Raw genomic sequence first — 105,000 nt, forward strand, 5'->3', positions numbered from 1 at the left:
TGTGTGTGTGTGTGTGTGTGTGTGAAATTATGAACACCGTGTGGTTCTTAGTGGAACTTTATCTTTGCACTAATTATTTTAGTGTTTGTATTTTTAATATTTGTCTTTTCATGTAGTTCTCTAGCGTCACCTAGCGGCTGGTAAAGTGGTTGCAGTTTATACAGTACAGTAAAAACATATAAATTCATAGGCCAGTTCATTTCCAGTGAGAAATATCAGAAGGAGCCAATTGTAAATTATAATTTTTTTTTTTTAATTATGAGCAGAAGAGTAATATTACATTTAAAATTACCCATTACAAAATTACCAAAATAAAAAAGGTTTCTGCTCATGATTCTTTCTGACTAGATACATAATCAACATATGTTCACAAAGCTGACACTACAAAGTTTACAGGAATCAGAATTACTCAGACTGTTATTATAATAGCGATATATAAGCTCAAACATAAAAACAAAAATCAAACAAAAACAAAAAAAATATTAAAAACACATTTTTTAAATGTATTAAATAAATTGTTGATGTAGGATATGATTTTAAAAACATAGTGTAGCCACAAGCCACAAGTCTTACCAAAGCTTCAATTGAAGCTTCATTTAATGTGTTTAGTCACTCTGTAGGTTGAGGGGAGAGCTGTGCTCATCACGGCTGTGACACTGGATTTGGACTTTAATGAGCTTGGCTTCGCTGTGTTTGCAGGTCGTCTGTTTAAGGTAATGGTTCAACTATTCCTGAAATGTACTCCTCAGCTGAGCTTCTGAAAGTTGCATTCACTTTTTTGATAATGCAGAATAAACTGAATTACTCCCGGTAGGATTAATCAAGTGTACACTGTAAATGGTCTTGTGTGGGACAGTATGCCGTGTATGTAATGTCATACCGGTTTGTTTTTGTGAGTGGATGGAGGATGGAGAAGTTGCAAAGGAGCTGGAGAGCCTTCATTCAGAGAAGCTGAAGGTTGTGCAGCTGGACGTCTGCAGTGAGGAGCAGGTCTCTCAGGCTGTTGAGTTTGTGACTGTTAACCTAGAAGAGCCGGAGAAAGGTCTGTGTCTTCAGATCAGATCAGACTGTAGAAGTTCAGAGGATGGGCAGTTCAAAAGGCATTCAGGGAAACCAGACGACCAAAACAGGCATGTTTCGGAGAAGTGCTATTTGAGTTTAGAATATTTATACACTCTTTAATTATTTATTAATATTCATAAAAACATTTGAATTTTTAAACTTTAAACTCCCGCCCACATAAAAGTAACCTATATATATATATATATTTATATATATCGCCCACATAAAAGTAACCTATATATATATATATATATATATATATATATATATATATATATATATATATATATATATATATATATATATATATTGTACATGAACGTACACTGGGGTTTTCAGCCTGAGGCTCAGGGATCTCATGAGGCATCAAGAGGGTGCTAGAGGCTCTGAGGGGAAAAAGAAAATAGTGGGAAAAGATGCTACAGTACAGGGATGTCAAAGTGAAGGTATGAATGCAATGCATTTAACACAATAATGCAAGAACATTAATACTATACTGACAATTTTCTCAGAATTGTGTGACATTGCAAGTGACCTTGCAATTGTGAGTTAAACAGTCAGCACTTCAAGATATAAAGTCAAAAGTGTTGAATTGTCATACATTTGCATTGTTGAGTTATTACAATTCTGAAAGACTTTTTTGTTTTGCTTTGATCTTTAGTTTTTTTTTTTTACAGTTGGCAGTTTATATCTCACAATTCTGAAAAAAAAAATCATGATTGAGAGGGGGAAAAAAAAGTTGCCAATACCATTTTTTTTTCTTTCAGTGGTGGAAACGGGCTTCCATTTAAATCCTCCTATGTTAATGTTGAAGTCCATCACAAAATACAACTTTATCAGCTTAAGAGTTCTTCTTTTAATGTTTTTAAGATCAATAAATTCTAAAATATTTGTATTTTTTTAATGTGGCTCAATATAATTCAATATATTATCCGCCGTAGGTAAATAACTAGAAAAACTAAGTTAAAAACAATGTGCACCACAAACTAGTTAGCAATTTGACAATACTATTAATTAAAATAATACCAGTTTGCGATATAAAGCAGCATAACAGACAGAGCTTTTGTACAGCTGATATACCTGAAAGTGAATGGCACTAAAAGCTTAAACCCTATAAATTGCCACCACACTTTCACTTTAAAAGTTTCTCTATGTAATTTGTTTGACTGTACTAAAGCATAAAAATACCATGTGTTTGCAGGTATTTAGGAAACATGCTAAGTTCACATAATTGTAACTTTGAAAATCAATGATACTGCCAGTTATTCTACTTTGAAATCTTTTTTCCGTGTCTGACCTTTTTTTTTTTTTGGTCTGTGTGACTCCGCCCACTGGCAATTTATCCAATAATATTTCAACATCCTGGGTTGCCAATTCAGTGTATCCAGTAGCCAGCAATCAAAATGGGTCAGAGGTCAGCGATTTTAGGCGACCTACAAATCTGGCAACCCTTGTGAGAGTAGAGTCTGAGGAGGGCGAGGGGGGCGGGCGAAACAATGCTCTTCAGTATTTTGACCACTATCTGTTAATATTACATACTCCACCTTTAAAAATAAGGAGAATAAGATGGTTGCTTTTATATAACTGTGTGAATTTAATCAGGATCTGATCGGTGAGTTTAGGGGGGTTTGTGATTTTATCTTGCAGGTCTGTGGGCTGTGGTCAATAATGCTGGTATCTCCACATTCGGTGAGGTGGAGTTCACAACCATGGACACATACAAGCAGGTTTCAGAGGTCAACCCTGTGGGGCACCATCAGAGTGACCAAAGCCTTCCTGCCTCTCATCCGCAGGGCTAAAGATAAAGTAATCAACACACTCCGTGCAGTCCAAGAGCAGTGCCAGTTCTCTCAGGGGAGGGCACATGTCTGTTTGATTAATGATAGGTCACCCATTCACTTGATACAGTAACGACTAGTTAAAGATGTAAAGAGGTAAACTTAAAACTAAACTGACATTAGGAATCAATCTTTTGCTCTACTTGTGTTTCTATATGCATGTTAACACAATTCAGCAACAAATGAAGACTGACGCCAGGATGTGGTTTTTCCAAAAAAAAAAAAAAAAAAAAAAAAAAAAAAACCTTTTACTTCAATTTCAGTTGAATAAGAAATAATTGAAGTCACATAAAACGCTTATATTACAATTACAACTATATATCACATTCCTCACTTATATTATATTTCTCTCTTACATTACACTTCTTCCTACTATCCATATGCATCTTTTCATGTTGCACCTGTAGTTGTCCATGCGATGTCACGTCACATAGATGCTTTAATAATACAAATGCATATTAGTTTCATCATTGCGTGATTACATAAACTCGTGAATTGAACCAGTTCACTGTACAACCAGTCCAAAACCACCAGTTTGCTGAAAAGAATCAGATATTCCCGTTTGCCTGAGGCTCTGAGTTACAGGTAATAATAATGTTTTAAATAACGTTCTGTTTCTTGCATATACTGATTGTTTTGCTTCATAAGACCTCAATACATCGCCAGGAGCCAAAGCTGTTAATTTTGTGTAGCTTGATTTGCTTTCTGTTAATGTCAAAAGTGCTGGTAGCTGTTAACTTGCATTATATTAATCACCAAGGACCATGGTTTCAGCTAAAGTCTTAAAAAAAAATCTTGGTTGGCCTAAGAGCGAGTAAACTAACAGCACATTTTCATTTTTGGGGGAACTACCTTTGTTTAAATGTATGCACTTTGATTCACTTCATCATGTGTTAGGCTCATTAATGGTTAAGTATTTTGGAAATATGAACACTTTCAGTATTTTGATTTGGTCATGCAGATATTTCCATAGAGCGATCACGATTCCCCAGAGGCCTGAAGCCAGAAGTGGTGAAAAGCAGCATTATACGACACGTCCCGTCGTGCTGCTGATGTGGCAGATGTCGTAGTGTGGCTCTTTTCTTTGAAAGGATGAAACCACAGATGAACAAAAGACGCCTGCGGTTCTGTCACTGCTTTCTTAGGAGAAACATAAAGAGTGAGGGTCTGAAAGCATTATAAGGTCAACATATATTCCTTATGAACATTCCTTTTATGAATGTCTCATCCAAGAATCTGAATTATTATATTGAGGTAAATAACTTCAACATAAGATTTGTGCTGAAACATTCTGAATGTTGAAATTAAAAATTAATACATACGCAGCAACCCAATTTGCAAACTTCTGTGCAGTAAAATGATGTCCTTTGCTTTATTGTATGTAGTAAGTAGTAGACTGGCTGTGTTTTAAATAGCATACTAGCATACTGTTCTTACTGTTGCTGCAGTATGTTGTGTGTACTAGTGTTCAAACGTTTGGGGTTGGTATGATTTTTGATTTTTGTTTGTTTTGTTTTTGTAAGGGGTCTCTTATGCTTTCCAGGGCTGCATTTATTATCATTTTTTAAATGATTGAAAACTTATTAGAGAATTGCCACCAACCGTCCGCTACTCTTCCATAGTGTGAGGGCTAATGGGCATTATTTCCCCAAACACCTCAGAGATAGTATGACATTTGGAAACACTAGGATTTGGGATTCACTAATGATGATTTTACAAACTATACATGGGATGGATTGCATGGGAAAGGAAATGATATCAAATGTTGGCCACTGGAAGGAGCAGTTGAGCTGACATCTGTAGCCATCAAATATTGTACTGGATTATGTCTTCGCTCTCTTACACGTGATGTAATTGCCTAATAAGGACCGTGTGTTTGCATGGCTTTCCTGCTCGGTTTCCTGTCTTGCATGTGAGTTTCTGGACATCCTTCCACTACAGTTTGCCTTTTATTTAACATAGCTTAAGCTGAAATATAATAGTACAGCATTCTCATCTAATATTTTAGGGATTTTCACTGGCGTTGGTTGTGAAATCATGGGGAGTACATTTCTGTATTTACGGAACTGGGCAGACACAAGTAATTTCGTTCTTAATGGTCACGCGCTTCCCGTGCTGTTCTCAGCTAATATTTCACATTGGTTCAGTTAATTGTTTCACGCACAGCATGTGTGAAATCATTATGATTCCCAGCAGGTCTTCATTTAGTGCTAGCAAAATATAATTTCCATAACAGTGGGACACAAAATCATGCAGGGTAACTGATTCCAAATGACATTTACTAATTAAGCCTTTATATATAGTTTTAACCTCTGAAATTGTGCTGCCACATTTATGCTCTGGATGACATTAAAGAGATGTCAGCATTGATTTATGTAGTTTATTTCTTCCTTTGTACAGTCTGATAAACTCCTCTTACATACAAGGAGGAGTTTCATCTTGAGCACACAACTACATTTGATTTTCTCATCACCTCCAGGCCCATTTATAGAAACGGTTCACTTACAGTTCAGATAAAATGAGGTTACTCCGTAAAACTGGTCCATTCAGCCCACAACAGCAACTATGTTTGCTTTTCAGTAGAAGATCAAGGGGCCTGAATTAAGAATTCATTCTTTTGTAACAATTTAATGACATTTTAGCCACAACAATTACAGTGCCACATAATTCAAAGCTTGGATGGATCTAAAAGATTTTTTTCAGTATAAACAGTTCAAAATCACTGAAAACCACCATGTTCCCAAAATAATTGACAGGTAAAAAAAAAACTGCTAACTGAGTCTGCATGATTAATAAAGTACCTCTTTCAGTTTATAGCTACCTCATAAGCTGACAGGTATACTCTTTTTGCTCACTGAAGGGTGTCCAATCCCACCCTTTCAGTGGTTCCCAATCCTGGAGAACCAAAAAATTCACATTTTAGATGTCTCTCAGTTGATTCAATTCATCAGCTCATTAGTAAAGACTCCCAAGACTTCCAATATTTGTCAGATAAGAGAGAGTGTTGGGGGTTCTCCAGGACCAGGATTGGGAAACACTGTCTTAGATGGCCAACTTCTTGCAGAATTAAACACATATGTACCAGCTAATCAAGACCGTCAGGATTACTAGGAATTTCCAGCAAGTGTATTGGAGCTAAACACTGCAGAAATGAACACTCCTGGTTTAACCCCTTGAACTTGAATATGGCTTTTACCCTAAGGTCAATATCAGGGGTGCCAAAACCAGTTCTTTGAGGGCCACTGTCCTGCAAGTTTTAGTTCCAGCCTTAATAAAACTTACTTCCAGGTCTTCCAACTCGAGTGTGTTGAAGCTGGTTGGAGCTAAATTCTGTTGGACACTGGCCCCTCCAGGAGAAGGATTGGACACCCCTGGTCTATATGGTAAGGTCACTTCAGTCAGGAGACAAATCATAAGTTCCTCAACGTGGATGTTTGTATGACCAGGACATGGTCCGTGCACTCCAGTCACTTATCAGGGGTGTATTACGCACATGCAAAGCGATACTCAAATAACAATCTTATAATAGTGTAGACGGACACCAAAACTTTGGCTCCAACAACTGAGATGAAGGCACATTTTAAAGCACAAACTGTGATATGACTAAATATCTAAGAAATCCCTCATCCAAAACAAGTGAATCTCAACTGGTTGATCAAAACCTACAATTTGTTAGTAGGGTTGATCTCATAGGTTCTTGGTAGATATTTTCCAACAAGTACTTGCATGTCTCAGCGACCCCACTCCCAAAAAACAATCCTCATTCCTCAACTCTCGCCCCAGTCCAGCTCCGAACAGCTGGACAAGTAATTATAGTCATAGTGATGGTCCCCTGGAGAAGAGCCCAGATCATCACCCTACTCATAAGTCTTCAGAAAAGAAACTTCCCCATTTTTCCAACTTGAAACAGAGACATGTCCAGGGAAGTGTCTTTCCCATTGCCTGGTGCAGCAAACATACTTATCTATGAAGTTTTACATAAACCTCTGATGCTCAATGGAACGTCTCTCTCCGTTTATCATAAACTGTTGGAAAAAATAAAAGGAAGCAGCACTGTGGATCTTGATCGCCAAGCAAAGTGGATACTTCCTTGAAACCTGAGTTCACAATGCTGCCTTCATGCCGACACATTTTCATTCATCCGCTACATTACAATACATAAGCTCATTTGAGAAAGTGTGCAACCAAATGAGTGCCAAACAAAGAAAAGACAAACACCTGATGAATCTTTATACCAATCCTCCCCCACCATCAATAACAAAAACCATACCCATTACAACAATTGTAATGCGATGGCAGCCTTGTTCATGAAAGGCAGTTTTTATTAGTAAAACACTGAATCATAAAATACCTATTGTGTACACAAATGTGGTTTAATTTTCTTTAATCTTCAGTCATGGCATTGAAATTCAGGCTCCAATGAAGATCTGCAAATCTTGCACAAGCTCCCATATTCAAATAAATGTCTAGTAGAAGTCATTAATCACAGCTAAGCACTTTGAGAAAGCGGAGACGCATCATATTATAGCATGGCATGGTTTCTGACAGTTTCAAGATGTCTGAATAAATGTAGGACTCTATTGTTAAAGCTAGCTAACAAACCACAATCATAAGAACCTTGATTGTCAGGGAAGCAGAACTTAAGAAATGTTACCCCTCATAAATACAGATGTATATATCCTAAACGAGACCTCAAGCTTGATTTAATGTTGGAAACATGCAATTGGCAGACTATAGTTCAAGATTAATCCCAAAATCATTGTGCCTAATTCGGAATATTGGTTTTGGTCACTCACTTTAATTGTTGGTGCATATTGCAGAAATATTGATTCCTAATAAATATAGCAGATTACATCAATTTCAACAGTTCCGTGTGGTTCAGGCATTTGCAGGCAGTAACACCGTAGGTAAGACCTCTCAAAAATGTTGAGAAAAGTTCTCCTCAGTCAGGACTTCAATAGCAGAAACTTGAAAGGACAAGGAAGTTAAAGAATGAATGAAAAGAATATATATTAACAAAAGACGACCTAGGTTGTAATTCTAATACATGTTGACATCAAAATACACTTTATCACCTATGGTCTAAACATACTGTATTTTGATACATTGGGCGTGTCCCTCAATGAAATTCAAGCATTTTTCCGAGCAAATGAACGGGAGTCCATTGTCTGTCTCTCCCAGTACCTCCCTTTCTTGGAATGCTTGATATTCCCAGTCTGTCTGTCTGGAAGTGTAGTCATTGTTAACTTGATATTCTTTCTACTTGGATCAGGAGGCAGCCAGAGCCTTGACCAGGTAGAGTTTGTCACCCTGATCGCTGGTGAAGATGGGTGCCTTTTTGTAGTGTTCCACCAACTCCTCCATTGAGTTAAACTTGCGTTGTCCGATGCAGTACAGGTTGTCCTTCATTTGGACTTTGAAATGCTTGTTTTTGGACTGAGCTTTCAGCGATATTGAAAAGTCATTGGGCTGGAAAACAAAAAAATTGGGAGAAAGGGATAGAAATTGTCATTTCAGACCAATTATTGAAAGCAGGAATCTCAGCATAAACAGCATATTTATCAGAATATAAGAGGTAACATTTCTTTCTACTTACTGAGGACTCGCTGTCCCGGATAAGAAAGTCTCCCTCTGTGCCCCTCTGGTTGAGTGCCACCTCTGCCTGATGACGCGTCACCTTCCCATAGTACCACTGCTTGCCAGCAAAACGTCCACTGGATGAAGGCTCAATGTAGTCACAGTCAGGTGTGGGCGGCCCGACCATGCTGGCCGAGTTGTGCGACTCCTCCAGAACAGTCACGTAGTTCTTTGGAACAAGTCCCATCTGCCCATCGGCTTTGCGACACTTCCACCACTCTGGGTCGTTTTCTGGCTTCTCCACAACATCCATAACCTCCCCCTTCTCAAAGTTCAACTCTTCATCGTTGCCCGAGCTGAATGGGTAGAGAGCCTGTACTGTGTGCAGCACCCGGTTGCCGTTCACACTATGAACAACAGCAGCCGATTTCTCGGACAAGCCGGCAGAGTCGTTGCTCGCCGATCCATCTGCATCCTCTGTCACGTAGTTGGACGGGAACCATCCCGAATGGCCATTGTAGCTCCCCCTCCACCAGCCATCACTGCACTTCTCCATAACGATGACCCTTGTGCCCTTAACCAACGACAACTCATCTTCCCGCTCAGCCGTGTAGCTGAATTTGACAAGCGCAGGAAGGTTTAGGTCATACAGACGTTCACTATTGTCTGGACACAAGTCAGAGTCGGCGTTGGAGGCTGTTTCACGCATGCCTGTTTTCCGTTTCACCTTGCCGATCCCTGAAAACAGACAGAAAGACAAACCATTAATGATTTCACAAATACACAACTTCTTAGACTTGTGGCATTGCAGATCAGTCAGTGTGGATGCCCAAGAAAATTGGCAATGCAACAGAGTTGAGCAGAGTTCAACTTCATTGAAACTAATGAGTGGGACTGCAATGTTTCAAGTCCACCATAATTGTTTACTTGTTTCTGCATTGTAGGTTTGCTTTCTACACAATGAATATGTAAGATACTGCTTTAGAAGTAGACTGGCAGAAATTGTAGGTGAGGGGAAAGAATGAGCAGCGATCTCTTCCACCTTCAATAACCCTTGAGTAAGGTACCAAACCACCAATTGTTTCTGGGCACTGCAGCAAAAATAGCAACGCTCTGGGTTTTTGTTCACTACTGTGTGTGTGCAGTTGTATGGGTTAAATGTAGAGCATGAATTCAGTATGGGACACTATACTTGACCACACGTCATTTCACTCTCACTCACTCAGAAGCATACTGTACCCCTGATACCTTCAAATGCAGCTTAAGTAGGCAAACAGACAGGTTTTGTTTCAGTTCATTTTATACTGAGAAAAAGTTAATGCAATAGCTTCATGACATTCAACTTCAAAATAACATTTAATTAAAGGCATCTGTCAATGAAAAGCCTTGATCAGAAATGAAAAATGTGTTGAGACAGTCTCTTCAGGGGTTAATTGCATTAGCCCGCCCCCCTGCACTCATTCCATTCTTGTTGAAATTATCTGTGAAACCAAAGAGCATTGTATTTTGATACAGGCAGCAACAGGCAGGGCATGAGTGAAAGGAAAACTTGTCCAAACACATGTTACAGTGTAGTCAGGCTTGCGTTTTCATTCTGACGGGTGCACAGTAGCTATCAGCTCCCGCCTGCTTGAGCAGTGTGTCTTCTCTTAGTTAATACGGGCACTGGTCCAGTTTCAAAACCACCCAATTACAACCAACTGATTGTGTTCTGACCATTTTTTACCACTCATGGATAATATGACAAGCTGTGTATTTTTGCCTTCCTCCTTTATCAAAGAGATGATTCAATTATCCCCATGTGAACAAGCATAAAAAAAATACTTGCTTTATGACAATGCAAAAAATATTGCAAACATGATAGCAAGGAGGCAAGTTTATCCTAAGAAAAGTTATATCATTAGCCACCTGTCTCACACAGCTGTGTGGTCTAGTTCTGTTATTCAGAGAAAAGTACAAGTAATTGCAAAGAGACACTGGAATGATCACCACACCCTTCGTCCTCCTCCATGGGGAAGGAATGAGCGAGGGAGTGTTGGGTTAGGTTCATGGATACGGTCGAGGATTCCGGCTTGTCTGACCACATTAGGTCAAGCCAAGTGGGCCGGTCTGGAGGATTAATGGAGAATATCTGACCCCGAGGCCGTCTGACTATGTTGGCGGGATTGGCAAAGGTTTGTGAATAGTGTTACTGTGCAAAAATGTCCACTTGGCAGTGAAGTTTGCACCGGCCCAATCCAAAGGCCCAGGGACAGATAAACACGCTTTCTCTTTACATACCTTACAAAAACCTTAATCTTTATGCAGCAACAAAAGGATGGTATTAGACTGCAATACCATTGCCATTTCTATAATACAAAATGCATTGAACTACTATTTAGGGCTGTAGCTATCAAATATTTTAGTAATCGAGTATTCTACCAAAAAAATCCATCGATTAATCGAGTAATCGGATAAAATGTGTTTTTGCTTAAAGTGCAATATTAAGTATGCAAGAGAAATGTTTATTTTTTAAATGCATAGAATGCAATGCATACATCAAAAAATAAACATTTAATTATTACCCATTGTTTCTCTGTCTGTACTTGTACTGTGAACAATGACAATAAAGTTGACAGATGAATTAAGTGCATTTAAGTGCCATTCAGTTGGGGTTTTAAATAAAGCATTTTCTGAGATGCACATTAAACATTAAACACATAAAACATTAATTTAATTTATCTTTCAATTATTGAAAATTAACGTAACTTTTTGGTAAACAAAGGAGATTTACTATTAAAAATAAAACATGGAAATGTTGTGTGATTAAACCTTAAAAAAAAAAAAAAAAATTGGATTTTTTTTTTTGTAGTAGGCTATGTACATTCTGCTGAACAATAGTCTTTAACCGGACCTTTATTTTGACGGGTTGGCGTACCTTTACAGTTCTGTGCATGTGATGTGACACTAGTTTTACTCAAATAAAATTGTCAAATGCTCATGAAGTGACTGTCAGAGCAGTTCTGGAGATATTGTTCATGTGTTCACGTCCTTATTTAGTGAGACAGCAGATGCTGATATCACCGCGAGCGTCACACGCGCTTCTGTGCGTTTAATGAATGAAGACGCACTTCTGCTCCATTCATTAACACAGACATGCAGGATTCATATTTAAATATACTGTTCTGGCTTAATATTTACAGATATTAGTCCATATCGTGATTTGACGTAAGTGCAATGACCTATTTTTGATTAATTCATTCAAAATTTGGCAAATTCCGTGCCATTCCGCGTTAAACTGTAAATTCCGTTTTTATGACTGGATTCTGCGATTACATCCGCGTTTTCTGCATCGCGGAAATCATAGGGCATAGTTGTGGTATGCCAGCTCTATCTTGCAATGGACACACGCCATGACGTTCTCTTTACGTTTGCCCACACCCTCAAATCAAAACACTGCTGACTCCTTGCATTATGCGATTTCGGACGCAGCGCTTGTGTCCCCTTCCGCTTTCTGGGTGAAGTAAACGCGTTGTCACATAAAAAAAAAAAATTATTGCGAAAGAACCTGACGTGAGATTTAAAATAAATTAAAAGAGGTTTGAATTTGCCTCGATCATTTTTTGTAGTCGAGTTACTCAAGGTATCGTTTCAGCCCTACTACTATGGTATTACCATAGTATATCTGCTGAAAAACAACCTAAACTAGCCCAAGGTTGTTTGCTGGTTTAAGATGGTTTGTTCAAGGTAAGCCAACCCCATTTTAAACCATCAGAATAGACCTTTCTCACCAGGGGAAAAAGAAGTCCACCAAACCACCTTAGGCGGGTTTACCCTGTTTCTCAACATGGATCTGTCAAAACAGCTATCTGGGAAAAAGGCAAACTCAGCCTGTATATTTACATTTATTTTTAATGAATATACCTGTAGGCATTGCTCAAGAATAATACTTACCAGATGTGATTTAACAAAACTTGACAACCGAGATGCAGGTAAAACATTGGAAACTCGCTTACCTAATCTGAAAGGAAATCACCCAGTTTACTTTATGCTTACTCAAGGGTTAAAGGTTAACAGAGTGACAAAAAAGCTTTTCAAATGGCCCTTTCTGCTTTGAGAGAGATGCTTATCAAAGCTCAAGGCCAGAATAATTTACTCTGGCTTGCGGATACCTCTACTGCCTGATTTGCATGGCAAATATATGAAATCCGAAAACAAGATATATTTGTCTTTGGCCTCTAAACTATGTCAGATTAAGGGGATTGACGTTTGCAAGGTCAACGTGAGCAGGAAGTGAATGTGGAGTGTATGAACGATAATAACTGGAGCATTTAGTACTTCTGTGTTGGACATGTTGGTACATGTAACCACGGCTGTGTGAATCTTCTGACTGACAGCATGAGTTTGACTCTTCTACAAATTCAAAAGACTTTTCTTAAAGGGACAGTTCACCCAAAAATGCTACTTCTGTTAATTCAATTTATTCACCCTCATTTCATTCCTTTCCCACGAGCTGTCATGACCATATCATTAGGTCAGCGAGTTGATGAGAACCAGATCAATATGATTCATGACAGAATCATTCAAAAAGGTTGTGTTAATGGTTTGATTGATTCATTAAAAAGATCCAAAATCTTACGTATGTAACTGTAAAAGCCTCAGTGTGTAACTGTATCGGAAAAAAAAAAAGACAAAAAGAATTCTTAATTTCTCCAGAACAAAGTCATACAGGTTTGGCAAGACATAACGGTGAGTAAATGATTAAAGACAATAAATACATTTGAATGAAATAGTGGGAAATAAATGCAAATCTGGACCTAAGTGCAGGTTAAAATAAACAAGGATTATAATGGCAAATTTCAAGTTGTCACTTGTTAAAACAGGCAACTGATCTGTGAATGTTTAGACCAGTGGTGGTGGGGGTTTTTTGAGCGTGATATGACTGATGTTGTTTCACGAGCCAGGGAAGGTAATCCACCCACTCAGTCATTGGATCGGTCAGTCTACTTAGACTAGAAAGAGCCGACATGGACAGTTTAAGCAAGTTTATTTTTAATTCTCTTAACTTCAGTAACTGACCACATCAACATAAACAGACAATTTCGCAAACAGGTTGGATCACACATGACATGTGTATCCCTCTTAAGTACATGCTTTTTTTTTTGGAATTCTGCTTTTTTTAAATAGATCTATACATTTCTTGAAGAAAATCTTAATGATGCTTGTCAAAAAACTCGCCACCATAATGCTAGGTTTTGTCCCACCTCAAGTCTCTATGAGTGCATGGATTGTGCTGCTTCTAAAACAATGGTGTATTTCCTGATTACAGAATTAGGAATTTTCCTGGATTCCTACGATGGATGCTCAGGAAGGAAGCTGCACGCTTTTGCATGGCCATAACTCAATGTGCATATATCAGTGTCTGTTTTTATTACCCACTCCAATATTAGCTAACTTTCAAATCAATTTTGACCAAAAACTGTCATTTACAACTATCTGGTAGCCATTACAACGTGTAAAACCCAACAGAGTCTGATTCATCTAAAGCTTCAATTCCTCCCGCCCGACAGACTACATCCACTTCCCTTCCATTTTTAAGTCTTTCCTGTGAGTGCAACACGAGCCAACCCAGATTAGTTGTTTCCTATGGTGAGTTCATCCTATTGTTCTCCAATAAAAAGCTCTACTCCATTTAAAAGCAACATACGGCAATGAAAAATGGGATTTTATGCCATGACAAAAAAAAAAAAAGAAAAGTGTGGAAAACAAACAACCTAAGTCTTGGTAGTACCATGGAAAATGTATTATTTCTGATGGTAAATATTTACATATCATGGTACTGACTGATGACCATATTCATACACCATGGTGTTTACAAGATGCTTAATGGTACTTTGTAGAATATTTGTCATGGTATGGTACATGTACACATGACAGCTGTCACATAGTTACCTACAAATATCATACCAGCGCAAAGATGGTGTCATCTGAATTTTTGAAGATTATGCAAAATATAACTAAGTGATATATTTTATAAAATATATACTAACTTTTTTTTTTTTTTTTTATAATGACATTTTTGACACATAAAAATGCCAAAAATGTTAAAGCTACACTACGGTCTAAATAAATAATATATACAACATTAAAAACTAAAAAACAAAATTACAGTATAAACTATTTATACTTTTTTATTTTTGTATTTTTTTTTTTCTGAGGTGAAACATTTCGTGAGATTCACCCTTACGGTTTAAGCACTGATGCTGATTTCTGGTGCAGATTCTTTGACAACATGCAGGAATAAATAGCCTCACATCTGTGCTTGTTTGGCTAGCGCAGGTCTGTCGAGAGTCAAACGGGGGTCACAGCCCATCCACGTATGCAACACCATCAGCCTGTTGTGTGTTTTAATCATTAACACTCCAGAAAGCCATCAGCACTTCCTGTACTCCTCTTGTGTGAGAGGACGCTCGCATTTAAATTAAAGCTTGTGCGTTTGTCCCCTTCACAAAGCTACATTATCTCGTGGTGTTTTCCGTCAGCTTTATAAGTGGCAGAGTGGGAAGTGGAGAAAAACAGACGGATGGGCTGACGCTGCAGTGAATCATCAATCTGGTTTGCTCACTTCCTCCCTCACAGGCTCCAAAGATCCAAGGAGAAATCTGTCTCAGATTAGAGCACTTCCGCTAGCAGCCGAGGCCGAGCGACAAGAAAAGAGAAAGGATGAGATGGAGTGGATAAACTGGGAGAAAGATGGACGTGTTTCAATGATGAGTTTAACGTAATGGAATCAAGGGACAGTTTAGGCATTCAAACTCCTGTCACTTTCTTCTGTCGAACACAAAAGAGGTATTCCTTTAAAGAAAGAACATTTTTTAAATATGGCGTATTTAGGTTTATGTCAGGTTTAAATGTCATCATTGTCAAACATAGCTGATGGTCACATGTCATGTGAAGAATGAGAATGAAGATCCACAACAGTGGAGGAGACTATTAGTGTTTAATAGGAGTGTGAACTAGGCACCAATGTTAATAATCTGACTGAAACTGCTAAAACAATACCGTATTTTTCAGACTGTATGTCGCACCTGAGTGTAAGTCGCATCAGTCCAAAAATATGTCATGATGAGGAAAAAAACATATGTCGCATTTATTTAGACCCAAGAACCAAGAGAAAACATTACCGTCTACAGCCGCCAGAGGGCGCTCTGTTTTCAGTGGTAGACTACAGGCCCTCTCGCAGCTGTAGACGGTAATGTTTTCTCTTGGTTCATTTCTCTCGGTTCATGTCAAATTAATTTTGATAAATAAGTCGCACCGGACTATAAATCGCAGGACCAGCCAAACTATGAAAAAAAGTGCGACTTATAATCCGGAAAATACGGTAATTACTTTAATGTAATGGCTGGTTTGAGATAAATGCTTCAATAAAGTTCAATATTATTTAGTCAATGAATTGGAAATGAAATACTAAATTGAAATCAATCTAATGATAGATTAAAATGCTATAAATTATTGTATCACGATTTACAGTACGATAGATATTTTTTTTTAATTGGTCAAAATTGACAGTAAAAGACATTTATAATGTAAATTCTAATTTAAAGAATCCTGTAAAATTTTTTACAAAGTTCCCAAAATTTTTAAACAGCACAACTGTTTACAACGCTGATAATGTTTCTTACTATATTAACATATTAGAATGACTTCAGAAAGATCTCGTGACAATGAAGACTATATTGAGCTATATATTTGGCATAAATAAATCAAAATAAATTGTAAAAGAGATTTCACAATATTGCTGTATTTATCCAATAAATGCAACCTTGGTTAACATAATTATTTCAAAAACAAACTTTTTAGCGATATACATTTAAAAAATATTTGTTTGGGATAACAGTGATATGGGTTTTGAAAAACAGATACATTTTTGATGCACAGTCCCTTTAAGATCCTTATTTCTTGATCAGAGTTACATACCCACACACTTCAGACACGGCCACATCACGTCCAACGGTCCTTCAGCACCTTGTAAGACACTAAACTGTCCTTTACTGCACAGCTACAGAAGAAGACACATCAGTCCCGTCAGTGAAGGGTCCAGTGTCTCCAGAAAGCGGTCATATATTCCACCAGCGGCTCTCCCAGAAGAGATACGGGCTTCATCAATCAGCTTGAGCGGTACGGATGACACAATGCTTCCAGTGTTTCACCAAGAGCTGACATGAGGAAACCCCAAACAGCAGACCCTCAACACCCAAACTACAGAAAAAACCTCACGCGTCGGATCGAGAAGGACTGGAAGGCTTCAAAACCAAACTTGATTAAAGGAGACTTGAGCTGGGAAAGAATTCCGGTTGAGTGTAACAGGAGAGTTTAAGTGCACAAAGAAGAAGGGAAGTTCTTTACACTGTGCTGATTGCAGTGTGTGTGTGTGTGTGTGCGTGTGTGTGTGCGTGTGAAGTGCAATTACAGGCTTTTCAGAGCACTGCCCGCCCAGCTGCTCGACAAACACAGAGAACGAGAGAGAGAGAGAGGGAGAGAGAGAGAGGGAGAGGGAGAGAGAGAGAGAGAGAGAGAGACTTCCCAAGCCAACTTCTCTGTTCTCTCATATTTGGTTTCCAAACAAATTAAGGAAAAGTAAAGTGTGTCCAAATGACAAATTAATAGTAAAAAGGAGTAAAAACTGTGCGTGTGTGTATGTGTGTGTGTTTGGTGGTGGGTTAGTGACAAATTCCCACTCAGCTCAGAAAGGAAAATCCTTTCAAACTTCCCTAATCCTATAACCAAGAATGTGTCAAAACTCAATCCAAGCTAAAACTTTCAGCACTGTCAGCTTTCTAGACTGGCGGTATAATGAGGAGGAGAGAAAAGTTGCAAAACTTACGGAAGAAGTGTTTGAAGAGGTTAGCCATATCCATTTTGGGCTATCCCAGCACTTCCCTCGGCAGCTGTGCAACTATTCCATGTGAAACACCCTCCCACGAGTCAACCGCTCTCCGCCTGGACAACAATCGGCTGCCTGACCATGTGACCAGAGTGAACCAATCGCAATCACTCCCTCCTCCAGCATTACTAGTCTTCCCCCCATACATACATAGTGAACTCATGGTGACTAGCAGGCAACGCTGACTGCCTATAATGACTGATCTTCATCGACAGCAGCAAGTTAACCCAGTTTGTTCATACTAAAACAAGAACATGTCACTTGTTCGGACATGTTATCAATGGGTTATTGTTTTTTTATGTACCATGAAAATACTATGATGTTATAGCATAGTATTTTATAGCATCTGATACAAACTTTTAATATAAAAAATAAAGTTAAATTGTGTTGCAATGTTACATTAAATGGATGCATTTTAATATATATAAAAAAAAAAAACTAAACTAAAAAGGACACCCTAGGTGTGTAAAATGTAACGGTAAATTCTAAACTTATTTTGTTGGATATTTTCTTCTTCAAAAAAAAAAAAAAAAAAACCCTCTGAAGGTTCAGAGTGAGGAATGACCCTTATGATTAACACCACCATGATAAAGATTATTTGTTATTTCACTTATTTCACTTAATTTCTCCTAGACCTTGGATGTGTGTTTGTCTGAACATGGGAAAAACTGGTTCAAAAAGTCCTTAATTTTGCAATTTCATTTGGAGGCGCTCGTAGCTCAGAAACTCAAACAACATATTTTAGGATTTCTGAAGTAATTTGGCACTGAACGGATCACTCAAAACAAGCTATTCCAGGAGTATATTACAGAAGTGTACTGCACTCAGCAGGGCAAAAAAGTACCTAAAGGTGATGACACATGCAAAGACATGCACACAAACAAAACACAACAACATCCAAGAGAAACGCTCAAGAACAGAGGCTGTGTGAACAAGCCATTTTCAAAACAGCCGCAAAGACAGCGATAGAGAGATAGCCATCAGCGTACAAACACACAACTCTCACTGTACAGCTCCAGGCTAAACACAAGCACCCATTCCTGTTCCTGTGTACCAACAACAGAGACCCCACCTCCAGCTAACCACCACAGAGTGCACCGATGTGAAGATTAGATTAAAAAGCAAACATGCATCTCAGAGACTTGTGCCTGCAGTTCCAGGGAAATATCACTTCAAATATTTACTAGCAGAAACTGTCGCTTTAAAGGATGCTTACAGAAAAAGTTACAAACACAGACATACATACATGCATGTATTTAATCAACTATATGGCACAAATTAATTTACCATATGCATTAGCTAAATTAGGAGGCATTTACACAATAGTTTTCAGTTACGTGTTCAGTCTATAGGAATCTGTATGGTTTCTTTACAAAGTGACATCACCCACTGCTGGCCTGGCATGAAATAATACAGCATTTTAAGTCGTTTTTGTGTATATATATATATATATATATATATATATATATATATATATATATATATATATATATATATATATTTCATTTTGACAATGTTGTCAACTGTACTAGAGCTGTGGATTTAATTAAAGTTCATTTTCGATTTCGGCCTCAAACTATTGCTCCGATCACGATCGGTTGAACATTAATGCGCATCTCGTCAGTAAAGCCGGTTCTCTAATCAGCGGTAAATTCCATCAAGTGCATGATTTCACATAGAGCACCTTTTACTATGCAGAGCTGTTGTTAACTGAGAAAATGCGCAAATCCACGTTCATTTTCAGCATTTATTTGTGCATCTTCTCAGTTAACAATGGCTCTGTGTAGTAACAGCTGCTCTATGTGAAACCACACACCTGATGGAATTTACCACTGATTAGAGAACCGGCTTTACTGACGATTGTGATCAGAGCACCCCTATAAAATAACCAAGAAAAATTATTATTGTGCCCTATTCCAGCCCCTTTCCAGTGGTGTGCTTTTGCTCCTCCATAAAAACCCAAACTTCACGTGCAAATCAGTAAAATCATGTAACCTGATTTTCTCAAAATGGGACGTGCTTGATTTATTAAAGGATTAGATTTATTCATGTCTTTAAAAGTAATTTTTTGTCAAATCATTGTTCTGTAAACGTATCTCCAGATTAGGGATGGCTGACATACCAATAGACACGATTAAACGGTAGAAATTTGTCATCCGGTAAAGATTTTAGACTATCGTCTCTATCGCAGTTACACACTGACGTGTCGTTGCTGTACTACATGGTCACAAAAACATATCGTCTGCATGCGTTTTGAAGCATTGAAAATTTACTCCTGAAGGAGTTATTATTGCTGCCTTTTAGGCTTAGAATGGTTAAATACGAACACTTTCATCTTTTGAAGTATTCTCATAAACACAGAAATGTAGCTCTTAAGTGAAAGCATTGTAACATACTGGATCCGGGCAGCTCTTAAAGTGACAGCAGTCCAATATTCCCACTGTCTGTCATTCATGTTAATCAAACAACAAAAGAAAAAAAATATTTCACTGCCCTTCACTAAATTACTTCAGTAACTTTAATTAGAAGAAATATATATTCAATTTATACAGTGAAAATATGATTTTTTTTTTTTTTTATTTGGTTACATTATACAATGTTGCATTTCTTATGTATTTGTTCTACTGTAGTTTTTTGTTCTATTGCTTGTCATTTCTTTTTCTTATTTAATCACTAACAGTTTACTTGATTTCAGTACGCGTGTTTTTTTTAGGCTAGTACTCTTTTTTTTGTGATACTGACCCTGGTGACAAGAATTATGATATTTCTATGGTATCAAAAATTTAAAGCAAAAATAACCATATTGTGATATTAGATTTTGTTCATATCGCCCACCCCTCAGATATAGTGAAGAAAAGGGTTGGTTGACACATGGGCTGTTTCTCCATAACTAAGCTTTTGCATCGAATAGAGGTTTGAAAACTATGATGTTCTGTTAAAAAAATAAACAATATATATAACTTAAAGGCCAAAGAGCCTTGGGACAACATTACACTAGGACACACTGATTTCCTATTGAGAGTTTTGACTTCACTCAAGCCAGAGGCTCGGAAGAGCATTTCCACTCTGGTGATCGGACTGAAGCCGCCAGCTGAGGGGTCCAGGAGGTCTTCAAGTGTGGTAAACATGTGGTCTAGTCTGGACAGGAACATGATGAGCTAATCTTTCAATCTCCTCCATTTCTCTTTGTCGTGCTTATCTCCTGACACTATGCCTCACATTCCAGAGTCACAAACACTTCCCTCGTCAACATCTCAAATCCTTTAAATGCACAAGAATTTTGCATGCAATTAAAATTTAAGCAAGTTATTGATCTTATTATGAAAGATCGTATCATCAACGCATACATTCCATTTTTTTTTTTACCTCATTTTTTTATTAAAATATCATAACTTAATCTTTGAGTGTACGAGTAGAGATCTCTCTCTGGCGACATGCTGGTCTTCTCCAATCATTTAGTCTGGTTAAACCTGACATTCATTTCCAGTCAACAACTGATAGATAGCATAGAACCATGTCGCCACCCTACTGTGTTTTCTTTCTGTTTAAATCTGATGAACGCCACAACACAAGAAAAGATCTGTTGCTACTTCCGTTACAAAACTTTAAGTACAAACACTAAAAGCATTACACTTTATATCACTGTACATATTTAATGCTTTTATTAGATTCATGAGATTTAGAGACCCCAATATTTTGCACCAATATCAAAAAGAGAACACCGCATACTAAAAGTAAAGCCAATTGCAAAAGTATTACATGTATTATTATTAGTATTTTCATGATAAGCAAACATTTCTTTTGCATAAAAACCCATATTTTGTTATACAAAAAAACTAAAAAATTTTGCAGAGTTGTTTTGTGACTGGCATTAATTTTGCAAAAAAAACAAAAAAAAAACATACATACGTATATACATACACACACACACACACACACACACACATATATAAATTCTAAGAACCAGGTCAATTGCCATTGCAAAATATAATTTTTGATTGCTTTCTTTTGACTGAAGTCAAAAAATATAACTATGTCAAGTTTCATGAGATTCATCCAACAAATAAGCCTCATTTTTATGCTAAACCTAATAAATCTGACAATACAGCTAGCACGGAGCATGCACTGCAAACGCAGTGTTGTCAAACTAAATCTTTAAATTCTAAACAAACCAGTATATTCAAGAGAAACTTCTCTTCAATGATAGTCGATGCATACACAATACAGTGTCTCAGTTTTAAGCTACTATTTTGCAGCAAAACGTTTACTGTACCTGAAAAGTAACTCACTGAAGGTGTGTGATTTTAGGAGCTAGCAAGCAGTTGAACAGAAGCAGTCTCTCAAATTAAAGCTTCTAACTGTTCAGTACTGTATCTTCCGGTGTATCTAAGCACCAAGTATTGTGGTCAAAAACAATGACTCCCCAGGAAATGACAAGAAGATATGCCCTACATACTAAACCGCACATTACCCAATTAGAAACAAATATATCGGGACCTCTTTAAAGCAGAAGTAGATTCAAATAATTGTTGCCCACACAGCAGTGAAAATGATCGTTGTCATCACTGATGCGTTATTTCAACCCGTCCTTCTATATGCAACCAAAGCTATTAAATGCCATTGCATTGCAATGTATAATAACTTAAATGTGTTTTTCACACACAACTATCACAGGGGTTCAGAAGTCCCATAGACTACATTTAGGGTGATTTTTTTAAATAATTTCTGGAGTTGGAAACATTCTTTTTCACTTTTGCTGAATGAAAAAGAGTAGCCTGGACATTCTGCTAAATAACTTCTGGTGAATTCTAGACATTCTGCTGCTAGATGTTACATAGGGTTGAAGCAACGTGAGATTCTAATTTTAATCTCGAGATCTAATCAAACAGCAACTGGGAGGATGTTCTTGAGTAAAGCAGAAGTTGCGGCCTTACCTAAAGTGTCTTTGAGGTTCTTGACGATTGAGGCTTTCCTTGCGCTGTTCTTTCGTTCGACGTAGTTAGATGGCACGAAACCGGTCTTGTTGGTAGCATTTCGTACATGCCACCAGGACTTGGAGTCATCCAGGAGCCAGAGACGCTCGTTCTTCTTAATGTCCAGCTCCTGGTCCTGCTGGGCCATGTAATCAAACTTGGCGATGACAATCACCTCTTCCGTCATCTTGGATTTATTTCAACACTGAGGAAGATAATAATTGAACTGAGGTTACATAATGGAACTAGACTTACTTTAACAAATCGAAAACAATGATTAAAAAGCTCTGGCATTTAAGAAAAGAGAAAAACTGTTCCAATGTCCAACATCAAGGTCAAATTGCTTTTTGGAAAACCAACAGAAATCTTCAAATTAACTCCATCTTAACAAATACTGACATTTGCTGGGAACAGTCTGGAGTTAAAATGGAAGTTGCAGAGATCCTGATGTTCATTTAGATGACTAAGCCTGACTTGATGGATCTAAAATGACAATGTTGTATTACAACAACAACAACAGCAGTGAACTTGAGAACCGATAAGACACTGGAGACCTTTGAGTCTAAAGGACATGACCAGGTAACATTCTCAAGAACAGACCGATGCTGATTGGCCATCAGGGCTCAGGACGGCAAACCTGGCTGTCAGAATGGATTTACATCTTTGTTCACCTTCTCATGAAAATCTCAAGGCCTAGGTAGGTGACCTACTTTCTAAAGGTCTTTGGACTCTTGCTTTCATTAGTTACATCAAACAAATTCAATCCAGTCACAAAAAACGTTGAAATGTTGCCCTCAACTAAGAAACGAGGACTCAAAAGAATATAAAGTAATAGGTACATTAAATATGCAAAAAAGTATTTGTCTGATATGCAGATCTGAGAAGCTTGGAAACAAAATGAACACATAATTTGACTGGTTACATGCCGTGAAAGTATGAAAATAGATGTGCAAAGGTGCAGTCACAAAATGTTGGTGCAATTTCAAAGGTAAAAAAAAAATAAAAATAACATTGTCTATTGTTGATAGTGTAGAGATGTATGAAGCACACAAACCACTTTCAAACTACGCAAAACGCGCCAAAATATTTGCACTCACACTAAATTCCCAACTATATGGATTCCTACTGAATTGACTGGATTTCTTCAACAATACTTTTAATAATGAAACAAAACTTCGGCAACTATGCATTTATGTTTTTATTATTTCTGGTAATCCAAAATAGAGGTCTGCGTAAGACAATTTTTTTTGTCCCGCAAGGTTATATTGCGCACCCACTTGCTCCCGCTATATATTCACTTTTTGTTCACCCGCTGTCTGCTAATAACAATTTTCTTCCCGACCGTTCCCTCCAAATTTAGATATAATTTCCAAAATCTCACATTTAAATTTCTGCTACTGAAAGAGAGATAGGCTAACAAATAAAAGTGTAGTATGTATTTTCTTCATCTTGTCAGGAGTCTTGAATTTATATGAATTATCTTAAGACACAAAATTTGTTTAAAATTTTATGCAACAGTAGGGGGAAAAAAAGTGTCAGAAAATATATATTTTTATTTCTTATTTTATTCATCTTGTCAGGATACAATTCATTTAACATTTACAACACAACAGAAAAAAAGTGTTGCATTTATGTTGAAAATATTATCACAATATGTTTTCCCATATCATTTGATATCAATATTTGACAAAATACTGATTAATTAATGGGGAAGAAAATGCTTTCCACACAGACCTTGAGAATGAATGAGATCAAAATTGTTTTCCATTTTATTTTTCTGGATTCTGTGTTTTATGATTTAAAACAAATGTATCATCAATGGTTTCTAATGAATGAGTAAATAAAAGTTTAATCATTCTTTTAAAATGGAATCAAATGAAAATCTAACAATTCATTTACAACAAAACATTGCATTTCTGTTTTGTCAAATAAGATGCTGCACAACAGAACTGTGTGAATTAAAACATGGATGAAAAAATATCTTGGTTGTATGATACTTCTTAAAAATATGAATTTTATTATCATTACTTTATTACATTTCAGTTTCTGTCACAATTTCTTCAAGTTAAACCAAACTTTTATTTTGATGGCTTTCATCAAAGTATCTTTAAGTTTCAATTGTGAAGTGTTTCGTTGTGTATTTGAAACTTAAATGAAACTGTAAAGTCCTGGTGAAGTGACTACCAGAGCAGCTCTGGAGATGAAGTTTAAGTGTTCATTTCCTCATATATTAAGATGCAGATGGTGAAAGCACCACGAGCACTCCACATTTGGGTTTGTGTAGACAAAACTGTGCCATTCATTCACAGAGAAACAGGCCAAACATGCTTGCCACATATACTGACTAGCTGCTGTCGTGTTTATTTCTGTATATTGCTTTATGATCGGCTGTTAGATTAATCAACACCAAGTAAAAATGTCCAGAGCTTATCATCGTTATCAACATACATTTTTTCAATACATCTTTATCCCCCAGCCCTACCTAGCATCCACCGAGAAAACATTAACAAACACCTAGCAATGCTCAGACAACCACTCAGAATATGTAACGCCAGTGTAAATGCTTACCTGTGCTGCATCAAAGCTGTGGATATCTTCGTAGAGATGCTCTATGGCAGACCTAGAAAAGAATAAACACCAAAGTTCAACACCATGTGCATTATGTTCTCAAAGACAAACACAAGAAAGGAAAACAACTAATGGAAACAGACTCCAACCGATGCAACACACATCTCCCGTCCAAAGTGTTTGCCATGTACGCTGCCTAGGGCGCTGTTGGACACTCCCTCTGTAGGGTACGCAGGGAATGATCCACTGTTTATTCACCAAAGACAAGAATCTGCCTAGAGACTGTGTGCAATTTGGCTAAATAAATAGCTGAGAAAGATGACAATTGTTTTAAGACATCAACGCAACGACTGCCAGAAGAGAGTATATAGTCAAATTATGTCTGTGCATTCAAAGCGAGAGATCACTTCCTCTAGAATGATGGGCAGCGATTGTTTATCGTCCAAACATGAATCAGGAAGATGAGAAAAGGCAGATCCAAAAGTAGGACGCAAACAGCAGTTTCATTTTAAATGCAGAATTTTTTTTTTTTTTACGAGCCAAAGTGGCTTCCCATCTATGATCCTGACATCATACCGGACAAACTGAAATCAGATGTCAGTAAAAGAATCGGAAATGCACCAAAAAAGGAGTACAATACCTTAGGCTGTGATTTATGTTGCCAATCCGTTAATTTCCCTCAACATATTATTTTAACATCTTAATATTTTCTATTGTATAGCAGAATGTGCTACAATAGTTATGATCATGCATTTAACTATTATACAGAAGAACGTACAAAGTAATACTTATTCTTGCATGTTTTAATAGTAGATAATAGTAATAATGTTGTGCAGCACTCTGTTTAGCAAAAATAATATTTAATTTCGATATGACAGCATTTTAAAATTATGAATTGTTTTAAAAGATGAACTGCGTTTATGCCTTAAGTGCATACGTATTGTTGAAAAAAGATGATCAATTAATAAGTTATAATTTCAAAATTATATAAAAATATTTTGATTGTTATAATTAAAATGGAATCCAGAAAATATTTGTATTTATGAAAACTCAATTTGAGAAAAAATGTATAAATAAAATTTACTCCTAAGGTGCCTAGAAATTAATTTTTTGGTAAACTTTTAAAATATTTAGTTAAATTGTATGCTAGGGGCTGCATGATTAATCAAATGCAATTGTCATGCACATTTTGATAGTTAAGCTGGTTCTGTAATCAGCAGTAAATCATCATCGTGCTTTCAGGTGGAGCAGCATTTACGACAGAGCCCTAGTTCACTGACAAATTACGCAAAAAAAATTAAATACATTTTATTGCGTGATTATGAAATTGCAGAAATCATTTGCGATAATGACAGCTGTTTGCGAATCTTCTCCGTGAACTACGGCTCTGCGTAATAAATGCTGCCCCATCTAAAAGCATGTGAAAATACCACATTTAATAACATATTTTTACTCCAAGCTCGCTTCATAGCGTCAGTCGAGTGTTTGAAATAAATAGTTCTGCGAGAAGCTTCTTACACAGAATAAGGCGCACAACATATTTCACAGTATTTTAAGCAGTGATAAAGACATTGCATTATAAATATACTTTAATCTCATGAAAATGATAAAAAATAACATTCTGAACACCCCAAACAAGATTGACCAGAGGTATTTTCTCAGACAGTGGTTACTGCGGCGAATGATATAACACGATAGCTTATTTTTTTTTCATTTAAGTTCTCACACATTTCTAAACGTGCACATCTCCATTAATAAACTCGCCTGCAAGGTAAACCAGATCTATTTTATGAGGTCTATTACCAGAACTTTCAAACCTCTTGTAGTTTCACTAATTAGATTAATGAACGCTGGGAGGCAAAGTTAACAACAGAGTGCAGAGACACTGAGAGTCACTCCCTAACTCTGGCAGACGAAGCCTACAGCCCACTGACTCCCAACGCATAGCTGAGTTCACAGCCAGAGATCACAAACCGAAGGCCAATCATACGCCCCACGCTCATCTGACCGTCACATTCTCTGTCCTAAACCAGCTTTTTCTCCATCGCTACTTTCCCTCTTAAAATGACCTGTCATCTGTCTGTTCATGACCTTTGGTAGTCTTCTTATTCTGCTTTTTAAGGTGTTCCTGCTCAAATCTCACCAACTAAACACTGGTTAGACACATGAATGTGTCAAGATTTACACTACTGAGTATTATAATTTTTGTTATTTTTTTACTTTTTAAAAAAATGACCATTTTTATTCATCAAGGGCTCATGAAATTGATCAAAGGTGGAAGTACAGACATTTATAATGTTACCAAAGATTTCGATTTCAAATAAATGTGCTTTTGAACATTCATCGTAACGTATCGGTTTCCACAACAATACAAACATACACAACCGTTTTTAACACTGATAATCACAAATGTATCTTGAGCAGCAAATAAGAATGATTTCTGAAGATCATGTGACACTGAAGACTGGAGGAACGATGCTGAAAATACAACCAAATGGAAAATGGTTATTTTTAACTGTAATAATATCTCACAATATTAAAGATTCAGTCTTGGCGAACTGACCCATAAAAAAACTAATCTTAGCAATTACACACATAATACTAATTAGAATAGAATAACTAACTGTAGAAATACTGACGATAATGTGAAATGCTTTAACCGATTAAAAAATAAGCTATCAGACCCATTTAGAAACCTGCCCACGCTAAAGGATCTAAATAGGAGTTTGAAGTGAAGATAAAGGAAGGAAATGATGCATGTCATAGAAAGAGACTTTATAGAATTTAGACTCTGAACTCTACACTCCAGATCCGTTGACCCATTGAAGACACAGCAAACGTGTGGACTGAATCTCAAAGCTACAGAACAGAAGCTCTCTGCAGCTCTTTGCTCACTAAAAAAGAAACGCTGTCGGAGTTCATCATCACAAAAGAATCGCGCTCAACTCTGCACCTTTCATGTGCTGCTGTCTGATAAACATGTGAGCTTCGCCAAACCTCTTGCCATGTGCATCGGTGCTCTTCAAGCTTTAGGACTTGAGCAGGTTAAAGAGAGATGCACTTCACAGAAGAGAGCTCAAAACATCTGCACACCAGTCACACTATTGAGAGCACGAGAGCTGAAGTGAGCCGCTCTCCTCGCTCTCCATCTGTCTCTCAGCCCTAGATTCTGCTGTCCCAGAAACCTTTGTGCTCATCTGAGGGTTGGTTTGTCCCACAAGTCCCTCATCTTCTGTCTGATTACATCATTAACTGAATTTTACCGTACATTCCTGCCATATGTACATCAATGTGACATTCACCACTGACAAGATATTACTAAATATAATGTAGAAACATAATTTCTGTAAAGATGCTTTGCAACGATTTGTATCATGAAAAGCACTATGCAACTAAACTTGAACTGAACGTGTGCAAATTATTTTACAAATGATTAGCCAACTTGTCATGAGATAAAGTATGAAACAAAACAAATATATATATATATATATATATATATATATATATATATATATATATATATATATATATATATATATATATATATATATATATAATGACAATATAATCAATAAGAAGCACTGAAGTACAGTAGTTATATTGTTCATCGGGACCATTAATAAAAAGTTTTTTTTATTTTTTTATATAAATTATCATACACACACATATATTAATTTACGGTGTAAGCAGCCGACCCAGAATGCATCATTAAACTATAGCAAATTATTTGTAGAATCTGGTGAGAATGCAATGATGAAATTATTTTTATGTTATGGTTTCATAAGCAGTTAGTACTACTGTATTGATACGATCTAATGAATAAAACTGACAAGAGACAACAATTCTATAAAAGCTAGAAGTAAATTTATGCTACATAACTTTATACAGTAAGAAAAATCATTTGGACATTTACTTAAGATTACTTTTTGTCAGGAGAGTTTTAATAACATTATTAGTGTTTATAAATATTAACATTAAGTGAAAGTTACTGGCCAATAACCAGTATGATATATATGATATATATGCAAATATATATAAAAAAAATTAGTTAGATTGAAACAAAATTACATTCATACGCTCACAAAAATGAAGTGAAATAGATATATTTTAAATGTACAGTACAAACGATTGATAACTCTGTTTTCTATGTTTGTAACCGGAGATAAAAAGATGCTGCTGTTGTAACCGTGTCCAAATCTGTGTTATGTTTTTTTAACCTTATGTTTGTGAATCTATATCTAACTGTGCGTTACATAAAAAACTAAAGCTAAAGTAATGAACTGAACCAACCTGACGAAGTGTTTTCTCCATTAAATCCTGTTTAGAGCCAATCTGAGGTCATCTTCTCAACATCCATCCACACATTCAATGACCCTGATAAGATCAAGAGGAACTGCAGAGGCGGTCTGGATCACCTCACTCTCTTCACGACATGCGTCAATTGAAAGCCAATTACAACTGAGACCAGTGAAAGGAGAAATTCACATGCGAATGCTAGAACAGGCCAAAAAGCACAAAATAGCTCTGCATTATAACTACTCCATACAGAAGTTGAATGAATGTTCAATATATGAAATTTAAGAAAAGTCCTAGTTTGGTCAAGTTCTAAGGCAGGATCACATATATCACAGAGAAGACTCACAACGTACTGCACCGAGACCACTGATCAAATTAATTATTGCAACTTCTTGCGTATTTATATGTTAACTAGGATACTAAAATGCTGACTTAGCAAAATGCTAACACATCAAACGCTGCTGCATTCGAAAGAGAGTTACAAACCTTACTACATTTCCTGAAAACATTAGGGCTGCGATGATATATTGATGCAGAATCGATTCGTGGATGTATTCACAGTTCTTTCGAATACATTGCGACTCTGTCTTCTGAGCTTCGATTTTAACAGCAGATGGCGCTCTACTCTATTTTTTTTTTTTTATCTGCACACTCAAACGCTCATGAAGAAGTGAGCTCGTCTGTTTGGCTGAGTCTAGGCTCAGAATGCTTTTAAGATGCCAGATTCATGTAAACACCGCCCACTGTGAACACCTTTTGTAATTCGCTTCAACCTTTTCAAATTTAATGAATGACTATTTGAGGTTCAAGTGTGTGTAAGGATTTGGAAACAAGCAGAGTACGGCGGTTTCTAAAGCATGCAGCGCCATCTGCTGTTCAAAACTAAGCAAAGAATCGACTCAAGAAAGAATCGTGATGCATTCGAAAAATCTCAAAATCGATGCGTAATCATTTCTCGTTTCGCGACGATTTATTTTCCCAGCCCTAGAAAACATCCTGTTGCTTTTTATATCAAACTGAAAGAAACCAAGAGCAGCTCCGAAAAGTAAAAGGAAATATCCAAATTGTTAAAAAATCATTCTTGTGAACCAATTCTTTTCAATGAACCCATTGAATCAGTTCATGACTGCACTGAATAACTCATTCACAAACTGGGCTGTTCCCAGATAGCAAGCACACGTCTGCAAGATGTCTGTTAAAGATCACTTCATCTGCTGTGTACAAACCTCTGACAATCTTTCAGATGTCACTTTTACATAAATTCTAAATCAGAAACATCTTAAAGACATCTTCTATGCATCTATTTGACATCTGATAGGAAATCTGTAACCATGTTTTTTGGCGTAGATTTCCATTTTTATAACCATAGCTTTACTACAAAGTCCATGGGTAAACTATGGTTAGTGTAGTAATCAATAGTTACCAAGAGTTTTTTTTTTTTTTTTTTTTTTTTTTGTAGTAAAACCTTGGTTAAGTTTCATAGTTGAGTGTGAATACTGCGCAGTTAGCTTAGCAACAGGCTAACATCAAATGCTACTGGAACCAAAAGCAAGTTGAGTTTTACTTCTCTACATGCTAACATAACACGCTCAAACATCAAAAATCAAAGGTGAGTGAATCTTACTTTACTACATTTCATAAAAACATACTGTTCTAACTAAAAGAAACTGGATCGGCTCCGTAATGTGAGAGCAATGTTTATTCATTATCAATCAGAGCCAATTCTTTTGAGCCAGGTCTTTTTCAATCAACCTGCTGAATCAGTACATAAACTGCACTGTGTGACTCATTTGAGAATTTGAAAGCACGGCTTGCAGCTAATTGTAATATATATAGATTTTTATTTTCATTAGAGTACTGAGCTGTTAGCGTAACGACATGCGAATCAAATGCTACTGGAGTCAAAAGCGAGTCAAGTCTCCGGTGCAGTGCTTTATTTGTGTGGTTCGAAGAGATGCTGTCTACATAAAAAGTTTTAAATCAGTCTTACGAGCTTCCATCTTAGTTAGAGTGCCAACTTAAAAGGTAGCGGCCTATTTAGGCAGCTCACAAGTTTTTGTAACAGGCCCCGCGTTTCACAGATATACAGTATATACAAAGCTTCTCATGATAATGGCTACACTGAGACATTTGAGTGCCTCCGATTTTTATTTTACATGCAGCGTGCTAATAAATAATTCTGTGGTGGATACACAAATGCTCAAAATGCACAAAAACTGAAAGAATCCCACCTTATCCGAAAACCGCAGGTTCATTACTGATGTTTTCCCCGGCTTGCCATTGACAACAACTCTGACATTATAGCTCTTCCTTTAGATTAATGTCACTGCTAACAATCTGAAGTGCTCGCGGGTTAACAGGTAATCCTGTTTTGTTTTTGCAACCTGCAGTAAGTTTCACCACTCCCCTGGAAACTGTTACTACAAACCTGCACATCCAAAAAGACAAGTGTGCACTGCAAACAGAAACAAATGAGGTCTACAGCTGGCTTAGCAATGCTGCAACCATTGCGGCAACAGAGCTAGACCGCACACATTCTGCTGCAGTGTAAGAAGTGCATGACTTCCTCTCTCTATTGTGTCTAGATGAGGTGAGGGTGATGGCGTCGCTCACTGCTTCCTTCAGTTCTTCTGCAGTGTCTCAGCCTCCACCAGGGCCTGACGAGCACACAGCGAGTGTGTGATGAGTGATGGACAGCCGAAGGCGCCCACCCTCGAGATCTGACGGGCTGGGAGACGCTTTCAAGTGCCATCAGAGACAGAGGAGATCCCGGGAGAAAGGGCGACAGGGGAGTGATGGGTAATGACGAATGGCAGAATTAATGAGGGTTAAATTACAGAGCGATGCCACTTTCCACACTGTGGTATGTGTGAGGTTTCCATCATTCAGTGTGTTATGGATATACATTTCACATGAGGATCAGTAAAGTATATGTCCATCCATCAGTATGGATTAGGGCTGTCAAAATAACTGAAAAACTAAATTAGAATTTTGTACTTAAAATATTATCAATATATGAATTTAAAAGGCATAATTTCAGTTAGGTGGTCACAAGAGGGCGCATCGGGCAAAATATTACTAATGTACGTTTCTTCAAAGCAATAAAATAACGCCTATTTTTGAAAAAAGTTGATAATGTTTAACGTGTTATAATGTTTATAAACCATATACAATTAAGTTGTCTAAAAAGTAATAATAAAAAAAACAGCATCACGTATGTAGGCTAAGTAATAAATACAAATAACTTACAGTAATTTTTTCACAGTAACGCTTTTGTGCGAGACGCGAGCGCAACAGTGATAAATGTCCCTCTAGAAAATGCAATAAATATGCATTCTGTGTGAACGGCAAAATCTTCTCTACACTGATGTTCTGTTTTTCAACAATATTTTTTTTATGAACTACGCAGCAGCAATGCCTCTAGTGGGTTCAACTGGATAAGCTAAGAAAAACATTTAAATTCAACGACACTTACATCGTCATCGCATCTCATGCACCACTGATAAGGCTGCCTCCTTTACACGCACCTAAAATTCGAATGCAACAATTTTTTTTTTTTTATTCGACAAATACTCAAAAATATATATATTTTTTTTTTACAGCCCTAGTATGGATCACACTCAACTAGGATTGAGCTGATAGAAGATGCCATCGCCGATGGCTGACAGACATCACGAAGTTGAGCTGGCATCGCGTTTCCCCCCTGCCCCCTGTGGAACTAATGTCAATTATTGTAGCGGTGTGACTTTAATGATTCGACTAGTTATTATATTCAATGGTTTATACTGATATTGTTTGATACATCAAAAACAATATCAGGGACATCATTAAGAAAACATTTTTTCAATTTTGATATCATAATTACTTAAAACCATATTCTTACATTTAAACTGTGGTAAACTGACAAATAATTTTGTTAGTCTCTTATTTTAGTATTATTCTTGCACTAATATAGTATTTATTAGTATTTTTTTATATTTGAATATTACAGTATTTATTCATAATTTAAATAAGTTTCAGCAATGTTATTTTATGCTTTTGCAATTGTATTTGTTTTATATTAAACATTTCTATTTAGCTATATTTCAATTTTAGTTTTATTTTTTTTACGCAAAAAGTTTTTGTGTTTATTTTACGTTTTTCATCTTTCACGTATTTATTTTACGCTTACACTGCCAGATAAAGGTTTGCCATGATTATGGATGGATAAATAAATAAAAACATTTCATAAGTTAATTACTTAACTAAAAATGGTTAAATTGTGAAATCTTATTACAATTTAAAATACCTGTTTTCTGTTAATATATTTAAAAATGTAATTTATTCCTGTGATGGCGAATCTTAATTTCATCAGCCATTATTCCAGTTTTCTTCAGTGGCACATGATCCTTCAGAATTCATTTTAATGTTACATTATAATAATGTTTCACAATATTATTGTATTTTATTATTTATTTATTTTTAAATGCAGCCTTGGTGAGCATAATAGAGCTTGACTATTACAAATCTTTGACCAGTAATGTATATTCTAGTTTTATTTCAGCTAATGAAAATAATATTTCAATTGAAGTAATAGAAAACCACTTTAAGCCGTTTTAGTTTTAGTTAAAAACTTCAGTACATTTTGCAATCATCCTACAGTATTTGTATTTTGACAAACTTACTTTACTGCATAACTAAGCACAATATATCCACAATATTATTTTACTATATTTCATAAAAACGGTTCCTTTTTGGGGTTTTTTACCAGTTCAAAATAAAGAGAGAGCAATGTCAGAGTTGTGAATTAATCATTCTTTTGGGCTGATTATTACTGAAAAAAATTATCCATTTCACAAACTGCACCGACTTCTTCATGAATTTGCAACTACTCCCGCTGCAGAGATTCTTCAGCCAGCAGCTCACTGATTCAATGATTCAATGAATCAGCAGTAATATGATCCTCAAGTGTGCAGAAGATGAGACTGATCGTGCTGAATAGTTTGAAGAGAGTCTGTACCAAAATACAGATTCCATAATAAAACATCAGAATCCATGACTATATACTGACCCAGCAGATTTGAAGTGCTGGTTTCTGAGGTAGAAGTGGCCGGTCTGAGCAGTAGCTCTAAACCAGGCCCAGCGCTGAAACCGAATGCCTCTGACAGAGAGCTCAAATCACAGACTCTGGTGCCTGCTGGAATGCAGTCCGTGTGTTTTCCCCTCCAGCACTGCCTCACTTCCTCTGACACATCACACACACACACTGAAGAACTAGCAGAGGAGCAGAACTTCAACCAGACCAGTTGAGCTGATGTGATGGTCATTCAACCAGTCAACACTTCATAGTGGTCTACAGGAGATATTTAAAAAGAAGTCAATTCATAAAGATATTTATGGTTATTATAAACACAAAAGTCTTTTTTACTTCCTGGATCAATCCGCTCTGAATAAACCAGGATGTTTTGCTCTGGCACCTTTAAGACTGCTATATGGAAATTGATTAAACATGGCTAATGTTTTCACATGTGGAATAAGTAACTGTAGGTGTTGACATGTAAATGTGGGCTCATGGTTGTTGAGATTTCATTTATTATTGTGACCACAAACACTCGTGTGTTGCGCAAAGTTTTACATATTTATATTTATGCATTTGGCATTACATTCAAACACATTTGATCAGTTCTTGCTTCTCAGGGATTCGAACCCATTACCTTGGCTTTTCTAGCACCATGCTCTGCTGTTTGAGATGCAGGAAAGCTGAAATTTAGCCTGCGCGTTAAATTGATTTATTAAGCATAAACATCTGTGATATTTACCCGCTGTTTTTCTAATCCTGAAAAGGTTTCATTTTAATTTACTATTTGCCAAACTTTCGCGTTTGAGGCCAGATTTTAAAAGCTTAAATCCACCCATTAAAAACAAAAAAATAAATAAACTTAAATTATATACATTTTCTTCCAGAGGTGAACAATCTTCCCCAACTGGCAACCACGCGCATGATGATCAGAAAACCCAATTCTGAAATTGCTTACTTACACACTGGAATAATGTACAAGTTGTATAAGCTACTTTTTAGATAAACATTTTTTGGAAACTGTGACTATTTGGAGCTTGACAGCTGCTGTATGGAAAAGAGCAGCATTAGCACATGTCTAAACATCTCCTTCAGTGCTCTACAGAAGAAAGAAAATCGTACATTTGGAACAACATAAATTTTATGTTTTGGGCGAACCGTTAATTCAAGAGTCACTGAAAACCCATTTTCCATGAGCACGTATACTATACTCCAACTTGCACAGCCTTAGAAAAGCTCAAGTTTAAAAACAATTCATCATCTTAAAGAAAACCTCAGTGTGTGTTTGTTTAATCAAGGCCAAGGTTCAGATATCCCATGCCCCCTGTCGATGAGAAAGGCTATATAATATCAGGACAGCTGAACTCACAAAACATGATCATCCTGTAGTCATTTATGTGATGCTAATGTTGACATGAGGTCTAGAGGAGAAGTCCAGGCCTGTTCATTTATGCAGAGTCCGGGGAAAGGGTGCCACTTAATTAAGGATGTTAAACAGGATGGCCACATCCCCGTGAAAGACACAAAATCCATTTATTAGGCCTTATATAGGACTCTGTCAAGGGTACGACTGCTTGAGACTGACTGGAGCAAAAGTCATACAAGAAAACTGCTCTGTTCACAAAAGGACCTCAATATCTTTGGCCTGAAAACTCCCTCAGGGCTTCCGTTGACATTTTTTCATAATTAAGCCAATGATGATCAGATGTTAACAGACTTCCAGTGTCCTTGAATAGCTACTGCAATTCACATTTCAACAACCCCCAAACCAGAAGTATTAAACTTTAGCGTGCAACTCCGACTCATCCCGCGCCGTTTGTGCTAGAGACATGAATGATAGCCTACCTCCAATCACACGGACTGCTGAGGCCAGGTGTGCTTTTACTTTTGAAAGCAATCACAATAATGATTTTCCAAATTCTACTCAAAAACTGCATAACACATTAGCATTGAGTTCTGCATTGGGAAGAACCACACATTTTCTTCACAAAACGTAGTTATATTCAGGAATCAATCGCCAATAAAAGCATTAATAAATGACAAGTTAAAATAAAGTCTTGCCATTTTTACATCTCAAGCTGGAGTCACTTTTAAGGCCCTTTGGCATTACAGAAGAATTAGACCATATGGATTATACCATGTGGTAACAGCATGATCATAATTTAACCACCAGTTTCCCCACAAGGCCTAATAAAATGAATTAACCCTATAGCTGTTTAACCACAGAAACTATTTAGTGCATAAAAACACCCCTGCCTTCCTGCAGAGTCAGATTTGAGCTTACTGACATATAGCCTTGTTCTAGCTTAAATCAGTCAAGAACTGACTCAAACTGAACAGAGTTCAAACCATTAGACAACATCACACTTGCAGACTTAATGGCTAAAGGCAGGAATGCTCTACTTTAAACGTTTTAGAAGTCGGCAGATATCGGGTAGCTGGAGTTGACAGATTTCACAGAAATTTCAGTGTATAATGGGCACAGGCTCCACATTTTATTTAATGCTTTTTTTAAATGATTCCATCCATTTGGATCGTATTAAACGTTTGATATTTTGGTAACACTTTACAATAAAGTTCCATTACTAACATGAACAAACAACAAACAATACATTTATTTCAGTCTTTATTAATCTAGCAACAAGACACGCGCTTCTGTGAGAGCGTACTCAAAAGGATTTAAACATGGTGTGCAATCCTCAGTTGTTTAGTTTTACTTCCGCAACTATCTAGTATGCATGTGCATGTTTGATAGTCTGTGCAAAACTGCAAACTACCACGTCTCTAAATGAAACACAGACTTTCGGTTGACTCAAAAGAGAGCATGAAGCGAAAAAAGGACCCAGTTGTTCTCATTTAGTACATTTAGATGCTTAAGACGTGCTCACCTTTACACACGATGCACCGTCACCACTTTAGAACATTCCACAATTTTATTTGTGAGTGATATGTTCAATAAAAAGCATATCTCCTGTCAGCTTCATCATGAGGATGAATTCACGGTTGCAAACAAAAGCTGCTGATTTGTAAACCACACTGATCTTGTGTCCGGAAAAGTGGATACAGCGGCTTTATGTTCCATTGTGTTTCTAACAGATCGCAATCCCACAATGGCAAACAACCAAATTAGTGCTAGTGCTCTGAAACCTGTCTCAGAGAAGGCCTGTGAGCAGGCTAAGTGGAAAACACTCTTTTCACACACTGAACACCTGTTTTTCTCTTGGCCTATTTCACAGATCAAGGTCAAATGCTCAAATATTTCAGCTTCTCCCGCAGACACAGGTGACGCACCGGTTCAAGTGCACTGATGTTAAAAACCCTATAAAAAAAACACACGCAAACTTGAAAATTAACATAAAATGGCACCTGTAAATGAGAAATACTTAAAATGTAAAACGGGAATCTGAAAAGACAAAAAAAATATTTTTAAACGCAACTTCATTTTATCCATCAGGAATGGATTGGAGTGGACTGCGAAGGACTACATCCCTCCAGGCACACCCTCGGTGCTGAATGGTTAAAATTCACGCAACCTAGTAGTGCTGCTGCTGCAAGATTATGACCAAAATCATAACTGTCGATTTTTGCCTTGAAATTATAATTGCGATTATTAATCATGATTATCACAATTTACATTGAATGATGTTTATACCATTGTTTGATGCAACTGCATGCCGTATTTTTATAAGAAAACAAACAAGCTGCAAACGCTAATTGAAAAACTTTCTATAGTATTAAGTCTCAAATGTCAAATATACATCGGATTGGTATCTTCAAATTATAAATAATTTTTTGACAAATATGAATGGTATTAAATGTCATACTAAAACAATGGAAAAACCCTTAAGATAACGTATAGAAAGAAAAAATGCATCTTAAGCATGCAGAATAATATAAGTGGACTTTGAACGATTAATTGCAGATTTGAACGATTACGTAATTGTGGCATTCTTAATTGTAATCGTGATTAGAAATTCGATTTAGTGTGCAGCCCTACAACCTAGTTGATGTTATTACATTCTGATGAAAGATTATGAAAAACACACTTAGGTTTTTTTCTTTTTTTTTCTTTGGAACGACAAAATTGGTGTGCAATAAGACCTAAAACGTGTTATAAAAGTAAATCGGGTAAATTTTGATTTCATGTTTAGGGTTGGGTTCTGAATGTCCAAGAACCAGGTTTTCGATAAGACATGTGCATTTTAATTTCATTTTAAACCATTTAAGAGCAAGAGGGGAAATAACTGTTTTGCGTGAAAAATATGCATACAATTACATCACTATAACCTCGAAAACATATTTTATTCAATGCAAAACTATGAATTGATAAGAATAAAATTCAAACAAAGTTAAAATTCAAATGATACCCAACCCTATTCACGTTGCCTTCAAATCATCTGAGAAGATGAACTCGAGATAAGGCCATGAAACATTGAAATACATAAAGGAAATCCCACAACGAACCCCTCTATCGTGGTTTAAAACAAACCACAATAAGCCATGAGATGCTTACCAAATCAGTCTCTGAATACAGAAGTGAAAATTGCATGATAACCATAAACACATTTTCTATTACCACGCCTTTATTTCTTCTTTAAAACATTATTAAAATGGTCTGTTAATACTATGTAGGTTACTAAACTCTGGCAACAGTTTAGAGAGAGCTTTTGAACCGGTTTACTTTCAGTAAAAAAACATTTAAAATACACATTTAACGCTAACTAGCTTAACTTGCCTAGAACAAAGTCCAAGATTCATACAGAAGAATTCAATCTTCTCTCTCATTTCTTTTAATACAACATATCATTAGCAATTTCAAATGTATAGAAATTCTTTGGTGCCATTTTTTAAAATAAATGCACAATTTCTTTACTTTTATTGCTTTTTTACTATAATTTCTACATTCAATTATTGGTTGAATAAACTAAAACGATTTCCCCCCGTATTTTCTTCAAACATCACGTCTCAAATTTCATCTCAAGCTCTTCTTTAACACTTTTGTCTTAGTAAACAAGTGCACTTAAATTTGGTGAAACTAGAGGGAAACCGATAGTTCTGGTGAAAGTTGTGCAACAAGTTAGGAGCAGTCATAAAACTGTCTGTGCAGATCAACTTTTTTAATGATGGATTTTCATCATTTAAAATTGAATATTTGGGTCTGAGACAAGGGTCGAATGATAATTACAAAAATCTATTAATAAAATGCATTTCAAAAGTACCAAATATGCATCTATAAAAACTAATCTGACCTCCATTCAACAAAAAAGTTCAAATTTGTTGTTTAAATAAATAAATAAATAAATAAATAAATAAATAAATATGATCTCTGGGATATAAAAGTGGACACAAATAAGACTTTCTCCCTTGTGGTCTCATTGTCTTTGCTTGAGCTTTGCTTCTTACTCAAGAAAACAGCATTGCAGTGAAACAGAGAACAGAAACACGTGTTGGGTAAATGAGGACAGATCTGGGTATTGCAGCAGTTTCATGATACACAATACTTCCACCTTTTCAGTGTCTTACACTTGCTTTATATGCAATATATGCCCAGAAATAATGACTAACGCAAATCAAGCCTGCAGTACCACTGTGCAAACTTAACACACGCTCTTGTGTTACTGCGACTCTAATAAATCTCAGTCCTCCAGAGGACGACAGAGTTACTTTAAAATCTGAGCCATTAAACCAATGCATTATTAGGATGTTAATTATTAGGGATGTAATGACTCACTCAAGTCACGATTCGATTCACATTTAAAAAAAACAAATGAGATTTAAGACCAATTATAAATTTAAATGTGTCTGTTTGTCATTGCTTGAAGAAAATTCTGCATGTTTCTTTGTGAAATTGAAATATAACACTATAATAATACTATACTAATAGTACTTTTATGTTATTGCTCCTTTGTTGGTCCTCTGTTGTCTTCATTTGTTACTTTGCTTTGGATAAAAGCGTCTGCTAAGTGTAAATAGCAAAACTTAATCAAATTTTAAAACAAGCCCCACATCAATTAAATAAGTAACAAATAAAATAAATCTCTTCATTTAAACCAGTAGTCGACCAGGGTCGGCAACCTTTTCGGAATGACATGCATTTTTATTTTTCTGGTTAACAACTGTGCAATTTTTATGTTTTTAAAGTTCTTTATGAACCGCAAGATTGCTTTTAAATAAAGATGTAAATGCAAAAGTAAAGGCAGTAAAGCTGACTGTTTCTGTCAGTTAAGTTTTAATTTAGAATGTTTGTGATAACGTAAGAAAAATAAGTTTAAATGTTTTAATATATAAATGTAAAAGTAAATGCAAAAGTAAAAAGCTTTGAATAGTTGATGATATATTGTACTGTGTAAAAAAATAATCACAATGTTGAAAAAGCATTAAGTGACAATGTTTAAAATCTAAAATAATGGATAAATGTTGCAGACTGATCCATGCTGCTTCTGTACCACACATGGACTACACACTTCATACATACAACATACACACACACACTGCAAACAGAGTGTGTGTGTACCTCTCATACAGCTCCAAAAATCAGGCTTGCGCTGTGTAAGCTATTGTGCAACATTTACACGATTGTAAAAACAAAAAATACAGTCCATGATCAAAAATTTAAGTGAAATAAATATATAAAAAAAGTAAAGAAAAAATATTGAAAAAAATACTCTCCCAAAGACTCTAAGAGAGGAATTAATTTTCACAAATGAAATTCAGGCCCTGAATAAATGTCTAAAAAACTTGATTTGATCATCACTATAGATAATTCTACATGATAAAAAGAAGACTTTTATAAAAAGATACTGCTTTCTGTGATCGGCCTCAAAAATACTCATAGGAGCACCCCTATGAAATTGGACATCATTCTGTTTTGTGAAACTACACATAAAAAATATGAGCATGAAACAGAAACAGCAGATTCACTCTCTGCCAGCAGGTGGCGATTAAAGCATTTCCTTGGTTTCTGCTGTAAACAAAGCAGCGCTGCACTTATGAACTTTAATATGCATTACACAGAGACAAGATGAAAAGAAAATACCATCTAAACTTTTCTAAAGACAGTAAGTTTCGCTCAGACATACATTCATTTAAACTCCTAACCCTAATTCAATCGCGATTTGAATATCATCTTAAGCGATTTGAATCGTCACATATTTGAATCGATTTTCAACCGGCTCAAGGTTAATCATTACATTCCTATTAATTATATAGACATGTCAAGTAATATTCTCTTCAAAATGTTGACAGTGGTTACTTTAAATCGAACCAAAGATGGTGGCTGTTTGCCAAAAAATTTTATAATGCTGAAAACGCAACAAATGTGTTTTATGAATTTATGTATTTAACCCATTATAGGGCCCTATGATTTCTATAATGTTGAAAATGCAGACAGAATCACAGAACCCAGTTATAAAAAATGGAATTTACTGTATAATAATATCACAGAAAATTATGAAGTTATAATAGTTTTGCAATATGAATTCAATTGATTAGACATACTTTGTGACTTAAACCATTAAATGGAAACCAGACAAATCAAAACATAAAACACACAATTTGAAGAAAATAAAACTGAATTTAAAAAAAAGTTAAATAATAGAAAATAAAAGAAACGAAAAAAAAAAAGAAAATCTGATGGATTGCATGGGCCCTACCAATTTATGTGTAGAGTACTTCTTCGAAATAAAAAACAAACACACACACTAAAAAAATTTTTTTTATTTTTTAAATTATTTTTTCTACCCAAATGCTGGGTTGAGCCTTTTGGGCAATTTTTGGGGTAATTTTTCAGTGTTTGGGTAGTTTTTCTGCTCCTCAGATCCTGGTCAGGCGTAAACCAGCGGTTGAGTTATTTATCGCAAGGATTTTGCATCCTTTTCAGAAGAGCGCAGTTCTAGGCACCATCGAAATGATTCATCACTTCAGTAAAATACAGGCATGTGTACGTTTTATTTTATCTATAAAAACTGTGCTGTATATCGTTAAATTTTACATAGAGCATCATACAGCCACATGGTGTGAGTCACCTAAAAGAGTGTCACGTGGAAAAGCCCGATGCTTTGCATATAAATAAACGATTACAGAATAAAAATACTTTATATGTAAAAATATGTCCTCAGAGTGGTTTATCGTTTGTTTATGGGCAGGTTATGGAGGCAGTCACAGCATGTTTCAGCTAAGAGTGAAACACAAGGCGGCGGTACGATAGCAGTTCCCCACCGAACACTACTCCAGCAGAGTTACGGTGCAAACTAAATAACAGAAACTGGTTACACGTGAACTACTTGTGTTTAATGTTGCATTTTTAATTCTAATATTTGTTAAACAAGTTAAAATAATGGCAATATGTAAAAACAATATAAACAATAGGACTGGGACAATAATTCTGTAAAGGGAAACAGGTCAATTTAGCTCAAAGGGAATCATTTAAGATTTTAAAGGGAATTTGAACAGAATCACTGTTTCACGGCTGCTCACGGAGACGCGCCTGCGGTTCAGTGAACGAGCCGTTTCACATCAAATCTGCGCTGGATACTAATATCCAAACTATAGTGAAAACACTATCAATTAGCACAGTAACAAGATCGACAGTTTAAGACATTAACTTGTAAGCACAAAACACAAGATACTTCTCTTTTCAATATGAATAAGGCTTTATTAGATAAATCTAAGACATTTAAACTAATCTAACACATAAACACACGCACACACACATTCACACAAGTTGCAGGAAGGTCGAAAGTTAGGGAAAGATGAGTTTAAGAGAATGGAAATATGGAATCCCAAGTTAACAGCAATATGTTAAATTGCATAAACATGAACAACCATCAATCACGTAATTAACGCTCGCATTGAGTTCCTCAATGAGGTTAAAATTATATTAGATACACCAGTAAAGGTCACAGTCTGGAGGTAAAGTTACTTGCATCTCCTGTGAAGAAGGAGCCTCGGTGAAAGGGCTATCCCGAGGTCGTTGATTGGCTGGAAGTTCAGTCTCTGAAGTGACGTCTTGGGAAGCCCGTGGTTGTTGGGCGTTGGCTGAAAGTGCAGAGTCGTGTTCGCTGGTTGAAGTTGAATGGACGTTACAAAACTTAACTCAGAACACGAAACTCTCAAACGGAAAAGAAAAGAAATAAAGTTTGACGAGACTAGGTTGTGTTCCTTCTCATAGTAGCAGCAGGCAGGCACGCTGGAACCGCGCTCAAAGAACAATGATGACTACCGCATGGCTAGATGCTACAAGCTAAAGCTAGGTAGCAAAGCTACAAGCTAAAAGCTAAGAGCAGGCATGACTGATAGCACGAGCAATGCTAGAACTAAAAGCCGACATGGCTAATAGCAGCAGCTAGACTAGAACTAAAAGCAGACTAAAAGCAAGGCATGACTGATGTCCAAGCAATGCTAGAACTAAAAAGCAGACTAAAAGCCGACATGGCTAATAGCAGCAGGCAGACTAAAAGCAAGGCATGACTAAAAGCAAGGCATGACTAAAAGCGAAATTACATCGTGTCCAAAGTATTTAAAACTTCCTGTTGGCCACCCCTCAAATGTTGCCTTGACCAATCAGATATGTTCTTGAGTCTTGGGTATCATAAATCATTTGTTTATCTTACCAAGCATGTGGTTCTTGCCTCACAGGGTCTAATTTTGGACATGATTTCTATAACATGATTATGATATATTTTACAAATAAATGATTGTCAGGGCAATATCAAGCAAGAAAATTCAATCACACACATATCAAACACGACTATGTACCCTTCAGCTATACCATAGTCATTTAAAGAAAACATACACGATAAGTGATTATAACATGATAGTCAAATGTGTGGGTTACACGTAAATGAATATGGAGTTAAGCAATAGAATGATTCATTCATAAGTCTTTTTTGAGTTCATTCTGGTCCATATATAATGTATAAAAAGGGTTTCTTTGCCATTCTCTGGCAAAGGACTTTTCTGTGAAGACAAAGGTTTAAAGCCCTTCCCCCTTAGGAATTTCAGTCTGGTTTCACTGGCTGGGGGGGGAAGTCAATGCAAGTATTTAACTTGATCTCCTGGGTTTACATGTGATGTCCAGCGTTGCATTCCAATCACGAACAATAAATTTGACAATCTCTTCTTTGAATTAAAATTGTCAATAATTGTTCTATTGGTGTTAATGTTGAAAGCTGTTGTGTGAACAAGTTGGTTGGTTGGTTATCTTGCTTGGTTCTTGTGGCACTAGAACTGATTTATGACTTCCTGAGGAATTCAGCTCATGTTTCAATGCACACAGCTCTGATAGACTCTTTGATTTGTCTGATTTGACTCATTTCTGCTACATATATCCCCCTTTCGATCGGCGAGGTGTTTAGGTGAAGACATCGTCGATCGCTGGAGAAACAAAGGCAGAAGAAGCAGACAAACACAGCAAACAGCAAGACAACACCTCCATGACAGTTACTGTACTGGTGCAGGCATCAGGTTATTTAGGTACACGTGGTTAAGTTCAATTAGTCAATGTAGTTTAGCACATTGAGGATAGTTTAGATGGTCTTGGAAATTGTTTTTATTTTGATTCATCAATCAAATTTGTGGTTAACTTTGTTTGGTTCTTCTAGGTTGTCTTACTTTACATGTTTACCATTAGTTTTCTAGTAATTTCATTTTCAATTCAATGGATTGACCTATCATGCATGGAGCTCTCTGGCTTCCATTCAGTTTAGAGTGGCTGGCGGATATTAGGTGTTGCGAGTCAATCCTAATATCAGACCTTCAACCCTCGCAGGGTGTCTAGGCATTTCACCTACTCAGGAAAGAGGGGAAGGAGAAGGATAGGTAAAAGAAGAACAAAACAAAACAAGGCTGCTGTGGGTTTTCCTAGCATGTGTTACAACTACTATTGAGCTAGGATGTCAGGTGCAGCTAGTGTGTCGTGAACCTTAACTTAGTGTCAGGTGTTCTACCTATTGTGAGGATGGCTGCACGTTTCTTCATGGTGGGTATGTGTAACTTTGTTACGCTAAAAGTTGGATATTCTACCTGTGGGAAGAATATGTTTGTTGACTGTGTTATCAGTAGATGTGTTTACCTCTGGGTGTAGGTAATGTTGTGTGTTAATGGTGAAGTGCATGTGTGGTCAGATCTGTTCAAGTCTGTGTTGTCTCCCCCTTTTTCTAGCATGTCACTGAAGACTGGCTCTCTGCATCTTTGGCTTGGATGAGGGCGTGTCCATGGTCTAATGAGGGGTCAGTCCAGCAAGGCAGGAAGTTCTTTAGCACGCCGTCGGAGGCAGTTTGGCATGGCTGTGTGAAGCTGAGTTGCAAAACTTGTCTCCTATGTTGCATTCTTCTTGTGATGCCTTCTGGCTGTAGCAGACTTTCTGACCTTCTGTGCTCTGGTGGTTGCTGTTGCACAGACAGGGAATGTGGTACTTGGAGTTAATTTGACAGTTTGTTAGTGACTGAGGTGATGTCCTTTAGTACCTCAGATTTTTCATCAACAGTTGGCCGTTAAAGACTTGTTCATTCTGGGTTGTTGTTGAACAGGTGCTTGTCATCTCTGATGTGGTGCACCAGGTGATCACCGGCCTTCCGTTCTGTCGCTGGTCACAGCGAGCATGACTCAACTTTGTGGTCATATGCATGTAAATTGTCTTGAAGGAACTCTCTTAGTTGTTCCATGACTTGTTCCGTGTCTTCTAATGGTAAGCGGTTATGTTCTTGTGCATACTCAGCACTGTGCATGTCTGAGTGGTGCTGAGGTGGGTTTTGTTGTCGCATACCCACACGAGTTGCTCTTGGATGAGTCAGCTGATTACCTTTGGATATCTGGTTAGGTTTCCAGATGTTCTTATCCTTTTGGTTTCTTGAGAAGCGTGGCTGGTCCCATGGATTTTTCCAGCAGTTGGGCTGAAAGCGGTCGTGGATATGGGTGTCACGTTCTCTGTGCTCTTGATGGAAGACTCTGGTGTTGTGATGCCACTGGGTGTCGTCCAGTGCAAGGCTTGAGTCTTTGTTGACAGAGTTCAAGAGTGTGAATGTTTTGTTACCTTTCTTTGAGGCCAACTTCTGCTTGTTATAGGCCTTCTGTGTTAGGTCACGCAACTGTTGGATGGTCATGGAGTTCGGACAGGCCATGACACCTAGATGGTGACTGACTCCAGGGTGCAGATTCTTTAGGAAAAGGGTTTTGAAGTTCACATCCTCTTCAAGGTCAGAGTTGTTGTGTGCACCAAAGTAGGATTGTCGGAGTCGGTTGTAATAAGCTTGTGGAGTCTCTTGACGACCTTGTTTGGTTTCCAAGGCAGTTAACAGTCCATGTTCAGACTCTGGGTCTGTAAACTCTTTAATCAGGACCTCACGAAGTCGCTGGTAGTTTGACTTGGTTTGACTGGGCTGTCGATCTAGAAAGTTTCGTACCTCGGAACTGGACGTGGCTCTAAGGAGGTATAACCAGTCTCTGTCAGTCACATGAGGTCTCACTTCCAGGTGAAATTCGATATCTCGCAGATAAGCTTGGATGTCGGGGCTCTCTGTGGAGTTCGGGTTGAACCTGCTGATGTTTTTAGACAGCTTGTTGAGGTCTTTGATGGTCATCCCGTGTGCAGCTTCAAGGCCTTGGACGGGAGGTTTTCTTTCGTTGGCAGGAAAGGGTTGTGTGGCGAAGGCAGGTGAGGTTTTGGGTTGTGGCCCTTCGCTCCTTTCGTCATATGCCAGTTCTTGGACGTGGGACTCTGCTCTGCTCAGCAGTGATGAGGCTAAGAGAGGTTTCTCTTTCCTTGGCTCTTGTTTGTGCTTGTAAGCATTTTGGAGTTCTTTTCTGACCATGTAGAGCTCATCGTTGGTATCGTCTAGTTGTTGGGTCAGATTGTCCGTTTCAGTTCTGTACCTTTCAAGGTGGTCTTTCAAAGCACTGATTTCAGAATTCTTGTTTCTGATGTCTATCTTGGCTTTCTCTAGTAGCTGTTCGGCATACTGGAGTCTGTTTACCAGGTCTTTCTGAGCAGCCGTTGTATGTTGCTGGTCGAGCTGAGCTGCTGCCAGGGCTGCTTGGAGCTTCATAACTTGTTCCGTTGTTTCCTGCTCCCTCTCGCTGGGTGCTTTGAGTTGATCTTGAACTTTCACTTCCAGCTTGTCTATGCGACGTTGAGCACGTGTCAGCTCCTCTTGAAGGTGGGTGATGTGCTTGTCGCTCAGTTTCAGCTGGGTTGTGAAGGCATAGCTTAGTGAGCTCGTGATCTTGACTAGCTCCTCGTGGTTGTTGTTCTGGCTTGAATCTTGTGTCAGGAATCTTCTCAGGATTAGGATTATTATTAAAAATAATAACAGTTCAAATGTCTTTGGAGTGAGGCTGTCTGTCATGCCTCTCAGCCAAATGTTCACATCTTCCCCATGGGCAATGGGGTCTGCAGTCTGCGGCATGTTGGCACGCTGGGGAGAAGAGAGACTGACACAGATCTGTGTGGAGTAAAAGCCTATGTGTGGTGGGACAACTAAGTGTTGTATCAGTGATTGTGAACCACTAGTGAAATGTGGTGATGACTGTGTTGGTCTCAGGGTGTCTAAGTAAACTAGAGATGCGAAGACTTTGTCACTCTAATGAGGAAGAGGAAAAGAGAGACAGAGGTGAAAAACAAATTCAAATGACAAGCAAAATTTCTGTTTTTCAAATGAGGAAAATTATTTTTTCCAATTAAATGTTATCAAAAACGTAAATAATATTATTATATTTCTTGCTTTGGACAAAAGAATACAATAATAATTCTGATATCTCTTTCCTTAGTCTGACAGGATTGACACCGTACACCTTTCAGTTGGACCGCTCACCAGGGAGTCAGCGAAGGCGACAGTTGCTCAACACGTATCTCTATTAAATTGATCTCAACGTTGGATGAGATGCTAAAACTTGGATTGCGTTTCCAAATGTAGGGAGGTTATGAAGAACAAATGAGAGGATGATTACAATCAAATTCATAAGGATGATTCGTCGTCTTTGGCACGATTGTGTATTTACTTCACTTAGAATTGATTGATGGTTCTTACATGTCCTACAAATGTAAAAAGAGAAGAGGAAAGTAAAGGAGAGAGAGGACGGAGATGGTAAGTCTCAGTAGCGGTTATCTGAACTACAAGGAGAGCGTTGTGTTAGTTGCTGCACAACTTATCAAACAAAATAAACTTTAAGTGAAAGAGAGTTGTCTTTCTAATTTATTTGAACTCGTAGTGAGGGATAACAATGTCTCCTTTTAGGACTCAGGTTTGTCGTTCCCAGGCTAGGATACACAAAAGAAATGGTAAGAAATAGGAAAATAAAATAAAAATTAATAAATGGGCAAAATATGCAAACATGAAATTAAAAAGAGGAAATCAATAAGTAAAACAATAGTGGTTAAGTGTATAACCAAAATAGGAAGAGGGGTAAAACGCATTCAAATAATTAAAGGTCTGAATAGCATATATTCAGATGAGTAATAAATAAATTAGGAAGAATAAATTTACTTAAACTTCCAATGTTCAAGGCTTATTCATTCCTAAAATAATTAGACCCAAAAGAGAATACTAGAAATAAAAGATCAAATGAAATGATCTGAGAGGGAAATTTTAAATGCTTCCAAATAAATTTAATGTTTCAATTAAATTTCAATTTGACAATTAATAATTGTGAGTCAGTATTTCCCTTTCTAGTAAAATGAAAATAAGTGGTCTAGTGAGAAAAGAGAGCGATAAAAAGAAAGAGACTAACAAGTGTTAGTTAAGATGTTTAAAATGGTTAAATCACGTCAGCGTTGCCCAAACACACATTATTCTACCACTGGATGGTAATGCTAACGGCTAACCTTTGAGGCTAGTGGCTTTAGTATAGACTTCAATGTAAATGCAATGGTTTCGTTAGCTTAGCGACACCGCAGAGTTTGTGCGCTGCGCGTGCACAGTTCAGAGTTGCTCCGGAAGTACGTTAGGCTTCCGGGTCACGGTCGTCACTATGGCAACCAAAACACATTCTAGTGGATCAGCACATGAATCGTTGCATTGTTGCAAATACAGTTAAGCATGTTACATGAAATGTCGGCTCATTTCAACACTGTACAAATAACAACACCGCCTTTCAGTTGGTTTTGCGATGTGGCACTTAAACTCTCAGTTTGTATAGATTTAAATTTATCTTAATTCAAATAGCAGCTTCCTGCTGTAGTTAAGGGAACACAGTTATATCAATCTCAGCAATTTGAATCTCCGTGCCAGTTTTTCTGGACACAAACATAAAAGTTTTCCTTCGCTGTTGGTACACAGTTAAACTTTACTTGATCAAGCTTTTAAAACACTCCCATTCAAATTACTCTCGGACACACGCAGTGTTACGCGAGATTGCATTCACTTTGTGAACGGATACAAATGGGCAAACATTGTTCTCTAATGTTTAACGTTAACTTAGGGGAGTCGAATATCAAATTTGATTCGGCAGTGGAACACGCACTGGCAATCAAACTATATGAAATATGAATACGGGGACTTTGATAAATAGATTGAGGAACCCGCTCAAAACTATTCTTTATTCACCGATTTATATCCCTTTTGAAACACTAACAGTTTAGCTCCGTTCAGCAAACAGTGACTGAGATAGCGTTTGAGACACTGGAACACGCAGTGAAATCAAATCAGCTATAAAACAAGGCATTACACAAATGAGGAACACGCTCAATTTCTACCTTATTGTACGATCTCAGATGTTTACTTTTAAGTTCACTTACTGCTGTTAACAAAGGGGAGACGGACTCGAGTTAAAGTCTCCTCTAGCTCCTTTCATTCAAGCGGGAGGGCGCGCGCTGCTTACGTCACACTCTCAAACACACACGTCTCGCAAGCTTCTCATCTTTCATTCCTTTAGCAAAATCAAAGATTAAATAACTTGGTTTATGCTCACAATTTAGGTTAAACTGCCCGCAATCATTCTCCACCATAATAAATGTAAGGGAAACAGGTCAATTTAGCTCAAAGGGAATCATTTAAGATTTTAAAGGGAATTTGAACAGAATCACTGTTTCACGGCTGCTCACGGAGACGCGCCTGCGGTTCAGTGAACGAGCCGTTTCACATCAAATCTGCGCTGGATACTAATATCCAAACTATAGTGAAAACACTATCAATTAGCACAGTAACAAGATCGACAGTTTAAGACATTAACTTGTAAGCACAAAACACAAGATACTTCTCTTTTCAATATGAATAAGGCTTTATTAGATAAATCTAAGACATTTAAACTAATCTAACACATAAACACACGCACACACACATTCACACAAGTTGCAGGAAGGTCGAAAGTTAGGGAAAGATGAGTTTAAGAGAATGGAAATATGGAATCCCAAGTTAACAGCAATATGTTAAATTGCATAAACATGAACAACCATCAATCACGTAATTAACGCTCGCATTGAGTTCCTCAATGAGGTTAAAATTATATTAGATACACCAGTAAAGGTCACAGTCTGGAGGTAAAGTTACTTGCATCTCCTGTGAAGAAGGAGCCTCGGTGAAAGGGCTATCCCGAGGTCGTTGATTGGCTGGAAGTTCAGTCTCTGAAGTGACGTCTTGGGAAGCCCGTGGTTGTTGGGCGTTGGCTGAAAGTGCAGAGTCGTGTTCGCTGGTTGAAGTTGAATGGACGTTACAAAACTTAACTCAGAACACGAAACTCTCAAACGGAAAAGAAAAGAAATAAAGTTTGACGAGACTAGGTTGTGTTCCTTCTCATAGTAGCAGCAGGCAGGCACGCTGGAACCGCGCTCAAAGAACAATGATGACTACCGCATGGCTAGATGCTACAAGCTAAAGCTAGGTAGCAAAGCTACAAGCTAAAAGCTAAGAGCAGGCATGACTGATAGCACGAGCAATGCTAGAACTAAAAGCCGACATGGCTAATAGCAGCAGCTAGACTAGAACTAAAAGCAGACTAAAAGCAAGGCATGACTGATGTCCAAGCAATGCTAGAACTAAAAAGCAGACTAAAAGCCGACATGGCTAATAGCAGCAGGCAGACTAAAAGCAAGGCATGACTAAAAGCAAGGCATGACTAAAAGCGAAATTACATCGTGTCCAAAGTATTTAAAACTTCCTGTTGGCCACCCCTCAAATGTTGCCTTGACCAATCAGATATGTTCTTGAGTCTTGGGTATCATAAATCATTTGTTTATCTTACCAAGCATGTGGTTCTTGCCTCACAGGGTCTAATTTTGGACATGATTTCTATAACATGATTATGATATATTTTACAAATAAATGATTGTCAGGGCAATATCAAGCAAGAAAATTCAATCACACACATATCAAACACGACTATGTACCCTTCAGCTATACCATAGTCATTTAAAGAAAACATACACGATAAGTGATTATAACATGATAGTCAAATGTGTGGGTTACACGTAAATGAATATGGAGTTAAGCAATAGAATGATTCATTCATAAGTCTTTTTTGAGTTCATTCTGGTCCATATATAATGTATAAAAAGGGTTTCTTTGCCATTCTCTGGCAAAGGACTTTTCTGTGAAGACAAAGGTTTAAAGCCCTTCCCCCTTAGGAATTTCAGTCTGGTTTCACTGGCTGGGGGGGGAAGTCAATGCAAGTATTTAACTTGATCTCCTGGGTTTACATGTGATGTCCAGCGTTGCATTCCAATCACGAACAATAAATTTGACAATCTCTTCTTTGAATTAAAATTGTCAATAATTGTTCTATTGGTGTTAATGTTGAAAGCTGTTGTGTGAACAAGTTGGTTGGTTGGTTATCTTGCTTGGTTCTTGTGGCACTAGAACTGATTTATGACTTCCTGAGGAATTCAGCTCATGTTTCAATGCACACAGCTCTGATAGACTCTTTGATTTGTCTGATTTGACTCATTTCTGCTACAATTCAATGCATTGCAATTCGTGGATCGATTCTGAGCTTAGATTTTAACAGCAGATGGTGCGCTAAGCTAGTCTTTAGCCGCACACTCAAATGCTCACGAAGAAGTGTGCTTGTGCGTTTGGCTGAGTAATGTAAGTGTTTAAATGTACTTTCAATTCGAATTCACAGTGGGCTGTTTCAGGCCAAGAACAGTCTCAGTGAACTCTTAGACCCAGAGGTGTAATGCTGCAGTAGCTTCTGGCCGACTGCACTGACAGAAGCAGTGAATACAGACGCGTGCGGATAATCAATGCCACGTCACTGCAGGCGTCTGAACAGCAGGTGCTGCTCTGAGAGACCGGGGTCGAGGCTGAATGAGACCGCTGTGCTTCCACAGGCACGTTTGGGGAGGGGACGGTGGGCTGAAGAAAAGAGACGGGTCCCCGCAGACCACAGATACATCGTTCAATTTCTGTGGGGTGACTCTCCCCTCGCGGAGGAAATGGCAAAATATAAATAGCCCCTTTCACTCTTTTTTCCCAACCCTTTCTCCTTGATCCCGAGCCCCTCAGCTCAGCGGGATCCAGGGCCCCAGACAAAATGTCTCTCGCTCATTCATTCGAGTTTGCTCTCTAGCTCTCTCTCTCTCTTTTATCTTAATGAGAGGTTGTGGAGAGAGCTGTCAGTGTGACAATAATTACAGAAACTCACCAGCTGCAACTGGCCCCGGGCCCCAAAACATTCAACACACAACTGTGAGGTCATGCTAAAAAGGCAAAAAAAAAAAAAGTACTGTATCTGTACTGTATCTCGGCCGTCTCGCAGACGCTGAATACAGGGTTACTTCAATAAGACGACAGTGGAGAATCAAATAACAGTAGTTATGATTGCTCACCCCTGTAATTCGGATAATGTCACGCTCAGTCACACAGGCCTTACCCAGTGCCACCACAAACACACGAAACCACAGAGAGGGGATATCAGCAGCTGACTCACTGGCCCAACCAGGGGTGTATGAATTTTTAACGTGTCGCAGTGTGGTTTCTAGGGTGTTATGGTCTCTGAGATGTTCTGATCTGTATATATGACTTCAATCAATGCGAGTGAAGTGATCATCATCAGCCAAGAGTGATCTCTAAGAATAGCTCATCCCTCATGATCTATGTGATTTAAGAACAGCGCTGCAAATTTAACCTACATTACACTTTCAATCTTCAGTGACTAACTAGTTGGGACTAGGGTTGGGTATCGAAAACCGGTTCCATTTTAGAACCAGTTCCAAATATCCAAGAACCAGGTATTCGATAAGAAAAGTGCATTTCGATTCTACTTAACGACTCCTGCGTTCACATCTTAATGTGATTTAAAACTATTTAATTTAGAGGAATGGAAAGAATCTGCGACTTGCTAATAATTGATTTGTTTGTTCCTGTTTAATTACAGACTGTTTACTTGTCTTTAACACTTTAATATTTTAAATTTATATTAATCTAGTTGTTTTTGAGGTGGTATCTTTTCTTAAAGCAAAAATTTCCTCTTGCAGTGTTTTGTAGGCTGCTGATTTTTCAGCTGCAACAGAATGCTTTGTAAAAAGACAGAATACATGTCTGACTTATTTTTATTTTATCTAATTGGAATCGAAACTAGGAATCGATAAGCAAAACTGAAATTAAATTGAAATCCGAAATGATACCCAACCCTAGTTGGAACCAAATGTTGGTTTGCCATTATCAATAAACTTACGATTCCCATAATTTAAAGAAATACATTTGTTTTATCAATAGCTTTGGTTAAATATTTGAGCTTGAAATTAAAGAGTGTTCAAATGTAAAACCATATACAAATCACAAATAATGTTATTTCTTAACATACATCATTACAGATAATGTGTGATGGGACAGACCAACCTCGTACCAGAGATTCTCTTTCTTATACTTGCCTTCCAAACATCTAATCATTCCTAAATAAAGATGTTAACTAGAGATGCTAAAATACTCAAGACATGAATTCTTGTTTTATCAAAATGAAGTTTTAACACATCTAAAACATTAACATAAACTCCTCTTCTTTTTTTTCAGAAATCAAGAACTAATAACATCATTGTGCTTCTCCTGTAATCTTGATTTAAAAAAAGTTTAGATATGTATAAAGGAAATGTATAATGATCAATACATGTATTAATCTTTGTTAATGTTAGTTCATAAAAATACAGTCGTTCATGTTTGTTAATCTACAGTGCATTAACTAATGGTACCAAGCACAACTTTTGATTTTAATAATGTGATTGAAATTAACATTCAGATGAATACATACTGTAGAAATATCGTTCATTCTTTAGGTCATGTTAACTAATGAGCCTTTAGTGAAGTGTACCTTAGATCAACCACACAAGACACTAAAGTGATCTTTCTTGGTGGGACGTGCTTGATCCGTGTGGACACTTCAGAGTTTGCTGAGAAATCTCACACATAACTCACAGTTCAGAGAGAGAACTGAATACACATGAAGGATTTAATACAGACCAGAGAGAGAGCAATCACACATCAGCATTATCAGACATTAACTTGCTGACAGTTGTTGCATAACACATCAACATGATCATAAATCAAAAACCAATAAGGAAATCCCATCTAAACACAATCAAACTTCATAATCATATCTCATGAACAGTGATGAGAAGCGATATTTAGAATTAAAAATCCAATAAAACTGTGTTTTGTTTCAACAGAGAGCCTATAATGCAGTATTGTGCTCTGAGGTTTGAATGTGAATGGCATAAAGGCCTGTTGAAGACAAACATTACAGCAGTTTGTGTATGATTCGTGTTTTTAATAGCCACTCTTCAACATCTTCTGTATTTATGAAAGCAAATCACGGCAATGTGAGGCCTGACCACAGCCTTTTACACAATCCCTTTACAATTACACTGATTTACCTCTGACTGTTTCCTCTCTCTTATATTTGTGTCGTTATGAAGATAAATATCTCTAACGTTAGTCAGAATCAGCCTCGCATGTATTTCAGCTCTATTCGCTAATCAGACATGAACTCTGATAAATATCTGTCATCTTACCTTCGAGTGCTCCGGTGTGCACCCTGACCCCGTGTCTTCGTGTCTCCGGCTCACACTCGATGATCAGCTCTGTTTAGATCACAGGCGTGTTTTCTCAGCTTCATTGTTTCACGGGAATGGTTTTTCTAGGCATCCAACGTGAGGAGACCTCGACCTGCGGTTCTACTCACAGCACTGCTGCGCTATCTAACCTGCTGTAGGAGGCGGGACTGTCTACAGCTTACTCGTCTGCCCATTGGTTAGCCAAGAGCGCTCATTGGTCAGAGCACAAGTCCATCAATTGTATACATATTACACGGTGCACTGTTACTGTGGTCAGTTTCGCAATTCCCATTAATTATAATAATTGATTATTATATTATATTATATTATATTATATTATATTATATTATATTATATTATATTATATTATATTATATGCATACTTTTGTTTGCTGTAAAATATCTTTAAATATATTGAATCATGTATCAAATAAACCTGTTATCTGAATTTTGTTATGACATAGATGATTTTATCCTGCCTGGAGTGCATAGCTTTCTAGCATATTTAATAATATTATCTGTTAATAATAGTAGTAGTTAATCCTATCACTAGTAGTTAATTGGGGATTTGTTGTCACCCCTGATTCATGTACAGATTAGTCCAAAGGTCTGAGATCACATGGATTAGATTTTTTGTTTATTATTTATTTATAAACATTTTTTATTTAGATTTTTTGAAAAATTTGTATTTTCGTAATTGTAAAGAAAGAAATGCTATGGAAAAATAAATCAATTGAATTTAAAAATAGTATTGTATTTATTGTTTTAAATTTTAAATGTTTAAAGAAAGTACATATATATATATATAATGTTTTAAACCAAAAGAGTGAAGTATCTTAGTCTTTCTTTTATCAGTTTTTTTATACTCATAATTTGTAATCAAAAACTTTTTTCATTAAATTAGAAAAATATAAGCAGTGATCTCAAGCCTTTGGACTGAACTGTGTACTACATCATAAATTGAAAGGATGCATTGTCTGTATAACACCTAATCTATCAGTTTATCTCTGAATGCACCTGAGTGAGCTACATTGATATGAGCGTATTCAAAGTCCCTCACGCTTGGCTGATGGAGCCATTAGATGGTGCACAACATGCTTCAGGATGCAATCTGTTTCCTGTCCTAACAGATGGATGTGTCCTGGACCCCTGTCTTCTCCTGTCCATAATCCCAGAGCCTCATGAACAGATATTACAGGAATATATATATATATATTTTGCTGAAAATACTCACCCTCAATTCATCCAAGATGTAGATGAGTTTGTTTCTTCATGGGAACAGATTTAGAGAAATGTAGCATTGCATCAGTGTGTCATCAACGGATGCTCTGTAGTGAATGGGTGCCGTCAGAATGAGAGTCCAAACAACTCACAAAACATCACAATAATACTCAAGTAATCCACAGCACTTCAGTCCATCAATGAATTAAAAACTGCACATTTGTCAGAAAACAAATCCCTTATTAATAAATTCTTAACTTTAAACCGTTGCTTCCGAGTCCATAATTCATAATAACGCTTCCCCCAGTGAAAAAGTCCTCCCTCTGTTTATTCTGGATTATTGTGATGTTTTTATCAGCTGTTTAGACTCTCATTCTGACGGCACCCATTCACTGCAGAACATCTGCTGGTGAGCAAGTGATGCAATGTTACATTTTCCCAAATCTGTTCTGATGAAGAAACAAACTCATCTCTTGGAAGGTCTGAGGGTGAGTATTTTCAGCAAATTATCATTTTTGGGCGAACTATTCCTTTTACAATGTATTTATCTTCTTTTATAAATGAATAGAAGAAGGTCAGGTTGTTCCAAACCCATATATTGATATTTTAGTTTTTATGGAACTTACATTTTTTTGATAATATTCATAAAGACAGTCCATAAATGAACTAAAATACATCATAAGTACTTCATACGACTGTGCCATATATTCAAAGTCTTAAACAGATATGCAATAGCTTGAATATAGTTTATAACTGTTTATCTTTTTTGTTCCACTTTAGAGCTTGATAAACTGTATTGAAAAGAGCTGCATTCACTTTATTTCTTCAAAGCCCCTTTCTGCATTCCACAAAAAAAAAAAAAAAATAACACAATGTGAGGCTGGGTAAGCAGTGACATCATTCTTGATTGAACAGTTCCTTTAAGGAAACAGCCTCAGAAGAGCCCCCTTGTGGAGCACTGGGGAAATGTCATGCTCTACCATTTAAAAGATGTATAACAAAAATATCTCCAGGCCCTGCCAACAAACCCAGCAGCGATGCATCATGACCACAGCTTTCATATGACCGAGGGCAGCGATGATTACATTGATCTTAAATCTAACCTTTGTGACAGGGTATAAACAAAAGAGAATCAAATGAAATACTGTACCACCCGTGTCTGGAGTTATTTAGGGGGGGCTGATTTCATAAGATCTAACCACATACCATCAACATCAGGACTTCATATCGGATACAAGAGATGCAAACACAGAGCATGTGCACAAACAAATGCACAACAGCTACAAAGATGATGATGGTTATGATGATAAAATATTAACAGATATTTATCAACACAATCACGAGAGTGAGTCGAATAAGTTCACAGAAAATTGTCAAAAATGACATGGAAGACACTTCTGTGTCTATAATACATCATTTGACATTGCATAATCTTATCATAGGAGGTTTTCTTTCAAGTCTGATGAGATAACACACACACACACACACACGCACACAACCACACAAACACACACACACAAGAACAATGATGCCTAATTCCAAGCACAAATTCCTCCATCGTTCAGACAGGGATTGCATCGATCGCTTTGGCATACCCAGAAAGTTAATTTATAACATTTTTACAACAGGGTTTTTGTTCTCTTTAGATATATAGCCCACGTAAATATGGATGACCCTTACCGAAAGGTCAGATTAGAGCAGTTTAACTGGTGGGTCATGACCTGAAGAATAGGTAGAAAATGGGCAAAATAAATAAATGAATAAACCTGGTAAATGTTAAATAAAATGCATGTAATTGTGCATATTGAGATACCAAAATAAGTACAGAATATTAAAGGGGTCCCGGTTCCAATCAAACACAATAATTTATTGCAAACTCATCCGTCATTTGATTGAAGCTAGAATATTTTAAAGTAATATATATATATATATATATATATATATATATATATATATAACTAAAAATGATTACATTTAGTAGCTATCATATAGTATTTTAAAGACATTTTAGTGTACCCTGCCCATTAAGCAAATTTGGCTGGTTCAGTCAAATCTGGGCAAAGCAGACGTGAAACTGGATTAGCATTCGGTGTTTAAAAAAAAAACATAAACGGGCCATGTATTCAATTCAACAACATATATATATACCTTTAACAAATTGTTAATAATAATTGGAACCGTAACATCTTGAAAAACAAGCCAAAAACCTGACCATTAAACACAAAAAGGTGCACAAATTCATTGATCAGTGTGTGAAATTGCAATACTGTATTATGATTTATCTGTGAGAGTCTCTGATCACACTGTTTATAGATTTAGGCCACTGCTTCTTTCTCTTACTTCAGAGACAGAAGAACATAAATCAATGCTATCAGAGGGGGCACTATGGAGCACTGTTTTTATTTTCCCACATCAACAGTTAGTGAAGACATTACACTGATGGCACTCTTTTCACAATTCAAAATAAATGCTGAAGATCCAGACATTCAGTGATTGCACATTGGTGAGAGAAGGTGGCTGAGAAACACTGCACACACACACACACATATATACATGCCCCCTCATGCGCTCGAGTACACACACATTGATGCTCTCATTTGATCGGTGAGTCCAGAATCTCTTGGTAATCTTGTCGGATGGCCCGGCCCACCCTGTACAGCTTGAGACCCGTGAGGACGAACACGCTGACCATGATGACAAGCGCTCCGAAGACGTCGTACACGGACGGGATCATCCGCAGCACGATGAGCTGAAGAAGCATGGCCACCACGATCTCCAGATGCTGCACGGTGCTGACCAGAGCCGGGTGGAACTTGTTGAGGGCGTAGTAGACGCCCAGAAACGCCACGGTGGAGCAGATGCAGATTCCCGTGAGATAGCCCCACGTCTCGCCATCCAAGGGAATGATGGGCTCTTGCATGATGAACATAGTGGACGCCCCCCACACGGTTCCCGTCCAGCCGAACGTGAAGAGCGCCGCCCACATGCTGACCCGCTCTTTGATGGCCCGGTACACGATCATGGACAGCGCGGCGGTCAGACCCGCCATCACAGTCATCGTGTAGCCAAAGGCTTCCTTCCAGAATCCCAGAGGAGACTTTTCTTCGTCTGCGATGTTGGGGATCATGACCAGACACAGGCCGAAGAGGCTACCTACGACCGTCACTACGTCTGTGTAACCCAGGCGTTCGTCTAAGAGCAGGAAAGCCAGAACGGCGCTGAAAACTGTGGTGGTGGCCCGCCACATGATGGTGCCATTGCTGGGTGGAACGATGGCGAAGGACGTGTATGCACACGTGATGGAGATGACGTTGCAAATCCCGTAGAAGAACAAACGCAGCCGATAGCCCTTCGGCCCGAAGGGATCTTCTTTATAGTAGAGGACCACCAGTATAGAAAACACTTGGATCACCGAGCGGATGAAGATGAGCTCTAATGATGGCACTTTGGAGCGGTCGGCTGCTAGACGTGTAATGAGGGCCACGCATCCGTGTGCGATGGCCGCCCCAAAGAGGGCGCCCCAGGTGACCCGCGACGCCAGGACCGAGGCCTCGCCGAAGCTCGCCAGCTGACCGCCCACTCCTTTATCTCTCTGATCGGCTCTGGGACGGGAATCCATAGTGCCGAATAAAGTCCTGCCGGGGCCGCTCTCTGACACCAGTCTCTTGCTCGGGTTGTTGTCCATGAACGAGCCGAAGTCCTCGAAGGATGGAGCGTCATCGTATCCCTCATCGCCCGGCTGGGGGAAATGCGTGGCGTACTTCGCCGTGACCGTGTTGGGGTGGATTTTAACCTTCTTTTTGGAGCCGTACTGTTGCCTCGTGGGGGACGGATCCATTTTCTTCAGCTACAGAAGAGCTGTGAAACAACAAACACCAGAGGATTAACTGATGGTATAAACACAAATATACAAAATATGCTGAGTTTGGAGCAGGACTATAATATAAACATTATATAATTAAAGGCTTTCGAATTAGGTAGTTACAGGAACTAGCCACCAGGACGTGTTCTGAAAACGAAAGACATTTTTTCCTGATTGCCCAACGCTATCTCACGGCGAATTCATACGTATTTTACGAGGTGGCTTATTCGTACGAATTTGTACAACCTCACTCGTACGATTTTATACAATTTGTCTAAACCCCAGTAACGGTTAGGTTTAGGGGCGGGGTTAGGTGTAGGTAATTCGTACAAATTCATATGAATTGTGCAACTCGTAAAATACATACGATTTGGCAACAATCGTATGAATTTGTAAGAGTGTGGTCGTACGAATAAGCCACCTTGTGAAAAATGTACGATTTGCCGTGAGATCGGGTTGGATTGCCCTCACTCCACCCGATAAGAAATCTGGAGTGACGTAATCCGGCCGAAAGCGGCGTTAATTAAGCGTGATGTTCATTAATGTCATCAGCTGGAGGATGGAGTCCCTGGACTTCAGTGTCTGTCCACCAGTCGCTGTTTTATTGTCTTCATGTAGTTCGTTTTTTCTTCACGTGGCTTTTCAAAAATGACAGGACAGTGTTTCGTATAGCATGAGCTTGGCCAGTCAATGTATACTTAGAAGCTCCTATTGTGCTGGGTTAGACCCTACTCTGAATTAAGAGCTATTCAGACCCCCAAAAGGTGTTCTAATAACTCAAATCATTCCCAGTTCCTGCAGTGTGGACACTAGGAACTATGAAAACCTTCCTCTGCGAAAAACCCTATTATTTATTCATTTTCATATCATCCCAAACACGGATGCTGTCATTTGATAGTACAAGATGAGAAGTGATATTGTGATGTACATCCAAGAGTAAAGGACTACTGGGAAGAAAGAAAAAAAAAGTATGGCTGGGATGGAAGTTTCTTGGGTTTTAAAATGCAGAAGTGGAGACTAAGCAGACTAAAAGATTTGAGAAGTCTGGCATACGTCTACATAAAGAAGTCGAGTTATCACATTTTAGTTACACATTAAAAGATCAAAATGTAATCATACGTACAGTAGCTGAATTTGTTCACAAGCTCTATATCATGCATTTACAAAATAGGATGAATTTTCATTCATCCCCCCCCCCCCTGCAGTGAGCTATGTACCCCTATGTATTACTAGTCAGAGAAAATTGAGAACAACTTGGGAACCAAACAGGCCGGTAGATTGAGATCAGGATATGATTCCAGAATCAGCTGGTTCATAGAAAACATCAGGTTTGATCCTCATGATCTGTTGTTAAAAAAGACTGATAGAGCTCTACTAAGTGACTCAATGATCTGTTCACAGCAGTTCAGAGGTTAATAGATCACCAGAAGGCAGCACTGTCAGTGAATATCAACTTAAATGTCATTCATATGTCATATTAACATTTATGATGTTTATTTCAAAGCTTGAAAAATATGGTCACTGTAATTCAATCTGCCTGAAGATTCCTTAAAGTTGTTCATTTTGTGTTTGATGGTTGAATAATAACTGCATATTGGATGACATGAATGAGAACATATTGTCAGAATCTTCTTTTTTTCGGGCAAACTAAACACATTAAGACTGACACGTTTTGACGGAGGTGGGTCTATCTAGAACAGTGAATCTAAAAAGCATATTTTTGCCACTTTAAGCTTGTATTGTGGTTTCACAGAAATGCAGAAGCAAATCTTACATAATTCATAACTCGCTGCTTCAACGGTCTCCCTGTCGGTCTCTCTCTGCCCCATGTGTACAGCTATTTCTATATTTAAGTGCTGTAGCGCCTGCTCAGATAAGCAGAATTTGATTCAGTGTGATGGGAAGAAATTATGTAATGAGGAAGGAAACTAGATCCTGGTGAAACAGGTTGATTTTGAATTATCAAACTCCAATCACAATTTCAGCATTACTAAAGCATGTTAAAATCTGCGTTTGAATGTTAAGCAAAACGAGATGTATCATTGTGGATCTATTTCTTTGAGTACAAGCCAAAACACTGTAAAATGGACTTGTTTTTCGGAGTGCATCACACTACCAAAAAATATGGTCTTTTTTTTCACCCGATCGAAAGCAAATAATGTTTCCAACAACCAAAATCCCCACCAGAGGGCAACAATATCAACAAGATCCTCCTGAAGAAAGCCCATCTCATGCTCTAACCTCACAACTCGTAAAAATGTCGTATTATATCAAACTTCATATTGGCATATTGCTCTCATGGTGCACCGTGAGGCTGGAGACATGACAGATCTGCTGAAGAAAGCAGGATTTATTTTAGGTTTGCAAGGGCCACAGCCTTTGAACCACATATGAACCTGTCTCTGGTTTCTGTAATAGATTTCCTACAAAATGCTAGATACTAAAAATTCACGATCATTAAAAACAACAGTAAATTAACGGAGGAGTTTTGGCGTAGAAAATAGAAATGTAAAAAATTATAGAAAATGCTTTACTAGCCATTTATTTCACCAGCAAACGATCTATCATGCATAATATTATGTATTAATTTGCATGCACTTTCGTGTAAATACTCTTAACTCCAAATTATGCACGCAGCCTAAAATACTTTTCTCTCCAAAATTTGATTACTTATTAATTTCTTCATACAAACACCGTTTGCACATCAAATCAAAACGCGTCAGATTTATTTTTAACCTTCTGCAAATGTCGCCAGCGCAAGTGCATCTCCATACTGAGCGCCAAACGAATTAAATGAAGCGATTTTCACTCACCACACTTCTTTCAACGAAAGGATCCTGCTGTCTTTATAGCTATAAGTGTTTAATTCACTGGCTTCAAGATACGGAGAACTGCGCTCGCCATGTCTCCATCCTTTCCTCATGGACGCGCTGGATGTCTCCAAGGTGCGCGCATCAGCCGCGCGACGCTCCACACGCCTCCTGATGCTCGTGCTTCTGCTGGGGTGATGCTCAACACAGACCCCCGTGTCTCCTGTGGGGTAGACCATCTTCAACCTATCACCATCAACATCTTCAGCGTCAGAAGAAGCACGTGCACGCTGAGTTGATCTTATTTCTTGGCAGAAATGGGCACCACGCTGCCTTTCAGACAGTCTCTCATATTATATATATATTATATATATATATATATATATATATATATATATATATATATATATATATATATATAACTTTTTTAATTTATTTTTTACGTGGAACTGTTTAATGTCAGAATACATTGAATGAAGTCTTCCTAACATCTCGGACATCTTGCGCATCTTCTCTAGTTTGATTTCTAATTACCCTCTAGATGGGGCATTACCAGAACAGCATGATCAGGGGCGTCGCTAGGCCCTTTTTAGGGGGGCTTCAGCCCCCCTAAACTTATGCCCAGCCCCCCTAAAAATTATTTGATTTAATTAATTAGTGATCGCTTCAGTCCCCTTTAAAATCTCATTTGAGACGGTGGCAAGCTGCATCAAGTTCCGGCTCCTCCCCTTATCTGAGTCTGCATGGATTCAGCGCGTTTTTCAATCCACAGGGGCGCCGAGCAGAGCGAACATCAGAGAGTACAAGGTGTGTGTTTGTGTTTGTGTGCGTGTGCGCGTGTGTGTGTGCGTGTGGTGTGTGTGTGTGTTCTCGCATCCAATACCAGTACGTCTTCGCTGCGTTCACTTTCAGCCTTTATCAAAGTGTGACAGATTTTTTTTTCTTCCAACAAAAAATGAAGCGATTAACACCCATGAAAACATACTTTAGAAAACGATCATGATTTATTTTAATTTACTTTTTGAAATTGAAAACATATTATTGTGTATTTCGGCATTACATTATGCAGCCATGCAAAATAAATTATTAATGACACACATCATTGTCTGAAAGTACTAAATGGCACAGAGAGAGAAACATAATGTGGAGTTATTTTGTTTTCTATTATTAAACATAATTTTGTATTAAGTAATAATTAATCATTAGTGTATCATGATACATATATTAGAGTAAGAGTAGGCTAAAGGGATCTGTGATTTTTTTTTTTTTTTAAGTAATTGATTTATAGAAGTGGCAAATTGATAATGATGTTATTTTTAATAAATATAAATAAATATAGAACAGATTAAACATATTGCCAATAGACAATTACATTAATACATGTTTTGTCTATATTCTTAATGAATATTAGCTGGTTAGTTAAATGATTTGAAATGAAATAAATGTTCAGGGGCTGACTTGATGTATAACCAACCGTATTGTTGATTATAAAGGCTAAAAAGCTAAAAATTAATAATAATAATAATAATAATAATAAAAATAAAATATAATAATTTATATTTCATTGTAGATGGATATACAACATTTTTTTTGTCGTGCGGGAGTAGGTCTGCAAATGAGCAACAGTCAGGTGAGAATAGAACAGACAGCCTCACACACACACACACAATACCACTGTGTTCCCAAGATTCATTGCAGTCATTGAACCCTTATGTTGTTTTAATTTTCTGCCAATTTCCACGTACATTTCATAAGAAAAAGCAGTGGTATCATCAAAGGATAAACATGAATGTCCTAATACTGAATCAGGAAGTCTTTATTGTAAAAAAAAAAAAAAAAAAAATCTACATTCCCAATTCAAAATTTTCCAGTGACTGGTCACATGTAAAAAACTGTATTAGTTTTTTTTTACAGTGTTATATATGGCTCAGTCAGTACTCCTACTCCCATATATGAAATACAGGGAATACAATGGAATAGTGGATTGCAATAAGGTTAGTAGTATACAACCCTACCCTAATAGTAAAATAATATTTTTTAATCATACCCTTATTGGGGGCTGAGCCCCCCTAAAATCAAAATCTTAGAATCGCCCCTGAGCATGATGTCACCTTGGTTGTCTTTTTTAAAATGTTAAGCAATTTAATTAATGATGTGTCATATGGTTAGATCAGGTTTTGAACACGTTATGAAGCCCTACACCAGTCAAAGGTATAAAATAAGAAATTATGTAGCAGTAGAATTGTCTGGCAGGAGACAGCCAATCATGAAACTGTTTGGCTCATTAAATATTCATGAAATCGGACATTCACAGGAACTTTTCATGCATGGAGCCCCGCTTACACATACAGCATCCTTAAAAACACTCCTACATAAACTGTCAAATTGTTGAATTTCTCTCTTAATTGTATGTAATTGTTAACTTAAATTGTTGAATTTCATTGTAAAACACTCATAAAATTTTTATTTTGTAAATTGTTGAATTTTTTTTTAGAAATTGTTCGTAAAACCATTCTACATAAACTGTTGAATATATGACTAAACCTTTTGTAAAACTATTATAATATTTATAAAACCATTTTTAAACTAAAAGGCTCCAATGTATTTTTGTGTAAATCATAAAAATATTTTTATTTTGTAAATCATGAACCCATTCCTATGTGAATAAATTACTGTGTAATTTATAAGACTATTCTTTATGCAAAATGTTGAATTTCTTTATAAATTGTACAATTATTCTTTTGTGAATTGTTTCTGTGTAAATCATAAATTCATTCTTATGGAAATTGTTTCAATTCTGTGCAAACCTTGAAAAGTAAACAGCAAAGCCACTCTTATATGGATTACTGAATTTCTGGGCAAATCTTGAAAGTATTCTTAAGTAAATTGTTGAGTTTCTTAACTAACTCTTGCATTAGTTGTTTAACTTTTTATACAATATTTGCACAATCTGCAATACTTATTAATCGTCAAATGAAAGTTGTTTGTAAAACCCTCTGCTTATTCCTTTGGTCAGTCTGATATATCAGTTCTTGATTTTCTTGCCACATTGTTTCAGAAAAGTGTAATGTTTCCACTGTGGTCAGTCACATATTCCCCTCCAGATGGGTCGTGGAGCAAGGAGGTGAACTGCTGGGTTCATAGTTTAAAGTCTTACTGTAATGTTTCCACTGGTGCTACAATAAACAACCAATCTTGAGCCCAATGACACACTGCTGAGTTTGTTAACAGTAGCTAGTTACATTATTGCTGGCCTAATTGCTATTCAAAGCCCAGTAATGTTCATAAAAAAAGAGTAATAAGATATAAAAGCTTAAAAGGCAGCGTGTTCACATCTGAAGTAACACTTGCACACGAGTAGAATTGGAATTGTACATTTCTGGAAGAAATGCTGGGTGCATTGAGTGGTTGCCAAAGTGTTTTATTTGGTTTTTAACCCATTGCTGTACAGGATGTTTTGGCTGGTTGCTCATCGGCCCAAATTCAGAGTTTCTATGATATTCTCCCTTGATAAGGCTCAGGTCCCCGTCAATGTTTTGGGCTGGAAATAAAATTGTCAGATAAAAAGCCCAATGACTACCGTTTTCTACTAAAAAAACAACAGTGTTTTGGGGCCCTGAAATTAAAACCGTTTGAAAATGGGTTTCAAAGTGCAAGTTTTTGAAAACAGTACCGTTATCGTTACCGTTCACTACAAAAATGCATAGCGTTTCTTTACAAAGAGACATTGCCATCTACGAGCCAGCCGTGACTTTTGAACAGGGATACATTTGACAGGGTTTTCGTCTCTATTTTAAACTTTTCAAAAACATAAAGGAAAAACACAGTTTTTAGTACAATCATGCGAGTCTGTAAGCTTGGACACTGGGGAACCCTTTTTTAATAAACGTAAAGTAATAGAAAAGTGAAGGAAATTCTATTTTCAATTCAAAATGTACATATTTAAGAAAAAAAAATGAGTAGCTTGCATCACTGGATATTAATGTCTTTGAACATTTCTAGAGTAAAACAGTTCAGACTAACTCATGCTTGAATTTGCGATCTGCTTCTGTAAACAATAAACCCCGCCTACTTTGATTTGATTGGCCAAATCAACCATTCTGACTCTGATGAGTGTTATTAGACAGTCCAGGCTAAATATGGACCTTTTAAACTGTTTTGTCATCCTGCAGTCATGTCAGGTGAATATACCCATAGATTTAGTGGAGACAAGCTACATGTCAAAGTTTAATAACTGTTAGATCGTTCACCCTAAAAGAGCAGAAGTATATAGTGATGCTTCCCTTAGCAGCAAGCATCTCTGTTTCTCTTGAGGAAAGCTCAGTGAGGTGAAGATAATATTAATGACAGGAATAGCACCAGAGGAAGCGGGTTGATGTGAACTCTCCGTCCCTGTGGGACTCTAACTCCTCCAGCCGCCTGATGCTCAGACACAACCGTTCACATCGAGACTGAATTCATAACTCTGAATTCTGACTGACTCCAGCGCTGTCATATCACTCACAACACAAACACTCCATTAAACAACAACAACAACAACAACAAAACATAAGGGTTAGTAAATAATTAAGTTTATCATCACAGGAGACAATACCTAGTTTCACCTTCCTGAAACCATGTGATTACCTAATAAACTTCATCTGCAAACGTTTGAATTGACATATTTATTTCTTTCACAAGCTGTCAAAACAATCACGTTCATACAAATCTGCAGTCTAATCTAATCTAATATAATATAATATAATATAATATAATATAATATAATCTATTTGAATATATTTTAAAATGTAATTTATTGTGATGCAATAGTTTTCATTTAGGTTAATAACAAATACTGCTTCTGAGATGTTATATATATATTAATGCATTAGAAATTGTAACTCAACATACAATGGGGTCAACTTTACTGAAACAATTAAGATAAGAACCTTTCACGCCAAAAATAAATAAATTAATTTAAAAAAATGCTTTTTACAAACTCAAGAACAGAGGAGGAAATAGCCTAAAAGGCCAAACATTCTGATTTCATGTGGTATTTAAGGAGCATGATTAGTTACATAGCATGTGCAATATGAACATGTAAATATTGCAAGCCAGGTTTCATTCTGAATAGATTAGAAAAATAAAACTGTCCATGATTCTTGATTTCTGTCCACTGTGCACATTTGAAATCCCAGTTTAGATTTACAGGCTCAGAGCCGAGCAGACGAACACAGCCAGTGATCCAGAGAATAAACAGTGTTGTAACTGTATTACTGTATGATTTCAGATGAGTCCCGGATGCCCACGGTGAACTAATGAGCCAATCGCTGTGCGATATTATCATGAGCATCTCCAGAGAAACAATAATGAACCGCACATATACAGAGTGTGACACTGTCAGCAGGAAACAATGTCATCTGCACTGGCCGTACGAAATACATTCATCTGTCTCTTCAAGACTCAAACGTAATTGAACCAACACAAATATCCCCCAAACAAATGATAAACGCTGAAAGGTTTTGCTCAGCGATGCTCCGAATGGTGAAGATTGGATTTAAATGGGTATAAGATAGACTTTATATGATTAGGGTTAGGGTTACATGTTCTTCAACTTTTCTAGCAAATTATTCTTTTTCAATACATTTATTCCTTTGAAATCTTTATCTATTTTAAAATCCATTTTAAAGATATTACTGACGCATTAAACTTTTGTTTTATTACAAGGCTTTTTCTTTAGAAATTTGACAATTATATAACATCATTTATTATTCTTTGTTTTTCATTGTATCAGAATATTTAAATATGTGAAATGCATGAAATGAATGAAAGAGTTAATAATTTTTTTTTATCAAAACATAAAAAATGTAAAATGCAATTATTAATTAATTAATGCAATAATTAATAAACTATCTGTATTATTGTTATAATGATTAGTACTATTAGTATTATAATCGTGCAAATGCATTCAATTATTATTATGATTATTTTATTAGAACATTTAAACATGTAAAAATGCATTGACGTATTAGAGATACAAGTTTATAAAATGAGTTGATAGAGATATAAACTCACAAACTATACATAAACTCACAATCCTGACTTTTTTCTCATAATTGTGCATTTATATATAAGTCGGAACTGTGAGATATAAAATCAGAAATGATTATTTTATTTGTGTGTGTGTGTATGTGTGGCGGAAACAGAACAGAACAAATTTTACTGTGAGCATTTCAGTTCCTGATGTAACCCAGCCTCTAAAAGTCACTTTATAATGTAATTTTTATAGGTTTATAACCATTTCTGAGCACTTTCAGAATAAAAATGGATATAGGATATCTAGATAAATTAAGAAATGACGACAGATTCATTATCAAAACAACATTTATTCTCCTTGTGCCCTCGATAGACTGCCACAGCCTTATATTGTATCGACTAGTGGCTAGTCTGTGAATCAGATGGACAGAGCTGGATGGCTGCAAATCATATTTGAGCTTTTAGAATCAATCTCTATTAACTTCTATTTTAGACTCCATGGGTAAAGAAATGATGATACAGGAGAAGTACTGTATTTAAGTGTGCATTTAGTTGCCTGTAGGCCTATAGATGGTGTTGCATTGCATGCTGACTTGAAAGGCAGAGTGTGTAATATCTGTTTCCTCACTGTTTTTAATGGCAACATTTCTCTTCGGTTAATCTTCATAAGCCTGACCGATTTCAATTCTGTGTGCCATTTCTGCTGGAGATACCTTGTATTCATGACCTTTTCAGGGGAGTCTGATAAAACCAGATTTACATTTAAAGATTTCGGGTCGTCTGAGAAAAGGGGACATTGCTATGAAGAGTTTGGACTAAAGGGTGTATGTGATTAAGTGTGGGGTGAGCAGCCATCCTCTCCTCTGTGTCAGGTCACATCTGACTCCATTACGGCATCAGAGCACTCTGTACAGCTAATACCAACCCAAAAATATCTCAGAGGAGACTTTATCTCAAGCATGTTTATGTCATGTGTACTTCACATACTTGCTTACTTAAGTGTCTGGGGATAAAGGTAAAGACACAGACATATTTTTAAGGACTATTCTGAGCAGTGTTACTTAAGCATAATTAAGAAATCATGAGTATAATATATATATTTTGCTTTTTAATTTTAAGTAATTTTGTTCTTTCTTTCTTTATTTATTTTTAAAGACGTCTATATTTTTATTCTTTTTATTTCGGTTTAAGTTATTTTAGGACATAGTGTTAAACTAGACAAATTTTTTTTAGTTAATTTAGTTAACTATAATAAACCTGATTCTGAGGTCAAAATAAGTGAAGGTCTCCCTGTTAATTAATTAATAAATAAATAAAAAATAAATAAACAAACACTTGATTTATCCCCCAATACATTATGCAATGAAAATTACATTTATAAGCAAATGCACAATTATTTAGATAGATGAAGCATGGCATGAAAGTATGCTTTTCTTATTTTCAGTATACTGCACAGTACTCAGTAGTCCACCAGTATATTATTGTGAACATGGCTATCCCCAGGACTGAGTTTGGTGACCCCTGATCCATGGGCGTAGGTTTGGTCTCAGCTTTGGTGGGGACACCACGGGACACCACGGGACACCCCCCCCCCCCACCCCCTTGACTGTTGGCAATACAGAATATCACAATACAGAAGTGAATCTACTTCATCTCATTATATTGTGCCCTGACCCCGATATACCATCATGTATACTGTCCCTAAAGAGCTAGTATAACTGTATAATCTCAAAAATGCACTCTCAAAAAATAAAAACCTAAGACCAAACAACCATACGTTTCATTAACATAAATTATTATGTACATTAGTATTTACACTAACAAAAAATACTCTGCCACAAGGAAACAAATCTAAATAAATAAATATAATAACCTTTTTCTATTATAAACACTATTTACCCTCCAGTACACTTAAGTTTATGTTGACTGCAAGATTCCAAGTTAAGGTACAGGCAATTGACAGTTACTTGCTAACCTAGCATTCTATCATCCTGGGTAACACATACTATCACCAGTTATACTATTTTCCACAGTAGAATCTGCATTTGAAAGCCTGGTCAGTCACTACTACTAGTAACTAGTTTATTTTTGTGGCTAGCTAGTTATTTTGCCTACTTAACGTTACAATCTGACTCTGCTTTATGAAAAGGCTTCTTACTGTATGTCCCCTCATTTCTTCTTGTGTGGCATCTACAAAGTACAAAAAGGGGCAAAAAAACTGAATATTAAAATGTTTTTACTGGCCTTTGTATGTGGCACAGAGACAGCCCTGGTAGCTTACCGTCGGCCATCGTCAACATGCGCACGCGCGCACACACAAACCACCCACTTGCTGCTAATGCAAACACAAAAGTAGTCCCGGCCCGCGCGTGTAGCCTGTCAGATATCCCGCCGCCCATCAAATTCCAACGTTTCTTGTACTGTCGTCGTGGCCGTTAGAATCCATCCAAATAGCAGTGCAAAGATACAAATAGCAGTTTAAAGGTGCTTGCTAAATATTGGTGGGGACAAATTTGTCATCTCAAAATATTGATAGGGACTAGTACCTAGCGTCCCCCCCTAAACCTATGCCCATGCCCTGATCTAAAATAACTGGTTCACACAAATGAATCAGTCTTGCAATCACTAGCAATTTGCAAAATATCTTCCTTTTGTGTTCCACAGAAGAATGTAAGGCGGGTTTGTACAAAATTGTTGAATAAACTATTTCTGCTTGACCCAACCACACAGTTAATTTTTGCTGGTATCACATGAAGCCCATTTTTAGGTTTAACGTTTTTTTTTCACAATGTGTATCACCTGATTAAGAATTATAAATTAAACAAATGCTTTGAGTTTATAGCTGAACGTACCATGAGACTAGGGCTGGCTGGTTTTTGTTTTGCTCACTCTCTGTCCTTCATATTTTTTCTAACCATCTGACAGCGTCTTTTTAATCTTAGACATCAGTGAATGAGTCACAAAGGGGTGCGAGGGATTTCATATCCATTCTGATTCAGCTGCATGATTCTAGTTAATAAGCTCTTATAATCTCTGCTTTTCAGTGGGGTTGGTTCAATAGGAAAGACCGACTGGTGTGTTTTCATCAAATGTTATTGTCAGTCACAGCTGACAGTATGGAAGATGTGCTGGGTCTAAATTTAACATGATCAAAACCACACATGGCTCAGCATCATAATAAGACCCCCACAGTGGGCATCACCGAGAGAGACAGACTGCATAATGACAGAGTCAGAGAGAGGATGCTGATGAGGAGAAGACAATGGCTCATCATTTACAATCCATCAAATTCTTCAAAGCCTGTCAGCGGTGTTTTATGCTACTAAAAATAAAGTTTTCTCTTTGGTTCCCTGAAGAACATTTCCATTCCACTCCAGTTTTTGTTATGGCGAGAAAGGTACTTTAGAAGTTATCTAAAATCTCCTTCACACTTGAACTGTTAACTGAATGGTTCTTAAGGATGCATAACTTTTGCACTGCATCATCAACATAAAACCAAAACTGACCTTATATACTTCATACATGCTCCTGGTCTTAAGTGTGCACAGCTTCTTTAGTCTTGATCTTCCTCAAAAATGTTATTTCTCGGTCCTGATAGGCACACAGTTCACATTAACTATATACCAAATAGCTAGTTCTTACAATAATAATACACCCAAAAGTGAAATTTGTCATCATTTATTTACTCAGTGGTTATTAATTCTCAAATCACATCATTCATTAACTTTTGATTGATGATTTGAGAGCGAATAACCACTTAATATTTCGCTCTGTTCATCATGAAAAGTATATGTGGCTGCATTCTGGCATTTAACACCCACTTTTCAGTTTTCACCATCTAATCAAGAGTAAAGTCAAGTAGTTTGTTTCTGCTGAACATTTATTTTCACAAATGCATCAGGCAAGATTTCCAAATATGGACAAATAAAGGCTAGAAATGGATATTAAATCTTTAGGGTTATGGTCAATCTGTTTGTGCTGTAAAAAGACGGTTTGTCAGATACTGATTTTAGCTCCTGGATTAAATGGAAGAGAAATGAGAGAGAAATACAAAATGCTCTTCATACCTCACTGAGCAGGGGAGAAACAGTGTCCTCCCAAATGAATCACTTGGCACAAGATAACGGTTTTGACAGCCTGGGTGTCGCAGCAATATAATGATGTGACATGTTACTCTTCCTCTGCTAATCCAACAGCATGACACAATGGCCACAGGTTTGATTCAATCTGGGTTTGTCACACAGAATGATCAGAGAGAACGTTATTCAACAAGAGATTTGCCAGAGAGGAGAGAAATGGGATTTAATGCGACAGTAATTCACTTATACTTTTATTGGTTAAAACTTTACTCTTGCACGTGTATACACTGTGGAGGCATTGGTTGAAAAGAACTTTCCTTTCCTTATCACACATTGGCATGCAGTAAAAGGACAAGGTAAATGTTCACACTCATTTAAACACTAATAAACCTATTCTTACAACACACTTCTGACGGCTCAGAATACCAATGCAATCAATTAGTTTCTACATACTCCTGGCATGTCTTATACTGCATTTAACCTTGTTTTATCACATGTAATAGTTCAATAAAATGGCAATTGAATGTGATGCCTGAAACTTTTCTCCTTTCCATGGTTATGAAAAGTATCATAATAGTAGAACTCTGGGTAGTTATCCAATTTGTAATCCTGTCTACTTCACTTATGGATACAAAACTTATGTATGAATTAACCCTACTGCATTAAAACATTGGTGATGCTAACTGCATTGGCTAAACTCTGGTAGTCAGAATACTGAATACAAGATATTAGTAAGAGACCATGAGAGAACAAAGTATATGCACAGAGATGCTTTTTTGTTGCTTTATTTGTAAATGGTTTTGTGTGATTTTAAGGAACAGACGAGGTGAGCTCTGTTGTGAAAAGAGGCATGGACGATGCGTATTATAATACCCCAAAGGACCATTTAGTGAGCTATTTGGTTTAGTGGAGAATGAGCCTGCAGGGTAGATGAGCTCTGTGATTGGTGTTTGGTGATAAAGAGGCACTTAGGGGTCCCAGGTGATGTGATGGTGAGCATTTGTTTCTCAGCTAAGTCACCAGATGTATCAGGATGGGCATCATTACAGTCCATCAGCACTGATGTTGGCCGTCCCTGCAAAAACTGTATCAACCACAATTGCAGTATAAACTGAACGATGAAAAATACCGTACATTACAGTGTCAGGCACTGCTTCTTTGTTTGTCTACTGTCCTTTAATGAAATTCCAGAGGTCCATTATTACACTGAATAGGGGGACACTGTATTGCCCCTAGTCCTTGTCAGTATGCATTTTTGTAAAGCCCTGCTTTACTTCATCCAAAAAAATAAAATAAAATAAATAAATAAAGTCACTACACAACAAGCTAAGCATTTGCAAGGAGCTCCTGGTCTACAACAGCCGTGTCTTGTCCTTTATAAAATGTTTTACTTTAAAACAATGCAGCTGTCACCTTAAGAAACAACTTTATCTAAAACTACCTTAAGTTGTGTAACCCAGATGTAATGTAGTCAGGAAGCTGACTTGGGAAAACCTTCTTTACAGTTAGAATGTTAATTTACTTTCAAGAGTTAAACTAAATCTCTCAAGGAGTCCATCTGTGTGCAATAGATAAAGCTAGTTTGAGTGCACTGCATTTTTATTTTGTGATGCCACCTCAGCAGCACAGTGTGAAGAGATCATTTGCAATACTTGTGCATTCCCACCCTATTTATCATTGATGTGCACTCTCAGTGCATGCTCAAACCAAGACCACTTGAGAAGCAATGGCTTCTCAGGTCTTTTAGGACTGGATTATCAAATTGCCCAAATTCTCCCTGCTTGACCCTAATGGTCCCTGGTATTACTGGTTCAACAAACTGTAACAAAGCGATAATCCTTATGTTAATAGTGCCCATGGATTCAATCTTTGGTAAGACAGGCCAGAAGGCTCCACTTGTCATTATCTTTGAACTTAGAGGGATATTGTGGATCCTGCTGCCAATTGGCCTAGTTTGTCCACAGTCCATACTGGGGATAGCAGGTATTGGTTCATCTGCTAGGACCAGTGCCACGGACCCCTTCAAGGCTTTATTGGATGTCCTTAAATGCACATTTTCTTCACCTTGATTTCTTCTTAAGCCTGGGGTTGTCATCTTAACAATTTAACTAACAACAAGTATTAACCACTTTATTAATGCACAGACCAGAACAGTTGCCAGGATCCAAACTAGAATAAAAGAAGGTAAAAACATGGCATGAAAGTAGGCCACACACCAGGGGTGGACCAGTCTGAGCCAATATCTCATCCTTCAGTCTGTCATAGTTGCCAACCGGGAGGTTTGCCAGCAAAGAGACGGCACGGTGCATCTCTGCGAGGAAGGGTACGATGGTTCATGTTCATGTGCCTGCTGGATCCACCTCTTCTCTCACCATTGACCTCAGAGGTACATGCGGTTCAGAGAAGTCTGTCGGATGATTGTGATCACCAAGATAAATATATATTCCGCTTCCTGTACGAATCATGGAATTTAATGACCGGCAAAATTAAGACTGCAATTTTCTCTAAAGCCCTTTCTCAACTGGATATTATTATCAGATACAGATGTTGATCAGACCTTGGGAATCAATGCTTCTTGATCTGTCATGTACAGTAGCTCACATAGGCTTGGGTCCTCAGCACAACGCGAATTAGGTGTAATACAACACTTAGCACAATCAGAGATGGTTTATTTTACCAGGTTACATTCTATTTACTCACTAATAACAAGATGTTTATGGCTGCAGCGTTGTGAGAGTCAAACTTATGGTTTAGCATGCAAATAAACGTCATGCTTCTAAACCCTGGAATAGCAACATACTGTAGGGCAATAAAATGTGCAAATCTCACCCATGCCTATGTGGAGATTAATCAATTTACCCCCCAACCCCCCAACCCCCCCCCCCCCCCCAGTTCACAGAAACGCAATCATTACAGTGTCTGCCTCTTTTTTTAAAATGTTTTTAGCCTGTGAATCGTGGTAAAAGGGGAGGGTCTCTTTTGGCACAGTTAGGGGGATGAAAACAAGCCCCTCTCTGAGTCATAATGTGAGATCCCAGCCTCACACATATCTCTGCTGTTAACTGCAGTGGGTGAACACAGTGTGAAATCTCATAAGAGAGGTGGAAGAAAACATGATTGATGAAAATGGAGTCAATAAAATGAATATGATTTTAAAAAGTTGATAAATATGGATGTGAATTCATTCACGAAAGTTAATCTTTTATGATAACCTTAATCAAAACTTGAATGGTATAAATGAGATGAAAATACCTGAAATGGTGGAATTTTAAGTTAAAATAAAATCTATACTATCCAATACTATACTATACTAAATATACTTTTTTGCAACATAAAATACATGCAAAATTGTTGTAACATTTGCTCATGATTGATCTTATTCATATTAAATGGTATGCTTGTGTTCAACTTGACCTTCATCAAGATGGACAAACCAGACGTAATCATCCATGATTTTTAACATCTGGTTTTTTTTTTTTTAGATAAAAACTGAAAAAAAAAAAACAATGCTGAATCATGAAAACAATATAGCATACTACCGTTTTAAGCATTTAGTGAATATTGTCTACTGTTGTTAATAATACACAGTATACAACATACTATGCAACATTCAGGAAGTAGTAATCTAGTTTTCAATTACCAACATAGTCATTCTTTTACTCAACAGCATGCAATTTTAAATACAGTCTTGGGATCTCAAATGACAAGGCATATAAAAAAAAACATTAAAAGTATTATTACAGAATAATAATGACACCTGTTTTATCAAAGCTTTACTTATCGGATTACTCAGTTACACAAATTAGAAACAAAAATTTGTTTATCAAATTTTTTATGGTTCTTCTGTAATTCTGTGGTGCTAACTGTAGCATCAGTATTTTTCATTTCGGTCAGGTACATTTTAGAACTCCTGTCACTAATTATGAAACATTGGTTCAGTACAGATACATTTTTGTAATTTTGCATGTTTGTTAAAGATTTTAGCTTTTGCAAGGGTGGGGACATTCTAGACATTTCTGTAATATTCTAGTGTTTTCTGGAAACTTAGAGAAAATTGTGGGACTGGTGATAAAAAAAAGTAATGTTCACATGCAGCATGTCAAACTTCATAAAGAGACATTAAAAATAACAGTGAAACAAAACTTTTAGAAACATTTATTTCAGTGTGATATCAATTCAGTTATCAAATACCAATGTCATAAAAAAAAAAATGAATCCATTTTAATAGATTTGTATTGCTTCCCTCAGAGGTGACTGCTGTCTAATAAGAAAATTGCTCTCAAGTCAGCACACTGGAACACACACACATATAACATCCCACACTAATGGGTTCTGACATGTAACCACAGAGATATATGTTTAGCCTAATTGCATGACATTATTTACAAGATGAACAGGGATTTCCTATTTGTCTCTTGAAGCCCTCACACTACAAAAAAACAAAAAAGAGAGCCTTAATTAAATTGTGGGTTTCTTTGGGGGCTGAAAAGTATCTGGCTGTAGATGTAGAGTCTGTGAATGGTAGATATTATAGAACTAACATGCATATACATTTTCTTCAGAATTTATGGACTTTGTCTCATTTTATAGTCTTAATGCTCATTTACTGTCAATTATTGATACATTATTATATTAATTAAACAACATAAATATGTTTGGCATTATCTTCTTGTCGATCCACATGTTTGGAGTGTAAAAATGTAGGTTGGTTTTCAAATAGGTCTGAACAAAAACAGCAGATGGTTTTACTGAAAATGAAAATGTATTCTCCGGCTGAAATTCAAAATAAGATACTTTCAAGAATGTCCAAGCTGCTCTTTTCCATACAGTGAAAGTATACAGTATTGTGAGGGAGCCAGTGAGCAACCACTTAAAAACCATGCAAACATCCTAGCAACAACACAGCAACATGCTAAAAACCACCCCAAATATGTTAACAACTGTGTGGCAACATATCCACAACAACACAGAATCATGGCAGTGAGTAAAAAACAAAATAACAAATCACATTTTTACAGATGGCATATGGCTTCTGACCAAAACTTTTCAACAAAAAAGCTTTCTGCACAGTAATTGGCCAACCAGAGAGCCCTCTTTCATAAAAGTCTTTGAACAGCAAAGGGAAGCTCATAATTATGTGCAATTACACAGCAATCACACAGCAAGCGTGCCCTCTTGCCCGATCATAAGAGAGCTTTATAACATGACTGCCTGTGGCAGAGAAGCAAACAGTATACAATAGACATCGATTACCCTTTCTCACACAGGTGAAGTCAACTAACCCTGCAGGCTTGAGAAACGAGGCACAGGGCGATGACTCATGCGTCTCTGACTGCTCCCTATCAGCCAATGGGAAAACTGAGAGCTGTTTTGGGAGGCAGAGGGGCATAACGTCAGCACAGGAAACAGAGGCAGCAGCTGCGGAAGCTCAGGGACCGGCTGGATGGCTGTCAGAGACAGAAAATGAAGCCCACCTGATAGTGTCCTATAATCTCACCTGTGTGCTCTGCTGGGACTGGTTCTATCTCAACTCTCAGCGACATCCAAATCTGAGCCTCTCAATGTGCATGCATCAGAAGATGATGCAGCAGAGAGTGGAGGAAATGTGAGGCTCACAGATGGTGACTGAAGGATTCGGAGGATTCGGAGTGGGATTTATGTTTGAGTTTGTGTGAATAAAGCCTTTTTACGCAGGTTTAGGGATTAAACACACTTGCTCCTTGCACTAAAAGCTACTTTAAAACTGCTTTAAAACTTCAACAATGTACATTATAAGTGGAAAAAGTGGCTGCTCACTGAAACAGACACTGAATTACATTTATTTAATATATCAGATGCTTGTAAAGTCATGTAGCCTACACTCATGAACATTTTATGCTTAAAGCTTTAACTTGGTTGACTTATACTTTAGCAGGTTTTTTTTTTTTTTTGCCTGTAGGATACCATGAACATGTTAATTTTAAAAGCATGGCCATCCACATGAAACAACGCCAGACAAAAAAAGCACTGAAACACAAGCGAAAATATACACACAATAACAAGGTAACAAAGACAATAAATAGGGGTAACTAGCTATTTTACAATTTTACAATAACAAAAAAAAAAAAAAGACCAGTTTATATAGAGTTGAAAACAGTGATGAACTGCAGCATTTCATTACATATTTCACTACAAGACTGACTGTTCACTCATAATGTGTGACAAAAATAGAATATTGTAGTGTAGGTGTTCATTCACATGCACAGTGAGAGTCTTATTTGCTGTTTGTCATCAACAGCATTACACGTCGTCACAACTGAGCAAATATAGAGACGTATATTTGCTGGTTTCATACTGCCATCACAAAGTGCTTGGAAGAATTTCCATTTCCACTGGCCATTTACATGTGCTGTGAATATTATCATTCAGGTAGCTCCAGACCAACTTTTAAATGATTTAGACAATAAATAAAATATACAGTGTTCAAATTAAGACAAAGTTTTTTTTAGTTGTCAGATTACCTTGACACCACTGCAAAGATGCTGACTGATTTTTGTTTGATATTGTTTTATAATGCAATGACTTTCCCACAATTTCCAAGGTGTTTACTGATTTAATTCAAACATGACTGTTGTTCTTCAGTTTTGAGACTGAAAGCACAAGCCAACCGTCCAAGCAAAATAAACATGATTCTTCGGTTTAAGTAATGTACTCGTCAAAATTCATAATGTTGCCCCACCGTGACCTAAAAAAATAAACAACAAACCAAAGCAAAAACACCCGCTGTAAGAGTAACAAGGCTGTGTTCATTTTTTTTTTTTTTTTGCAAAGATGTTTAGTGTGTTTTATGTTTGCACACTTACATGCCACTGATGCAGAAGTCGAAAATGTTGGTTTGTGAACATCAGAGATAAAAGCGGTCTGAAAGGAAAGAGGTAGAAGATAAAAGCATTGAGACTACATAGAGAAAAGACAGGCAAACCACAAAGCCAGCTGTTAGAAAAAAAAAAGCTCCAATACGTAGGTCAAGAGCCATATGACAGTGTGCGGTCTGCTGCGGATCCATGCCACATCCTTCCCTCCTCCTCACGCTCACAGCGTGTTTGAGTGTGCTTCTGTCCAAGGGGCTCTTATGAAGGAGCTCACTTTGTCTCTGGAGGGCTCGGAGATCAGATCAGAGCTGTGTGGGATCAGGAGGAAACTCTGGATGGCCAACGGCCAGAGGAGGATCAATGCTGATGGATCTGCAGGAGTAAACAAGCTCAGATCATTGCATTAGTTGGACATGCTCATCAGTGTCACACAGCTGATTATTCTCTCCTATGCAACCAGGAAAAGTGCACAAGCAAGAGTTCTTCATCATGGACTGGCTTAAATCCTTTTGCATGGGTTAATTTGTTTCCATTGTAACAAAAAAAAAAAAACAAACAAACAACCTAAGCACCAGTAAACTGTGTCAATGATTTGTTGACCAAAATAATTTATGCATATTGTCACAAGCCAGGATAGAACTCAGATATCTGGTGTGGTGGTTGAGAGATCTGCCACAAGGCAACAGAGTAATGTTGGACCCAAACGAAATACTCAAGGCAGTACTCCAGGCAAGGTTGGTTTATTTTGACTTCTTTAAGTCTTTGCGAGCCAAAAATCCAACAAAAGTTCTTCTCAGACAGAGGAATTAATACATGAGAGAAAAATGGAGGGGAAAAAAAACACAAGGGAAAATAAAAAACTCCACGAGGGGAGAAAACAAAACTACAGCACACTAACGATCAAAAAACAAAGGGAGAAGACAAGACCGGTTTTAGTAATGAGACAAGAAACATTGGATTAATTCTAAAGGAACGAGGGAGAAATAAACAATAAGAAACAGGGTTAACTTTCCCTGCTATGCGAAAATGGCAGATGTATTTATGGGAAAGTTTCTTGGATTCAACCTGGAGGGGGAGTGTTTAGTAGACAGCCAAACTCTTTGAGAATTGGGAGCTGTCTGCTTGCGGCAATTAGCCTGATCTTGGTATCTCTGGGAAGTCCGAAAGAGGGTATTTCTGGCCTCCCTCCACATTAGCCAACAGCGTGGACAAATCATTGGGCCGAGGGAACACCAACTTGCGCCTCTTCCTCTGGAAATAATGGGGTATATATCCAAACTGGCATTCAAAGGGGTGTAGTTCAGTGGCGGAAGCCCGGTAGCAAAGTCCAGAGAAAGATGTGACCACGGCCTGTGGGGGACAGGTAAGGGACGGAGCAGTACCTGAGGTCGCTGATGTGTAGACTTTCCTTGGTTGCACACGGGGCAGGCCTCCACATAGACCTTTACATTCTTCTTGATGGACGGCCACCAAAACTGCCATTGGAGAAAATCAAGGGTGCGGCCACTTCCAGGATGGCAAGTCAAGGGAGACTCATGAGCACACTGCAAGACCCGGGACTGGGAAGACTGAGGAACGAACAGGCCACCACCTGGATCAGGCTCATGGGCAAGGGCCTCTCACACCACTCTTTCCAGTTCCCTCTGAAGGGGCGCGACGATACTAGAATTAATGATGTCAAAGGCTTCTCTTGTCTCAGGAGAGTAGGCTCGAGACAGGGCATCTGGCTTGACATTCTTGTTGCCGGGTCTGTAAGATAGGAGAAACTGGAATCAGTTAAAAAAAACAGTGACCATCTAGCTTGCCGAGGGTTCAACCGCTTAGCCTGCTGGAGATACTCTAGGTTTTTGTGGTCCGTGAGAACCTGGAAAAGGTGCTGGGCCGCCTCGAGCCAGCGGCGTCCCTCCTCCAAGGCCAGTTTTACTGCAAGCAACTGACGATCCCCCACATGGTAGCTGCACTCTTACAATCTGCAACTAGACGGATGTACTGTTACTTCCTCTACAGTCAAAAACCTGGGTGTTATATTAGACAGCAATTTGTCTTTTGAAAACCATATTTCCCATGTTACATAAACAGCATTCTTACATATTAGAAACATTGCCAAGCTACGAAACATGTTATCTGTTTCTGATGCAGAAAAGCTAGTTCATGCATTCATCACCTCTAGACTGGACTATTGTAATGCACTTCTAGGTGGTTGACCTGCTTCGTCAATAAACAAGCTACAGGTCGTCCAAAATACAGCAGCTAGAGTCCTTACGAGGTCAAGAAAATATGATCATATTACCCCAATTTTACAGTCTCTGCACTGGCTACCTATTAAGTCCTGTATCAGTTACAAATTATCATTACTTACCTACAAGGCCCTAAATGGTTTAGCTTCTGTGTACCTAACTAGCCTTCTACCACGTAACCACGCTACAATCCATCACGCTCCCTAAGGTCACAAAACGCTGAACTTTTGGTAGTTCCTAGGAAAACAAAGTCCACTTAAGGAGGTAGAGCTTTCTCACATTTGGCTCCCAAACTCTGGAATAGCCTTGCTGATAATGTTCGGGGTTCAGACACTGTCTCTGTTCAAATCTAGATTAAAAATGCATCTCTTTCACCAAGCATTCGAATAATGCATCTCTTAAATTGTGAGTGTAGTTGCATCTGATCAAATGCACATTCTGTGAAGAGAGAACTGAAGTTGAACAATGAGCCAAGCCAGATAATGAACAAAAGATTGACAATGTCCAGGGTAATACCAAATATCCGGAAGACATGGTTCAAGAGGAGCTCCAGTTAGGACTCATGGATAAATAATTATTTTGGCATACACATCATGACTCAAGTCCGAAGACTTAATTATCATCTGACAGGTCTAAAATATAAGAGGGGTGTTTTCTGAGAGCTGAGTGACAAAATATTCATTTTCTGTAGCTGTGCTTGTTACACAGCGCCTGCCAGGCAGTTAGAGAATATACCTAAGAGCTGGGACTGAAGCTATTTATACCTTCACATCAGAACCCAGTGTGAATAAAGGTCTACACTCTCAGAAATCAAGGTACAAAAGCAGTCACTGGAGCGGTACCTTTTCAAAAGGTAAACTTTTGCACTTTTTTGTTACCAATATGTACACTTTAGGTACCAAAATGGACTCTTTAGGTACAAAGGTGTGCCTTTTGAAAAGGTCTTTGTAATCTTTATTACTTTTTATTTTTTTCTGAGAGTGTACATGCACGTGTGTGTGAACCAAATTTGTGTGCAGCCGTGTGAGAGATTCACCATTTGTTCAGTGACGTTAGTGCCAGGAATAGCTTAGTATTAGTATTTGTATGACATATTTCTTCATATATTTTGATATGGGTCATTAAAAAAAAAAAACATACCAAGAAATCTATCTATCTATCTATCATGTGTGTTTGTGTCTTATTCAGCTCTATTTATCCAGCTTATTATATCCAAGGGCAAGATATAATACTAATAAAAAAATATGATTTAACTGAAATATAAGATGTAGCTAAATCACCTTCTCAATGGCACACAAAGCCATTTGACTTTCAACTGTGATCAGCTGTGCTCATTTTGATCAGCTCAGCATGAAAAGAGCTTTCCTGGAGCATTTCAGTCCTTGGTAGTGCAATTGAAGCAAACAATTAATTATAGGAAGCAAGAAACAGTCAAGAGATCTCAGGGATAAAGCTGTGGACAGGAGTCAGGAGATGGATCCAAAAAATAAAAAAATAAATAAATTCAAAGGCTTTATCGATGCCTGGAAGCACAGTAAAGTCTATTAATTTATTATTAAGAAGTGGAAGGTATTTTGTCCAACACAGTCCCTTCGAGCATCAGGACCTCGCTTCAAACTGGATGAAAGATCCGGAGGAAACTGTTCAGAGAGGTGAGCAAGAGACCTACACCAACTCTGTAACAGCTGCAGGAATTTATGACAAAGAGTGGTCATTGTGTGCTCTCCAAACTCTCCAAAAATGTAGCTCGGATGGAAAAAAAGCTACTCCTCGAGAAAGGTCACATGCAGACAGACTGAGCTTTGTCTAAACACATCTTGAAGATTCTGAGGCAGATGAATTATTTGGCCTTGACACCAAATGACATGTCTGGCGGAAATCCAATCCATCTCACCATCCAAATAGCAGCATTCCTACAGTAAACATAGTGATGTGCTGTTATGGGAAGTTTCTCTGCAGCAGGGACTGGAGCTCTTGTCAGGATAGAAAGAAAAATTTATTCTCGAGGAATCTGCAGCCCTCTGCCAGACAGGTGTCAATGGGAAGAAGGTTTAACTTCCAACATGACAGTGACCCAAAGCACACGGCAAACCTGACACACAGAAGTTGAAGGAGAAATGTCCTTGCATAGCCTCGTCAGAGTCCAGACTTAAACCCCACTGAAAATCTGTGGAATGAATTGAAAAGTGCGGTCCACAAACACACACCATCAAATTGAACTAGAGTTTTGCATAAGAAGAGCAGGCAAATATTACAAAGTCTAGATGTGCAAAGTTAAAAGAGACAGATCCCAACAGACCAAAGGCTGTAATTAAAGCAAAAGGTGGATCAACAAAATACTGACACGAGGAGCTGATCCTTTTTCCCACTCTGTGATTCTGTTTTTCTGTTTTTGGTGTTATATCTTTCACTTGAATGTTATAAGTTACACTGAGTAACTAGATAAAACAAAAACTGTGTCTTAATATCAGGCTGCAAAGTAACAAAATGTGATTATTTTAAAGTGGGGTTATTCCTCTCTATACCCACTGTGTGTGTGTGTATATATATATATATATATATATATATATATATATATATATATATATATATATATTCACATATTATTTATGTTATTTAGTTATTTGCAGTATTTTCCAGACTTTTATGATTTTTTTCTTTTTTTCTGTGCATTTTTAGAATTCAAATAAACATGGCATCATTGGTGAATGACTGAAAATTATTAGTAAACTAGTATCATTAAATGGAAAAGATCTGCGTTAAGATTCCTGAAAAGAGATGATGGTGAGTACACAGTGACATCATTTTCATGTTTTGGTGCACTATTCCTTTAAAGCTCCAGTGTTTTCACTGCGCGGGTGCTGTGTGGAATGAAAATCAAGGAACAGATGGTTCACCACAGGGTTCTCGCTGACTATCAAACAGCCTCCGACATTTGCAGCCTTCATCTTTGACCCCCTTTTTTCAGAAATCAAACATCTCGGAGGAACAATGTGCAACACTGCAGTTACATCACATTTAGGAAGAGCTATGAAAAGAGAGCAGCTTGTGATTAGCAGCGTATCTTACTGACAATTTCATGGCAGCAGACTGATCTTTAAAATGACAATTAAATTAACCGCCTGCCCTCACTATTCACTAATTCACCCAAAAGCTCACACAGGAGGACTGTGACTCTTGCAGTCCGTGTGCATCTTTTACAGTCACATCAGGTTGCTATGGCAACAGATTAGCAGTAGTCATCTCGGGATGTGGAAGCAAATGAAGTAATTAATCTATCATGCTCTAATGAGCACAAACCTACTGTCTCTTCAAGTCATTCATATTTCACTGAACGTGCCATTATTCTGTCTGAATACAGCATTATAGTTCAGTTTAGGGTCAGCTGCTTGGAATAATAAAATCAATCAAGCATCTTTCACTGATGCACTATAAAATAAGACTTTCAGCTTGTGACTCATGGCCTGGGTCTTGCTTAACTGTCATGGAGTTCAGCATCAAATGCTGTCCATCGTGCAGTTGTCTAGCTTTGTGAATTCAGCAATCGATGCTCAGTATTCACTTTGATGGCCTGATAATATCAGCTGACCAGCAAGAAAGATGCAGTGATATTCTGATGAGATCAGCTGAGTACAGAGCACTATTACTGCAGACAAAACTTTCACAATTGTGAGTTTTTTAAAATATTGATTGACAGGAGATAAAAGAATCGAACCCGATGCTGTTAGGAGGTAAGAACGATGGTAGACCAGGGCGGGGTGCAATTGACAGTCTTTAATAAAGAAAATAGTCTTTCACAGCATAAAGAGAACAAAATCACGGACTTCTTTCAGCCAAAACAGAAACTGCCAGACGACAGGGTCTAAGGGAAAAAACTACATAGATCTCCATGAGAGGAGAGGCAGGGATCCCGGGATGCCAACTCCCGGTCCAAAAACAGAGAAGACCGCCGGCGGTGTGAAAAGCCAAGGGCAGGTGCTGCACAGGTTCTCTGCAAACAGGCACAGCCGGATAATACACAGTCCAATGACAGTATAACTCTCAGTTGCAATAATGACTAAACAATCCACGGACAAGACAGGACAGGACTAGGAAACAGACGTGTCTCACGAAAGGTCATCGAATAATCCGACAATGAGACAGGGCTAGAAAGAGAGAATAAGAAGCAGAGACAATCAAGGGCAAAAGAGGGACAGGTGAGGGAATGAAAGGGGAGACAGCTGAAAGTGATAATGAGCGGAGGAGCGTGCGTGATAGAGTGAGTAAGTGATCACAAGAGGGAGACAGAGACAGAGGAAAAGACCAGGATCATGACAGTACCCCTCTCTCAACGAGCGCCTCCTGGCGCTCCTGAGGACAACTGGCGGGACCGGAGGAAATCATCGATGAGTGAAGGATCCAGGACGTCCCGGGAGGGAACCCAACTTCTCTCCTCAGGACCATACCCCTCCCAATCGACCAGATATTGACGACCGCGTCCCCGACGGCGCATGTCGAGGATGCGGCGAACCCTGTAGACAGGGGTATCATCGACAAGACTAGGGACGCGCACAGGGCGAGAAGGGGGACGGATGACTGGTTTAATGCAAGAGACGTGAAACACGGGGTGGACCCGGCGCAGATTAGGCGGAAGGTGAAGTTTAACTGCGACGGGGTTAATGACTCTTACAATGCGAAATGGTCCAATAAAGCGGGGAGACAATTTACGTGAATCGGACCGGAGAGGTAAATTTGAAGTGGACAACCACACTCTCTGGCCGCAAACGTAACGAGGGCTCTTAACTCTGCGCCTATTGGCCGTTACAGTCATGCGTCTTCTAGCTCGACAGAGAGCAGATCGCACTCTCCTCCAGGTGCGTTTGCATCGGCTAATAAAAGCTTGCACGGACGGAACATTAGATTCAGAGTCTTGGGACGCAAATAACGGAGGTTGATAACCGAGACAGCAATGAAAGGGCGAAAGACCCGTAGCAGAGGAGGGGAGCGAATTATGGGCGTATTCGGCCCAAGAGAGTTGCTGTGACCATGACGCGGGATTCTGATGGGTGAGACTGCGGAGCATACGGGCGACAATTTGATTGGTCCGTTCAGCTTGACCGTTCGTCTGGGGATGAAACCCGGACGAAAGGCTAACGGATGCCCCAATCAGACGACAAAACTCTTTCCAAAATTGAGAAGAAAATTGGGGGCCTCTATCAGACACAATATCAATGGGTAACCCATGTAGCTTAAAAACATGATCAACCATGATCTGGGCGGTCTCTTTGGCAGAAGGGAGTTTGGCGAGAGGAATAAAATGGGCCGACTTAGAAAAACGATCTACCACGGTTAGAATAACGGTGTTACCCCCTGAGGGAGGAAGACCGGTGATAAAGTCGAGTGCTAAGTGAGACCACGGTCGAGACGGAACCGGTAGCGGACGAAGTAGACCGGCCGGAGGAGAACTGTCAGTCTTAGTTTGAGCGCACGTATTGCAGGAGGCAATAAATCGTCGCACGTCCCGTTCTAAAGAGGCCCACCAAAAACGCTGACGGATAAAAGCGATGGTGCCCCGGACGCCGGGATGGACTGTCAATCTAGAGGTGTGTCCCCATTGAAGGACTGCCCGACGCGCTGACACAGGGACAAAAAGCAGCCCCCTAGGGCAGTTGCGCGGAACTATGACACGAGAAAGGGAACGCTTAACCAGCCTCTCTATTCCCCAGACGGCCGTGCCAATAACATGACCCGGGGGAATAATCTCCTCAGGCTCAGAAGAAGCAGAGGAGTCAAAAAGACGGGATAGTGCATCAGGCTTGACGTTCTTGGTACCCGGACGGAACGAGATGGTGAAATCGAAACGGGTAAAGAATAACGCCCAGCGGGCCTGACGAGCATTTAGTCTCTTGGCCTTGCGGATATATTCTAGGTTTCGGTGATCTGTCCAGACGATAAAAGGAACGGGAGCTCCCTCTAGCCACTGTCGCCATTCGCCTAACGCTAGACGGATGGCGAGCAGTTCGCGGTTGCCTACGTCGTAATTGCGTTCAGCAGGAGAAAGACGGTGGGAGAAAAAGGCGCAGGGGTGTATCTTGAGGCATCAGAGGCATCGACCTCGACTATAAATTGTTTAGAGAAGTCAGGGGTGAGAAGGATAGGTGCGGCAGTAAAAAGCGATTTAAGAGTGTCGAACGCAGTCTGCGCAGAAGCGGACCATCTAAACTGAGACTTGACGGAGGTCAGAGCTGTAAGGGGTGCGGCTACTTGACTAAAATTACGTATAAAACGACGATAAAAATTTGCAAACCCGAGAAAACGTTGTAGTGCGAGGCGGGAATCGGGCACGGGCCAGTCGGTAACAGCCTGGACCTTAGCAGGGTCCATACTAATCCCCTCTGCCGAGATGATAGAGCCCAGAAACGTAACTGAGGGAGCATGGAAAGAACACTTCTCGGCCTTAACATAAAGTCGATTTTCTAATAGACGCTGAAGAACACGACGAACATGTTGGACGTGCACCTGGAGAGACGGCGAAAAAATCAGAATGTCATCTAGGTAGACGAATACGAAAACATTGAGCATGTCTCGTAGGACATCATTGATTAAGGCTTGAAAAACCGCGGGGGCGTTAACCAATCCGAAGGGAAGAACCCGGTATTCAAAGTGTCCGAGGGGCGTATTAAACGCGGTCTTCCATTCATCCCCCTCCTTTATACGTACTAAGTGATAGGCGTTACGCAAGTCGAGCTTAGTGAATATCTTAGCTCCCTGCAAGATCTCGAAGGCGGAGGACATCAGGGGTAATGGATAACGATTCTTCACAGTGATATCATTTAAACCCCGATAGTCTATGCAGGGACGCAGGGAGCCATCTTTCTTCTTAACAAAGAAGAAACCGGCTCCCGCTGGAGACGAGGAAGGAACGATGGTACCCGCATTCAGTGATTCAGAAAGGTATTTCTCGAGCGCCTCCCTCTCGGGGGCGGATAATGAGTATAGTCTACCACGGGGGGGCGTTGTACCTGGGAGAAGATCTATACTGCAGTCATAAGGGCGATGAGGGGGGAGAGAAGTGGCCCGGGAACGACTGAAGACCTCCCGCAAGTCGTGAAACTCCTCCGGAACCCCAGACAAGTCACCTGGCTCCTCCTGAAAGACAGTTACGGGCAAGACAGGGGGCACAGCAGAAGACAGACAATCTACATGACAGGACAATTTCCAAGAAAGAATAGTGCCTTCTGCCCAGTTAATCTGGGGGTTGTGAAGCACTAACCACGGGTGGCCTAAAACCACGGGAGAAAAAGGGGAATGAAAAATAAAAAAAGAAATAGTTTCTCTATGATTTCCAGAAACAGTAAGAGTCAATGGTGAAGTCCTCTTCTGTACCCTAGGAAGGGAACTACCATCTAGGGCAAACAGGGGGGTGGAGTCTTGCAAATCTAAGAGGGGAATACCTTGTCTTAAAGCCCAAGTCTCATCAATGAAGTTCCCCTCCGCCCCCGAATCCAGTAATGCTGAGCAGGAAACAGACGATCCCAGCCACCGGAGGTGAACGGGAAGGGAAGTGCAGGACTTAGACGGAGAGACCCATGATGTAGCGCTCGCCAGCAACCCTGCGCTGGCTTTTACTGGGCACCTGGAGACAAAATGATCAGCGGCAGCGCAGTACATACATAGACGATCCATAATCCTGCGCTGGCGTTCCCGTGTAGAAATGTGAAGCCCCCCTAGCTGCATAGGCTCAGGATTAGCAGCAGAGGGCAGTGGCGGACGAGTAGCTGTGGAAGAGGGGAGTAACGGAGCCTCCAATCCGCGAGCCCACCGTCGCCTCTCGAAGCGTCTTTCAATGCAAAGGGCCAGCTCGACTAGGGAGTCGAAATTGTCAGGAACCTCTCGGACAACGATCTCATCCTTAATCTCAGAGTTGAGGCCCTCGAGAAAGCGGGAGATTAGTGCCGGGCCGTTCCATCCACTAGTAGTGGCCAGAGTACGAAACTCAATAGAAAAGTCTGTGACTGACCTCCTCCCCTGGCGCAAGGTGGATAGGAGACGGGACGCTTCACCACCATGTGCAGACCGGTCGAATACTCGGATCATCTCCTCCTTGAACAGAGAAAACTTAAAGACGCAGTCTACCTCTGCCTCCCAGTTCGCCGCTGCCCACTCTCGAGCCTGTCCATTGAGAAGAGAGATCACATAGGCCACCTTAGATCGATCCCTGGCGTAGGTGGACGGCTGGAGAGAAAAAACAACCTCGCATTGGGTGAGAAAGGCTCGGCATTGTAAAGGCTCACCAGAATAGCACGGAGGGTTGTTTATGCGTGGCTCAGAAGGGTCGCGCTGTCCGGCTGCTGCAGTGGTCTCATGACGGTAGTGATGGAACTGCTGAGTTAGACCTGAGAGCTGGGCGGTCAGGGATTCTACGGCTCGTCTCGTGGTGGATAAATCTCCCTCATGTCTCCCCAGCAGAGCACCCTGGAGCTCCACCGCACGCTGGAGGGGATTACCACTCGCCTGGTCCATCTTCTGGTCGGATTATTCTGTTAGGAGGTAAGAACGATGGTAGACCAGGGCGGGGTGCAATTGACAGTCTTTAATAAAGAAAATAGTCTTTCACAGCATAAAGAGAACAAAATCACGGACTTCTTTCAGCCAAAACAGAAACTGCCAGACGACAGGGTCTAAGGGAAAAAACTACATAGATCTCCATGAGAGGAGAGGCAGGGATCCCGGGATGCCAACTCCCGGTCCAAAAACAGAGAAGACCGCCGGCGGTGTGAAAAGCCAAGGGCAGGTGCTGCACAGGTTCTCTGCAAACAGGCACAGCCGGATAATACACAGTCCAATGACAGTATAACTCTCAGTTGCAATAATGACTAAACAATCCACGGACAAGACAGGACAGGACTAGGAAACAGACGTGTCTCACGAAAGGTCATCGAATAATCCGACAATGAGACAGGGCTAGAAAGAGAGAATAAGAAGCAGAGACAATCAAGGGCAAAAGAGGGACAGGTGAGGGAATGAAAGGGGAGACAGCTGAAAGTGATAATGAGCGGAGGAGCGTGCGTGATAGAGTGAGTAAGTGATCACAAGAGGGAGACAGAGACAGAGGAAAAGACCAGGATCATGACAGATGCAGTAAAACTGTATTGCATTAATAGAGAACCTTCAAGGTTTTCATTCAGAGTTCAACTGAAATTAAGGTTTAATGATTTGGTTATTTAGATGCCTTGCAATGCTGTGTCAAACGAGTAAGATAAATAAAAATAAAAATAAATGATTTAATAAATTCATATTCAGAACATATAAATTCAATTAATAAGGGCAATTAAAGGGTTAGCTCACCCCAAAAGGAAAAATCTTCAAAACACAAATTAAGATACTTTAATGAAACCTGAATGATTTCTTTGAAAGTCCGGGAAACCAAAATGTTGATGCTTCAGTAAGTTCATAAAGACATAGTAAAATAGATCCATATGAATCAAGACACAATTGCCTTATGTGATAAACAGATTTATGTATTGTAGATATGCTATGTCCTCTGTGCAATGATCAATATCATTAAGAGGTCAAATTAAATCTGTTTATAATATAAATTGATCATGTCTTTTCAGAATACTTCGATTGAACAGCTCGATCCATAGAAATCACATTTACAATCTCTTTCTGAACCTTTTGAATGGTCAAAGTTTTGGGTGAAGTGAATTCTATGAGAAGACAGATAGAAATCTTACAGGTTTTATCAAAAAAATATCTTAAGTGTGCTGAAGATCTTACGTGTTTTAAACAACACGGGGGTGAGTTATAACAAAATTTTCATTTCTGGGTGAATTAACTAATATCATATTTATGGATTTTTTTTTTGTTTTTATCTTCATTAAATTAAAAACACTTTGGACCATTTACCTGAGGCTATGGATTGAATTCATGCACGTTTCGCTTTATAAGACCTCAGTATATCCACAGGTATGAATTTTGTGTTGCCCATATGATTTTTTTTTTTTTTTTTTTTACTCTTAAATGTACAGTTTGCAAGATATTTGCAGTAAAATATCCAAAAATCACTAGGCTAGTGTTATATATTTTGTCCAGCTGATTACTAACAATATCTCTAATGTTTTCAACTACTTGTAAATCATGAGAAAATTCCCATTCTAAATAGTGACAGTGTTTTACTTGACAGGTGGGTTGTTTTGATTCGTATCTTTACAAAAAACGGATGCTATTATAACGATCAACAAGATTAGTATTATGAGGTACACACACCAAACGCGGGGCTTCGCTTTTCTAGACCCGCGCGAGGACGCATCTGGGCCCGGTTTCCCGATAACGCTCACTCTTAGCGTGCTAAGAAGACCTCGAAAGATATCTTACCAAAGTTGTTTATGTTCCTAAGTGTGTTCCCCGAAGCTCTTAGCACGCTGCCTCTTACGTCCGACGTAACAAGAGCCCTGTCCAAAGTGAGGGTGCTGAATTAGTTGGCATCGATGGCTCATGAATCGATTTTTCACTTCACGCGATGGTGCAATACAGCGTTAAGAAAGACAACACGTTCTATGCAAATGAAATATTCCTCAAATTGTTATAGTAACATTTATTTTAACATATTTGAAGTTATCAGTAGAATATAGAATATAAATTAAATTATCAAATGGTCAGTAATATGTTCACACAATATGTTGTGACGGTTAGACTAACCGGGTATCCCTCGCTAATCATCCACCCTCTTTATCCCATTGTGCCACTTGTGCCGCCTCTTGACATGGGTTTAACGACTTAAAATTATATAATACACTTTTATATTAATGGTAAGGTACTTTACAATCAGAATTGATTGGCAAGCAGCTGCTGTTACTTATGTTTAGTGCGGTATTGATTGCAATTGGTTCATGTTTTTAATAAAAAAGCAACAGATCTACAATGAACAGAGAGAGAGAGAGATAGTTAGATACAAAATATGCTGGGGAAGCAATGTAAAAAAGTGCACCAAGCCTCTCGTCAGAAGAAGTTTTGCTGGACCTTGCCACCAGGTCAGATATCACACCCCTATGGTCCACTATAACCTGCACGTTTATGGCCGCGTATCCCTTTCGCGATGAGTAGCCTACGCCTGATCAATCACTGATGCACCAGGATGGAATCCCCGTAATGGCGCAGAAGGGCGTTGGTGACAGTGTGGACGCACCTCCACACAGAGGTCTTGATTAGGCTGTAGCCCTCTCCCACGACCTCGATGAATCTCTCTGTAGCAAAAATAAATAAATAAATAAAAAAGAAAGAAAAAAAAAGTAGCGCTGGGCTTCAGGGCTTAAAGCAGAATTCCGCTGCGTTAGCCTGGCAAGCGCAGGTCTGAGAAGGTCCAGCAGCTACATAATGAGCTGTCTTGGGAGGCATTTTTTTTTAATATAGCCACTTCAGGAAAAATGTCAAAAGGGCTTAAGTTTTGCCGAATAAAACAATTGACATGGACTAAACGGCTCCGCGTCCGGCTCCGTCTTTGATTCAATACAAGGACACGTTGGATCGCTGCCATAGTTGGTCGCTTACTGGACACAACCATGATTACCCATTTATAGACCTTAGCCATTTAGAGCCAAATTGTTTGCCAGATTTTAATTATCAAAAAAATTGATTGTCAATTCGCTTTAATTACATTACGAAAAAGCCTAGGCTAATTACCACCATATTGGTTCTGATACCACATAAAGTCAACTTCATAAATAGGCCTGTATCCATTGCGAACATAATTTATTATGAGTCTTAAAAAATAACATAAAATCATTGTTGAGCCACAACATTGTCAACATACCATAGTTTGATTTGTACTTTGCTGCGCTGATTTCTAAAGACTGCTGTATAGTAGCGTCTTGAGCTCAAACAACGCTAAGAGAGAGCTTACGAATGGTCCAGACCAACCTTACGAAAGTATGACTTACAGAAGGTATACTTAGCGTACGAACGTGTTGGGAATCATGCCACAAGGTTAAGAGAGTGGTTAAGGAATAGGTTAAGAACTACTTAGCGATAAGAACGTTTTGGGGAACCGGGCCCAGATCCATAGTCTGATAGCGTCTTTGCATTGACTTTGTATGTAATCTACTTGCAGAAATCGTTGAACTCGCGTTAAAGCCATGATTTATCTTTCCGTCTGATTGATGGCCGTCAACAGTTGGGTAGCAGACAAGAAATCCCATCATTCCACGCTCCTCCTTAGCGTCATCAAACCACTCGATTGTTATTGTTTTGATAGTGCGCCCTCTAGTGGATGTGTGGTCCTGTTTCCCTCTCCAGCTGTGTGTGTGTGTGTGTGTGTGTCAGAGGTAATTACAGTGGGATGTGTGGGTGAAGGCACATGTTCCAGCTGCTCAGTTGTCTGGGGTCGTATGATAACAACTAAGTAGTACTTTTCTGTGACTTTCTGCTTTTTTTCTCTGCATCTCAAGGATATTTCTGCAATTTTGTCCTAGGTCCCTACTTTTGCCTCTTAATCTCTCTCTTTCGTTTTTCTCCTCTAACAAAGACCCTGTGTTCTCCATAAATCAGTAATACACCGAACATGATGGCTATTAGATGGTTACTTACTATAAATCAAAATAGTCCATTCTCAAGTGATGGTCGCACTAGACTTTTAATTCCACTGATTTACAGTCATACACATGTGAATACAGGAGACTGGAAATACAAGATTATGCAAATTGTTCTGTGCTCCAAAGCTCAAGTTTGGTGAATGCTGGCATGCGAATTCTTAGTCATGTTTGATCAACTGGAGAACAGCGTGACCTCTGATGCTGAATTAAAAAAGAAATACGCCAGAGTGTGATGTCATATCACTAAGAGAAAAAAGCAAGCTTGATGGCTTAGAAGTAAGAGTATATTTCTCATCTACAAGCAGTTTGTAACATTCATATCTCTTTAGCAAAAAAAGGTGCAAGTCAAGTTACGAGTGCTTCTGTATAGCTGCAAAACTCTGATTTTACTGACATTGATTATGGCGTGCACTTAACTAACGATAGAAAGTGTGGATGTAGTCAAGCCTTCACACCCTGTCACTAGCAGTTAGGAAAGAGGCTGTATGTCAGTCAGGATGGCTTGTGGGAGGGAATTAGACAGCCAGAGCCATTTCTCTCTATCATGAAGATCTGGTTGGCTGTTTTCTCTGTTGCCTATTTTCCATCTGTGAACTTCTGAGGCAGTTGCCCGCATTTCCACTGAATTAAGAGCCAAATCAAACAGAATACAATATTATCATGCATCATGGACTCTTAGTTTTACAAGTTTCCTGTCTTCCTTTGTTCAGTTTTCCCGCCATTTCTCTTGTGTTGGCCACTCCCTTTAGTTTGTTATCATTGTTTATTACACGGCTCTGTGGAATACTTGATTCTGATTGGTCAGTCGCGACATTCTGAGGTATGTCAATAACAGTGTTGGGTATAGTTACTTTGGAAAGTAGTTAGTTAGGTTACAACGTTACCATCAATTAAAAGTAATCAGTTATGATACAGCGTTACCTATTCATAAAAGTAACGCGTTAGAGTACTCATGCGTTACCAAAAATTAAAAGCCGTTTGCAGCGGCTCACACATGACAGACACAGCCCCCGGCCCCTTTAAATGCACCTAGAAGTCGTGACTCCCGACAATGAATAGCGTCAGTCATCCGACTTAATGAACACTGCAGGATAACAATAACAGGAAAGACAGTCAGCAATCGGCTATTCCACATGGCGTTTTATTTATTTATTATCACAGAACATATTATTAATCAAAATTCGCACCTAACGTTACCCAGCCCGGGTAGCCTAGCTACTGTATATTATGAGCACCACAAGATAACTCCTGATTTTTCTTTAACTTTAAATAATGCAGTTATCAAAGTACAAGTATGCTTACTTGTAAACACAACCTTAAACAGGCTTGCAGATTTAAATCCATTTAGAAATGATGAACAACCAGCCAGCCAATGATCTAACAGAAATTAACATCTGCCTGTCAAACAAAAATGATAACAAACCGAATTAAATCCTTCACTGCCACACAGGCAAATGACAACTCGCTTAATAGCCGAACTAATTATTATTAAAGTGTCACTCACAGTCACAAGCCTAAATTCGCTTTAACACAGTCCTCTTACATTTACTCTTCAAAGTAGTGATTAATACGTAGCGTTAAATTTGAGGTAGAATTTTTGGCGGTCGACAGAAGCTTTTCACCAAAGCAGAGTGTGCATTTTACCGTTATGTTCTTTTCTTTTTCGTTGACAAATTGAAAATAATGTGCGTACTTCCATAAACCAAACGCTGTCCTCTCTGCTATCTTGCCGGGAGTTCAAAAAAAAAAAAAACCCACACACACACAGGGTCAGGCGCAGGGCACAGACGCATCACAGCCATTAACTTTACGATCACAGAGCTTCGGCTCCGCTGATACATCCGCAGGTGGAACAGTAGACCTAGGACTACTGTCTGACAAAAAGCAGGCTGCAGTCGGGATTTTCCTTTCCTTAAAATAACGGATTACTTTTTTTAAAAAAATAACGAAGTTACTGATTACTTACGCACGAAACTAACGCGTTAAGTTACAAATTTCAGGAAAAAAGTAATTAGAGTACTCTAACGCGTTACTTTGTAACGCGTTACCCACAACACTGGTCAATAACAACCGATCAAAACGAATAACACAGGCTTATCCGGGGAACTGAAGTCAACAATATACTCATGCCAGGAACAGTTTTGTCTTGGTGGAAGCTTTGCGTTTGTTTCAAAATTGTGTCATCTTGGATTCACTCTCTCGTTTTCATACAAACGCAGCTGCTGCCATTTTGCTAAAATTGTTCTGTACGCTGTAATGGATTATAAACTGAGTAGCAAACTGGTACAATTTTAAAACATTTTCATCTTAAATGTTTTATTGCCATAATTATATGGTGAAATGCTGTGTAATAATGTGACTGCACAGTTTCCCTTAAATGTCCATCTAGTTTGAACTTGCAACTGCTGTGTTCATGGAAGCTTAACTCAAATCAATATTTTGTGTATTGTTTATGCATTACACTCTGTCATGTGTGTTGGATTATATCTTCTTTCTTATTGGGATTTAATAAAATAAAATAGACTTTTTGACATTTTGCCAGTTACTGTCACAGTCTTCAGCTGGTTTGCCCAGGATGGTCTTTCTGTGAGCACATGGCTTGTGTTGTGTGTGTTTGGTGCCATGTGCTTTCTCCTGTCTATTTTTTAACCCCGTCCATGTTAGCTCATTATTGTTTTAGTTGCTCCACCTGTGTTTCTCCCTTTCTTCTAGCCTCCATTCGCCTAAACTCCACTCACCTGTCCTCTCGTAACCTTATTCCTTGATTTAATTTGTCCCAGCTGTTTACCTGATTGCCTCTTCTTTATAAGCTCCCTGTGTTTTGTGTTCTGTGCTCATTTGTGCCTTTGATGTCTGGCTGACCGCCCTGTGTTCAGTTTGTGTCTCGTTGTAACCCTGAAAGCTAATCTGGTTTCTTCCCCTTTGGGGTGGTTTCAGTTGTTGAGATTTTTTTTATTTTGGTGATTTATAAATAAAGACTCCTCATTTGCTGCACTTGAGTCTTCGCCTCTTATGATCCGTGACTGTTACTTTGTCTGTTTTTGTTCCACCAACCCAAATACTTCCAAACAAAGCCATATTGGATCTGCTTTGCATTGCCATGAAACCCTCACTGCTTGTTGCTGAATGAATCAGTGTTTTTGAACTAATCAGTTATGTAGATGAATGATTCACTGACTCACTCATGAAAGCAGCGTCTCATTTTGAAGGCCGTGTGAGCTGGAGGTCTTGTATGTTATCGAGGCTGTTTCATAAAAAAGAAGAAACCAATACAATTCCAAAAAAAAAAGAATTTAAAATTTTAAGATTCAATGTTTACCAAGTATAATGTACCCTGTATATGTGTGGCTTTAATACTATTTCTGCATATAGAGTTTCTCCGTAACCATCTCACGGTTTAGAGGGTCTGCATGGATCTGCCCTATTTGTGAAAACCAGGTTTTGTGCGTCATGCTTGTTTGGTTTTCCCTTGCAGAGGGGGAAAAAATCTCTGCGTCAGAATTAAAAGTGTGCCACTCTTGGGTCTCGGATGAGACCCCTGCCGTTTGCGTCGATAGGACTGCATTTGTGTTTTGTTGTGTGAGTAAGTGAGTCATCTTATAATAGCTTCAAAACAAAGTATGGGGGAGCTGACCTACATCGTTAGATATCATGCTTTAGTGCGTGTCAACAGCAAATGAAATATCCAAGCTTCCCCACGTAGGTGTACACATGCTTGTTTGTATCCAAGTACTATGTAGCACAATGCATTCACGCTCTTGACACTATCTTGACCGTTTTCTTCTGTGCAGAGGCCTGAAGCCTGCAGCGTAAGTGTGTGTGGCGAACAGTAATGCTACGAGACATTTCCTCAGCAGGTCAGACCCGACCGTGTCCACTGATGGAAGTGTCAAAGCAAATATGTCACAGACGTGCAGCACACGCAGCTGGACATCCCTGATTCCCGTTCCCATCCACTCCTATTCTTCTTCAAAGGAATGGATAGAGAGCTAAAGGCCAAAGAAGAACTCACTGACTAACAATATAAGACAAAGTTAATCTCAATCATTCATCAGTGGCTTTTAAGGACTCTTGAGACACTGGGTAAATGTGACATCTCAGTCACACTTTATTTTAGGGTCCAATTCTCACTATTAACTAACCATTAACTATGACTTTTGCCTCAATTAACCCCTTATTTTCTGCTTATTAATAGTTTATAAGGCAGTTGTTAAGCATTATTTGTACTTTATAAGCACTAATAAACAGCCAGTATGTTAATAATAGACATGCTAATAAGCAAGTAGTTATAAGTGTGAATTGGACCCTATACTAAAGTTTTACAGACATCTCTTTACTGTAAACATGCTTTTATATCAATTTTAGCTTTTTTGATAATTGGTAGAAACCCTTGCAGTGTTTCCGACATTTGAATATAATTTTCTATACTATTTCAATAAGGTGACTTAAATCAGTTCACTGGATTTTGAATCCAAAATAGAGATTTTTGAAGGTGCATTTGTTCTCTAGTTAGCGTTAGCATGTTCTTCAGGGACTTACCACAGATGCACAGACCATGTGCTAGAATATCAGCGTGGTTCAGCATTATTGTCTCATTAGTCCTATTACATTTATACTAGTGAGTTTTACAGAGCAGTCTATAATAATCATGAATACCCTTACCTGTCCGACAAAACAGAAGGAAATTTAGCTCTGGATTTTCTCCATAATCAAATCTTTCAACATAATTTAAACACATTTAATAGGAAATAATTAGCCTATGGCTGCAGCCTTCATCACATGTGAGTGTACGCCAAGAAAAAAACAAGCAAAGAGTAAACTTGGCACCAAAATACTGAAAGCATGGACATTTCTATATATTAAATATTAAATTCAAAACCGCATATTCAGTCATTCTAGAGACTGAGATCCGGCGTTGGTTGCTTCTTTCGCTTGTCTTTTTGTCTCTCTTTCTCCATTTCCGTGTCTCTCAGGGGAGCTGAAGCAGATCTTAGTGATCTTTGGCCTTATTCTGACAAATGTATTCAGCAAAAATAGAGCAGTGCTGATATTACCACGGTATGATGAAATAGTTGTTTGTGATGAAATATAGAAACAGAAAGAAACAAGATAGTGAATTAGGACGTGCTGATTGACCGGTTCGGGCCAGATATTAATTAAATATGCTCATCATGGCAAGAAAAGCAATTAAAAGTGGAACCAGACAGGCAGCTTCTAATGCGAAGCGAATGTATTGAGCTGAAATCATCTGCATGTGGTTTGCTTTATCATCATATTAAAGGCTTTTCCAAGGCACAAGGATAGAAACAAGTTGTGCATAAAGTGAGTAACAAGGCAAGGACTTTATATAATCAATGTGGATCACGAACAGTCAACAAGCGTGTAATGTGTGTAACTCTGGAGACATGCAGCCTGCTTGTTTAAACAGAGTTTACTCTGATTGCTGAATTTAGTAGAGCTCCAGTGCATAATAATCACACACTGAAGGAGATGTTTAATTATGTCTGATGTGCAAGTCAAATTTGGTTGGTTTCTCAAAGGACTGAAGTGAGTAGGTGATGTGGAAGCTACAAGATTAACAATTAAACCATAAAATCTGAACCTCCCCTGCACACACACACTTCTTCTTCTTGAAAGAAAGGTTCGTCATGTTTTTCAGGGTTGTGTCAGCTAGCTCTCATTCACTCGCTCGCTCTCTGCTTTCACCTTTATCTCTCTTCAGATGGGCTTTTCTCTTGCTCAACACTGTTCATGTTTTCTCTTCACATAATCTAATATCCTGGCATTTCAATTCAAAAGAGCCTGAGGGGCTCTGGTCTTCCAGTTAGACAGCGCTTCCTTTAGATAATGAGTTAAAATATACAGTCTTAGACCGCACTGCTCATAATAAGAGCGTTTCAGGGTAAAGGATGTTATTTTTTGGTTCAACATCACACCTTCATGTAAAATACATGTGCTGCTGATGTTCCTCATCCATGTTTAATCCAGCAGGCCCCCTGGTGGTCATTCTTGGAGACCTCTTCTTATATCCACCCTTCCCCCATGAACATCAATCCATGTGCATAATAATAAAGGGATTCTTTCCTCCTCAGCTGCTTGTGATATTTCATAGCAGAGGTGAGGGTCTTCACAAAAGCAAAAGGTTTTAATTCATCCAGATCAATCTTTTATGAACGCTGCCAGTTCTTCATGCTCTGATGATTGACAGCTCTCAGGTGTATCTTAAGAATCACTGCATGCTTGTATATCGACAAACAAAGCTTAATACACTCATCCACAACCGATGAAGTGAAGCGACGGTGTGTATTGTTGAGCTGAAGGGCTACCATTTTAATTCTCATTAATACAGCTATACACTTGAGAATCTAAGAGAAATTGAGACTGAAATGCTTTGTTTGTCCAATGTTAGTTTTGTACAGTCTGTTCCTTTGTTTCTGTTAAGTTTTCATGGCTTTTGATGGGGTTTAGTGCCATCTGCTGGAAAAATAAAAAATAAAGCATGAACTTTTTTTTTTTTTTTTTAAATATGAATGAACGCTGTTGGCTAGGACCAGAATCAGTGTTACTATCAGATATATTACTTACTTGAATATATTGATTACTAAACTTTGATATATAGATATAAAATTGATTTGACCAATGATATTAGACTTTAGGACCTAACTTGTCTTGTGCTGTTAAAATAGGCAACAAAAGAGGGCCCCGAGTATCTGCATATCTGCAGACCAGAACATCAGAGACCTACTTTGGCACCAGTCACAACACATTCACATCACATCTACCCAGAACAGCCAATAGGATGGGATCAATGAAGTTTGCTTCAGAAAAACTGTTCAAAATGCCATTATTATTATGATTTTTTACTAGTATAAAGTAAAATGCATCTACTGTATAAATACACTATAAAACACAAGGCCAGCAAGGATTTTTTTTTTTTTTAAATCAATGAACATTTTAATTCAGAAAATCGATTGAATGTGAGAGTAAAAGAAAATCTTTATTTGTTTTAAATAAATGCGGTTTCTTTGAACTTTGTTCATCACTGTTTCTCCAAAAAAAATGTGAAGAAGAACTACTCTTTCCAACATTAATATTTCTTGAGCAGCAAATCATCATATAATTATGATTTCTGAAGATCATGTGACACTGAAGACTTGAGTAATGATGCTGAAAATACAGCTGCGCATCACAGAAATACATTGTTATTTTCAATTGTATTTCTTGCGGATTTTACAGCATTTTTGATTAAATGCTTTGATCTTTTATATATATATATAAATGCCCAAACATACCATATCATTAAAAGTTAGTATTGAGAGGAACATACAAGTGATGCATGAATGAATACGTCATACTTTTACATATTCATTTTCTAAAACTGTAAAAATGAATGGGTTCAAAAAACGAGACTATGAAGAAAGCTAATTTTATTTTCCTTCTCTAATAATTCCTTGAGATAACTGTAAGCCTCACAGCGACTCCTGATACTTTTAGTCACAAAATATTCCTTCAAAAGCACTCATATGATCTCTCATATTACACTAGGCAAAAACGGACAGTGTTTGTCAGCAATAAAATGCTCAGTGTTCATGAAGCGGTTTGAAAACTTGTAATCTGAACGTTAATGCTAAAATAAAACTCTTTGCTTGTCTAAACATTTACAAACCAAGGCTGTCCAATAAGACATGGCCAAACTGTGCAGTCTCTTCGTTATCGGTTAAAGTGCTGTCCAGACGCGGCCTACATGCGGTGGATGCGGTCGTGGTCGATGAACTGCTTGAGGTTATGGAGGTTGTCCCACCACTTGAAGAGGAAGGTCTCTGCGATCAGACTGAACCAGGGCGTGATCTCCAGCTCTTTCCTCTGGGCTTTCTCCAGGAGCTCCTTCAGCTCCTCTTTGGACACGTAGCAGTGGCTCTGGATCTCGTTGGGGTCTGGATTCAGATCCACGTCTTTCTGCATGAAGAGGATGTAGTCGATCTCGTGCTCGCCCCAGACGCCGTCTGACTGGGCTTTATAGTGGATGCGGGTCAGATAGGTCATCTCTTCTGGAGGCACCTGGGACAACAAGCGGCTTAACCTTTAGCATTGAATAATGCTGAATACAGGGCTTCTGCAGGTACATTCAAACCCATTTTAAGATCTTGTCTAGGGAGCAGAGTTCTTGTGGAGTATTTTTGTCTGGCAAATGTCTAAAGATCAAAATCAAGTGAGTTTATGATTTAAAAAGAACAAGTATCTGCCAGTAGGCTCAGAAATATCAGCTTGATTCAAAAGGAAAACATGTTTTTCTTCCCCATTAGCAGATATTTGCTTGTTTCATAATTGTACTTTTTTTTTTTCAGTTCTCCCGAAAACAAGAATTAAACTATCTACATTTGAGATATTTAGATATTCATTTTTTGCAGTGCATGCAATATATAATGCCATGACTTGATCAATTTAAGACTTTCTGCCCTGATTTAACCTTGTAGAACACAGAAATAACTTTTACTGTAATTCTGATAACACTGCTCTTCCTCAGTATTTGTCATTTTCCAGTACAAGTGTCTAAAGAATCACTGAAGTCATTCTGACAGAAATACTGAGGAGGATGTGATTTTTCAGCGATCAGTGCAACATTTAATGGCATTTAAAGACTTTTCCGCTCTGATTGAAGACCTGTCTGGGCATTGTTTGGTGGAAGGGTGAATCAAGTCTCTGCACCTGCTCGGAGGGGATGCCCAGCTCGGCCTGCAGGCGTCTCTGAGCAGCGCGCCGGACCCCGATGACGTCCTGCTCCTCCAGCTCACTGGCCGTGTGGAGAGGGTGACTGCAGCAAGTGTTGGTGAAACAGCCTGAAAACAGCGTATCAAACAACCTCAACTTTATTTCAGCTTTAAAAAGTGTAAGCACTTATTGGAATCTGATTGGATGAGCCATTTTTAAATTCTGCTCATCTCTCCGTACTCTATATATTTATAAAGACCAGAGACAGACCAGAGTTTTGTGATACTTATTTATACATTTAGAAATGTATTGGACGTTGGTGTTTTTATCATATCATTAACGTTTTATAATAGCAATAAAACAAGGATTATTATGCTGTTTTGTGTCATGTCTAAGTGCAAACCAACAAAAAATTTGCAGAATGCAAGAGTAAAACTTTATGAACAACACCCAATTTTGTTAAAGCAAAAACTATACAAATTGTTTAGGTAATTAAAATAAAGCTGAACATTTTAGGAAAGGTTGCCTTGACAGCTATACCATTAAAATCTAAAATATAAATTAATTTAGATAGAAATACTGACAAAAGCACATACTAAAGACTTAATCCAGAATTATAATGGAAAATATAGCAGCTAACTCTAATAGATAATGTGAAATAGGAATAAACAGTATATAAATGTTATTAAAATAACACACACACACACACACACCTGGAAAAGTGATTTTGGCATTGGATCTCTGCTGAAGGAGCAGCTTTTCCTCGCTGTTGAACAGGAAAACACTGAACGCTCGATGCAATAATCCTTAGTGAAACAAGGAAAGCATGCATTTTAAGCCTTTACATATTGAATAAATGTCTGTTTTTAACTTTTCAGGGCCAGTGCACATACTTTACAGATCAGCAGTAAGATATCATGCGCATGTGTTACCTTTATCAATGTTTGAGTTGAGATGGCAGTTTTTCTTGCTGTCGGCTCCGATCTTTCTGTCATTGTCATCGATGAGGATGCACATCTCTGCAAGCAACTGCACCTGCTTCTCATCCAGATGATCCACGTTAACCTCCGGCATCCTTACAGGTGAACTGAGCCGCCTGACACACACACACACACACACACACACACACACACACACACACACACACAAGTTCACCGTCTTCAAACTCTTTGCAATTTTTCTCTGTGAAACTCCTTTCTGATATTGCTCAACTATTTTTCGCCGCAGCATTAGGGGGAATTGGTGATCCTCTGCCCATCTTGACTTCTGAGAGACAATGCCACTCGGAGAGGCTCTTTTTATACCCAATCATGTTGCCAATTGAACTAACATGTTGCAAATTGGTCCTCCAGTTGTTCCTTATAGGTACATTTA

At 38.2% G+C, this 105,000-nt stretch overlaps 3 protein-coding genes and 1 long non-coding RNA gene across 8 annotated transcripts in view; 1 reads left to right on the forward strand and 3 right to left on the reverse strand.

Moving 5' to 3' along the window:
- Nucleotides 1-5,266: 5,266 nt before the first annotated feature.
- Nucleotides 5,267-55,419, reverse strand: LOC127946188 (cytoplasmic protein NCK1). 5 transcript variants are annotated; one of them, XM_052542555.1, is made up of 5 exons: nt 55,232-55,419; nt 24,945-24,996; nt 22,338-22,581; nt 8,497-9,215; nt 5,267-8,369 (listed from the first exon to the last, which is right to left on the reverse strand). In XM_052542555.1, exons 3-5 carry the CDS (start codon nt 22,561-22,563, stop codon nt 8,169-8,171), a joined length of 1,146 nt encoding a protein of 381 aa, XP_052398515.1. In that variant the 5' UTR covers nt 22,564-22,581; nt 24,945-24,996; nt 55,232-55,419; the 3' UTR covers nt 5,267-8,168. The 5 variants fall into 5 exon arrangements, with proteins under 5 accessions (XP_052398515.1, XP_052398516.1, XP_052398517.1 ...); XM_052542556.1 differs by lacking the exon at nt 55,232-55,419 and adding an exon at nt 31,472-31,584; XM_052542557.1 differs by lacking the exon at nt 55,232-55,419 and adding an exon at nt 29,235-29,402.
- On the forward strand, nt 15,011-17,759 carry LOC127946190 (uncharacterized). Its single transcript, XR_008151023.1, has 2 exons — nt 15,011-15,305; nt 16,519-17,759. It is a non-coding gene; the product is annotated as an uncharacterized LOC127946190 (long non-coding RNA).
- Nucleotides 55,420-58,875: 3,456 nt separating the features above from the next.
- On the reverse strand, nt 58,876-63,419 carry LOC127946025 (solute carrier family 35 member G2-like). The gene is made up of 2 exons (XM_052542311.1): nt 63,170-63,419; nt 58,876-60,352 (listed from the first exon to the last, which is right to left on the reverse strand). The coding sequence occupies exon 2, from the start codon at nt 60,330-60,332 to the stop codon at nt 59,088-59,090; it is 1,245 nt and encodes a 414-aa protein (XP_052398271.1). The 5' UTR covers nt 60,333-60,352; nt 63,170-63,419; the 3' UTR covers nt 58,876-59,087.
- Nucleotides 63,420-102,327: 38,908 nt separating this feature from the next.
- LOC127946600 (isopentenyl-diphosphate Delta-isomerase 1) overlaps nt 102,328-105,000 on the reverse strand; it is a 3,359-nt gene continuing 686 nt past the window's right edge. Inside the window, exons 2-5 of the mRNA XM_052543281.1 lie at nt 104,559-104,722; nt 104,340-104,432; nt 103,624-103,754; nt 102,328-102,975 (exon numbers count right to left, since the gene is read on the reverse strand). Of these exons, the coding sequence (XP_052399241.1) occupies nt 102,658-102,975; nt 103,624-103,754; nt 104,340-104,432; nt 104,559-104,722 (706 nt within the window). The 3' untranslated portion in view covers nt 102,328-102,657. The remainder of the gene's footprint in view (nt 102,976-103,623; nt 103,755-104,339; nt 104,433-104,558; nt 104,723-105,000) is intronic.

Source organism: Carassius gibelio, chromosome A24, assembly GCF_023724105.1.
Source record: "Carassius gibelio isolate Cgi1373 ecotype wild population from Czech Republic chromosome A24, carGib1.2-hapl.c, whole genome shotgun sequence".
Lineage (NCBI taxonomy): Eukaryota > Metazoa > Chordata > Actinopteri > Cypriniformes > Cyprinidae > Carassius > Carassius gibelio.

What these genes read in the sequence shown, in the direction of transcription:
- LOC127946188 (XM_052542555.1), bottom strand. Translation starts at nt 22,563, where the DNA reads ATGACGGAAGAGGTGATTGTCATCGCCAAGTTTGATTACATGGCCCAG. An exon ending in GAACCTCAAAGACACTTTAG is followed by an intron (nt 9,216 to 22,337) that starts GTAAGGCCGCAA and finishes GTCTGTTTTCAG; the next exon opens with GGATCGGCAAGGTGAAACGG. An exon ending in TCCGGGACAGCGAGTCCTCA is followed by an intron (nt 8,370 to 8,496) that starts GTAAGTAGAAAG and finishes TTTGTTTTCCAG; the next exon opens with CCCAATGACTTTTCAATATC.
- LOC127946025 (XM_052542311.1), bottom strand. Translation starts at nt 60,332, where the DNA reads ATGGATCCGTCCCCCACGAGGCAACAGTACGGCTCCAAAAAGAAGGTT.